Raw genomic sequence first — 123,334 nt, 5'->3', positions numbered from 1 at the left:
CACAGACACGAAACAAACTGTACGAAAGGTTGGGTAACAGAAGTTAGGTAAAAATGATGAACGATAGTTAGAAAAGTATGCAAACCAAGTTTAATTATATTTTTCACTAAATTACACATAAACCACCCATGCAGGCATTGTCCCTTGCATTTGGTGAAAAGGGAATGCAGTGAAAATTTTTAGTAAGACGGTGATTGATTAAACTTGTGGATGTGTGGAAAAAGGAAGAATGGGGTAGACAAAAAAGCCAGTCAAAGATTTCTCTTATCCAAGCGAATTTTTCATTCAAACATCACGTATCATACATAAGTGTGGTCCATTTAATTTGGAACATAATGCTTTGGATATTGCAATTAACGAGTAAACGTATTTTTTCGCTAATCATACAAGAAACGTTTGTTTCTTGCAATTTGGCGTTTTCGCTGAAATTTAAAACAAAAATGTCTATTCAGGCACGATTTGCATAGGTTGAAGCATCCATGCTGGTTTGCGTTTGGGCAATTATACTGATCTGTCGTGCTTAAAGGTCTGGTAAATTATAGTTAAACTAAACAAGTTGAGGTATAAATGAACACATAAATGCCAAGAGAATATGTATGGTCAACCTTGTAATACTTGGAAAGCGATGGAAGCTATAGAATTTTCCACCCAGCATTCTAAATTAGTTAGTATTTACTTAGCATAAGTAAGTTAGCGCAATTGTGTTTATACGATTCGTATAAAAGATTAGTGTCTTACCGAAACCGGAACTATCGTCACTTTATAAGTATTGGTTAGAGGTTACAGTCCAAGTTATGGGAGTTATACGGTTCTGTTCTTTTTCTTCTTTGGTCGATGAAGATTTTTATTTATTATCCTTACCGTAGTAGACTTACTAAGTTAGCTCAGCCACGAACACTTTACAATCTATTATATATATATTTTTTGTTAACTACACAGACATATTATGCATTATTATTTAAATAAATAAGACAGCTATTGGAAAGCAAAACAAAAGCACACTGTCGTGGACGGCGGATATACCAGGGCGGATATTGAAAAAAGAGAATCTGCTGCCTCTTTTGTGTCTTTGGGACAGCTTTGTTATTTTAGTTTTCAAATATGTAAGTTTTTACTCTCTGTTTTGTTCTTCTTTTAGTTTCCTTTTAACATCTTTGAACAAACTGTAATGATTTGCCACCATAACAACTAATGTACACCTGTTCCCTTCAAAGATCGTGTGATGCGTATAAAGCCATAGGAAAAGGAATTGTCATCACTCCTACTACGATCCTCCTGCACCGCTGTTATATTTCAGATGTTTAAACGAAATTCGTGGTGTTTTGCTGTATAAACTACTAATTATAACTTACAACTACTTTACACTTTAACAATTCTTTTTTCACTCTAGCTCTTTTCTATCGTTTGGTTGTGGTCGATTTTAGTAGTATGTACTGATTGCCAAAGTGTATAGCAAAAAAACGCCACGAATTAAGTTGCCATACTATTAACTGACTGCAAGCAATTGCTTCCACCCGGTAGTTGTAAATTCATTGTAAATGATTCATCTCTTTTTTTCAATCTTCTCTCTTTTCGCGCTATCATCCATTCGTCTCTGCGTGTTCAACCACCACCACACAATCTAATCTTACTTGCGCGCGGACACCTTTACGGTCGCCTTATTCATCTGTGCTTATTGGGATGGACGCTACTAACAAATGCCAAACGCTAAACTCTGCATTGCGCCCTTTTCGATTGCTAGGAAAATTTACGATATCAAGTAGATTACGATTACAACTAAGCAGGGAACATCGCAGTGTTCAGTGATCAGAGATCAGTGAAACGCGTATCACGCGTAGCGAAACGACACAAACAGGCGGAACAATCTGTGAGTCGAGTACGGAAAAGCGATAGCCAGCACCGGAAGGACTGTAAATATGTATCAAAAAATCGCATCACATCAATCAGTTATTGAATGGTTCAGAAGGCTGACATATTGACGTAACATTAGTCTTCTCGTGGAGTACATATAGGAGGCAAGCTAGAAGCAACAGCGTGCCACAAAGAAATAACAAGGAAGGAAGGAAATCAAAAACATAAAAGGACAATTAGACTAGTTATATAAGCGTTATTATCACGTTAGGAGTTTCGATCACTTTCTCCAAGCTTCCTTTACAAGAGCGGTTCGGAACACGAAGCAGAATGAACATTATTACATTATCGACATTCGGCTTTGAAATCGTAAAGAGTTAAGATATCTGTATTTGTTTTGCCTAACCTTATCCCTTTCCGGAATTTGGTCGGATTTTCGGTCCGATTCGTCTTAGGAGAAAAACAAACCTTCAATCTCGTTCCCAAAATTCTGTCGAACCGTTTACCTGTAGTGCTTCCATTTCCTTTAGCTCGATCATAACGCTCCATCCTTTATAATCCCGATCATGTCATGTGCCGAGGAAATGGCTGATTGAATGGGACTATATCAAAACCTTTTCACTATCGTCACTAATACAACCCCATGCTATCGATTGTTATAACGTGCAGCATGATGAATGTTCTATTGTTACATTTCTCGTTTCGCGTTCTCCAAGCCTTAATCAATCCAACGAAATAATCAAGCGTTCGCAGATCATCAAACCTAGATACAGGATTGATTAGTTAAAAAGCGGAAAAGAAAGAAGTGAAGCGTGTCTAGAACAAGGTTTAGAAAACAATGATCGAATGTGTTAAATTTGCGTCACATTTGCAAAAGAAAAATCCAGGCCTATTATCAACAATCAAGCGAGCACTAACAGTTGACAAGAACAAAAAGAGTTTACGAACAAAATCATTATCATTCTATGTGGTTTGCAATATTTACTATATATAATACTTTGTTTTCCGATTGGCACTGCAGAAATGTTTATTTTGGCCCACACATTCACACAGAGTAGAGTATAGTGAGACAATTGCGCAACGGGCAGGGTTCCATACGAGAGCCAAAATGTCGAATGTCGGAAAACAATAACTATATATATATACAAATAAAAGTAAGGTGTGTATAATCGCGAAATAGGGACGATGTTAAAGCAACTTGAGAGCAAAAACAGTTAAAGTGAAACCAAACATAAACCATGTAACCACATCCTTCTCTGCACACATACACATCTAACGGCACACCCAATAATACAAAAGGTGTACATACGGTTTATACATATATATCATCTGTTGTATAGTTATCATTAAATGGAAAAAGAATCAACTCCCAAAACAGTAGAAAGGTCTTGATGTCCTTTGAGTGAATCTCATGAAGCCGCTAGTTCATTACCATTTGAATAATATATGAATGTTATCCAAACAGTTACAACTAAATACAATAACGACAAACCCCGCGAATGGAGGTAAATAAAAGCAGGAGCGCCAGTGATCAGATAATATAAAGCAACCAACCAACCAACATGTTAATGACGAAAGAGGTTAATTCAATCGTTCACTTTTTTGTTCTACTGTTCAACGTAGTAGTGTAACGGAGCAGGAGTGAGATTTCATGAGCAATTTATTCTTTAAATGTGTAGCGATTATAGTTTAGTTCGTTGGTATATACGTTGCGATAAACGAGTGTCTAATGCGGAAAATGAGCGCTTTTGTTTTTAGTTTGTGTTTTGAACATAAATTCCACAACTGTAGATGGAACACATCTGTATAATCAAAACCAATATCAACACATATGGGACGAGTCGTGCGTTAAAGTTCATGTATCGGATTAAACCCGCAATTATAAAATGATACTCTCCTTCTGCACGTGTATGCGGAGTGCCGCATCTGTGGCATATAGACTATAATGTATTAAATCGTATATGAAAGGAAGGAAAGCAAAACGGCTATAGATAGATAGTAAAACGAAGGCAAACAAATAAAACGAATTAACCACAGTACGATTCGCATTCGAGCAGGGAAAGCGTGTCCCGCCTGCGTGGAGTTCTCGCCGTGAACCAGTTAAAACGCGTTAAAGCAAATACTGAAACACTGAGTTCAGAACTATCGTCTTACAATACAATAATAACCGTAGCATATGGATCCATAGGATGAGGCTGCACATTGAATTGTGTGTTCCACCCGCAAAAACAATGCGAAACATAAGGCAGGATGAGCAGAACGAGCATGCAAAAACACACATAACCTGATGAACGGATGGAACGTCTATACCAATATGTCGTAGGCAATATTACAACGGAATGCAATAATCAAAGTAAGGGTATGTCAGCCAGACTAGCAGCAAAACTTTCTTTCAATCTGTGTGTGTGTGTGTACAAAAACAAGCAAGGAATGCCAATGTTATCAACCCTCCGAACGAACCGCGGCAAGACGCAACAGCAATGAAACCTCTGTACACACTATACTCGGACTAATTGAAAAAGGCTCAATCTCATCACAAAACTCACACTCGACACTACTACTAAGTGAAACATTATGTAAAACCATTCACTATCATTCTGTCCACCCCCGTACGTTCCATTTTTTCACTGTCACAACGGATAGTGGACACTGTTTAACTTGTTGGCATGTATTTAGCGTGTAGGAGGTGACGCATAATAAGGGCATTGATGCAAAATCAAAGACAAAAAAGGGATAGATTCATCTGAGAGGAGCACGGAACACGCACTAAAACTCGAAGATGTGGAAGCAGTAAATTCACTATACACAAAACTACAGACGAACTGAATGCAACAATCGGACAAACGGAACAAAGAGAAGGAAAGAGTACTGACATGCATATAATAAAGAAAACAAAAATACAAGCGAAATTCAAAACCATTACAACGGAGCTTGTACACGTATAACATAAGGGTGCATAATTGGGTATGGGTTTTTTTTTTGTAGTTAGATTTACTATTACAGCATTTTGGCATTGGCTTTTCGTTTGTTCCCATTATGTTTGTTTACACACAGCAACCACTTCATCTTATTGGGTCTGATGAGTTGATTCGTGTTTTAATTTAAATTGTAGCTAGAGTAACCCAAAGAGTGTTATTTACCATTATCTGTACACAGTCATGTTGGTCACTTCTAACGTATTTCGTATAGCGTATTTATGTCATCGTTGTAACATTTCGTATTCTCTTTTTCTATTGTTTCTCATTACAGACATACCTTTAGTAGTAGAAAGGATGCATGTGCCATTTTCCCGGTTATAGCATAAATTTCTTTATTGCACTCGACAGTCAATCGTTCATTTATTTATTTCGCTTACCATCGCCCTTAGCAAAGGGGTTTCACAAAAAATGAAAGGGTTAAATAAAAACGGCGATTTACTTATTTTTATAACTTCTACTGAACAACCGTTTTTTAACTGAAATCAAACAATGGTTTCACTTCAAAGGGATTTATTTTAAACAATGGTTTATTTTTATTTTGCTCAACAAATTCAATCGCTAAGCTAATGATGACAATTACTGATGCGTACGTAACGCAACAATAATGGATGTGCGATGGTCGCAAGCGCCTTGTTATGCAGAACTTAAGCAATGTAAGCCACCAAACAAGAGTGTACAATATTCCGAAAGTTAATTTTTGTTTCTTCCCTCCAGCAAAATAAAACACACAGTGACAAAAGACTATACGCATTCATGTAAAAAAAGACACTCACATATCCATATACGTTTCTATGTGTTCCGCGTGTCACCGTAATCCCATTGGGCTGGACGTTTAAAACGAAAGCTTTAGCCCAAGTGTCTTGTACATAAACGTAAGGATATCGGTCGCCTCCTCGATCTTCTTGGCCGTCGGTTTGCCCATACCGTGACCGGCTTTGCTGTAGACGCGCAGTAGTAATGGGTTTTTTTGGTGTTCACTATCTTTAATGGCATGGTGCAGTGCGGCAACGAACTTGAGCGAATGCAGCGGACTGACGCGATCGTCATGGTCAGCCGTCAGCACCAGTGTAGCCGGATACTGGTCCTTTTCCGATGTGGGTGTGCGCACGTTGTGCAATGGCGAGTAGTGTAGCAAATTCTCGAAATGCTCCTTCTCGTTCATGTCACCGTAATCCGACACCCAGGCACGTCCGATGGTGAATTTGTGGAAGCGAAGCATATCCATCACGCTGTTCAATCAAAATGGAGATGAAACATAATTAACGGTTAACGGTTTGATGACTTTCGCACATAATAAAGGATTCATGGGTTTTAATCAAAATCTTAGGTGGGTGATGCATGTACAAAAGATAATTTAACTGGCAGGAACTATGTAGAATATCTTCTAGTGCTTCACAGCATCATATCTATTAGCAAAGTATCAACTGTTCCTCATGGAAAGTAGAATGACAACGTACGAGCGAATGCCGGCGAAAGCATAAAAAAATCATTACAACCTTCAGTCCGTCTGCGAAAGTACATTATTGGCAGAAGCTTTGATGACAAGTACACCAATGGTACGGTAGTATTACTTACCCCACTTGCGCAATGGCTGCTCCGAACAGATCCGGACGTTGGTTTATGCATGCCCCCACAAGCAGCCCTCCATTAGAACCACCCTGTATGGCGATCTTATCATGGGTTGTGTAACCGTGCTCCACCAGATACTGTGAGGCATGTTGGAAATCATCGAAAACATTCTGCTTCTTCAGCAATCGGCCAGCATTATGCCATCGTTCACCATATTCACTGCAAGCAAGAAAGCAACGAATAATACACGAACTTCTCTAAGAACGAAAAATAAACCACCACTTACCCGCCACCGCGAATGTTCGGGTACGCCAAAATACCATCAAACGAATCGATAAACACCAGCCCCGTGATACTAAAGGATGGCTGCACACAAATGTTAAACCCACCGTATCCATACAGCAGGCACGGTTTATGTTCCTTCTTCTCCTGCTTCCGCTGCACGATAAACATTGGCACCTTTTCGCCGTCCTTGCTGTGATAGAAGATCTGTTCCACCGCGTACTGGCTGTTGTCGAAGTCTTCAATCTTCACCTCACGGAAGACGGTCGGTTTCATCGCTGAACCGTCCTCCTGTTTGCCCTCGAAATCGTAATGGTAAATAATGCCCGGCGTTAGGAACGATACGAAGTGGTAGAATATCTCCGAATATTTCTTCTTGCCACTGAACCCAGCCACGGTACCAATTTCTAGCGGGAACTTCGACACGAAACTACCATCCGCGAGACTGTGCACCACCAGCATCGATTTCACATCATCAATGTACCCGAGCACGATCCGGTCCTTGTTGACGCACGTCGTCCAATCGAGCACATTTTTAGAATGCTCCGGTACTAGCGTTTTCCAATGCTCCATCTCAGGCTGTTCGAAATCGATGTTCACGATGCGATAGTTTGGAGCGCCCTTGTTAGTCCGGAACGAAAATATGTTACCTTCGTTGGTAACGTACTGGAAGAGCAAGGCAAGATGTGAACGTCAGGAAATTAATAGTTTGCTCTTCAAAATATACCCCAAATGCCACACTTACATCATAGTCGCTATCGAACTCTGTGACCACCTTCACGAACTCTAGTTTCGAATCGAGAGTTCCGGCCTTTTCCAAATTGCTAAAGTAGAGCAGCATATCTTTGCAGCCTTTCATAATGAACAGCATCAAATATTTACCGCAATCGGACACTTCTGGCATTCTGTTAAAAAAGCAGATTGTTACTTTCTGAGCTTAAACGTCTAAAAACACACACATGATGCTCACAATCTCCATGATGGTTCCTCCGGGAACTCCGCAATCAGCACGTCCTTATCTTGCGACTCACCGACCCGATGGTAGTACAGCTTTTGATTCTCATTCGCGGCCGTTTCGGAACCGTCCGCCTTTCCATCCACTACCGGATAGCGCGCATAAAAGAACCCTTTATTGTCCTTCGTCCAGGAAGCAGTAACGAACTTGGTATGTTCAATCGTTTCCGGAAAATCTTCACCCGTCTCGACGTTACGGATCTTGAGTTTTGTCCAGTCGGAACCACTCTGGCTCAAGCCGTACGCGTACAGCTTGCCATCGTCGGAAAATCGTGATCCAACGAGCGCGATGGTTCCATCGGTCGAAAGTGTGTTCGGGTCTAGAAACACTTTCGGTTCACCGTCAAGCTTATCCTGCACGTACAGAACACTGTCACGATATGAGGGGATAGGAAAGAATCGCCATTAAAATCAAATCATGCGTACATTTGGGTGGCAAGTGTCACTCGGCACTCACTCCTGGTTCTGCAAACCGGTGTTCATGAAGAAGAAATACTTATTGCCGTGCTTGAACGGGCACGAGTACTTCGGATAATTCCAGCGCTTTCGCAGCTTTTCATTCAACTTCTTCCATTCGGGGCACGTATCCAGGAACGGTTTGGAGATTTCATTCTGCTTCTCTACGTATGCCTGTGTTTCGGCCGCATCCGGATCCTCCAGCCAGCGGTACGGATCGGCAATCTTCACACCGTGGAACTCTTCTGCCACGGTATCATCACGGCGTGCCTCCGGATAGGTGAACCGGCGGGTTTCGGACGCGGCTGCTTCGGGCATGGCGAGTCGACCGTACTTCGTTCGGCGAAATACACTGGAAAATAAACCTAAAAAAGGAACGGAAATTACAACGTCAATTCGTTTCGCACACGGTAATGCACAACACCAACCTAGTAACAAAATAGGGAAAAGTAGACGCCGGTTTGCAACTAACGACATACACAACAAATACACTCGCACACCAACCGTGTCGAGAGAGAGACCTAGAGACCCAGTTTTTGTGTTCTTACGTGTACACCAAATCCCGTTCACCCGGCACCCTCGCCGCCTTCCCTTGCTGCGCTGAGCAACTTACCGCTCCCAGCAGCTACTTGCAACGGTGTAGAACGTGGAGTAAGAACAACTGCACAGCTACGCACTAACAAGGAAGTGACCAACTTGTGCATACACTTTTCCGGAAGTTCAACCTTCTCACGCAGACAGAACGGAGATTCGGATTAATGGACCCTTGCACACAACCGCTCCAATATTTACTGTTGACTAGAATAAAGCGCACGGACAAACTGCAGCAACGGGGAGTGTTCTGCGTAGAACAGTTTCGCAATGCCTCTTGTCTTATCACCAACAATAGGATGTTTGATTTGAAAAAGATAAAAAGGAGTACGAAAGCCTTTCCGCGGTTGTTTGCTGCTGTTTGCCGAAGCCGCCTGAATTTGATAAGGTTTATTAAAATGACTTTCAAGATTGGAGACAACTCAAGGTGATTACAGAATCGGCAATTGGTGGTGAAAACCCAGTCGGCAACGAAATGGGCATAACTCATTTCAACCCTCTTGGATTGAGAGTGGTGAAAGTAGGGCTTATATTAGGACATTTTTGAGAAAACGACATGTTTGCAATGAGAAAATTCCAGAATTTTTCCACGAAATCTACAAACATTCAATCAGCTGTTTAGAAGATTTGTTGTACTGTGGAGAAAAACAACATTCACCACCGGACCCCATATGTCAGCATGCATGAAGGTCCAAGGATCCCAATTCCACCACCCGTCCAATTCTACTCACCTTGAGCACGTGTTTCGAAATGTCAAACAAAACCGATCAAAACAATTCTTTTGCATAGCCGGCGGATTGCCATAGATGCATAGATGGAATATGCCATATTAAACCAGAGTAAGTATCTTACTTCATCATTGTCCCATTTTCCCTTTTTTATTCGCTATTTCCATTCGGTAGGTATCTTATTCCGCGCGTTATAGAAAAGCCGATCGAAAATGTTGCTATCCCACTGGAAAAGAACGATACCGTCAACAACAATGGGAATGCGAGCGAGTCTACCGAGCCTCCGGAAAAGAAGGGTCGCTTTGATGGTAACACTGGCGAAGGACATGGGAAGCGAAAGAAAAACCGTGGTCAAAACAAATCACGCGGCTTACCGTTCAAGGAGGAGGACGCATTAAGACTGTGCAAATCTTTACTGGATGGAAATCTAGGGGAAAATGCTACCAAGAAGTGCAGCAACGCAAATTGCCGCTTTTCCCACGATCTTGACAAATTTCTGCAGCTGAAGCCGAAGGATATTGATGGAAAGTGTTACATCTATACGACGAAGGGCTACTGCAGCTTTGGCGTTACTTGTCGGTTTGCCGGAGCGCATCTGGACGACAGCAATAGGAATATTTATCCGGAAGATTTCAAACACGATAATGCAATGCTTGTTTCAACGTGGTTAAATCCGGGTAAGTTGTAATGCAGCATCTAGTATTGCAGAAAATTGATAGTATAAAATTCTCGTTTAGATCTACAGCATACGCTGCGAAAGAAAAAGTATAATTTCAGTCAATCAAACAAATTTGTAAGCAAGTTTGAGCGACTTCTGCGGGAGGAAAAAAATGAAACAATCAATTCAACCACTAAGGAAATTATTGAGGATAAAGCCACTACTGAGCAGATGCCATCATCTGAAAAAATCATCAAACAGGTTGAATCCGTAAAGGAAAATGAAACAACTAATTCAACCTCTCTGGAGATTGTTGAAGAAAAAGACAATGCTGAGCGGAAGTCATCACCGGAAGCAGGCAAACCGGTTGGTTCCGTAACGGATGAAGACATAATCAAGCTTCGCAGTGCAGAACGGAAGCGTATCGTATTCCGTGACAAGCTCTACCTCAGTCCACTGACTACGGTTGGAAACCTTCCATTCCGGCGAATCTGCAAAGAGTACGGTGTCGATATAACGTGCGGCGAGATGGCATGTGCCATACCAATCATTAGCGGTGCCACCCAAGAGTGGGCTCTAACAAAGCGTCACGCGAGCGAGGATTTATTCGGCGTACAGCTGTGTGGTCACAACTCGAAGCTAGTCACTAGCGCGGCACAAATCATCGCTGAGAAAGCGGACGTAGACTTCATCGATCTGAACACGGGCTGTCCAATCGATCTCATCTTCAATCAGGGCGGTGGCAGTGCGCTACTCCGTCGCCAGAACGTGCTACAGGTGATGGTGCAGAGCTGTGCGCGCGTGCTAGCTGACTATGGGAAAGAGTTTACGGTAAAAACGCGTATCGGCATCTACACGAACAAGCTGATCGCACACGAAATGGTACCGAAGTTTGAAGAGTGGGGTGCCAGTTTGATCACGATCCATGGCCGCACCAAGGAACAGCGTTACACGAAACGGGCGGATTGGGAATACCTGCAGCAATGTGCTGCACAGGCCAACTCGGTTCCGGTGTTTGGCAATGGGGACATTTTTTGTTACGATGATTATGAAACTATTCGCGAAAAGTGTCCCAACATAGCGGGAGTGATGGTGGGCCGTGGAGCACTCATTAAACCCTGGGTGTTTCAGGAGATTAAGGAAAGGAAAACGCTCGATCCGTCCAGCGCGGAACGGTTCGAGATGCTGAAACGTTACGTCAACTATGGGCTCGAGCATTGGGGCAGTGACACAAAGGGTGTTGAGACTACCCGACGCTTTCTACTCGAGTGGCAATCGTTCCTCTATCGTTATGTACCGTACGGCTTATTAGAGAAACCTCCGCAACGCATCAACGAGCGTCCGGAAGCGTATCGTGGACGGGATGATTTGGAGACCCTGATGGCATCCCCAAATTGTAATGATTGGGTCAAATTAAGGTAGGATAATTTTAACTCCCGATTAAAATCTATTCACTTACCGTTTATCAAATTGTAACGCCTTTCAGTGAAATGTTACTTGGACCCGTTCCAGAGGGATTTAAATTTGTGCCCAAACACAAAGCTAATGCTTACTGATAGAGAATTTGATGGATTACACCGGTGAAAGCAGGTGAGAGTGCATAAATGTAAACTTTGTAAATAAAAAGTTGTGAAAATGAACTATCTTCATTAAGCAGACCATACGAAGCAATATCACAGATGACTGCCAGATTTATACAGTGCGGAAGACTTTTATTTAAAAAAAAACATACAAAACGTCTCAGAACGAATAAAAACACTCGAGAGACAATGCCTACTTGATGTAACTGATGGCTTCCTCCACATCTAGTTTCGAACCCAGATAGATCGGTGATCGCTGATGGATAGACGTGGGCACAACATCCAAAATTTCTTTACCCTTGGTCGCATACGCTTTACCTCCGGCCTGCGTTACCAGATAAGCCATCGGGTTGCACTCGTACAGAAGGCGCAACTTGCCATTTTTCGCTGCAGCCGTCGCCGGATAGATAAAGATACCACCGTACTTGATCGTTCGATGCACATCCGCCACCATACTACCCACGTACCGTGCACCGTACGGTTTGCCCTTGGCCGGATCCTTCTTATCCTTTACATAGTTCACCACCGATTCGTCCCAGGTAGACGCGTACCCTTCGTTGATCGAGTAAATGTTGCCTCGCTCCGGGATGCGCATATTGTAATCGGTCAGCACAAATTCGCCGATCGATGGATCGTACATGAAGCCGTGCACACCATTGCCCAAACTGATTACAATCATCGTAGCCGAACCGTACAGTGCGTAACCGGCGGCCACAATCTTATTGCCCGGCTGCAGAGCATCCTCTATCGAGGGGTCCGTATTTTCCTTCGCTTGCCTGAAGAAGTGGGAAACGATCGTAGTAAAGTTCGCATAAACGCAACTTATCAGACAGGGAACACTTACTTCGTAATGGCGAAAATGGAACCGATCGATACCAGACAGTCGATGTTGGAGGAACCGTCGAGCGGATCAAACGAAACGACATACTTGCCACGCTTGTCCGTCTCAATTTCGATTACATTATCATTCTCCTCCGACACCAACAGACAGGTGGCGTACGAAGATTTGAGCATGTTGATGAAAATTTCATTCGACAGTACGTCCAACTTTTTCACTTGCTCGCCCTGTACATTCGTATCACCGGAGATTCCTTGTCTGTAAAAAGGGGAAGTATCGGTTAATGTAAAGTTTGCTTGTGTATAATAAAGCATTCTAATTGCCATTTACTACTTACAGCTTCGCGATGCCCGCCTTTCGTACGGCGGAACTGATGGCCTTGATCGCGGTTTGGATGCAGTTAAGGAGCTGGGACAGATCGCCGGTGGCATGCTTGTACTTTTTCTGCTCCTGCAGCACGAAACGCGTCAGCGTCATGCAGTTGGAATCGAATGCGGGTCCCTGTTGGGTCATGATTTGAACTGAAGCTATCGAGCAAAGGAAAGTGAAGTAGATTAGCCAAAAGGGTTTGCAGAAAGCAGCAGAAACAACTGTGAGTAGCAATGCATTAATACATAGGTTGATTTATTTATTACACATATACAGTACCTTTAAATTAAGGGACTCTTTGAAAATCTATCTAGTTATGGAATGTCGTAGTAAATCTATGAACGACTTGGAAGTAACAATATGAGTTCAACGTAACGTTGTCGCAATCCATTTAATTGTAAACCAAGTTGCGTAAATTTGATCCTACGCTGCTTATAAGGTTACTTCTTGATCTGGGGATAGTTTGAGGATTCATGTATATTTTAGGGATCATAAAGGATACTTGAATCTTATATGAGTTGACTCTTGATTTGGAGGACTCGTCATTGAAAATTCATGACTCAATGACTATTTGAATTTCTGATAACATACATTAAGCACTACTCGAATGCGCACTAATCATCAGCGGTGGTAAATAAGAAAACAATGCTGTGCATACATATAATTCAACAAAATATACACAAAGATTGTGATAAAAAGATAGATTTTCTAATTGTTCCACTTTGCATTGGAGGCACTGTACTTGGTGGATTCGCCTACGTGATAACGATCAAGCGGGCGAGAACGTGCTCTGTTGGTAGTGACGGTGGAACGATGCAATCTAGCATGGGGGAAAAAGGGAAAGTGTTGGCATGGAAACATAAGTCTGTACAAGTGAGTGGAATAGTGAAGTAGATTACTTTTGCGTCCATAAATCCATGCAATTGAAAGCAGATTTAGAAGCATTCCTTTCGAAACAGGCATGCCGTGTTACACAATTTCTGGTACATGTTCTATTACATTTACAAACTTTACGTACGATTGGCCATCTTTTAGTGATGAGAAATCCGAGATACTATCGCTGCATGTAAATGTGAAGAAGAAATACTGTAGTTCGTTGTATAACGATGTCACTCTTCACAAACAGACACATCAGAAGATGCCGGGAGACTATATTAATGATAGACGTTTATCAACGCACTTTGGCAAGTGATAAGAATGGTTGTTCCACTGCTCCCCACGGCATGCGTGTTTGCCCCCATCTTCTAGAAGCCACTGTGAAGTTGTTGTGCGTCTCTATCACTCGGTACCATTTTTCGGCTAGGGGTCACAGCGGGCGGTCAATGTCAAAGGCACCCGGTTTCTGTTTCACGATGACGTTGCAACACATATGCCGGTAATTTTCTTCTCGTTGCCATGTTTTTGGGCATGAAATTTGCCTACACGATTCCTGAAATGTGTGTGTGTGTACGGGAAGCCGATTTGCATTTCTTGCCTTGCCAAAAAGAAAACCCAGGAATGACAAACCAACAAAGCACCGATCGATGAAGCCGGTTTCGGTTTGTCTTTATCGACCATTTGTTGTTTGGTGCTTCTTGGTGTAGCTAAAAATATCCGTACAATCTTCCAACGCTAACGTTGCTATGTAACCACAGTAACAGCAGTAGCAGTCAAAATAAACAATGCTTTTGGTATTATAGGTGAATTGACGTTTTGCACAGAAGTTGTTTCAACTGTTGCTAAAACTTTAAACACTTTTATGTTGCCTGGTGGAATTGGCTAGCAAAAACCCTGCACATGAGCTTACCTTTTGACTGAGGTAGACTGGAAAACAAGCGGCTGCAAAGGTCCGATCACTTGATGATCGCACTAGACACGTAGCAGGTGAAAGCAAGCTATTTACTGGATGCTGTTACGCACCAGAAACCCGTGGCAAAACAGAAACGTCACTCGAATTCCGGATCGAAGACACCGGCACACCACCAACGAAAGCAGACAAGGATCGAATGAAGTATGCTCGCCAAACAACAGTGCGAACGGCTTATGGCGCTTGCGGACAGAAATGTTCTCTCGGATGCGCGCGTACACGCTCACGATCTAATCCGGGAACTCTCCCGCGAGAAAACCTCCGCGGTATGGTGTGTGTGCGCGCAAAAGCCCTATCACAGAAAGATTTGCCGGTAAGAAAGATCTTTCCTAAGCGAGATCGACAGTCAATATAACCCGAACCATTTTATTCCTGGCCGTCGTCAACAACATCCATGGCATGCTTTGGTGTACTATCTTTCACATTTCTTGGATAAGTGAGAATAGCTCTTTCATAAGGTGACAATTTAAGGCTTAACTTAATCTTGAAGGCACTTGAATTTCTGCTGGTAATCATTTCGTGTCACGAAACGAGCCCCTGGTATTACGTGCGTTAAAACTTTATCAGTACTCTTTGCTGTAATCGGTTCATTTTTCTCTACATTTCTTACTGTTATGTTTCAACATATACATATATGCTTGTTGAGTGGCCAAGCCCCCACCTTAAAGCAACCCCACTTACTTTACGCACACAACAAATATAAAAAGACGATAGTGTGTGAGTTTATTATTGAATGGACGAAATTGGGGTTCTTGTGGAGCATGTCATAAAGTGTGTGGTCGGGTAGATTGCCCTATTCCACCTTTCAGACCAATGGGGCAGATACGAGACGCGCCTGTGAATGATAGTGGCCCGGCGCGCGCGCGCTTAGAAACAAATTACAAATGAAACATATTGCACATACCTTCTTGCATCAACTACGAGCACTTATGATTTATCTAATTTCGTTTGCTTTCTCATTGTATGAGAGTGATAAATTATAGTTCTTTCACACAAAACAACACAAACGTTGGCATCGCCTCGAGTCTTATTAAGCTTTTTTTCGTCTTTATGGTGCTTTTGTTATGCGTTCAGCCATACGTTTTGATAGCGACAATCAGGATTGGTAATTAATTTATATCATACTGACGCTGAAATTATGCTGTACACATCATATGGTTTTTGGTTTAGAACACAGGTATAAAATTTAAGTCTAGAAACAAAACGGATGCTGCTTACAAATGGGAAGCGTTCGTACGAAGTATAAAATTCGAGTACAGTGAATTGTTATTGACATTCGCTCTAATTCCTGTAAACATTTCTTTTGCAAGCTTTCCCTATGTTTGTTAGGCACATACATATATAAACACACGCGCTCACAGAAGATAGCCTAAAATGTTCCCGCGCTTCCCATTTTTTTAGTGTTACAAACTATGCATATGTCCAAGTTGTACTTGTCCAGCAGACAAGGTTCGTGGAAGTAGTGCCTACAGTTAAACATTACGATATCTGCCTTCATGCTATCTGTAATATGCAATAAAGAAATGAGCGTTAAATCAATTGCAACTCCATATTTGGTGCGAAGCTTCAACTTACCCTTGACAATTATGTCCCGTCGACAGACGCCACACACGTGATCGGTCGTCACGTACAGTGCACCCTGCTGCACGCGTACCAATCGTTCGTGCATGTCAAAATAGTCCGCACCCAGTATCTGATTGCAGCCTTCCTGTATCGACACTTGCAAACTGTACCCGCACAGCATCTTGATGACCGATTCCTTCAACCCCTCAATATCCTGACCGGATTTGATTTTGTCCACCAGCAGCTCGGGATTGATAAAACCGGCAATACTGTTCAGCAGCTTCGTCATTACGTGCGGTTTGTCGACGGACTCGTTGATCAGATCATTCCACAGGTCCATATCGTCGTGCTCTTTGCAAAAATCGATCGCCATCGGTACGTCCTGCAGGTTGTGCATGATGATCGTGAGTGCTTCCCGTGTGCTGCCCATCTTATCGAGCAGATACACCATTTCTGGGTAGAATTTCAATCCCTGGCAGATATCGTACGCTTCCTGTATAGGGTAGCTGTTGGAGCGTTTCAGGAAGGAGAGCAACTTTTCTGGCTCATATCGTGCGTAAAGGTTCACCAGACGCCAATGGAACTTTTCGTTGCTTTTCACCTTATCGTACGCATCGAGAAATCGGTATAGGTACTGTTCGCACTGTTCCAACTCTCGGACGACGTCTTCGGCGGGGATGTGATCCTTCAGCAGCATGGCGATCGCACGCTCTCTGTCCAGCTCGATGAGCTGTACGATGCAATTTTTCACCATGCCGTACAGATTGTACGTGGTGATCAACTCAAACACATCTTTGTGCTGCAATCTGTCAGTTAGAAATACCAGTTAGAAGTGTATAATCGCTTGGTTATATAAATCTAATCTATGCTACCTACTTCAAATACATCGTCAGAGCACGATCAAACTCTTTTTCGTGCGTGTACAATATCGCTAGCGCTTCCAGCAGTATGTTAGCGTCCTTCTTGTTGAAATGATCATTCACCGCGTTAATAACGGCCTTCGTGTTGTACAGACGGGGTGGCCATTCCTTGACCAGCTGCAGGAACCCAGTCGGATCGAGCTGCAGATACTCGTACAGAACCATCTCGTACACGTGTGGGTTCAGTTTACACGCGTCCGTTATAGGAATGTAGCTGCTAACCGATCGAAGTTGCTTTACCTTCACGAATTTGTACACTTCTTCCTCCCAGAGCTGCTTGTCGGTGCCGAACACGCGCTGACAGAGCCGGGCCGCTTCATCAAACTGTTGCAGGGAGAGCAAATGGTCCAGGTAGAGCCTTGCGACAGTTATTAGCGAGTATTTTCCACCGTGCGTTGCTATCACATCCATCGCTTGTTCAAATTTACTGCAAACAGGTGACAAAACAAAGCCAATTAGTTTTTAATTATAATTACGGTAGCCTGTAAAAATTATGTCGAGATTTAATTAACTATTAACTATTTTTGAAACAATAAAACGCATGCGGCGACACGTGTCATCGAACGAGTTTAGCACCACTGGATGAAATATTTCACAGCTACACCTGTTCAAATCAGCTGGCACACACACTACGATAGCATTTCGTTTGACAGCTGAAAATATATATTTTTCCAATCGACTACAGTCAGTCAAACATTGCGATATTTGCTGCAGCTATAAAAGAAAACACCACATAGTAAATGCATCACAAAATGCAGCAGCTAAATCACGGCTAGACTAGCAGTGCAACGAAAACCCCAGATGAGACAATTCTGTATCGCGTCAGAAAGTTGTTAACACGTACAGTGAAGCGAGTCATTCACCGTTTGCCGGACGCGGATGTCGTCATTGCGCCGCACGATGGCTCTCACGCGGTATCATCTGCACAAGCGAACTTGTGTCGGAATTGTGCCACTCCTGTGTGCCTTCCTGTTTGGCGTGCTGCTTACGGCACTGTTTGCCAACACCAATCCTGCCTGCACACCGATGGGCCGGGTGTACGATCCGGAGAATTCCTACTTCCTTATGCTGCTCATCATGACGGCGCCGGAAAACTTTGAACGGCGGACGACGATCCGCGAAACGTACCTGAACCTTCGGCCTCGTATGATCAACGAAAGCTACCAGGAGGAGCTAATACACATTCCACCATTTAACGACCGGGGCCAAATCATACTCGAATCGATCGACACGCAACGTCAGCTGCTGAAAAACTATCGAGCGTGGCTTCAAAAACCGATCAAAAACATTAAGGTTATTAACTTCAAAATCAAACCACTGTTTGCAATCGGCATGCACGATCAGCCGAAAAACATACGGCGAAAAATCTACGAGGAGCAGCGCGTATTTGGTGACATTCTCGAGCTAGAAGAGTTGCAAGATTCGTACGCGAACTTAACGAGCAAGCTGCTGCACAGTATGCAGAAAATCGACGCCAAGTATGACTTCCGGTATCTGGCCAAGCTGGATGACGATACGTACGTAAAGCTGGACGTGCTGGCAGAAGATTTGTTGAGTTACTACGAAAAATTGCACCAAGTGCAGAAGCAGCAACAGAAAAACAACAAAGGCCCAATGGAGCTGTACTGGGGTTATTTCCGTGGTGCTGCTACGATTCAAAAGCAAGGGGCGTGGCAAGAGAAAGATTATTTTCTGTGCGATCGGTACGGACCGTACGCACTGGGTGGGGGTTATGTTCTATCGAAGGGATTGGTATCATACATCGCTACCTATGCCGACCAGCTGACGATGTACAAGAGCGAGGACATTGCGGTCGGTACGTGGTTGGCACCGTTCCGCAACATCCACCGCCGGCATGATGTTCGATTTGACACCGCATGGAAACCGCGGGCCTGTCAGGCCTATCATATGCTGCTGCACAAACGTACCGCACGGCATATGCGAGACATCTATGCGGGAGAAATGTGTACGCACGAGGAAGATCAACAGCCATCCGGTGGAGGAACACTACCGAAGGAGTATTTTTACGACTGGACGCAGCCACCGAGCTTGTGCTGCAAAACGGCAGTATAAAACGTCCGAAAAATGAAACAGTGTACCGCAATACACATACACCACAAGTAAGATATAAGAGCGTACGTTTAGGACAGTCGGTTGCAAATAGGTAAGCACCACACATTACGGAAGAGTGTTAAGGTGTGCCAAGAACCTACGCAGGAAATCTCATACACAAAGGCAGCTGAAGAATTAATACACAAGCAAGTAGCAAGCAGCACGGCAGACACTATTACGCACAGACTGCGGACACCAGTTGACTTAAACCAAGTGTAATAAATTATTTGTACCAAATATCAACCCGGAGTTTTGGAAAAACAACTCAATAAGGCAGAGAAAAATCGAAAAAAACTACACGTACTTACCCGTGCTCTATGAGCCACTGGACACGGTCGTCCGTTTCGTACAGATTAGCCACGACAACGTCCTTTGGCGAAACGATAAAATACTGGTTTTCGTCGATCAAACAGTCCAGATGATAGTCGTCACACTTGTACTCCTCGTATCTGTACATGGGAAGATGAAAAGCTTGAATCATTTTCTTATTCTATCACGTTTTGCAAAGCAATTTACCCTCGCATCGATAAACTGTCGGTGCAGATTTCAATATAATCGCTTGCATTGTACTGCAGCACGCACAGAATGGGCCGCAGCGCTTTGTTCGTTTCGGAATCCCGCTCCTTAGCGTACCCTAGCACGACTAGCTGATTCGTTTCCAACGGTGCAATACCACAGATGAAAAAATCCGTCTGGAAGGTGGACACTGGAGAGAATAGCCGGAGAAATTAATGGTTCATCATACAAATGAATTATTTAGGCTTTGCTACGTGGCTTACTCGGATCGACTATATGCGCTGGAAGGTTTCTTGTAGACACTTCGATGGCGTTTCGTTTTCTTATCACACATATGCGCACCGTGTCCACCCATCCAATCAGTAGTGTAGTAGCATTGGACCAGTTTAAATTACATCGGTAGTCCGTTAACTTTCCGCTGCAATTATGCACAAGGGTTAGCGTCCTTTTATTTAGTTGGCTAAGTGAAGGAGTCACTTACTCCTTAGGTTCCTCCCATTGGATAAATCCTAGTGAGCACTTTTCATTCAAATCATACACGTGAATGCCAAGCGAGCTGGCCCACGCCACAAACTGTCCGTTCCATTTGATGGCCGTCACCTGACCTTCGGAATCACTAAGAATGGTCGATTTTAAACCTTTCAGGAATGTTTTCTCGTAGAGTACCAATTTGTTATCGCCTATGAAACAGAAAGCGTACAATTAAGTAATTTATACATGTTTAACAAATACTTTCTACGTACCTATTATAAATCTTTTACCAGAACCGGAACGATTGTGGTTCGGATCCAGCTCAACCGCTTTGATAATTTTGCCCGTGGAAAGTACCTGATTGTTTTCATCCGTATACAACCCGCTAATGATCACTTTGCCATCGTCGGAACAGGTTGCTATTTGTTCGCCCCGACTGTCCACCGAGATTTTGTTGACCGAGAGGATGTGTGTATTTTCCTTCCGATTGATAACGGTATGCACACAGTTTCCCTGGTGGTCCAGCATGTGTATACGGCCCCAGTGTGTCCCTAGGCAAAGAAACTGTAAGAAGTAGTGTTACTACAGACAAATAAAAAACAAATATCGCCTTTTACACCTGGCACACATACCCTCGGATGGACCGCAATACAACTGATCGCTTCCTCGCTGAGAATATTCTTTATGTCGTTCGAAAGGCGAACATACTTAAGCTTGGGCTCCACATCATCCTCCGTTAGGCTGCAGGATTCTGCAGACTCGGGGTCGTGCTGATGAAAAAAGTGGTCAACAAGACAAAGCAACAGTAACGTTATCCAAGGACGAATCAGCCAGTAGGTAGGATCGTACGCTCTACATTCTCTATCTTACCGAATCAACCATCGTCCCTTACAGTGTCCACAATCCAATGGTCATCTGCGATATTACACTGGCACCTGTCGTTCGGGTGGGGATCACACAAGTTGGGCTCGTACGGGGACAACACAATAAACAGTCGGGCACAGATGCTGTGGGAGTCAATCGACAACGTAAAACAATGAGTAAGAAAGTTTGCCAAGAAGCAAAATAGAATTATTTATTCACTGACAGCTGAAAGATGTTTGTTTTGATTGGACTCTGACGGGATAGTGGTATTTGCAGTGAAAGAATTTCAACATAGCAGACATTATGTAAAACGAATTCTATTCAATTTCTATCAAATGCTATGAAATCTTATGATGAGTAATATACGTTTCGGTTTAAAGTTATTTTCAACGGATAACAATATTTATGTTTTGATTAAATACAACCTGAAATCTTTCAAACTGAAACGGTTCTTTCGATTGAAATATTTCCTACACCTGCAATACTAAAAGTTCAAAGAAGTGCAAGACGGCTATTTCCTACAGAACGGTGATGTTGTAGGGGATGTGAAAAAAAAAACTTGCGTTAAAACTTTTAACAAAAATCGGGCATTTTTATTTAAATTATTGAACCAATTTGCCCTGTTACCTATTCGTGTCTTCTATTTTCTATTCTTCAAGGCTCTTTTCAGCTCAACATAATTATTAAGGCAAGAAACGCGAGTAAATCGTCCGAACTGCAATTATCTGATGGTATATTGCCAAAAATTGCAGCATTATCGCACAGCAAACACATTTCGAAGTCTAAAGGGAACAGCATGCCTGTCTCTGTCGGTATCAAACTGATAAGTAGCAACTGGACGAGCAAGCGCACCAGGAAAGGTTTTTGATGGGGCAGGGCTATGCCCGGGTGGTGGTACGGTGCGTTGATTATTGCCGTTGCTAAGGTCAAGTCCGTCGGCGAGGACGTATCGGTCGTGAAGTACAGCGCGCCGGTCTCTATCTGTGTGGGGGTTTGCGTCTGCAGAGTTCGATGGAGACGGCTGGTAACTTGTAAACGGGCAATACAGCAGTAAGCCCCCAACACGTCACTGTAAGGACCTAAACAACATATCAGTTCTTCACACTGGTGGTGTGATCGAAATGGTGTGTGTCAGTGCAGCAACAGCTGATTGTGCGCTTTCGCGTCACGCCGGCTTCAGATGATCATGGGACCAATTTCGGCGCATCTAATAGGAGCATTATATTTTTCGCTCTTTTTAAAGACGTTGATTAATATGATAATGCCCGTACGCCCATCGTATGATTCGCAGCACAATTGACCATCCGCACAAGCTAATCCATCGGCACGAGCATGAAAGAGCGCTGCAATTGGAAGAACGATGCTGTTTTGCTAGCTTGCGAAATGATAACCTATAGCTTGAAACACGAATTACTACATGTTGGATTTTTTAAATGTTAATATTATTTAAGACCATCTCAATCACAGCACTTATTCTAATTCAAAAGGAACGACCCGGACGAATTGTTCAACCGCAGCATTTAAAAGTATCTAATGTTTAATAACAAAAGCTATAAATATTTGCGGCAAATCAATCGATTACTCGCCACTTGTTGAACTTTGGGCTTGAATTCATTCTCCCCACAGTCGTCTTTTGCGTCGGTTGCACTTGTCGGCGTATGTTTCACTGCAACATATTGGAGCAATATTTAAACATTATCGTATGACGTACGAACACTAAGACGCAGACAGATGTAAACATAATGTTCGCCACTCATCTCCATCCGAATGGTAAACTACCACCGGACATGTTAAAGTCACATTGAGAGTCAAAGGCAGCACGGTTCGTCCCACGTATACGGGATTGTGTACCCAAACAGACCAGACGCTAGACTGGCAGTTAGAGAAACAGCTGATAACGCGTGTTGCTTGTGTTGTTGTATATGGTGTTTTGTCAACTTTCCGACTTGACGGGATCAATTTCTAACCTCCTGGTCAATCGAATGAAAATTCAAACAGCTAAATAAAGAATATAACTTTACGCAGAGCTGTAAAATAGGAGATATTCACCTCTTGATTGAACTTAAAAGATCTTGTGTGCCAAGTGATCCGTAAGGATGGTTTTTCCTACTATAAGACACCGGACTGGATCAGTAACGATCCGCGATATTCGGGTTCAACGGTTGGTTATTACTATCAGGAGTTATTGTGGGTAATTTGAATTTTGTAGTAATTTTCTGTTCCAATATTTTCTGTCACAATGTCCATAGATATCCACATCCATATCCGTGGTACGTATGTCGCGAAGGTCGAAGACAATACAGGGTATTTTTGGTGCCAATACTCATATGCATCAGTGAGACATGCACTCTGTCCTATGCTGAAGCGTTTATCCCACTCAGATCACGTATCACTCCAACGGGTTGGTCAAATCATTCAAATGACACCGGACAACCCTTTACGTATATCAGATCATCCACATGATGTCAACACAGGAAATTGGCTGTGACAAACGGCGTGGAAAGATTGTGCATTTTTATTTCAATTTTAACCAGTACAGGTGCAATCGTGATGCACTGTTTATACGAGAAGCATGACTTTTCTCCAGATGTACCACGTACGTAGTAGGCTCGACATTGAACTTGAAAAAGAAGCCTCTCTCTCCCGCTCAGTAGGAATTAACAACGTGAGATTTAGCTTTTGTTTACTCTCTTCCCACTTGCAACCTCCCCACACGCCGGTATCCGACAATTACCAACCCCACTTTCTTACACACCCTAAACGCTATATTGTAAAGGACTTTACATTCACCGTTTACGCATATCGTCGAGCAACGATAGAAACCGTTTAAACAGTGACACAAAAGTTCATAAAACAACAACCCACTGATGATATCAGAAGTTCCCAAAATGTATATCGAAGCATAGTCGCGCTTTCGTCAATCATATGATTTCGAAACATAATCCTCTCAACGTACGCGAAAAAGGGGAAATTCGCACGATCCTACCGCTGGCCGAAACAGAACCAGAAGCAATCCAGCGTTAAAAAAAAAAACAAACAAAAAAAAGCGCCGCGTCTCCAGACAGAAAGCGCGAGAGCACAGTCTGCCGCTCTCTCGGCAGTTTGTTGAGTCATGCGTGCTGGTGTGCGAAAATCGCGCGCATATTTACAAAGAGACTAGCCTACCTCCGATTGGATATCTCGCAGTGGTCCGACATCGTGCGGCCGTTACTTCATTCCAACACTGCTTTCCACCCTTTGTTTGGCGTCTCGACCAAACCCAAACCGGTGGCCAAGTGTCAATCATCCAAAGCGTGGATCTCGCCGTGAGGGATCCCGCAGCTACGTCACTTATTGAGGAGCAACGGGGTAGTCTTATAGCATTCCCACTCCTGCACTAACACCGCACACAGTATCGCTTCGATCTTGTCACCCAACTTGGCCTACTCGGATTGGAATTGCAGTGCATCATTGTTTTTTCTTTTTGCGAATTGCGAATGGCAATGTTTTACGCCTGACAGTACAACTTCACGGTATTCCGCTAATACCGTCACATTTGGGTCGCAGTATGTCCTCGAATGGAACTTGCACAGGCCCTCCGAAGGGAGTACCTGTTTGGTGAGGTATACTGGATTGGATTACAGGATTACATCAGTGGCCCGAGACCTGCTTGGATGTGGCTGGCACGGCGTCAGTTTTGTTGGGTGTTTCCTCACCTTGAGATTGGATGGACTTCAGCCGTACATATCATATGATTCATGTCGCTTTACCGTTCTTAAGCCCGACGAGGGAAAAGCGTGTGCCAAAGGTGTTTGTTTGTTTATCTTTTCTTTTCAGCCTGTGTTTTATAGGACACTTATAGAAAATTTCTTCTTTTCATTTCGCTCCACCTGGAGTCTTGATTTAAATACACTAAAACAATATTTTGAACGCCTCTTTCCATTCCTCTACGTAAAAAGATAAAACAAATTTCTTTGAATGTCACACAACACCGGCAAAAGTTTCAAAGCGCGTCATATTTTCCCCCATGTGTGTTGGTGTGTATCGTACGATCTTTCCATTTCCTCCATCTCGCTTCGATGGATATAGCGTGCCCCGTCATACTACTCCGGGGGTTATTCTGGAGAGAGAGTAAATTCGCGTCTCGCTTTCGATCGTTGTTTGCTCCCACTCTGGCGCGGGAACCGTTTTCCATCTTGCGTATGTGCGAGGACCGCTGCAAACTCAACATATTTCACACACGGTGAAAAACGCATTTCAGCAAAAGTGTTCACCACCAGCGGAAGCATTATTCCAAACGCTGCTGCATCGACGCACACTTTACGGGACAAAATAACAGATTTGGGTTAATGGTTGTGGATGGCAAAGTAACAAGCGTTAGAAATCGTGTTATAACTCCCCGAAATACTTTTCTATCGATAAAAATTGTAATATCTGTGAACAGCGTGTGCGAAACACAACGCAAGTGGAGTGAAGTTTTTTGGCAATCGTAGTTGCCGTTGACTATTGCGTATTGCGAGTATTGCTGAAGAGGCGTAAAATCTTACGGTGCTGTTCAAGTGTTGCCGGAAGTGATAGTCCGCAGCCGAGTAAACATAACAGCGACCAGTGACATCAACACATCTTCCCGCAACCTTAAAAGTGCATTTCCCGTGACGCCGGTGTGAACATTTACTATAAAACGCTGCTGATAAGTGTTAGGAAATACAAAAGGGACTTTATTCACAAAGTCCCACAACCTTAGTTAAGGGTAAGTGCATTTGTTTTTTTTCTCCTCCGTTATACGTGCCGTCGTGATGCAACGATCTGTTTAGTGGTGTAGTGGAAAATCGATTTCCCTATGTATAGTTTTGCGTAGGTGAACGATGAAGGTAAAATTCTTGTTCCTATCGATGGTTGCGTGTGAGTGTGTTTGTTTCACAATCAATCGATCGTTATAAACGCACGAAAAAAGGACTATTCGAAGCTGCCTACTCCGTTTGGCCGTTGCTGTAACGTTCGCTAAAATCGATGTCTGCTAGTGCTAACGCTCTCAGATCGTGAAAAAGATAACCTGAACCATGGTTGGTCCTATGGATTATGTAGTCCATTTTCGGTTTCGCCTTACCTCGTCTAGATATTTGAAGGCTTTTCATCTTTCCCCGACTTTTTATTACAAAAAAAAAAAATACAAAATAGAAGTCGTTGACCTTTTTGCTACCAATTCAATCGTGGGGATAGATTTTGGCTCTCTTCGCTTGAAACGTAGCCCCTCGGACGAGCAACATCCATATGAATGAACGAAACAGCCCCCAAAAGACACTGTCGGAGAGATGGGAGTGAAGTGGATCCGTTGTTCCAACCGTTGTGCTTGTACCTCACCTGTGCTATCTCACACATTACATCCAACACCGTACTCCTCGACGTGTGTGCACTTTAGCGGAAATGGGAATCGACGAAGTAGGCCGCACAAAACAGTTTCGCAAAATCCGTAATTAGTTCGGCCAAGCCCGTTGTACAAACACACCTGGAGGTGCCCAGACCTGCTTGCTTGAAGATGGGGAGTACCCCTCATTTGCCCCTTCCGTTCTGCACATTCGATCGATTTACCTTCAGCGAAACACCCCGACCTGTGCGGGAGCACCAGTAGAGGTCAGCATTTCCACTCGGTTGGTTGGTTGGGTTGGAAATTGATTTTAATTTTCCACCATCCATCCATCCGCGGGCTTCGTTTTGCTTGGGTTTCCCCGCACAAAACACACACCCTCGCCAGTCTCGGCAGCTAAATCACATCTCCAGATTGGCGTCATATAAGTTCGGATTCGATTTTTGGTTTTGTTTTATTTTGGGTAACTTTCACTTTCATATTTTTGCGCCGTGTGAGTCTGGAAAGTTCGACCGTGAGGCGAAACGTTTCACATTTTTTTTTTGCTGGTAAATCGTTGTAAAAGCAAACCACTGTTCGTACCATTTCTAATAGGGTACTTCGATAAAGCAATTTGGCGAACAATTTTCCTTTTTTCTGATAATCAGCTGCGATTTAGAACTGCCGCCGATAGACTCAACAGCCGCACCGCACGAATCACGCTCGCGTTGAAAATGAACCCTGCAAACGATGGCCACTTGACTCGTGCAATGCATCATAGTGTTGCATCACAGCTTGCGGGCATCACATTCAAAAACGATGGGGGACCATCTTTCGTGGTGATGATCGAGCAATCATCGTATGATCGCGTGTCATCTTGTGTGCAGGTATTACAATGCAGGAAGACTCTAAAATGCACTGACCGACCACGCGCACAGCACGTTGAGCATCGGACGCGAAGTGTTGGAGGTGTAGTACCACCATCGTCCCATTATCATCGAACCAGGCAGGCGAGAGGATCGTCAAGAAAACGGACAAGCTCCTCCGCGTCCGCAAACGTCAGCAAATGGAGCAACTTCATCATTATTCGCATTCCGTCCGGACCTTGCCCGTTGTCGTCATTTTACAAGGTCACCATGATGTGGGATTCAGAATTTGCTCCACTTCCTACAGACTCTCCTCGCTGCCGGGTTCCGTTTTGTGAATGTGCAAGTGTGAGGCTGCAGTGGGGAATGTGGATTTGGTTGGAAAATTTTCCAACGTGCAACATTGCAATGTCACTAATCGCTTGTAAATCTAACAAGCGTGTTCTTGCTTGCACGAACGTCATAAACGACGAGTTTGTGAGTATATATCTGGTAAATGATTTCAATGTCGGACCGTAATGAATGATTTTGGAATTTGTTGCTTTATTGCTCATAAACTGTTCTGGCTCGAAGGTTTGGATAATGAATTTCAACTAGTTGATGGCATAAATCCTATTGCTGGTTGTGGATTTCAGTTCGATGTTATGTTGTTGTTATGGAAACCTCGAGAACCGTTAAGTGGAGGACCAATTCCCGCGTTCTAGGTCTAAGAAATTGGTCCCACAAGTTATAATTGTGGTTGATAAGACGAGACTTATGGATGTTATCTTAGATATTGCATATATAGGGTTTATCAGTAATGTGGAACTGTAGTTCCAACGTGGCTTAGAGTTATAATTTCGGTAATGAGACATTTAGAACACCGAAAAGTATAACGCAAATAACAACAATTCACGTAACAGACACATACATACTGCTGAATGATCGATCGCGTGATCTGATCCGCGCCTGCCAAGTGCATGATGGTATGATGGTGTTTCGGGAGCATGGTAGCAGTTGATGCTGGGTACTGATCATTTTGCCCTGCCGACGCACATACACAATATACACACCCTCTAACCCACCTACAAATGTGCCGGCAACTGACAACAACGCGAAAACATACCGCAAAGGAGAAAGAAGGGCATTACACCAAACGTACGATCACTAGGGTGTGCGTGATACTTGATAAGGGTCAGGACGTCGTGTGCTAAAGGACGGAGAGAACGTTTGGCTCCATGCGTTCCCGGTCCGGAGCGTTGCTCACGAACACAGAGATGGAACCGAAAGGATGATGCGACGCGAGATAAGCTTATGCACGGGGCGGTGGAAAGTGCGGCGAGTGGGGGATCTTCTTCCTGTGCCCATCGCTGAGCAGCATAAGTAGGACCCACTGTCGAAGGGCGGAAGCTAGTTGAAAGCGAAGCTTCAGCGCGTTCGGTCCAGAGTTGACCTCCGGTTCCGTTTTTCTCCTCCAAAGACTTCTAACGTCTAGCGGTGGTCGTTGTTCGCGTGCAGCAGTAACAGCAACCAAGCTAATCAGATCGGACCACTCTGCAAAGTGACACGCATTGCCAGCATTTGTCCAGATCATCCGATTCTTGGCAAAACGCACACACATCGTACGTTGCTGTGTTGAGAGGTGAGAGATACGGCGGTTGCGTGGCGTCTCGTTGGAAACAGTGGCTGGCTCCCCGGAGCTGAGTGAAGTGAGAGCGCACATACGTGTGGTGAGAAGGAAGCCAACTTGACGACCGGTCCCTCGTGGACGTAGAGATTCGCGTCGCAACTGGTGGATCTTGATCTGGGGCGCAAACCGTAATCGTGCTGCTCATTCGATGCCGCATAGTTCTCGGAGGCAGACGGAATTTTTTGGCAGCCGATCATCTCAGCCGTAACGAAAAGAAGAGACTTTGGTGTTTGTGTGTGGAAGAATTGTGCGATCTAGGATCCCGTCTATAGGACGGCAAGTGTTCGGTTTGACCCACACACACAAACATACACACACAGTGAGTTAATCCTAGGGTCGAATGTGTTCTGTAGAGCGTAACGTGTTTTTGAAGTGCGTTAAGTACACTGTGTACTGTGGAGAGTAACGGAAACTGTACGTGTGATTGTAATCGAAGAGAGAGGATATCTAGAGGTCATTTAATAGCGACAAAACAAAGCCCGATCCTTTGACGGCGGAAGGGCATCCTCTGGTATTAGCTTGTTGATAGATGTTCGGAACAGCTGACAACATTTGGTTCTGTCCGCCGCCGTTCAAACAACTGGCAATTCGGCTACATACCAGAACAAGTACACATTCTATTAGCACTTCAAAATAATTCGCCGATAATAGGCAGTGGAAGAACGTCACAAAAGGCTGGAAAACGAAGAGCTAGAAGAAGTTCAAAACATGCACACACGCACCGCACCAATGCCTGTCCATTTCAAGTGAGATCGTGTGGGATTGATTTCGAAGTTGCCAAGTGAAGAAGCAGATTGTGGTGATGTAGAAGCTTGGGCGGAGTGTGACACCGGTGGAATTTAGCGAGACATGATAACGAGCCCCTACCAGAGCAGAGGTTGTAAAGAGCAGCTATCGAGAGACCCCCTGTAAATCTGTTGCATACGATAAAAAGTATCTAATTGCATTTACTGCCATATTGATATGGATTTAAAATTGTGTATTAGAATGCGTTGATGGAAAGATTTTTTTTTTATTTTCACTGGTAATCACTGGTAATTCGATAGCCACAATTAACAATCGATAGCCACTCCACGTGGGTACTATCACCTTAGCAATATGTTAACATTTTGTTCCCGTACGATTAGACAACCGTGACGGGTGCACACACGGGCAAGCACAGAAGAAAACGCTCAATTGCACGTTGTTGCAGCGCTGGCGCATGGAGGGGTTCTTTTTTCCACTCTTGCAACGACCACATCGTCTCATATGGCGTGTCAGAGAGTCGGAAGTGTAAACATGAACTTGAACGAAGCAAAACATTAAACACCGTCGCTTCTTCCTTCCCAGCTTTCTGCCTCGATCTCCTTTGCATCGGGGGTGATAATCGTCTACGAATAGCAATTGCTCCTTCGGTACCAGCCTCCATAGAGGTCGTTCGATGCGAATAGGAGTTTGCGGCACCTTATTTCTTGGTGTTTAGTTTCTTTTTTTTTTGTAATCGCCTGCCAATCGTTGTGCAAATATTACCACCTTGGGATGAGAGGAGATTAACGCCGGGAAGGTATAGTGGGCCGCGAAATGGCATGATCATCCACCTTTTCAACGACTGACGTTAATCAGCGATAAAAAAGACGGCAATGTTGGAAATGTTGAAATAGTAGTGTTTTCCGCTAAAATCCAGGGAATATTGATTGATTTAACGATCACGAGCCTGTTCTCGATAGAGTAATCCCATACACTTCGATCGTACCGGTTGATCAAGCCGGTAAAGTTCGTATAAAGTTCTCAAAAGACATAGACACATCACAGTTAGCATGTTTTTTTTGAAGAATGTAAAACTTTTAGTGCACGATCTCAAGATATCAAGGAAGCAAAGAATATAATGTACCCTCCGGTACAAACAGTTTGAGCTTCCGTGCTCCAGACGAACCGCCGTTCCATCAACTATCGCGACAATGAGTGTACAATAGAGAATACACCGGATGATCACTGTAGACTCCGTGATCTTCAGCTTCCGAATGGTGCTGAATTGTGTAGCACAGAAAACACAAAAGCAAATGATTGTTCAACTCTTGTACAGCTCTGACCCGACATAATCATTCTTGTCCATGGCGGTTGGCTTGCGTCTTTTCGCTTAAAATTACAATAAAGAGCAAACTTTTTCTTGGACGATGCATCTTCTGTTGTGTTCGTGTGGGCACATTTGTCTCTCGGTCGTGTTTCGCGTTTTTATCAACACCCCGAGGCGTTACTACCGCGTATTGGCCAGTCATGATCAGTCGATATTTTGATTTTTTTTTTTGTGGTATGTGTTTCGTAACGCAAATCGCCTGATCGGTCGGTCGGTTGACGTGCCACGTACAGACAACTTCCTTTAGTGCGTTTTTGTTGATCGTCTCCCAAACCTGATGGTAAATATCTTTCATAAGGTGAGCATCATCAGCTCAACACCTGTAACCGTGCTTGTAATGGGTCGCCCCGAATGAACGCCGAAGGGTCGCTGTGATGGTCCTCTGTGGACCTTCACTAATGGGGGATAGTGAACGGAGTTTTGCAATTTTTATGCGCTCCTTATTTAGGTCGCCATTCGTAGCGGGCCGTAGCAGTTGCCCGAGAGTTTGAATTGTTTGTCAGCGCTTCGCTTGGCCTGAGAGACTTGAATGCGCATATTCAGCAATACGATTTCGGCGAAATTGTGCCCTCCATTCCAAACGGCCAAGTGCGAACCTTGGTACGGTACGGCTCGAGAAAGCAGAGCGAATTGGGCAAGATTTCAAAGCTAACCGCTAGGTTTGGTTTAACTTTCTTTACCATTCCCAACATGCACTGTTTATGGCAGTGGGGGATGCTGTTGTTTGCTGGATATCCTACACGTGTCTCGCAAAACAAAAGGGTGTCAGAGTTGGCATTACATCAGCGCGATAAAACAGCCTCGAATCATCTGGTTACATCATGCATTGTTATTGTTTTGTTGATTTTGTGTATGTGTGTGTTATTTTTGGAAATTTGCACAAACAATACATTGATTTCATCTGTGTTTCTTATGTGATTTTACAGATGAACATTGAACATTCCACAATAACCCGATAGCATAACATGTGACTTTGTGTTTGATTTCTGTTTCATGATAAGCGACTTAGTTATCAGCAGTACTAGAAATGTGGACGACTTGAAGTGGTTTTACTTAAGTGATCAGTCAATCGAAAGTTGAGTCTTCTGTACAACATTGCCTTTGGGTCAAAAATAGATGAAATACTTAACAAAATAGCATTTATCAATGAGATGGACCGTGTGCAAACGATACGCAGAATATTCAATTCGGGTAGCTCACGTCGACAGATATTTACAAAACTTCAAGTAAAGCCCAAGAGTTCATTGCAACACACCTAATGGGGGGTTTTTGTTTTCTCGTCATTGCAGACGTAGAACCTACGGTATGTCTTGCCGCTTCTTACGTCAATTGAACCCATGCAGAGGCTTATGTATGGAAATGAGAATGAATATTCTAAGAGTGCCGTATCATTCGACGCAACACTTGCATGATCGGAAAAGCTCAAATAAGGCTCCCGTTTTCTTTTTTTGTATTTCGTACGGAAGAACGCAAACGCCAAGGGGGCCTGTCTTAGCCGTATGTCCATTTGGGCACTGTTGCCATGATAGTATGGCTCGTTGATATAGATAAGATGATAATAACCTATCGGCTGATTGCTTATCGCATGTGGTAACGGAACCATCCGCTATTATTGGATGTAGCTGTTAGAGTATTATTGGACCTGATGCCACTCCGTCATAACATTTAGATAGTAATCATTTATATGGATTGCTTTTATTTTTGATTCGTTATCATATTTTATCTACGGATGATTGCTATTTCCCAGACGGTGGTGTATTGGTAACTGCGCCGGACGTTATCCGACAGGATCGGATCAAAATTCCATCCGGACCAATTCTTTCTTTCTCTTTTAGACGCTCTTGAGTTGATGTCTTTATAACGAAGAAGAAGATTTCTATTTCCGACTTTCTACAGGCAGCTGACATGTGAAAAGTTTTTTGATGCACACAAATCATTTATTAATTTTAAATTGGCCACTTCTAATGTTGATGTGACAGGAATGCCAAAATCAGTTCCATTGTCTATCTATTTGAACTGTAGGCAGCTGCAAAAAAAAAAGATTTACCGTGCCACTTATAATCGGTTAGGTGAATTGGTTTAATCGAATTAAATTTGAACTCGCGTGTGGCACATGGCGAGACGGGATCATTCTCATAAAACGATCCACATTCCTCCATCGAGGCATATGGTATTATGGTGCGGGATATCAGCATGACCTAATCGTTTAAATTTAGGAAGCAGCTGTTGGCGAAAGGATTTCTTGTTGATTGCAACACCCACCAACGATGACTGTTGTTGTCAGAGGTTCTTGTAAGGCTGCACTTACAGTGCTATCGTGAAATTAATTATCTGTGCTTTCTTTCGAGTCTCCCTCCATATGTAAACCATTGTCCCCGTTGGCCCTGACTGATGGATTTGTGTGTGTGTTTTTTTTTTGTTCGTTTCTCATTTTTAGAACATAGTCTCAACTAGAGCGTAAGTGCGTAAGCTGTCAGTCCTTCCCTAGACGTATTAAAACCCGGAGTTTTCACAACCCGGAAAGTAAACGTCGCCGATACAGTGCAACCAACAGCAGGCTTCCGAGTGCCGTCATCGCGGAAGCGCAGCCATTCCTTCGCGAGGAAAACGTTCGAACAGACGAAAACAACGACGCAATCAAAGCAACAGCAATATGCCGGCCCGCTTCGAGGAAGTGACCGCTACTGACACCCGTCGCGGTGTCCCCATCGATCTCGCCGGGGGACACTACGATGTCGACGCTGGTGTGGGTGGCCACGTCGGCCACCGGCCCGCCATCTTGGATGACATCTGCATCACAGGCTTCTCCGGCCGGCTGCCCGAAAGCTCCGACATTGGCGAGTTCACGCGTAATCTGCTGGAGGGCGTCGACATGGTAAATGATGACGATCGTCGCTGGCCCGCCGGTTTGTACGATCTGCCGACCCGCATCGGTAAAATTAAGGACGAAGATTTGCAACATTTGGACGCGGAGTTCTTCAAAATTCACCAGAAGCAGGCCGAGTGTATGGACCCGCAGTTGCGTATGCTGTTGGAGTGTACCCACGAGGCGATCATTGATGCTGGTAAGTACACGTGGGCAGAACGGTGAGGAGCGCGTTCAGCCAGCAGTAGTGCATCATCGCATCGCACGACGCTAATTGCTCCTCCGAAAAATGTATAACGTTAGAAAAACCGGTTCTACAAACGACCGTAGGTTTAGAAATGTCATGATGTAGTTTTTTCTTCGGTTTCGTTTAATGATTCTGTTAGCCTGCAAGGAAATAACTCTGTTTGATCGTGCGATCATTGCCAATGTTCGGTATGATAAGGAAGGCAACAAAAAAATGTGCCAGGTGTACTTACAGTTTCTTTCTTTGCATCGACCGCAAATGACGCACAACGCGGAAAAGAGTCACACTGCGCCATTACCTCCCCGACCGATTATTTGATTTTGTTCCATTCTCGCTACCCATCGAACGATCGGGAGGTCTCTGACGTCGTCGTTCGCTTCTTGACTTTGGCGTGCTGATTTTTGTACGCGATCGAATGTCTCACGAGGTACACAAAATTACATACGAGTGGTGGTACTGTTTGAAGAGTTCTCGCTCATTGCTCGTTAAAACCATTTTTCCTTTTGCTTTTTTTGCACTAAAATTGATCTTTTTCTTGCTATCCACTCCGGATGGTTGGACGGGGAGAAGGGGACACACTGCTGTATGCATGGCAATGTTACGCTAGGTGCGATCTTTAAAGAGCGTATCCGATTCGTTACGCTCCTCTTCTAACTTCATGCCACCAATCAGTCGTTGTAAGCATGTCCAGCAATTGGCTATAACAAATAATAGCTCATTTACGTAGATTTTTAGTTGAGCGTTGTTTGCATCGACATAAGAAAAAAAAATCAAACATTGGATGGAAGGTGCTTTGCGGGAAGTACCGGATTTTAGCAATGTCTGAATGGAGTCTATAGGGTCCAGTGAGCTTTCAAGTTTGACGAGGCGTTAAATTACGTCACAAGGTATCAAAGTGTGTAGAATGTGTATGCGACGAATTACGTAGTAAATTTAATGATAAATGCACAATACGCATCTGCTAATGTGGGCTAATATGTGAATGTGTTGTGTATTTACAATGCATCTTCTCAATCTGTTTTCTTTATATTTTTCTTAGGCATCAATCCACAGGAAATACGCGGTAGCCGCACCGGCGTTTATATCGGTTGCTCAAATTCTGAAACCGAGCAGCACTGGTGTGCCGATCCGGACCTAGTCAATGGGTACGGTTTGACCGGATGTGCCCGTGCAATGTTCGCGAACCGCATCTCATACACCTTCGACTTCAAAGGTCCCAGTTACGCGGTCGACACCGCCTGTTCCAGTTCCCTGTTCGCTCTTTCGCAGGCGTTCGCGGACATGAAGGCGGGACACTGTGATGCCGCGATCGTGGCCGGCTGTGGTCTCATTCTGAAACCGACCATGTCGCTGCAGTTCAAGCGGTTGAACATGTTGAGCAAAGACGGCATGTGCAAAGCGTTCGACGAGTCGGGCAATGGATATGTCCGGTCGGACGGTTGTGTCGTCACCTTTCTTCAGCGTGCCTCCAACTCGCGTCGCATCTACGCGAGCGTGCTGAACGTGCGAACAAACACGGACGGGTTTAAGGAGCAGGGCATCACGTACCCGATCGGCGAAATGCAGAAACGATTGATCCGGGAGACGTACGAGGAGATCGGGCTGAACCCGGCGGACGTAGTGTACGTGGAGGCGCACGGTACCGGCACGAAGGTGGGCGACCCGCAAGAGGTGAACGCCATCACGGACTTTTTCTGCAAGGATCGCAAAACTCCACTTCTGATCGGTTCGGTAAAGTCAAACATGGGACATTCGGAACCGGCGTCAGGCGTTTGCTCGATTGCCAAGATCTTGATCGCGATGGAGCAGGGCGTGATACCTGGCAATCTGCACTACAAAAACCCTAATCCGGATCTTTATGGTTTGCTGGACGGACGGCTGAAGGTGGTGGATCGTAATCTCCCCTGGAATGGCGGTATCATTGGTTTGAATTCGTTCGGTTTCGGTGGTGCGAACGCGCACGTCATCCTGAAGTCAAACCCGAAACCAAAACCGATCAGTCCGAAAGATGATGGGTTCCCGAAGCTGATGGTGGCATCGGGTCGTACAACGGAAGCAGTAGAAGCCTTCCTCGACCAAGCGGCGGTTAGCAAGGACGACGAAGAATTCGTTGGGATCGTGAATGAAATTCACAGTCGCAATATCCCGCTGCACAATTATCGCGGATATACGGTGGTGGCCGGTGATAGTCAGTCGCAAACAGTTCGCGAGGTGCTGGAAGTGGGCGCCGATTCCAAGCGGCCCGTTTGGTTTATCTACTCCGGCATGGGTTCGCAGTGGGCTAGCATGGCGAAGGATTTGATGCAGCTGGAGGTGTTCCATAATAGCATTTATCGCTGTGCGGAGGCACTTCGTCCGGAGGGTGTCGATCTGATCGATGTGTTGACGAAGAGTGATGACACAAAGTTCGATAACATTCTGAACTCGTTCATCTCGATTGCGGCCGTGCAGGTGGCGCTCACGGATGTTCTCACGCACGTTGGCATCACACCGAACGGTATGGTGGGTCATTCCGTTGGTGAGCTGGGTTGTGCGTATGCCGATGGGTGTTTCACTCCCGAACAGACCGTACTGGCCGCGTACTGGCGAGGCCGTAGCATTCTCGACACGGACCTAATTGCTGGCCAGATGGCAGCGGTTGGACTTTCGTGGGAGGAATGCAAACAGAAGCTTCCGAAGGATGTCATACCCGCATGCCATAATAGCGCGGACAGTGTTACCATCTCCGGTCCGGTCAATTCCGTGGGAAAGGTTATCGCGGACCTGAACGCGCAAGGCATCTTTGCCAAGGGTGTCAAATCGTCGGGCATTGCGTTCCACAGTCGGTACATTGCTGATGCGGCACCGAAACTGCGCAAGTCGCTGGACAAGATCATTCCCAACCCGAAGAACCGTACGCCGCGTTGGATCAGTACGAGCATACCGGAGGAATCGTGGCCAACACCGTTAGCACAACAATCGTCATCGGCGTACCACGTGAACAATCTGCTCTCGCCGGTTCTCTTTTCCGAAGGATTGAAGCATGTGCCGGATAATGCGATCTGCATCGAGATTGCACCGCACGGTTTGCTGCAAGCGATTTTGAAGCGCGCCCTCGGTAAGGATGCCACCAATCTGAGTCTGATGAAACGTGATCATGCGAACAATATGATCTTCCTGCTGAGCAATCTTGGCAAGTAAGTATACCAAGCGAACCAATGAAGGGGGAATGAGTAGCTAAGGTAGAATGGACATTTCTAACTTGATTTTTATCTCCTCAGACTGTATGCTGCCGGTGCTCAGCCGCAAGTGCAAAATTTGTACCGTCCGATTACGTACCCAGTTGGTCGCGGAACTCCGATGTTGAACTCTTTGGTGAAATGGGACCATTCGATTAATTGGTTCCTTGCCCGCATTGGCGTTGAAAGTAAGTTACAATCACGAAGGCGTGCAACTCTTACACAAAAAGTACGAATATTAACGCTTTCTCAATCATTCTATGTAGATAAATCGGGTGAAACAATCATCGAAGTCAACCTAGGAAAGGATGAAGATGCCTACTTAGCCGGTCACACAATCGACGGTCGTGTACTGTTCCCGGCTACCGGTTATCTTACGCTCGCCTGGAGAACGTTCGCCAAGATGCAAGGAGCGGACATTGAAAAAACGCCAGTCGTTATTGAGAACGCCGTGTTCCACCGTGCCACGATCCTTCCGAAGGATGGTTCGGTGAAGTTCGGTATTAACTTCTTCGATGGCACCGGAGCGTTTGAGATATGCGAAGGTGGCACGTTGGCCGTGTCCGGCAAGCTTACGATCCCGGAAAAGATCGAACTGGAGGAGCTGCCGCTAAACAAACTCGAGGCGGACAAATCAGGATTGCCGTTGAACATGAGCGATGTTTACAAAGAGCTGAGGCTGCGTGGCTACGACTACGCGAATATGTTCCGCGGTGTAACGCGCAGCGATCCTAGAGCTATTACCGGTGAGCTGCAGTGGCGCGACAACTGGGTCAGCTTTATGGATACGATGCTGCAGTTCAGCATCCTTGGAAAGGATCTGCGCGAGTTGTACCTGCCGACCCGCATCGAGAAGATCGTCATCAACCCGGCACGCCATATGGATCTGGTGAGCAACCTCACGCAGACCGGTGATGATCGCACAATTCCAGTGTACATGTACCGTGACATTAACGTCATAAAGTCGGGTGGAGTGGAGATGCGTGGACTGCGTGCTACACTGGCCCCTCGCCGCCAGGGTACACAGGCAGCGCCGACACTCGAGAAGTACGTGTTTGTACCGAACTACAACGAAAAGGAGCTCGCGGAGGATAACAGCGAGAAGGCACGGTTGCGGTCTATTACGGCAGCCGTACATCTGGTGATTGAGAACAGCTCCGGCGCATTGAAGATAAAGGTCGCTGAGGCAAGCTTTGAACGTTCGCCCGAAAATACGTTGGCCGGTACGGTGCAAGCGATCATCGAGGGTGAACCAACGTTAGCTAGCGATGTGGCCGTCGTCACCAACCACCAACCGGACACCTTGGTGCAGCATTACGGCGAATCGGGCGTTCGAGTCGTTAACAAGGACGCAGCTGTCGGTCCGATCGAGCAGAACTGTCATTTGGCCATCGGTTACGACACGTTCGGACGCGCCGACCCGGAGGCGATCCTATGCAATCTGCGTGACTCGATCAAATCCGATGGTTTTGTGCTGTTGGAAGAATCGCGCAGTACGTTCGATGCACGTAGCCGTGCAACGATTGCAAAGGCAGGATACACGATCGTCAGCACGCAGGTGTGTGATAAGAAGGTATTTGTGGTACTGCGACCGATCATAAGTGAATTGGCGCAGCGCAAGAGTGTAATCATCACAATAAGCGAACGCTCCTTCAACTGGGTGGAAGAATTGAAAGCTGCATTGGCAAAGGCGGAAGAAACCTCGACATATGTATACATCGTGTGCCAAGGTGAGGAGCTGTGCGGTGCCCAAGGTCTGATGAACTGCGTCAAGAACGAATTGGGCGGAAAGTTTGCCCGGCTTTACTTCATCCAGGATCGTAAGGCGGACAAATTTACGATCACCGGCCCACTGTACAAAGAACAACTGGCGAAGGATTTGATCTGCAACGTGCTTCGTCCGGCAAATGGAACACCGATGGCTGCTTGGGGCTCTTTCCGTCATTTACGTTTGGACAACCAATCGAATGCACCATCGCTACCGGTAGAGCATGCGTACATTAACGCACTCACCAAGGGTGATCTGGCGAGTCTGAAGTGGATCGAGAGTTCGCTTTCACGCGATCGTCCGGATCCGACGGGACGTAACGATCGCACGGAACTGTGTACGGTTTATTACGCACCGATCAATTTCCGTGATGTGATGCTGAGCTCCGGCAAGCTTGGAGCTGATGCGCTGCCCGGTGATTTGGCCACGCAGGACTGCATCTTGGGTCTGGAGTTTGCCGGTCGCGACTCCAACGGACGACGCATCATGGCGATGGTACAGGCTAAATCACTAGCCACGACATGCGTTGCACAGCGTAACATGATCTGGGAGATTCCGGACAATTGGACCATGGAACAGGCGTCGACGGTGCCGTGCGTCTACTCGACGGTGTATTATGCGCTGGTCATGCGAGGCCGTATGAAGCGCGGAGAGTCGATCCTCATTCACGCCGGTTCGGGTGGCGTCGGGCAGGCAGCTATTTCTGTGGCTCTATCCGCTGGTGTGACCGTGTACACGACGGTCGGTTCAAAGGAAAAGCGCGAATTCTTGAAGCGTACTTTCCCGCAGCTGACGGATAGAAACATTGGCAACTCGCGTGACTGTTCGTTCGAGCAGCTGGTGATGCGTGAAACGCAGGGCCGTGGTGTTGATCTGGTACTCAATTCGCTCGCCGAGGAGAAGCTACAGGCTTCCATCCGTTGCTTGGGGTTGAATGGTCGTTTCCTGGAGATTGGCAAGTTCGATCTGAACAACAACAGCCCGCTCGGTATGTCCGTGTTCCTGAAGAACACCTCTTTCCACGGTATCCTGCTGGATAGCGTAATGGAAGGTGATGATGAGACGATCGCCGAAGTCGTGAAGTTGGTGGCCGACGGTATCAAGAGTGGAGCCGTACGGCCACTGCCAACCAGCGTCTTTACCGAGCAGCAAGTTGAGCAGGCATTCCGCTTTATGGCTTCAGGCAAGCACATTGGCAAAGTGGTGGTCCGCGTGCGGGAAGAAGAAAAGGCGAAGATAGTGAAACCATCGCCGAAACAGATCAATGCAATTCCGCGTATGTACATGCACGCGGAGAAGGTGTATATTTTGATCGGTGGTTTGGGAGGGTTCGGTTTGGAGCTGTCGAACTGGTTGGTATCACGTGGCGCGAAGATTATCGTACTGACGTCTCGAAGCGGCGTTCGTTCGGGTTATCAGTCGCTAATGATCCGTCGCTGGACTGAGCGCGGTGTGAAGGTGGTGATCGACACGAACGATGTGACGACGCTGAAGGGTGCCCAGAAGCTGTTGACGGACGCAGCCCGCCATGGACCGGTCGGCGGTGTGTTCAATCTGGCTGCGGTATTGCGAGACGGACTGTTGGAAAACTCGAGCGAGGCAGACTTCAAGGCGGTGTGCGTACCGAAGGTGGATGGTACGAAGAATCTGGATGTAGCTACCCGTGAACTGTGCCCTGATCTGGACTACTTCGTGTGCTTCTCGAGCGTTTCGTGCGGACGTGGCAACCAGGGACAGGTGAACTATGGACTGGCCAATTCGGCAATGGAACGTATCTGCGAGGCACGTCATGCCGCCGGTCTCCCAGCCACCGCCATTCAATGGGGAGCGATCGGTGACACTGGGCTGGTGTTGGAGAACTTGGGCGATAACGATACGGTGGTTGGAGGTACGCTACCGCAGCGTATGCCTTCCTGTCTGCAGACGATGGACCTGTTCATGCAGCAACCCTGTCCGGTGCTGGCATCGATGGTGATTGCCGAAAAGCGGAAAACTGATACGGGTGGCGTTAGTTTGGTCGGTTGCATCGCAAACATTCTTGGGCTGAAGGACACCAAGAACGTTTCGGACGGTGCGACACTGGCCGATCTGGGCATGGATTCGCTGATGGGTGCCGAAATTAAGCAAACGCTGGAACGCAGCTTCGATCTTGTGCTGAGCGCTGCTGAGATCCGGTTGCTCACCTTCGGCAAGCTACGTTCATTCGAAAAGGGTGGATCGGGTGGTGATGCTGGTGCAGTTAGTGGTGCACCGTCTGCGGCATCCGCCGGAGCCGGTGGCAAGCGGACGGAAGAGGACGCTATCGGTGATGGAACGCAGGTTAAATTCAGCGCCGATCTGATGCCGAAGGAGTGCCTGGTACGGTTGGAATCGGCTGCCCCGACAGGAAGCAAAGCGCGACCAGTGTTTGCGGTGCACGCAATCGAAGGTGTCATTACGGCGTTGATTCCGCTTGCCCAAACCCTCCCGGTACCGGTGTATGGTTTGCAGTGCGTAGAGGAGGCTCCGTTGGATTCGCTCGAGCTGCTAGCGGCCTACTACATCAAGCAGATCCGTACGGTGCAGGCTCGTGGCCCTTACACGGTCGTCGGTTACTCATTCGGCGCTTCTATCGCCTACGAGATGGTGGTCCAGCTGGAGAAGGCAGGCGATGCGTGTCATCTGCTGCTCCTGGACGGATCGCCCCGCTACGTGAGCTGGTACACGGAAGCCCAGAAGCAGCGTAACGCTAACGGTGAGGTCGTGCAAGCCGTTGACGAAGCGTACGCGCTGGCCTACTTTGCGATGGTGTGTGGTAACTTGGACTATGGACGTACGGCGAAGGAGCTAGTGGAAGCAAAATCATGGGACGACCGAGTGGCCAAATGTGCGGAAATGGTGCATGCGAAGAAGCAGCAGTACTCCCGACAGTTGGTAGGTTTCTTGTGATTAGAATCCCATGATTAATAATATTTCAAGTAAAATCTATATCTCTGTGCTTGTTTCCTCCTCAGCTTGCCACCACCGCCAAGTCGTTCGTGGGCAAAATCGTGGCCAGCCATATGTACAAGCCGGCATCCAAGATTAAGGCCACGGTAAGATTGGTCAAGCCAACCGAGAACTATGCCAAACTGCAGGGTGACTACGGACTATCGGATGTAAGTATCCTATGGCTAGTGCGACAATAGCACTTAAGAGAGTTGTCGATAGTAATTGAGAATTTTGCTTCTTCAGCTTTGCCAGCAAAAGATTGAAATCTTCACTGTAAAGGGTGACCATCGATCGATGCTAACGGGCGATTCGATGAAGGAGATTGCGAGCGTATTGCAGCAGCTGTTCTAAACGGGCCGACTCGACGATGACTCCATCGCTCCTATGCGGACCGTGGTGTAATTTATTGAAACATTTTTGACGGTTCTTACGGAACGGAGCAGAAGCGATAGGGGAAAGCACGCGGATCGAGTGCGACTGCGTATCAAAATTGTGTGATCTTTTTCCAGTGATTTGATGTCGATGAGTGCTTTACGCAGAACTTTAATTATCCTAATACTTACGCTCAAATATCATGCTTCCGCTAGCTAGGCACGGAAACACCACCTTTGCGATTGTTGCGTTCGAGGAACAAACAAAAATCAATGCATAACGTTTCTTTTGTACATACACACTCTCATTACCTCTGTCCAATCCTGAACTAGCAGCCGGAAATTGGTTAAATGAAATAACATTCCCAAAGACGAGCAACCAGTGCCAATTGCGCTCGTCCTTAGATATTAGGTGCAAGGAGAGGAAAAAACAACAAACATGCGTGACACACATAGAATGTAAGTGGAGTTGGGTGTATTGCATTTATGAAATGCATCACTTTTGAGATGTAGTGCAGAGTTTAGAATTTAGAGACTGTAAACACCGTATCCAGAACGGATCCCCGTGTGTGCGATGGGTGATAGTTTGATTTCTAGCACAGTTTGTTGCTAAAAGCGAACCACTCAATAGTTAACAGAAACATCACAATTTCAAAACAAAATCCTTTCGCAATCCAATTAATCCCCGGATGACATGAAAGAGCGATTCATTTGTACTTTCGTTCGGCTTTTATGGCTTTATAGATTTGTTGTGTTTGCTTTCGCATTTTGCATAATAATTGCGAAAAAAAAGTTGAGAAAGAAATGTTTGTTCGAGTTCCAAAGGAATTGTACACGTGGATCAGCATAAATAGGAGGTTCTTCACTTGACTGGTATAGAAATGGATGGAAGGAAGGGATATGGCATAAGGCGAGCATAAGAAGAAGGATGTGGAGTCGGGTGTGTTTTCTAAGGCAAGGCTTGAGAAAATGGAACAGAACAAAAACAAAAAGGGACATCCAGGTTTTAGCTTTTAAGAGAAAAAAAATGATAGAAGTTTAACTTAATTTGTGGCACTTGACTGCAGGTGAGACATTTCTCCAAGGCTCATAATATTCGATAATCCCTTTTCGGGTGGCATCGGATAGTATGGTAAACCATGCTACTTGCCAGATGATTTGTACACAACAATAAAAAATGGCTGATAAATTAAGTGTCACAAATTAAGTTAAGCAACTAACAAAACTTAAGTATATAAAACAATTCTATCTAGCGGCTCTATGTGCTGTAAGAGGAATGTAAACTATTGTTAGAAATGAAATGTGTCCTTCCACGCCAGCTAACATGCGGCGGTTCGATATCCACTAACCACGTATATACTCTTGAATGTGAAAACAAACACACATGCACACTCACAGATAGTCCGCACAAATGCACTTATGCAATCGTCTCTTCTAAGACGAGGAATTTATCCTTCAACTTCTTCTGGCACAGTTTATAGCGGCACTTTAGCGAGCGAAATTTTACTACACCCCAGTACACATTGAATTGAAACATCATAGTAACCGAGAAGAAATGGACAGCTAAAGAGCTTGTACCCCAAGAATGGGTACAGTAGAGCGCAAACCGATAGAACCACGTGGCTTATGTGAGCAAGACGGAAACGATAGAATATAAAGGTGTGTGACGCCGAAAAATACGATGTACATACAAAATAAAACTGCAGTTAACAGGTACATGATTGATGAGGTGGGGTTTTCATTTTTATTTTACGCTAAAACGTCGACGTTTAATGGTTAACGTAAACAGTTGCATTCTTAACATCACTGTCTGGACAATTAATCTGTTGAGATGCATGTTCATGGTAACCTTCAAGGAGGACACTTAGCTGAGATGACAACGTGTGATAACATTAATTATCCTAACGTACTCACGTGCAGAGCTTGTCCAAAACTAAAGGCAGTAATGGCCATGAGATCATGAGAACTGTAGAAGTCGTTTGTCCACAAAGTCAAAAGAGGCATGGACGGAACTAGGCGTGATATTGGAAAGTATGCCTCCTACCAGATGGAGATCGGACTTCTCAACTGCGGGTGAGCAAATACGGACACTGTTCGGCTAGTAAATCAAGATCGCAGAGTAGAGGATCAAGTGAGCAATCAATGGAACTCCGTAAGCTTAACGCACACGCTAAAAGTATTTATTTGTACACCGCAAGACCTCCTACTCCTAACCACATGGCCCTGCATACTTTACGCTTGGCAAACGCAAACATCTAAACTTACAGCAATGGACTTGCTTCTTTTGTTTGTCTGCTTCTTTTAATGTTACATTAAATCACGCCTTTGCACGTTTATATTAGTTTAAAATTAAAAATACATTTGTTCGTATTGCTTGCAGTTTCTCGGAGGACCTGTGCTCTTGACTGACTGTTTCGCTACAGGAGCTGTTCGCACTTTAACGTGAATGGTAACCGAGTAAATATATAACTAAATACTGTTTCAATACTCAAAACGATGGCATAACGCGGCATTCCTTTTTTCAAAATACGAATTGCGTTTTTGGCAATGCAAATAATACGTTGAAAGAAGGACAAAGGAACTAGAACGGATCAGTGTTTTTTTTTGCTGGGGAATGAAATTCAACGAACGACATAAGCACGATTACGCATTAAGCTCCTCCAGCGCACTGATAACGAGCACGGTATCGGCCCTATCTCAGGGTTCACCCACCCGAGCCTGATTCGTACCACCCTCCTCTTCCTCGTCATCTAGCGCAAACTTTGGATCTGCCATTGCGTATTCGCGATCACACGTGAACGAAATTGTGATTGCGTACCGTACGCCACCGGTTACCTGTTCCACGTGGTGCATATTTTCTGCACCGGACGTAAACCCGCTGACCCGGGCACGTTTCGGTTCAATGTACACGTGCGTCCGGTTGTGCTTTCCCTCGTTGTCGATAAATACGAACCGTCCGCCGGTAAAATCTTTCCCATAATCGGTAAGGTACAGCAGCGTGGTAAAGTGGAACGAGTTGTACGTTTCCTTGTCCACATGTTCGTGCCAGTATTCATCGTGGATCGTTTTGGCCGTTACGTTCGTCAGACGGGAAAAGAACGTGGGATGGGTAAGGTGCAGTGCGTCCACATTCAAGCGGAAATTATCCGCCACGGCTTGTTGTACTTTCGCTTTCACGTGTCGGTACACGTTGATATGTTGACTGGTGAACAGTTTTTTGGCTTCGGGCAGCCGGTACACGTTCACAAACTGGGTGCCCTTCGAGAGAGCACCCGAATGGAGATCTAGGATGGAAGCACCACCCGACGACTGACCGAGCTCGAAACCTGCCCGGGCGAGATCGAGCAGAATGCCAGCCTCGGCCGGTGACACAATTTTGTCGCTCACGAACCGTCCACACTTATTTGGGATGCATCCAGCAAACTTGGAGATTTCATCCAGGTACGGACGGGAACAGTCGAGTGGTTGGGTGCGCAGCTCGAGCACTTCCCGCTGGGTGGCAAACTTCTTTTCCCGCGTTCGGAACGTGGTAAAGTACACGATGGCAGCAATGCCCACCATAAGCACTATCCGTGCCCACATCTGGTGCTGTTGGGCGGTACTGGGTGAGCTGCTACCCGAGCTGGTTGTTGATTTCCTTGAACAGAGCAAAAAACGATTATAAACACTTTCCAACAACAGCTGCGACTCTTTTTTCTACTTACGATTTACGTGCCCTATTTCCAGAGCCATCGCCGGAGCTTTTCTTGCGCTGTCTCACAGTGCCTCCACCGTCACTCATGGCCGCGTTTTACACCGAAAAGTACCCTTTTCCCAGTACGCAGTACAGTTATGGAAGAAAATCGATAAACTGATCCGTCCCTACCCGAAGCAGCAACTTGTTTGTTTACTTGGATGATTTTTTCTTTCATCCCTGCCAACCGGCTGTCATCTGTCAACTGACAGCCAAACAGAAATTCAAAACTACCGCTTCGTTTAGTTTCGTGTATTTGTGTGACTATCGTGAAGGAAAAAATGGAAAGATGCCTAGATTCTAGCCTTTAATCACACGAAGAACGTAGTGATGTGTACGAATCGCTACTATATTTCCGAACTACGTTCTACCATATTCAGAACCGTATCTTTCGACAGTTAAACTGTTTGTTGTTCTACGAGCATTAGGTGAGCGCCGTCACAGCCTAGTCGAAATCAATCACAACTTTCCCTCGTAAATGTTTTTGCGAGACACGTTCGTACGCTTCGGGCGTACTGGCGAACGAGAACACCTTTTCTACCACCGGCAACAGTTTACCCTTCTCCGCCAAACGCTGCAGATAGGCGATACCTTGCGGTGCCGGCACAAAGTATCCCCACTTCACCAGACCTTGCCGGGTACTGAGTGAGGCTGCATTATTACGCACGAGGTTAACGGCATTTTGGTACATTCCGGCCGCAAATCCATCAGTGTCGATGTTTTTAAGTACTGGTGAATTGAAGGTGATGTACTGATCGTACAACCATGGTACCTCGTTAGCGTAGTCCGTACCTTTTCCGGCACAATCCAGTACGATGTCGAATCTGTTACGAGAATAAAAGCATTTAAGACTATTGTTTTCATGTTTCGCCCGTACATTACCTTCCAACGCTGGCCACGTTCTGCACGTGCGCAGGATCGGTATAGTCCAGCACGTATTTCACACCGAGGTTGTGCACCATTTGCATTGCGTCCGGCGAGCAGGTGGCAAACACTTCAACACCCTCGGCCAACAGCATCTGCACAGCGAGTGTGCCGACACCGCCGGCAGCACCCAGCACGAGCACCTTCTTACCAGCACCGCCACCCACGGGTGAAATGGCCCCTAGCAAATCACCCAGATGGCCCGTAATGTACAATCCCGACCAGGCCGTCATTCCGGCGTACAGTATGGCGCTTGCATCGATTTTACTTAGATTGGAGGGTTTCTTGAACAGCTTGAAAAAAAGAAGAACAGAATAAAGTAAATTCAACGAACAATCATCACATGCGTCTTTGGGACCGTTTGGGCACGGTCGCTTGGATACACACACAATACTTTTCCACCACAACGTAATCGGCATGGCAACCTTGCAAGTGCAGTGGCACTACGCCCCACACTTCATCGCCTACTTCAAGCTCACGACTAGAAATGCCCAAACCTTTCTGTACAATTTCGCCACAAAAGTCTCGACCAAGCACGAGCGGAAATTCTATTCCACCGTCCTTACACCGCATTGCATTCAGGACCGATGCACCGTATCCATCTGGAAATGAGAAAACGCGAACGATAATGAAGTACAAATCTAAAAGGAAAACAAGTTTTTCCCACCACCACCGCTACTTACTAATCATGGCTACATCGATCGGGTTGACTGAGGACGCTTTTACTTTCACCAGTAGCTGAGTGGGTGACCTTAAGATGGGCATTTTGATGGCATCACTGAACTGTATCTCTTCTTGTGGCACACCGTACGCATGTATCTGCCAGCCGGACATTTTACCGTAGGAAGCATGCTGCCGTCGTTGCTGTTCCTGGGTGGGCGCTGATGTGGATGTGGAGTTCGGTGTTGATGCGATGGTGGCGGTTGCTAGGTTGCGAAAGTTACCCAGTATGTCCCGTGGGCCAGCCTTGCCAGTTACTGATGCAGTAAAACGAATACATTTTGCGAGTACCATTTCCTGATGCAATGAGATCCGAAAATGTGTGGTAAAGCGAGCTTTAATTGCAAACCGACGGTATACCAGCACAGCACACGCACTGGACCAACGCACGGGGCTATCTTTGTAAACAATAATAAAGTCAACTTTTGACAGATTTCACAACATGGCGAAGGAATTAGCCAATGGTTACACTTGGCGTGGTGATTTTGTTTCCCTCGTGCAATGGCGAATAAAATATTCCCATCCTATCTAGTCATTTCTCTTCGAATGTCCTGTTTGGTAAAAAACGAACCCTTTTTTATATTTGTACGATCCTCCTCTTTCACGCCTTTATTCCCTTCTTCTCTAAATTCTTAAACTTGGCCCGTAGGGATGCTTTTTGCTTAAGTTTCTTCACCTCCTTATTGGTAGGTTTTTTCGGTTTCGGTTTGTCGAGGTATCGGTCCGGTGGAGGCACCTTCTTTTGCAGCACGGCCGCATCCGGTACCAGCGTTATATCTGTGGCGTTAACATTATTTTTGTTCTTCTTACGGAGCTTCCGTATTTCATCATTTTTCTTCTCGAGTAGCTGTATACGGGTGGCCGACTTTTTGCTACCACTTTCCGACAGGTCCACGTTGATTTTTCGTCCATCGAGATAAGAACCATCGAGCAGGAATGCTTTCTGTTTGGGAGGGATATAACATTCTGATGGGAATAATGGTACACTCGTAAAACCATCGCCAATTTACCTGAAACCCGTCGGCATTTTCCATTTCCACAAACGCAAACCCAGAAGAGCGATGTTTCGGCACGCGTACACTTTTCACTCGACCGGCTTGATCAAAGTGCTCTGCAATTTCTTCCTTGGCGGTTGAGAAGTTTACGTTCTTTACAATCAACACCAGACGTTTGTTGTTCTTTATCGTCTCCAGAATGGCACCAATCTGTGCGGTCGTTAGCGTCGGCAAACGTTCCCCAGGTTCTGCATCGCTATCTTCTTCCGACGAGGACACCTTCCGTGAGCCGCGTGCGGACTTCTGTAGCTTCTTTTCAACCTGTGCCGGCAACGGAAACAATTCTGCCTTGGTAACCTTTGGCGGCGTAGGCTTCACTTGCCATTCCACCTCGTAGTCCGATCCGTCGGAATTGTTTCCGTTTGTAGTGGAAACACTTGCCGTAGATTTGCGTTTCTGTTTGTTCATTTTACTATTACAACAAAACAGAACTAAGCTTACAAATCACTTCTACACGTGCTACGGGTCGCAGCAATGTTTTGTTGTTTTGTGCTGTGTGTTGACGTTGGTCGTTTTCGCCCGAAACTCCAACACAGCCTTCACTTCTCGCCCACGGTAAGTATAGCTGGGGTGAGTGCAAGTGGTGAAATATTCTTTTGAACCGCGATCGAGTGGGTAATTTATAATTTAAAATGGAAATTATTTTCGTATATCAATAGCAATTGCTGAGCCACTTTTCTTGTTTTCTATGGAGGTACTGGACGCTGGAATTCCACTAGAAGGTGTTGTCTTGAGACAGTACACCACTCAAAACCACGAGCATGGACACAGCTCCAATTCTATTGTCTTCAAAAACTGTGCAAAGACTTTAAAATTGACTTATTGAACTTAGCATTGACTTTTTTTTTAGGTATTATGAAGTACCCGCTATTTCTGCATTTGAACTGCAGACGCGACGAATGAAGCAAGGACCACACAGAACCTATAAAGTTCCAGTGTTCAAATACATCACTTAGACAAGAACTACAAACCCTCTTAACAAACTTGACGAAACCCTCTTAACGGCGATCGATAGGAAGATGCTCAGAGGGATTTATGGATCCCGTATGTGTGAAAGAATGGCAAAGAAGCCGCCCACTATTGTACAGCACATTAGACATGCCAGCTTCCCGTGGGCTGGCCATGTCATTTGATAGACACCGGACGACTCAGCGCATAAACTCAACAAAATGGGATCACATGGATATAGGACTACTAGTAGTCCCAAATTAAAAGGGCGTGAAGGCGCCTTCCGCCTGAATGTCAGGACGTCCGTCAGAAAGGCAATCGTAAATGGTTTAGAGAAATTCTGCAGTAGGCCAAGACGATGATGGTCAGTTATAATACAACTCCAAATTTGACCCAAGAAATTATTTATTGCAAAAGAGTTCTTACAATCAGAAGCAAATTGTAACGGCTTTTTCAGTGTCCCATTTCAATTTGACAACTGTCTGACGCACTGAAAGAAAGCAAATGGGAGGTGATTTCAATACGCTACTTGTGTGTCCATTTTGAACAACGATGAAGCTGTTGAAAAAGCGTTTATTGAAGAGTCTTCCCATCTTGGAATACCTAAACATAGCTCGGAACGGTAGTATAATGTTCGTACAACAAACAAAAGAAGATTATGATTGCAAAAGCGAGCAAAAAACTCCCGCAATCTCAAAACATCTTCCTCCAGTCAATTGTCAAACTTCCGTACGCTCTCTATCACTCTTGGCAAAGTGTGGTACATGCACCCACCTTACGTACACTCACTTTGTTTTGATCTCCCCCAAAATCGACTGAAGTTGGTGGTGGCCATACAGAGAAAGAAAACGCGAAAAAAGCACATCAGAAAAGTGAATTTTGCAGCTAAATCGCAACGAAGCTAATGTACGTAATCCGCTATACGGGGAGTTTATATTCTTTACCATTCCGTACAAAACAAGACAGCATTGCAATCGGTTGTGCATTCTGCTGGTGGCCGAAACATCAGCAACAATAATAGCAGCAGCAGCTCACAGGCGCGGCCCAATACAGTAGGCAATTTCCTTGCACTGTGCCACTGTGCGTCTAGCTGGGTAGGAAAACTAGGCGAGACAGAACAAATCCTTCCAATCCGATTTTTGCCTGTTGAAGACGTGGAAAATTGTGTTTTCCTCTTCGGGTTCGGGAAATTGTGCTAGAAACAACGATTAATTTCTGTCATCTTGGGAGTGCAGTTTTGTTTAATATTGCAAATGTCGATGAATGGGATCGTGTTTTAGATCGTTGGTGGAATATTTATCCCAGAAGTGTAGAAAAGAATAGTGAAAGATGGTAGGGAGTGAGTAAAAAAAATCCGTCAGCCAAAAGAAAATCTATCATTGACCGTGCCCTTGCGTGTTGTTGGTTGCTGTTGATCGATTACCGACCCGTATTGGTGTGTGCGCCCGTGTGTAAGGGAGAAAGAGACGAACCGTATGTGTGCTGTTATTTACGAGAAGTTGCGAATGCGTTGGTGTTTCTTTTTTTTCCCCAAAATTGGTTCTTTGCTACGTGATTCGCCTTTGTAAGATTTACGAAATAAATAATGAACAATAGGAAATAGAGCAAGTGTGTGTGATCATAATGATGGCGTTTGTGACGATGACGGTTCAAAGGCTACTTAGAGTGAAGCAAAACGAAAAAGAGTGTCGTGAGACATACGGAAGCGGTTCCGATTTTCCAATTCTACGCTACCTTTTAGGAAAGAACAATTGAGATTCCTGTTGTGTCATCTCTCATTCGATGAGCACAATAATCGAAGAAGAAAGGATAGCATCCTGTAATGAATTGGTGCGATTTCTTGCATTAGAATTGATATTGGGTGAGAAGGAAAAAAATGGGAGTGCGCCTGTGTGTGAAGGAATGCGCGAGCGAGTGAGATGGGATGGGAAAGATTTGGGAGCTCTGCGTGCGTACGTCCGTGCGTACGAGGTTGCGTACGTGTGTGTACGAAGCACGAAGAATCGTAGCTCTATTGTGTGCGCGGGAGAGTGTGTGTGTGAGAGAAAGAGAGCGCTAGAAGCGAACAAATGTGGGTGTGTGTGTGTGTTGTGTGTAGATAATAATAATCATTTCAAATACAAAGATGCAAAAAGCAAGAAGGAAGCGAATGGTGGGTGGGCTTGGAACCCAATAAGGAGTGGAATGGAAACATACGGATTATGTCCAGTGGAAAACAATTGTGGTCAAAGTTGTTTTTGTTGTTGTCATTCTTCTTCCGTCTGGTGAATTGAGGCCGCGACTCGACTTCTTATTGTTACACACTTGCTTGAAGAATTCGTGAAGAAAAGTACGTTTGTAGTAAGAAGAGTGACGTGAAAAAAGGGTTATGAAGTAGAGGGGGAGGGCGTTAGAAGGAGGGAGACATTTTTTATGAGATGAAGCAAAAACTGTATGGTCTGGTGCGCTGTCTGGTGCAGCAGCTGCTAATCGTCGTGGTAATGTGGAACGTGTGTTTGTCCCCGCCGTGTGTATGTATTGTTTCTTGTTTAGTGTGTTAGGTGCGATTAGTGGCACACAGTGGCAACAATCGTCTCGAAACAGTCTGTTTGTTTGTTCTTCGTTTTGGGAACAATGATTAGCAGCTTAAAACATGTTTTTTTTGCGCGCCTGTATGTGTACGCATCGGTATGTGTGTGCGTGTGCGTGTTGTAGCAAAAGAACATTAGAAGATTCATTAGATTGCGTGCGCGTGCCAGCGTGTGTGTGTGTATAAGAGTGTGCGTTCTGCTGTGCGCGCTTATGTGGTTACGTCGGTGTGCGAGGGGCATTATTTTGTCTGCTGTGTTAGATCTGTGTGTGTGTGTGTGTGGGCATTGTTTTTCTTCCTCTTTGCTCCCGATTGTGGCGGGTGATTCTTCTCATCTTTTTTTATTTGTCTCGCGTATCTAACGTATGGGAGATCCGAAATCGTCATATGAAGGAATTCGCGTCTCCCATTTCAATGACAATCGTTCGCGTTAGTACACAATGGAAGGTGTGTGTGCGCTAACAACAGAAGCAACAAAACATGCGCGTTCGTATATGTGTGCGTTCCCGGTGCTGTTATTGTTGTTTGTTGTGCTGTTGGGCCATGACCATGATAAGGGCATCCATTTAATGGTGGGTATCCGTGAGAAAAAGGAAACGTCGTTGAGAACATACCCAGTTTCAACAAAAGCAATAATGCTACCGAGCCTAGAGCAGTGAGAAACCTAGAACTGAACATGATTTTGGCAGTGAGACTGAGTGAGGCTGTGTAAACTGATTTTGTTTACTGCGGAATTATAAGTTGCAAGTTAGTTACAGCTGATCATTTATCAAAGCCTAATGGTTCCACTTCAAAAACATACAATTCAAAATTAAATTCCACCTAAAGAAGTTACGGTGTTTAGAAGTAAAGCAAAAAGCAAACGGGTACAAAGTTCAAAGTCTGGGAAATTACAATGCAACCAACAATGGCAACATCAGCGCCGGGTTCCAGACAAGATTGCAAAACGTTCAGCCTACTGAGTTGGGGTTTTATGCGTGTGGTTGTGTTTCATAATTTTTCGTGCCCTATTTTCCTTTTTTTCCTGCATTAGGCTTAGCCTGGGGAAAGTGAAAATCCAGGTAGAACGGGTTGTAAGTACGAGGGGGCGACTTGAAAATGTAATAATTGTGTTCGATTTAAGTTTTTTTTTCTGTTTGTCAGATTTTTGTCGGATTCACTTGTTGCTTTTCAAGGCCCTCACTTGTTGGCGGCCTGGGGATGTACGTCCCTGACGTCCAGACCCTTCCTCCGTAGCAAGGACTGAATATCCTGGCTACGTGGCAAAATAAGTCTAGTGAGTTAGAAATGGCAGACATATGTCTAGTAATAGTCAAGAGACGACTCTCGAAAGATAAATTAATCGTCACATAATTGTTTCTAGATTCTTTTTAGAGTCTATACATTTTTGCTGATTCATGAAGGGGATTCAGAATGAATCATTTAGTTGAAAGTTGAAATTCATGAATCTGAATCAAACTCACCCAACACTTAAAGCAAGCAAACTGTTTTTTTTGTACCACTTCACACCAGCCGCTCTCTGGTGTGTGAATGTATTGGGTTTTGTTGTTTTTTTATCTATGTTTCCCCACCAAGATACGGGGCAGATCGTAGATTTTCCTCTAATGTTCTCATGTTTGTTTTGCCACCCTATAGTGGTACTTGCCGCTGCCTTCCGGGAGAACCACGGCCGACAAAACAATCGTGTCTTTCCAAAGCAATTGTGTTTAGTTAGAAAGGAAGCAACAAGAAGGTTACAAACATGCGTGCACACTATTCGCAATAGAAGTGTGACGCAGCAGTGTTTCAATTAAGTGCACAATGTAAAAAGTACATGTTTTGTGCTGTTTTCTAATAAGTTATATAAAAACGAGTGCGCTTACCTGCAAATAATTAATGGTTTCCCATTTTCTATTCTACATGGTTGCTCGCGCGCGCGAAATGCTAACACTGTACCACCACAGAGAAAATGTTTATCGCTGCCACAATCAATAACAATAAGCCGTGGTTTTAATGGCGCTTAGCAGTGGTAGCAGCGGTGTTGTCAGTGTTGTCGCATCGTCGATGCACTCGGCGACAATGGTGCAGCGGGCAGCAGGTTCCACCATCCACGGATGATCTACGGCGACGGCGACGATGCTCCGTTGTGTTGTGTTTGCATGTTTGGTGGTGATCATGTTACAGCAGCAGTGCCGGTTGCGGCTTCTTCACGTGTAACCCCCTATTTACTGATCGCGGAAAACTTCACCACTGAGAGAGAGAAACATCACACCATCTTCTCTCACCTGTGCAAACTGCGTTGTTGTGTAGGGCTACTAGCATGTAGCAAAATTTGTGTGCGTGTGTGTGTGTCCGTGTTCCGACAAAGTGCAATAGAGGAAAGTGTAACAAAACCATCCGACAGTCGGATGCAGATTCTGTGTTGTGTTGTGTGAGCAGTTCCTAGAGCAATTAGCCGAAACAACCCCAATATCTGTGGTATAGCCCAGATGCAAAAAAAGTCTGTTTTAAAGATCTCAACAAAAGAAAAGGGCCAGGGTTACTGTGTTTCGTGTGGTGAAAAAGAGTTTCGATCTGCTGTGTGCTATTGAAATAAGTGCATCGTAGTGCGCGATGTAGGTGATCGAGAAGCGACTGTAGGCCTAGCAACGCGAAGGTAGCGCCTACTTGAGGTTTGAAAAAAACTCCAGCGAAACAGCGAAGACGCCACGGTGGGGGAGAGGCAAAACAGAGAGCTACCCATAAACACATTAATTCACACCGAGGAGGAATAATACGACAAGCACAAGGGATTATATATGTGTCTGCTTGGGCGAACGCACTGGATCGGTGCCGAAGGCTAAAGTATGTTCTCTGGCAGTTCGCATGTATCGATCACGGATGCGGCTGATTACGATTTCGAGAATACGGAAAATGCGGCCAAATGGAGGGGCTTGTTCATTTCATCATTGCGGAAGGTAAGTTTACCTCTCTTTTCCCATACTATAGTAGGTGAATTGTTAAGATGTTAAGATGTTGATTTAAAATAATGTTTTACCCTTTCCTTTGTTCAGTGTCGCACCACTTTCGAAAAGCAATTTTTGGATGTATCTCTTGTTGTTGATTTGTTTTGGTTATATTCAAGATAATTTTAATAATTTACTAATTCGTAGAGAATTTTAAAAAAAAATTATTATGAAACAAATGAATGATTACAAATTTCTAGTTGACATTGTTTCCTCATAGGTATGAAAAGTTGCAAATTGAAGTTAACTTTAGGCAAGGCATTTTTGACACAAAAGGCTCACACATTTGCCGTACTTTCTGATAACAGACATTCTTCAAAAGAGGTCTCTTTTAACTGTGGAATGTCCCATTTGCATATGCAATGAATCTAGAAACGGTCCCATCTCTTCCGCATCGACTCATAAACTTTTCTAAACAAAAAGTAAGAAGAGCTAATTATGAAATGAATTGAAAAATTGAACTGATAGTCTAAATTAACCAAAAGGGGCCTGGGAATTCCCTGACATGAAGCACAACAAATGTTACTCATTTTCATATGCACTATAAGACACAATAACAAAGTTGTTTACTATAACTAAAGTAGTTAATAGAATGTGTCACGGTGGTTCATTGGTTCAGGAGTGCTGAGCGTAATGTTGTAGAAAAGCATTTGATAAAAAGCTCTGCTATGTTTTGTCCAAAGCTGTAAAGCCATGATGTATGTGCTGTTGATTACAATGATAACAGAATAATAACATTTATGTCGCAAATTTAATGACAAGACGCGCCATGAGCATGTAATCGCATCACACCTACATACGGTAGGGGTTGAACTTATTGCAAGTGGCGCAACTAAGCCGTGAACTTCCGTCACGTATGGGATGGTGCTATCTCAAATCCACCGTGACTCACTGGCAATTCGAACAACATTGATTGTTGAGTCAGTCGCCTCCGCTCCCTGCTGGCATATTTAGCTTGTCCACGGAGCTAGCCTGTGTGTGTGTGATTTTTTTCGCGCCACCATCTGCATTCGTCACTCGGCATCGGCAGAATCGTGTTGCAAAACATATTTTGAAACCAGGCGCAATTTCGTGATTATCTTCGTACCGTAAAATCCATCGCTGTTTGCCACCACCTCGTGGAGATAATGTTGTCCACAGCCCCTGCCAACCCCGGCATTTCATTTGTCATGGGATTTTTTTCTCCTCCTGGTGCATCCCTTCATACCACCCCGTTTCACCGGGAGGGTTTCGATAGGACAAATGTTAGGGCTTATCGGTGGGGACGAAAGGGGTTTTATTGTTTCGCGTTTGTTTCAGGCGAGAAATGTTTATGGACGTGTTTGAATTGATGATATGATGATACCACCGGTGCATTACATGCATGGCTAACTAATAAACCATACATGAAAAGGTTAGGATCGATCGATTCGATACGTTTGGCAGTAGTGTGACCGTTTTTGGGTTTGTTGAGGATATAATGGGGGTGTAGATTTCGCGAACATATAATGAATTCCATTCATTTACCATGAAAAAAAGTAAATATGTTTCATCAAAATTCTTTTGTTAAAGTCAATACAAAATAAATATCAAAAGCTTTAACATTTTTATTAAAATTGCTATTTATTACTTAAGAACATTTTTTTGCGCTGTCGTGTAATACGTCTATTAAAGAGACTAGTACAATTAAATTTAATTTTGATTTAGTATAAAAACAAAACACTGGGGGTGGGTGGGGTGGCCCAGCATAGACGATGATGATGATGATGTGCGAGTGTGTGTGTGTGTGGTAACAACATGGTTTTCACGTTTTGTTTTATGTGCTTTACCGTTTCACGCGTAGGTGCTGGAGCAGGTGCATCCTTCGCTGCAGGCCCGGGAGGATGCATTGCTGTACGTCGAGAGCCTATGCCTGCGATTGTTAGCGACGCTGTGTGCGAAGCCACCGCCGCACACGGTAATGGTAAGTACGAAAGCGACCTCAGCGCAGTTTCTCATCGCGCGAGCGACATATGTGATGCAGTGGGACGACCCCCCCCCGACAGAAGGATGGTGCATATGATGCAACAGGGTGTTGGTGACCACGAGAAAAGATGCGTTTCCGACCGAACCGACGGTTCGGGTGAGGATAGTGAAAGCTGCCAACACGATACTGCAATATTGTGCAACAGTACCATTGACATTTAAAGAAGCGGGAGCCGCCGGTGCCGTCGGAAGCGCCGGGGGAAGGGGGGTTTTGTGCGGGCGAACCGTGTACTGCACAGGATCGTGTACAGCTTCCAGTGCCTGGGAATGTCCTAATTGACATTTCCTGCTTTGCCCGGTTTACATTTGGTCGGGATGGCGTAAAACTTCATCTCTTCCCGGTGACTTTCCCGAGGGATCCACTAAATGGAATGACAGTCCACAGCCACATAACTATACGCCCCTACGGGCAATACAGCATCTCACACCCGGTAACACGGACCGCGTATTGTGCGGCCGTCGTCGTTGTGTAGCAGTCGGGAGAACATCCTCCTTCGGGCGGCCTTATGTCGCTTTTGTTTTCCTTCCCGCTCGATTAAAGTGAAGCCGCCAGAAGTCATCCTTCTGCCTGATAGAAGGTGTCGAGAAGTGGAGGAAGCGTTCGCTTTCTGTGTGTGTGTGTGTCTCGGGGCCGATCGAATGGAGGAGGCCTTTTTACATTTTGGCATGAAATGTGCGCTTTGCTTCCAGCTTTTAGTTTGGAGCGTGACGTTCAATGGGTGTTTTTTCTGCTTCTTTCTCAATCGGCAGGATGTGGAGGAACGTATCAGCCGTACCTTCCCGAATCCGATCGATAGGTGGGCACTAGGAGAGGCACGAGAAACGATAGACAAGTCGAAGAAGAAGAAACCGGTACTGCCAGTTGATCGAGTGCATACGCTACTGCAGAAGGTGAGTAATAGATTATTCTTCCTAATAGATCTAGGCCAACTGTTTAGCCTAGTGTTTTCGTTCTTTAAGTGTTAGGTAAATGAATCTTTGAGACGGGTTGAACGACTGACGTTGTTGTGACGATTCATGAATCTCCAAGGATAAAAAAATCTCTGGATATTTATCAATCTTATGCAGCTACAAATTTCATTTATATTCAATATTTGTACTCCATCTTAGTTTGTCAATGAATGAATCTTCCGCGATTAGTAAAACTTTACCCATTCATGAATCTTTGGTTCGTTCGAATCACTAATTTCGTTTGCTCGACACTTTGCAGGAGGTACTGCAGTACAAAATCGACAGTTCCGTATCGCTGTTTCTGGTGGCCGTCCTCGAGTACATATCCGCCGACATCCTGAAACTGGCCGGGTACTATGTGAAGAACATACGCCACATCGAAATCACCCGCGAGGACATCGAGGTTGCCATGTGCGCTGACAAGGTTTGCACGATTTTCCCATTCCGCTTGCCACATATTGTTCACGCCTCTGTACTCTCTGTATCTCTACTTTCACACACAAGAGAAACACTCTTCCTTTCTATCTCTTTCTCTCTTGCTCTCTCTCCTATCTCTTTCTCGTTGTTGCTTAGTGTTGTTTGCTTTTCCATTTCTTTTAAGTTTGATTTATCCTTTTTACTCTAACCATTTACCTCCTTTTTACATTTTTGCTCTTATTTTGTTAAGAATTGTGTTTTCTTAATCGTTTCGTCTTTTTTGTTATTTTCTATTCTATGATTTGTTCATTGTGATTGTGTACCGTTTTTGGCTTTTGTGATAATTCCGAAACACATTTCCAAAACAAACAATCGATGCTACACATATTTCACAAACTAGCCGGAAATCGATCACATCACAAGTGTTAACAAAAAAAGCATTTTTTTCGTTTTATTGAGTATAGAATTAGAAACAATTTTGGTAAAGTTAGATTATAATTCATTTGCAAACCGTTTACATCTTCAGCAATTTGTGCAATCTGTTTCCAAATAGAAGGAAACTATAACCTCTCCTAATTGGAAGTATAATGCAAATGCAACTGCTTAATCATTCAAGTTCATACATCCCATGTCATAGTCATGTTGTTTGATAGCTTTGCTTACGTATTTGTACATATAAGCGGACGAAGAAGACGAAGTGGGAATGTGTTCAGTTTCCACCCAACTATTCGTGGATTTTAAATGTATGCTGCTAGATAGAAAGTGCAATAAGTTACAGTATGTTATTTGATTGATGCACTGTTTGTTTTGTCTCCTATTCATTGAGCGGTGGCATTGGATATGGTTGATAAGAACAATTGGCCTATTGCTTTCATCAACACTTTGGTAACCAATATCTCGTACAAAGTGTGCTTTGCAATGGTGTGCTCACTTTGTTTAATCATTTAGCAAGTACTAGAGTAGCTGGAGTATAACTGCACGAAGTTTGAAGGCCCGAAGCGCTACAGTGGATGAAATTAGTTTGTCTGTTGGTATTTTTGTACGATAATAAAAGCCCGTTTGTGTTTGCCTTGCGAAACTAGAACCCCCCTAGAATCAACTACATATCAACTAGACACAAACAATCTTTGAGCTGGTATATATAATTCACGATAGATAACATCAAGGAAAGCCTTTGGTGCCATGAGTAAGACAAAAATTATCATTAATTAATACTCCAATCAAAATATGAAGTTTCATACCTGCTGCTTGTTCTGCATTGTATAGAATCGTGAGTTTGTTAACGCGTGCTCTACGGCTTTTCTAACGGTTTTATGTCATGTTCTTGCTTTAGTTCCCAACAATGTTACCGCGTTGGTTTTATGACTTTTAACTACTTTTATGTTAATTGTTTTTAGTTTTTTATTAATTATGATTAAGTTTGGTAAAAGTAGTATCTACTTTTGTGTTATTTAAACAACACATTGGTCATTTCCACTTTTTAACCAAATTTCAACTAATTCACACTTCTCAAACTCTAACTCTCCTTTTCTCTCTTTTTTGGGGTTTACTATATGTCACAAAATGTTGTTTTATGTTTTTTTCATGCTGTCCCAACAAACCAAAAACAAAAATCAAAACCATTGCAAAACTAACAATCTTCAAAACTACACCAAAACTAAAATCAAAACGACGGAACCGTTTGAATAACTGCACGCGTTCCGTTCACGATTCAAACTCAAAAAATACCATTAAATTCAAATCTGCAAAAAAAACAAAAGGTGGTACGTAGATTGTCCAATTTCATTATTATGTATTACAATTTATTACCCCCTTCCTCAATATCCTCTAATCATGAAACTAAAAAATACCTGTTTGTCATGCTTATTAAAAGCAATAAAACATTGTTGTTATGTTGTTACATCCTCTCATTTATGCATTCTCTAAAGCATTACTCAAAAATGCTAGTGCCTAGTGTGCTCTATCATATCAGTAATAAGAGTAGAGTAAAATTTGAAAACTGGCCAAATCTGTCAAGCCTTCCATGCTCCTGTTTATTTTTTCATTTGATCATACAATTCCGGTTCATTCATCAACAATTACGTTTGGCCCTCTCTTCTTTGCCGTCTCGATATGTCTCTTAATAGTTCTTGGATATCTTTTTTAGTAGTGTTGATACGTAAGTAGTGTTTAAGAAGTTTCCACCAATTTTGTCTGTAGTAACGTTCTACGTTCTAATTTTATTTGTTTTTTTTTAAGGTTTGCCAATTCGTTTATTTGTTTATCTCTTTTGCTCCATTGTTACAGTTTTGTTGTTTATGTCGCCCGCAACGAACGTCTGTTCGATTTGGAGCCGCCTTTGTAGTGCATCTTTCGATAATTTGAAGCTTAAATTATAATATTAAATTTCATCAATTCATACATGCACCTTAAACTTCGAACAGTAGATTCTAACGTAAAAGAGCATATTTTCAATAACTTCATCCGTGGCGTTTGTTTCAGAGACAACTCATGAAGTAAAACGATCCATTTTAAATCAATTTGAGGGTGTAACCTATGGCATGGTATTCCTCCTCAGCATTTTTTTAACTAAAACATTTTATCGTTCCTGCATTTAATTGAATTTTATGTCTAACGTAATCGATCCAATCGAGATTTTAACCTTGTCATTTAGCTTCCGGGCACGCGATGCTACTGATTTAATGGATGCTTCGAGTTCGTAAAGCTCATTTAGTTTATTCTTAATCCCATCGTATTGAGATCAACACTCTCTTGATATGGTGGTGCATGCCATGGCAAAGACATTACCATCAGCTAGATAACAGTAGTAATCTCTAGTAATTTCATGTATTTCGTGTACCTAAAACGAGAATTAATTCGGTTTAAAATAAGTTCAATCTTATTGCATTTTCTATGTATGTAGTGACTATGTTAAATCAAGTATGTAGCTATCATCGATCGATTAGACTATATGAATCCTTCTTCTTGTGGTGGTTGTTCCCAATCGATAAAAAATACTGTATTTTTAGTTTGAATAAGTAATTCTCTTCAAAATACTTAGATATTGAACTCTTGATAATTAGTAATTTGTTTGTTTGTTTAATTTTCTGGTTATTTTCTTTCGAAATATTTATTTGTATGCAGCTTTTAAAATTAATTAATCTATGTACCAACCAGTTGTAGGGATATACTTGAAAGCTTTATATCCCGCCACACTACGCAGAAATGACGCCTTATAAGAATTTTACATGATGTTCACACTATTTCTTTGGGACTGGCTCTGTGTTGTTTGTTTGATTTGTGTATACTGTTTGTCAATTCATTATTTATGTACTTTTCTTGCTAACTTACTGCATTATTTGTAGTTGAATTGCATTGTTATGAAGTAAAGTGGTGTAATTATCGCTACTTTAGATACTTTAAAATTTTCAGTTGTAAACCACATTATTGGTGTGCATTTTGTTCAGAAACTCTATATATCATTAAACACGTATACATTTATTTGAAAGAACAAAAAGCTGGTGATATACACATTTCGAATGTCTCTACTGCTTGCATGTTATTTTGTAGTATTGCATGATTTTCATTGTACATCCTTTTATTTATGTTTCTTCAACATCATCCTTCCAAGTGTCCGCCATCAATATGCATAAAAACATGAAAAAGCCTCCCCCTCCCCCACATTTGTAACATTTTTGTACATAAACAGTGGCAGTGTTTTAAGGCCGTCCCTTCCCAGTTTGCTTGCTTTCCATCGCGATGGATGTTTTACTGATTGGCAAAATGGGTGTTTATATTGTTTGACCGCTCGTTTATTTAATCCTTTACACAGGTACTGATGGACATGTTCTATCAGGGTGAAAGTTCCAACTCGATGGCACCGAGTCCGCTTCCACCAACACCCCGTGCCAGCCTCAGCTACGAGGAAGTTGTAAAGGAACTTATACACGACGAGAAACAGTATCAACGGGATCTGCACATGATCATCCGAGTATTCCGGGAGGAGCTAGTTAAGATAGTTAAGGATCCTAAAGTAAGTATACTGTAATGTTTGTCGTTGCAGATACCAGGAGTAAAAGTTTTGCATTCTTAATTTCACAGGAGCTGGATTTAATATTTTCCAACATAATAGACATTTATGAAGTTTCGGTGACGTTGCTGGGATCGCTCGAAGATGTGATAGAAATGTCCCAGGAACAAACGCCACCGTGTATTGGTAGCTGTTTTGAAGGTAGGACAATGGGCAGAAGCCATTGGCATTCGTGTTGGACTGGGTATTAATAATGTAACTGGGCACTCTTTACAGAACTGGCGGAAGCGGCTGAGTTCGACGTGTATGCTAAGTACGCAAAGGATATTACATCGGTGATTGCAAAAGAAGCACTAGCCAATTTATTAGCACGACCGGAGGTAGTAGTTATCGATCTGATCTCGACATTTTTAAATATGTTCTTTACAAAAGAAGCCTATTGTTAACAATATTTGTTTTTTTGTTTCATCACTTGCAGGCCAGTTCACTGATGTCAGCCGGACATGGTTTCAAGGAGGCGGTCAAATTTTACCTACCAAAATTACTATTAGGGCCTATTGGGCATGCGCAGTTATATTTGGATTACATTAAGGTTTTACTACAGCTGAGTCCCTCGCAAGAGGACAAGGAGAGCTTTGAGCAGGTGCAAGGTTTACTGAAACCGTTGCAGTGCGAGCTGCAGAGTATTTCATCGCTCCTGCCAAAGTGAGTAGGGGCGGGAGACGATATTCGCGTGAGACTTTTGTCTCGATACGTGATTGCTTATCGATTTTGTTTTACTTTCCCGCCTACAGAGAATACTTCACCAGAGTGAACAGTCGAGCACGGAGGCAATCGGCGATAGAGAAAACGCGCGATCTTCAAAACACGGTTGAACACTGGGATAAGGACGTGGGACAGTGCTGTAACGAGTTCATCCGGGAGGATACACTGGCAAAGCTGAGCTCGGGGAAGCGACAAACAGAACGCAAAGTTTTTTTGTTCGATGGATTGTTGGTGCTGTGCAAAGCGCGGCGTCAAATTGTCCCCGGTAACAACTACGATTACCGGCAGAAGGAGCGGTTCTTCATGCGGAAGGTTGAAATCATTGACCGGCCCGACACGGACGAGTTGAAGCACGCGTTCGAGATCTCACCGCGAGAGCAGCAGAGCGTTGTACTTATCACCAAGAACGCCCAACATAAAAACGACTGGATGGCAGATCTGATTATGCTAAACACAAAGTCAATGTTGGAGCGTATTTTGGACAGTATCCTGCTAGATATCGAGAAGAAGCATCCGTTAAAGTTGCCGAGTCCGGAAATTTACAAATTTGCTGTTCCAGATGGCCCTTCGAATATTGTGCTGGAGGAGCGTGAAGGCACTGGGGTTCCACTGATCAAGGGTGCAACACTGTGTAAGCTGATCGAACGTTTGACCTACCACATATACGCCGATCCAATGTTTGTGCGTACCTTTCTTACCACGTACCGGTCGTTCTGTTCGCCGAAGGAGCTGTTACAGCTGCTGGTAGAACGTTTCGACATTCCCGATCCGGCCGTTGTGTACGATCCGGCGGCTGAAAAAGAATTGGCCAGTGGTGATACCGACAAATTCCACAAGAATTCACAGCGAGAGGATTGGAAACGATACAAGAAGGAGTACGTGCAGCCGGTACAGTTTCGTGTGCTGAACGTGTTACGACACTGGGTCGATCATCATTTTTACGACTTTGAACGAGATTCTGAGTTGCTCGATTCGCTCGAAAGGTTTCTGGAAACGGTACGCGGTAAATCGATGCGAAAGTGGGTTGATTCGGTGATGAAGATCGTTCAGCGAAAGGTAAGTTCGGTGTGGGGATGGTTGTCTTTATCACGGTGGGGCATACTGATTGGATTATGTGTTCCCTTGTTGCAGAACGAAAGTGAGGACAATCACCGGCAGATAACGTTTGCATTTGGTCATAGTCCGCCTGCGATTGAGCATCATCTGCCACTGAGCAGTGAGAATGAGTTCAACCTGCTTATGTTGCATCCACTAGAGCTGGCACGACAGTTGACTCTGCTAGAGTTTGAAATGTACAAGAATGTAAGCAAATGTGCACAATCGTTGTGGTAAAACAATGTGATTCACTATAACTGTTTTAATTGTTCAGGTAAAACCCTCCGAACTGGTTGGCTCGGTGTGGACGGGGAAGGATAAAGAAACAACTAGTCCTAATTTATTGAAAATAATGCATCACACCACAAATGTAAGTGTAATGAAAATTTCCAAGGAGGGTTTCGACGACATTTGATGACTATCATTTTTTTTCCACCCCATTGCAGTTTACACGGTGGATCGAGAAATCGATTATTGAGGCAGAAAACTTCGAAGAACGCGTGGCGATGGCCAGCCGTGCAATTGAAGTGATGATGGTGCTGCAGGATTTAAACAACTTCAACGGTGTGTTGTCGATCGTGTCCGCCTTTCAAGGTGCGGCTGTCCACCGGCTCAAGTTAACACTCGAAGATATTCCAAAGCGACACCAGCAGGTGCTGGGCGAATGTCGCGAGCTGAACAACTCGCACTTCAAGAAGTACCAGGAGAAACTGCGCTCAATCAATCCTCCCTGTGTGCCATTCTTCGGTATGTATCTCACCAACATTCTGCACATCGAGGAAGGCAATCCGGACTTCCTGCCCAACACCGAGTTGATCAACTTCTCCAAGAGAAGAAGGGTGGCCGAAATCACTGGTGAAATACAGCAATATCAGAATCAACCATACTGTTTAAAAGTCGATCCTAGCATAAGGGTAAGCTTGATTGATGAAAAAAGATTGACCCTGGGATCGGTCGAATTTATTGCTTTTGTTGTTTTTCTCAATTTTTAGCATTTCCTAGAAAATTTAGACCCTTTTAAAGGCATGAGCATTACGGAAATACAAAACTATCTGTACGAGGAAAGCAAGCGAATAGAGCCGAAAAATTGTCGCCAGCCTTTGAAATTCGTAAGTGTCGTTGGTTTTTGTTCGAAACAAACAATCATTACTTAAGGCCGTATTCTTTTTCTGCAGCCTCGTAAATGGCCGGACATTCCATTAAAATCGCCCGGTATCAAGCCATCGTCGAGACGCAATAACAGTTCCGCCAACTCGTCGATGACTCTACCCGGCACGCTACCATACAGCAAAACGTCCCTGCTGGCAAACAGTGATACAGGCGAACAATCGCCACCGGCATCATCGTCGTCGTCCGTGCATGACTATTCCATCTTTGCATCGGTCAACATACACTCGTCATCTTCCGGGACGTCTTCGCTTTCATCGCTTTACTACCAGCAACAGCAACAACATCTTCAACTACAACAACAGTTTCAGCAACAGCAGCAACAACAACACTCCTCTTTTTACCATAGCCAACAAGGTGCGGTTGGAGGCAGTAGTAACATGGGAAGCGGTAGTGCCGGCTCGTCCCAGTACTCACATCACAGTGCACACCATCCACATCAGCAGCTGTACCTGCACCATAGTCAGCCCCATTACAGCCATCCTCATCACTATCAACCGAGCTTTTCGCAGTCGATAGCGAATCTAACGACAGCCGGCGGCGACAACCAAATGGCACCGGAGATACCGCGCCGCTCGGACAGTATTATACTGACCAACACAAACCAGCTGCTGACCGGAAGTGGCTGCCTATCGGAAAGCAGTGGTAGCTACAATGGTGGTAAACTACTGCCGAGTCCGCGCTATCCTTCCGCCTCGATGACAACGCTTTCGTCAGGTTCATCCTGTTCAACGGCGCCCTCTGCTGGTACCGGTGGAATGGGCGTTGGTGCCTCCAGCTACTCAATCGGGGGCAGTCTGTACAGTGGTTCTAGCAGTGAAGGTAATATCAATTCCCTCTCTTCTACCAACGCTCCACTGTTTTCCTTTTTTATATCTTCTAATTATTGTCCGTTTGGATTTGCAGCCTCGGGGTACGGTACTGCTAGCTCAGTAACATCATCGTCGGCGGCCAGTATTGTCTCAATTTCGCACAATGATGGAAATGTGCAACAGCAACCTGCTGGGACAGTGGCGATGACCCATCCCGACATTCCACCAGCGATCAGTCCACGGACTGACAAACCCCAACCGTTGCATCCACCACCACCCCCACCTCCACAGTATGCTTGTGGAAGTCCGGGAGCGAATGGGGGTAGTGGTAGCAGCAACACCACCGGTACAATACTAGCTAACACAACAACCGTAGCAACATCGATCACAAACAGTACTAGCAGTAACTTTAGACATAATACATCCAATTCTATCAAGTAAGTGTAGATGGTGGTGCCCGAATGGTTTTCACAGCACCCTTCTTATAACTTATGTTTCTGTTTTTGTTCTTCTTCTTTCTGCGCAGAAATCAAAACTGTGATTTTACTTACACCATCCCAGCCGTCGGCACTACGTGCTGCAGTTCCACAACTAGTGGCGCACCTCCGTCATCAAATTCCACTGGACGGCCATCGTCTTGTGAGCATTCTCCTATATTTCCTTCCAGTCCGAAAATCCAACTCCAGCATAATCATGCCACTGCGGGAACGACTTCACCCTGCCAGCATCACCACCTGCACCACCATCCACCAGCCGCAACACAACACACAGACACGACGGCGGTCGATGGTGGTGTTCCCTATCCGATCCAGTACAATAGTAACAGCAACGCATCACCTTCAGCCAGTAGCGGCCATCCGTGCCAACAGTGCAACAACGAAAGTGGTGGCGCTGTAGTCGGTGACAGTAGTGGTGGCTTGCCGAACAATGCCGACTTTGGTCCCATACCGATCTCACCGCATGTCAACGTACCAAATACACATAATGTCCTACCACCCATGCCGCCTCCACTACCTCCTAGGGTTAAACGAAAAGAATCTTCCATGGAATCGTCCCAGTCGTCTCAAATACGGCAGGCACCGGATGCACCGAGGGTAATAGGCCAACCGGAACGGAGTAAATCTGGGGTGAACGGTATAATGAGGTTATGTTTCCTCTTTTTTTTAGCTACCACCGAGAGACGTTAGTCCACCTCCGATACCACCAAGGATTCATCCCCAATCGCACTACCATTTCGGTGTAGCTGGTCAGACTGGTACGACGCTACTTCTCAACTACACACAAAGTCCGGGAGCGTGCGGCGGTACCACTGGTGGTGGTGGTAATTTCCCAATGGACAGCTCCAACTGGAACCATTCCTCGTTGCATACGGTAAAAACGAGCTTTTCGAGCGAACAGTGAAGTATAAACCATTTTAATAATTGCGCAAATTTTCCTTTCCGAACACAGAAGGATGAATCGGCGTCTTCATCGTCTTCCTCGTCGACGCTAACGAGAGACAATTTGAACCAGCATAATCAGCATAGCATTGGCGGAACGACGGCAAGTAGCAGCAACAGTAGCAGTATGGAGCAGCGTTTGCTAATGCTTCCGCACACCAGCACAATCATGATGCGTCGTAACTCCGCGATGGATCGTGCAGCGAAGGAAAACATTCCCAATATTGCCACCTCGAGCTCGCTGTCGGGACTGTCGACAATCGCGGCCGGTCCTGTAACGGTTCCGGGGAATACGGTGGGTGGAGGTAGCGGCACGACGATGAATTCCAGTGGTCCTAGCGGTTCCTCTGGTACCTCCGTTGGTAGCAGCCCGTCAGCGATAAAAAATAAATCAGTACAGAATTCACCCAGTTCGGGACATCAGCAACAGCCGAATGTACTTTGTCGAAGGGCCAGGTAAGCAGATGTTTATGGAGGGTTTACTTTGTAGTAAAATTATGTTCTAATCTGATTATAAATATTTATTCACTATAGTACAAACATCTCGCCACGCTTTTCGCCTGGAGAAACGACGCCAAAACTACCACCTAAACCGAAACAGAACAGCATTAGTTCAGGTATGTTTTATAAAGTAGAACCAAAATTTGGTGATCTGGGTTCGAATCGTGAAAGCAAAGATCTCGAATTCATCTTTCGGAATGCAAACTACTTAACAAATACATCTTGTATTTTTTTAGATCGTACGATGTTTCCCTATCCCAGTACGAACTGACCAAACGGTAGTCCCGGCTGTGGACGATACTTTATTCGTTAGGCCCTGTTCAGTGTTGTCGGCGATTGATCACAACAATACATCACATCTCGATCAGTACTGTTTTTTCTTCATCGAAGGATACGGAACACCATATGCCGACGATAAAAAAGAACTGCGTTGCTGTAGAATTTGATTGGCGTAGTCACTGCGAAGGAGGGACGAATCAATCCTACTTTTATAGAACTGTTTCCCTCATCAACCTTGTGCTCGTGTTATAGTTAAACGCGTCCTGTGTTTGTTAACGCTGAAAGCGCAATGATTGTTCAATCGAAGTTAATGATTGCATTTAAGTAATGTGTGTGCCATAAAGAGGGAACTTTTACCTAGCGTTTTCTTTTTCTCTACTCTATTTTTGCCCTTGCAGTGGTGCTTTTGGTTCTTATAAGCCCAGTTTTTAGTTTGTGTTTGTTTTTTTACGGAAGAAACTCATTTTAATTTTGACTGTTCAAGCACAGGCCTGGTCTCTCAATGTGTGTTTGTACGTGCAGCAAGTATTAGTATGGATTGATTATGAATATCCTTTGTGCCAGAAATGTTGCATGCAACGCATTCTGAAGGTAGAGCGCGCGCGCGAGGAGAGAGAGAGGTATTTATCGGTCGGTATGTTTTTATCGTTTGGATTACATAAAGTATGTGGCGCATGCAGATTATGTTACCGAGGAGACGATTGAACCAATTAAAATACTTAAACTTAAAGCATTAGTGTATATCCAAAAGACTGTAATACAGTTGCGTGATCATGTTTTATCTCCAATACAAGCGGCACCAAGCAGTCCGACAGATTGATAAGCTGTATTCACTGTACCGGACGAGTTCAGTGAGGTACACAACTCTTATTTCTAAGGATGTACTCATACTTATTGTAGTACATACGAAAATTGTGCACTAGGTAATTGATTTAGCCAAAGGTTTATCTGCGGAATTCCGAAGATGCTCAGTTAAAACGCATCACTCTCTAATTGGCTAATTGTGGATGAATGCGTTGGTTGGAGCTCACGAATATGAAATAAATAGCATGACACAGCTTCGATCTTGCGAGCTAGAATGTTATTGTGTGGTCATTGAACATGCCAAGGACTGTATACAATCAATTCCCTTGTTCCTCTTTTCTCACAGTTAAACGATGTTTCAGATAATGCAATTTGGGGAGCTTGAAAACGTCGAATTTGATTCGCTTGTCAGGATATAATGAATTTGTTTCCTATCTAGGCTGTTTGTTGGTACTCGCCTCATTCCTTTACACTTTCGTTTCTATGCCGGTACAGTTGAAAACCTTTCACGAAACAGCCGATTAAATGTTGTATATTGCAACTGCGATGGTGAATGAAATGTGTTTAAGTTGACTACTCAGTGTTGAGTTTCCTCACGCTCACGTCGTTTAAAGATGACCAAACCAATTCAGAAACAAAGTTGTTGAAGGTGATATACTATTCATAGCAGAGGGAACAATTCCGGATAGAATCAGGCATAAAGTGATTTAAGAACGCTCGTTGGAAAATTCATAGAGAGAAACATGAAATAATCCAGAAACAAGGAAAACAAATTTCACTCACAAAGACAAACCAACACATCGGAAAATTGGGATGCAATACAGATAATTTCGTTGTTGTATAATGTAGATGTTTTATATGGATGATTAACCAACAAAACCTAACCAGGAGAAGAGAAAACGAACAAACAATGGTAGAGTGTACATATATACTTGGTGCAGGATATTGGTTAAACGTTCTTGAATTGTTCGTGATATAGCATGTTTGATTGACGCCTGGTAACAAATAACATTTCAAACAAATAACAAAACAAAAACAATAAACGGTTACTACTATAAGTGAGAAACACAGTCATCAACGCATATGTACCACAATTCATGCGAACCAAGGGGAGTGAAGTAGTATAAACATTTACCGAATTTTCGAAGCCAAAAATGCAAGAAATATTCAAGCATCAAGCAGAAAACACACAAGCGAGAAGAACTAGAACAAGAGGTACACATTTAAACGGTAATGTCTCCTGGTGTTTGTGACGATGTTGCATAGAAGGACGGTCATTTTCGGATGGTCTAAAATTAATCTCTATTCCCATCTGCATCGCCCAACGACGAGCCGAGAGTACTTGTGGAGAAGTTTGGATCAACTCTATCTAGATAAGAGCGTAGTTGAAAATGATGTTAATGTGATTTGTTTCTAAACAATGGCAAACACTCAAATGTTCTGGTTCATCGATTTGTGTGCTAGATTTTGTATGCGGAGAACTGAAACACGATGTTGTACACAGGATATGCTCCGGTTGTACGCTTTAAACCTTTCGGCCTGTCGAAAGCCTAACAAAAAAGAAGAATATTTTGTTTTGGGATTGTAATAACAGCATTGGCTACAAAAGAATGAAAGTCACAATAATATGTGCGCCATGTGAAATATAAACCGTAATACGGAGCAGCACAAACCAACAAACAACTTGCGTAACAGGTCCGCAGACAGAGCAGCGCAAAACAAATAAAGTAGATCGAAGCTGAGGTACGAAAGAGAAAAACACACACACACACAAATGCGGGAAAAATATTGTGTAACTATGGATGTGTTATGTAAATAAGTATGTATGTTAAACAAGGTAAACAGTAACGCATAATTACTACTATACATGAGAAACACAGCAGAAGAGGACAGACATGAGTGTAGGGTGAGGAAAGGGCTAGATTTTGATGTTGACATATTATACCACACAACAAAACACATAAGAGAGAAGCTAAGAGATAAGAAATAAAAACCCCAAACATAGAAGAAAATGAAAGGAGTCTTAGGTGGTAGTGTGCGTTCGTGTGTATGTGGTTGATATTGCAGTCGTTTGTCGAGAACATTGTTGAATGGATAGACGGAACATGACGATTGTAGATGGTTTTTGATTGGACCGTGGCTCGGACCCATCCGCATCCCGGAAGTCTGACTATTTGTGGATGATCATATCCTTAATTACACGAACACGCTTTGATTTGATGTGGACGCACTGGCAGGGAAAGAAAAAAAAGGAGAGAAGCAAAAAAACAATAATTAAAGGCCACACATGCAACAGGCACACAGGAAGATTTAGTTTAAAGTGAAGTGTGTGCCACCGGTCCACCGGTATGTGAGGTTGAAGTTTGTTAAGCATATTTGTCTGTTTATTGTAAGACCGGATCGGTTGTATGGCATGAAGCTGGGATGGAAAATGAGAAGTATAGTAAGCGTAACCGGGAGGATATAATAACCCCGTGTGAGGAGGTAATAAAGGGAAATGATATCACAGGTTAATATGGGATTTGGTGGGCTAACATTAAATGTCAACACAGCGCTGCTGCTACCACTACCCAATTTAGCCCTATTCATAATCAGTGCTTATCTTTTAAACATAATCCTATCCTTAAAACACCGGAGAAATCATGTGTGAGTAGCAGTGATGTCCGGTTACCTGTTACGCACTGTGAAATCAGCTGAATACATTTTGGCGCAATTACGCCGCAAGGAGCTTTGAGACTAGAAATAGATCTTGTGGGTTGCAGTAGTACCTGTGTTGATCTTTACTGCCATCCCACTGCTCCCAGAATGCAAAACAGAGTATAAGAAACGTTGATCGGGTGTGTCGTTGGGTTTGTTGGGAATCCCATTGGATGGCGAAATGATTAGAATCGATTTATTTAGTGTAAAGAAGTGTGCCGAATTAGAAGGTGGTACAAACGCTTGGCGATGTGGGAGGTGTTGGGGGTGGGGATAGAAATGAACGAACAGTAAGTACGATTTATAGTGGAGCTATCTCCACACAAATCGGAAGTATGTTGTACTATATACAAGGTTTTATGTAAAACAAACCGACAAGCCACAACCAGGGCAGTGTATGTAATGTGTAACTGTGAAAAAGAAAAAAAAAACAGAGTAAACAAAAGCTTGTGAGCGAAACAGTGAAAGAGATATATTATATATATATACAGAACGAAGAGAAAAACAAAACAAAAGATATATGTACGATATAAATTGCAGTACAGTAGATGGCGTAAAGAATGAAATTCGTTGAGATTAGTGGAAAAAACAGAGGATTTGCTAAGAAAAGTTTATAACGGTTGAACGATAGAACAAAACAAGAAAAAAACGAAAGTCGGAATGGAGTACGAAATACGAAAACAACAAGCTGTGAATGAAAGTGGAACCTAAATGTTTGAAATAATGTAAAAAAAAAAGTACAGAACAAAATTCAAACCAATGCGCCATGAGGTTTGGTTGAGAAATATTTCTGAAAGAAACCGATGAACCAAGGACGTCGATGGAAGATGAAAGTGAGAATGTCAGATATGTGGCTGTGTTGTTTGTACTCTTTTTTTTCTTTTCACACGCTATTTTTGTTTTGCCTTGGTTCTTTTTTCATCTTTTAGAACCTTACCATTGTTCATGGTTTGTTGTATTTTTGGAAATTTATTTTATTATTATTTTTTCTTATTCTCAGTTCTAATGTTTACGTCTCTTTTATCTCTTTCAAAGCTTGTCGTAGCAATGTTTAACTTTTTATTTTTTACCAACGATTTGAATGTTAGTTACAAACTACAACAAACCCCTGTAGACTAGAAGAAAGTGATTATTATGAGCATAAAGAAGCTGTTAAACTATAAAAAATATAATAGTTTAGTTCTTTAACTTAGCATTTTACTGCGATGCTCACTGGTGTATTGATGAACTAGATACAGTTGGTTAAACAACATAATTTTAGTTTCAGCCTGTAGTAAATAAGGTTTAACATCATTCGGTGAATATCCCGGAGAATCTTACATCATTGGATGCTGTTGTTTATGGTCAGACACCGCCCGGTGGCCAGAAAACATTGAAACGGTGTTGAAACACGCCTTCCATTATTTGCATCTTGTTTTTCGATACTTCAAAACAACTGCAATACTGGCTAGCTCCGTCTGATGTATTCGTTTTGAATCCGAATGGAGATGAGTTCTGCCGTTATTTCGGGACATTCAATGCCATTCCAAGTTTAAGTCCTTATGGAAAGCATTTACTGTAAAAGCATGTAACTTTTTGACATCTGCAACAGTTCGGAAAGCACTTAAAACGCATCGCGTCTTGATAGATAACGGATGTACTAGACAAGAATGCACAGCATATGCCTTGTGGGGACAGCTCTCTGCGGTTTACACATCTGACCTCTGTCCCCGAATATCGAATACATTTATATATTTGTAACGAATCGTGTTTTGTAGTGTTTTACATTAAAAGGAAAAACCTCGGGATCAAATTGTAACGGATTTGCTTCTTCGTACTCGTCCACAGTTCGTATCGGCTCGTATAATCTCATGCTTTCCTTATGCTGTGCGTGTGTGAGCATTCTCAAATAGAAACATCTAAGGAGAGAGCGAGAAAGAGAGAAACTCCCCGACTGCTACAGAATATGTTACTGCATAATGTTTTTTCTTCATATCGAATTAATCGCAAATTCGTTTTGACAATTTCTTTTCTTTTCTGTTCCTTGTTCTAATTTACAGCTGATTTCCTAGGGCACTAGTAGATCGCTAACTCAACTCTAACCACTGCTAATCAAATTCATTACATGACTTCCATTCAATACATCTAACAGATAGATTATATACGCACACGCACCACAACATAACCGGGCCCATAATGGTTGTGGCTCGTTGGCCAAACGTTTTGGGTAGGTGGGGAATGAAACATAGAAAACACTTCCTTTCTCAAAACTTAGACGACGACGGTGTGTAAAGGAAGTTCGTTTAATGTTAGTGATACTGACTAATTTTAACAGGGCCGACAGGGGTCTGGAATTACTTAACAACCTAACTCTCACTGTTGCGACAGAATCCTTAAAGTAATTTGGTTTTCCGTCGTGGGGTATGATGAAAAAATGAGTCCAAATTTTATAAAAAAAAAATCAATTTAACGTATACTAAAGTGAAAATATTTAAAGTATTTAAAAAGAAACCTCTCTTTCTCTCTCTCTTTAGTTCGTTTCCTATGCTTCTTTGCTCAAATTCTAACTAGTTCCGGTTCCTTTTTCGTTCTATTTCAGTTTCGATCCTTGTAGCGCACGAGGACCACCGTCACGGTAATTAGAAGTCGAAGAATGCAATGTTTCGAGTGTACTTAAGATGTTGTTCATGAAGCGAAAAGACACTTCGGAGGGATCTCCAACAAGTTCTACTGCAAGCTTTCGCCTATCTCCGCACGCACACACAGAAGCACGATCGCGCACCCGCTCTAATTCGATATCATTTCGGTGAAGGATTTAACGTACGCTTCGTGGAGCTTCCGCACAAAGTCTGGATCGTGTTTGATCAGATAGCTGACCGCTTGGATCAGCTGGTTTTGGGTGAGCGGTTCCACGCCTACTGTACCGGTCGCGTTGTTGTTGTTGATCAGGTTACTGTTTGTCTTAGCCTCGGACAGAATATCGAACATCATCTTTGATGATGCCGTAACGTTGGCGGCAGCTTTTGGTGGGGTGACCCCACTAGCCGCTCCATCCCGTTGCTTACTACCCGTGGCGGACCTTTGCTGCTGCTTACCGCCCGTGGTGGAAAGCGGCGTACTGCCCGGTGTTGCACCCGATTTCGTTTGTCCTCCCGGGGTACCACCAGCGTTGCCCTGCTGCTGTTGCTGCTGCTGCTGCTTGGTGACGCCCGCTGGTGAGTTCGTACTGGGGTTCGTGGTTGCACCGAGCAGCAGACTGCTCAACGCTTCCTGTGCCGCGGCCGGTGACGCGGTCGGTTTAAACATGGTTGGTGGCATCAGCGCTGGCTTCACGACCGTCGCTACACCTCCCACCGTCCCGTTGCCTCCGATGGGATCCGATTTTTTTAATAACTCGTGGAGTGGCGTTTGTTGCTGTTGTTGCTGTTGTTGCTGCTGCTGCTGCTGCTGCTGCGCACTTTGCCGCGATTCCAGTTCACTGATTTCGATCAGTTTCGTCTTCGGTACAACCGGTTGATGATGATTGGCGCGCATCGCTGCGGACAGGTTAGCAGCGTTGATGAACGTTGCCAGCGGTGAGGTACCGAGTTCAGACATCCCGGCAGAAGGTGTCTGTGGCCCATTGTTCCCACCACCGGTTACGATTGGAATGCCCATCCGCTTTAAACTGTGCTCGAGCTCGGTCACATCTGGTGTCACCTTACCGGTGGTCGGATCCTTCTGCGGCGTGGTGGCACGATGCTGCTTCTCGATCTGCTCGAGCGTATGGACCGGGGCAAGCGTCTTGAACAGTGGCACTTCCGAAGCGGCCGGTTGTTTAGCTGCGGCGAAAAAGTTAACCACGCTACGCGGAGCGTTCTGATTCGTAATTGGCTGCTGTTGCTGGTGATGAAGCTGTTGTTGTTGCTGGTGCTGCTGTGGGATCGCAATGCCCGGACCAGGATGATTGCCCATCATGATCGGCTGATGGGTTAGTACCGGATGTTCCATCGGTTTGGGCGCATTGTTTTGGAAATCTTCCTGCGCTTTCGTGAGCATCGTGAATATGTCCACACTGTTGCTTTCACCCTCCCCGCCGGAACCGTTCATTACACCCCCACTGGGATAAATCCCGGATGGTGCGGGTTCGCCTCCTCCATTCATTGGAGGCCGATGCTCATTACTGCCACCACCACCACCACCACCATCACCGCAATCCGTCACAAGCTTCTGAATGACCTCACCGATACGATCGCATTCGGAATTGTTGTAAAACCAAAAGCCGCGGATACGGGACCGCTCGTTCTTGTACAGCAGAAACGGTGGTTTCGACTGCAGCTCTATCTGACCCCGGATTGGTTCGACCAGCGAGTTCGTATTGAGCCGATTGTTGATGAAAATGCTGTGGTACGGTTCGGCGAAGCGGCTGTAAATGAACAGTGCACCCTCGATGTCCGTCTTCTCCCACTCGTTCTCCGCATTGTTAAACACGTACAGTGCGACGTGTGCGGACGAGTTGACGATGTCCTTTGCGTACGGGTCGACCCGCTTGATCGCCACCAGATTCATCCGCAGCTCTGTTTGATCAGCCATCGTCAGGATTACGGGGACGGAACGTTGCGCTTTAGCTTATCGGTCAGCCTCCTTACAACCAAACGCAAACAAACGCGTGTCACAACCGAATGCGCACGGACGGGAGTTGGTAGCGCACACGGGAGAAGGGTGCTTGTGTAAGTGAGTGTGGGTATGTGCGTATATGCAGGGATATACTCTTGCTCCGGTTTTTTTTTTGGCGACACGCGAAAGGACGGAACACTTGCGTTCCCTTCTTACCCTGCGGGGTTTGAGGGAAGAATGGACAGCAATCTACAATCGGCTGTACTTTTCCGCAACGTTTATTTCCTTTTTAGTTGGCCCGATTTTCACTGAATGTTCTTTGCGCACCGTGTACCTGGGTATGTCAGCTTGGATTCTCCTCTCATTTGATTTTCCACAAACTCAAGTTCGTGCCTCTCTTTCGTTCACGTTTGGTTACGTGTTTTACTCCGATCGTGTCAACGTCAACGCTAGAGCGAGAGGCAGCTATAGTTTGTGACAGCCACAATTGGCAGAAATTGGACAGCTGGCCCCTGGTGGCATATCGTCCAAACAAATTTTCTGTGTCCGACTAGCAGCGCAATACAAAAAATTCATTTCCGACGCCTGTATTTAAAACAGCTTTAATTTTATGTTTTTTGCGTATTCAACTGTACTTTGATATTCTAAAAATAAAGTCAATCGATTCCTGCTTCTAAAGACAGGTCCTCCGGGGTATTGATTTTTCGATGATTGATAAGATTTCAACAGGAAATTCGAGAAAAATAGTTTAGAAATTAGTCAAATAAAATTACGTGTCGCATTATGAATAACGCAAAGTGCTTACAGCATAATATTACAGGAAAGATGCACTTGTAAACACAAAAATTGCGCAAAAAGCAACTGTAGAAACTTGGCAACCCGGCTTGTAGGTCAGCTGTCAACAAAAGCAAAGTGGTTGTAATCGTCTAGACGCCACAGTTTAGTTCTCAACGTAAGTGTAAATGAATGTCTTGCCGTAGATAAATCGACATGAATTTAAAACGAACCATGCAAAATTTAGCATCTCCTCATCGGAGAACAGACATCCAGAATGAAACCGTAACAAAACTCGCTAGCCGTAAGCGTGCGTGTGTGCGTAACCTTTCCGCACACAAGGAAAAACAGCATAAAGAAAAAAGAGGCCTGCTGACGAAAGGTTTGCTCCGCTGGTCTGTGGTTGCTGTGGGATTTTTGTTGTTTTGAAAAATTTCCGTACCACTCTACGGAGTAAAAAACGCACCGACTACTTTGTGAATCATTCGTTCGGGCGTTGTTGAAGGATCGAAAATGAAGCATTAGTGAAAAGTGTGCAGTGTGTGACGATATATTTTCCTATCTGCTTAGTGTGTATTGTTTTTGAGTTCCTTACCAAAGGGGTGTGAAAAGTCGAACACACAGCCCCCCCCCCAGGTCAGTGTTGGGGAGAAAAATCGTCACTGCTTCGAAAAAAAAGCGAAATACGAGTACGAATTGAACGCGCTGTTGTACGGGTTTGGTTATTGCTGTGCGGAAATCAACTCAACCCAATTTGGTAGGTGTTTTTGTTTGGATTTGGATACACATAATCCTACTCCTCGTTCTTTGTGTGGTGTTCTGGTGTTGATTATCAGTGAAAATGTGTAATGTGCGTGCTGGAAGGGGTGGATCGATGCAGAAGGGCAGTGTTTGGGGTCAATCGCGGAGGTCGACTCGATGATACCCTCGATTTGTGATTTTTTTGTTCGTCCATACTACTGTGTACTTTGAACACTGGTTACGCGATTTCTGCGAATTAGGGGAGCGAAAAAGATTGCTATTAGTTCGTTTAGCAAGCGAAAGTATAGAAGCAACCCCTCGCGAACATTACGTTTCATAACTAAACTAATCTGCTATCATGTTTTAGATGTATCAAGAAGGAAAGCTGTTGGCAATTGCAATTTGACAGGATATACTTGAAGTAATGAAATGAAATTGTTTAACTTCCACTTCCGGAGAGGTAAAGGTAGCTCATTTCGGAGCCAAAAGGCACAGACCATTCGGTCAATCGCTGAACAGAGTGGAATAATGATGATACACCCTCGATTTGATATGCAATCCACGTACAGCAAGGGATGTGTGAAGCTCAGTAGAGGGTGATGACGGTGGTGTGGATGGATACGTGTGTTTGTGTATGTCCATAGCTGGCGAGAAACCAAAAAAAGATTAGACCGTCACGATGACAAACGACTGACGGCTGAGCTGGTAGAAAGGAGAGAAATAAAAAACGAACTCCAAACGCAGCAACAGTCGGTGAAGGTGAAGGTGTCGTACGGCTTTTTTAGGGGTAGCTCTACACAAAACCTACCACCCTCTATTCACGCGCCCCATCGATCACACAGGAGGCTGTGTGCAAATGAGCGAGCCAGTCTGTAGTCATATGTTTGATTGTTTATTGCCTCCATCATTTCCACCCCACCCTTGAAGCTTGACGTCCTCCGAAGCAGCCTCCCTTACGTGATGGACGATCACCCGGTTTAGGAGCAATTTAACCCTAATACCACCCTGTGGTCTAGCTGCGTTGCGCCGGTGCACACTGATGCGCAATTGCAACTCGCCTCGATTTTATCGTTTTTCCTTTTGACAAAAGTTTTTAATCATTGCAAGCGCAAACATGTGAACGTAGCGTTGTGTCGTCTCTGAATCATTGGTCTTTTCGACAAAACGATAGGAATACGCAGAAATGATCAAGATTCAAATGCAAATCACTCGGTTTGGTTGAAATTTGCAATTACACGCGGGAACAAGAACGCGAGACAGAGCTGTGTAGTTACTTTGGTTCATCAAACAACGTGTCTGTGGCGACCGAATGGTCCGCAACGAACGAAAGGTTTATTTTTATCGCGGTTTTATATGCTGAACATTCCAGAGGCAATCTTCGACAAAATTCGATGTTCGAGGGACCGAAGACCCAGCAGCAGCGTTGGAATGATAGCGCAGAATTATGTTTATCTGCTTTATCTACGCAATGTGTAGATATAGATAGAGCGTATATTAAGGGTTGTTTACTAAAGTGAAATTCAACTCTTCCTCACACCCGCCTTTAAAGTGTGATTTTAAAATGAATATCTTTTGTAGGAAACGATTACTCGCCGAAATACGATACGGGATATCTTAATTTAAATGTTTATTTTCAATTTTAGCCAATCAAAGTGAGAGTAAACATGTTGATTTTCTTGACGATTCAACAAAATACTATGAGAAGAGATAATTTATCGGTCAACGCACTCATTGCAATGCGTTGTAATAGGCCGTTTGCCGTTGTTTCGCTGCTTTTTTAGCGAACTATTTTGAAGTTTATTTTTTGTATCCTTTATTGTCACCATAACTAAGCGTAGCCAACAGTCTGGCTATTTCCAGGGTGGAATTGTAATTTCTGTCTATCATAAACTGTTTAATGGCAGCTGTATCGCCTTCACGAGGTTGACACCTTGCCGTTCAGCAGTGCACAATATGCAAAATAGGTACATCAGGAGTGTCAAACGTGGAGGAAGAAATGTTGGCTTCTTTTACCCTAAGCAATAGGTATATACAGTTCTAGGTTTAGGATTTAGGTTGTTACTGGCCAACCTTATATCATTAACGACCATAAATTTCCAATGCCATCAAGTTAACTTAGTTTGGTCATGTAATGTGTACTTCTCCGTTGAAAGTGACCTACATGCGACTCAACAGGTGATGGAGTTTATTTTCGCACACTTGCTAAAGATCACTCTAAGCATTAAACTGTGCTATATTTCGTGAGTTACGAGATTTGATAAATAATATAGCGTCCACTGTCTTATCATGTAATTTCCCGGCTGTAGGATATATAGTGGATACACCAAGAAATCGTTAACGGATAAGTGTGAAAAGAAATTTTTATTCAAGGGCGTGAATTTCATGAATAATTTAATATAGATGACCACCAACAGCTCTTTTATGAAGTTGTTGCGCAGAATTGTTGTAAAACAGATCAGAAAACAGATAAAAACATTATTGCAGGGTACCACTGGTCAGTAGATCTGTATTTAAGGTTGATTTGCTTCACCATACGTTTAAGTGCAATAACTGAAACAGACATTTCATCTTTCAACTGTTCGTGCTTCGCTGAAGTGCGGTGTACAGATTCAAAGCGACCTGTGTTTGACACCGCTGACGGATGTACTCGCTTGGACAACTGGGTACACGCGTACCCGAACTCGCGCGAGGTTGAGTTAAAGAAAAGAAACGGACAACAGAAAAAAAATGCAAGCAGCAAACAATGTAGAGTCGTTAAGTGTGACCCGCGAAGCCGAGTGCAATTGTACCGGGAGTTTAGTTCAGCTCCATGGCGTTTCGTTTTTGTTGCCATTAGTCACACACTCGTGAAGCAGGAAGTACCTAACACCATCGTATCGAAGCAGGCAAATTTGTTCAACGATGTTCCAGAGGGTGGGAGGGAGGTTTAAAACGGGTGGAGAATATGCGCGGGCAACAAATGTATCAAGTAGGCTGCTAACGTTTCTCTCTCCACATCGTAGTTGGGGCGTACGAATGCATTCACATGCGTCGTTCAACGCCGGCCCCAACATGTTGTTCAGATCGATGTAAAGAAGTGCAAGGGGAAAGGAAATTGTGCGCCAGTGGAAAATCACACTTGTTTCGGGTTTTCTATATCCAACGATTGAAAGGTACGGAAGTTACGAAGCTTTTCATTCGACGGATTAGGTGACATAAGAGTAAGAGTCTTTAACGCTATAGTCCTTTCAATTTTTAATCAAATACATTTTGATTAATCAACTTTGCATACTATGGAAATATTTATTCTATAGAATATGTCGATTCTTCGTTAATCGATAATACTTTCTCATGTCCACACGAGCTCTCCACGTGGTAGTTGCGTTGGATCGATACCGCACGTGCATCGGTACTTTTGGTGGCTTATGGCTTATACCGTGTTGTTTGCCCCGCTTGTTACGACCTAAACTGACCAACAATACACAATACGGACAAAGTGCTATGGACGATGTTTAGGAACAGCAGCTCTGGTACATCTATTATTAAACAGCTCAAAAGGTCATACGCGCGCAAGGTGGTTCCGAGTAATGTACACTGACTAAATTCTTAACCTGTTTCGATGTAGAGCTTAAGCACATTATATCCATTTACAATTAATAAGACGATAGAACTACGTTGGGTCAATGCAGCATTGAATAAAGTTCATTGTCCTTATTATAAAGGGTCCGCTAGGTGGTAAGGAAAGAAGATCTGTTCTGATAAACTAGTTCAACCTTGTGTGTGCAACCTCGCCAAAATAAATCACTCAATTTATTCCACCGCACTCAATTAAAAGTCATTCTGACCTTTCTGTTTTTCTCTTCCATTCCCACTCTTTTCAGGTTTCTAATGTAATAGTATGGTATCACGGTTCGAACGCCTAATGGGGTGCTCCTCAATCCCGATAGGAGATCGGACTTCGCCTGAGACGGTGGCACAATGCTCAGGACGAGGCGACTGTCTAAACGGTACTTGTCTGTGCGAAATTCGCTACAGTGGCGAAGAGTGTTCCGGATTTAATCTACCCTACCATGCCGGTAAGTGTACCCTTTTAAACTACCCTTAGGTCATTTTCAGAAATAGTTGTCTAAAAGCAAATGTTCTCTCCCTTTGCAGGCATTTCGGCAGTATTCTACTTTGTGGGTTTTGTTTCGCTGGTCCAGCTGATGATATGCATCATTGCCGAGTACCAGCGGCTGAAACAGCCCAGCTTTTTGGCCGCATGTCGTTTAACTACGCAAAAGTTGTTGTATTTCTTCGTCTTTATTGCGGCGGTACTGCGTGGCGCTTATTTCACCACTCCAGTAAGTGAAGTCGATTCGAAATAGTACGCTCCTCGGATGCTGATCGAGTACTTTTCGTTTGTATCATCTACAGGAAACGTTACAGCCGGCATGGGTTTCGTATCTGATGTCCCTATACTATCCGCTCGTCATGACTTGCGCGTCGCTCGTAGTGTGCCTTTGGGCGGAGGTAAGTGTCGGGGATGGGAGACAGCGAGAGATAAATGACGCCATATTTATGCATCGGTGCTGTTTCTTCGACTGGCAGGTCTATTTTATGAGCATTATTACCATCCATAGAAAGAAGAAAGGAAATGTGCCGTCAATCTCGAAACAGAAATTTATCAGAACTTGCGCCGACTAGTTAATTATGTTAATTACCGAGGCACATCTTTATCACACAATTCCAACACATATTTTTTTTTATCTCTGACGTCTTGAACTGACGCCATAAGTGGAATCTGTTAAGCTGGCAATTGATACGGCGTAAATGGGTCACCTAGTTCCCTGGGGACTATTCGTTTGTTTGCAGATTGATATGCCCATCATTTACACGTGAATAATTGTTGAAGTTTGCTTAATAATTATTCATTACTATATTCGTCAATTCTTCCTACGGAACGACTGCCAATATTGCTGTTAAAGATGCATTTTTCTACGTACAAAGCTATGTGTCTTGCTCGTAAATCATAAACAACGCGAGATGACAACTTGCGTGTTTGGGTTGGTTTCCATTTGTCCAGGTTTATCGTTTCCCCGTACAATGAGTGGCGTTATATTGCGCTATGAACATGAAACAGTGTCATTTTTTTGTTCATACCTAGTGATTTGCACGTAATAGTGTGGAAGTTAGGAAATAGTGTCAACAGTGCACTTGAGTGCATTCAATCCAGAAGGGCAATACTTTAAATGTGTTCCATTTGGGTGGGATATGACAATATGCGCTAGTTGCGCTTCCCTCCGACCGCGAGATAATAACCCGGCAGATATTTTAAAGTACCGACCAAAGAGGCTTTACGTGTAGCGCACAATATTTGCTCAGCGTCTTTTCAACGTTCCTTTGCCGCCGTCCAGTATACTGAGTGGAACTGATGGAGTCGTACTCTGTTCGCAAGCACTGATTATTCTATCCGTTGCGAGCTGTTTGTCTGGTACGTGCCGTGGCGGTTTAGCTTTTAACTATTACTACCCACCGGGAATGGGAGTTCCGCCACCGGGTATAGACGTTCAGAATGGCTTGTGTGTTTGTAAATATTCGCATCTTTAAGCAGAAGCAGTGTGTAGAGTCCGGTTTACTATTTTTGGTGTTGTGAATCGTGCGCTTCTCAGGTAATAATGCTTTCTTTATTGAGCGGTGGCCCTCCCTGTCCTTGAAGCTATTATGTCGAAGATTTCACGCCGGTTGGCAGTGGCTGGGACAGGTAATATGAGGACAGGGTAGTGCTAATTGATAAAGCTGTAGCCAAATAAGCAGTCCGCACACAGTACCATTGCATTATGCCCGTCCGTCCCAGTCCATTTCCGAATAATTGATATTCTAACCTAGCGTATAAGGGCGGTGATGACACTTCGAAAGTGAGAACTATATGGGGGTACAGCTCTTCATCGTTTCATTCGCTGCTTTGTCTTCTATCGTAGATCTTCCACCTGCAAGGCATCCGCTGGGAACGATCGCAGTTCTTGTCGAAAAGTTTTCTTGGATTTCTGGCCTTTAATCTGCTACCCTACAGTCTGTTTCTGGCGGAGATTGCGTACTCGCATCTATTTACCGGACGTAGCACTTCGTTCTTTAACGGATGTTACGCAGTGTTGCTGCTGATCGTGGTCATCTTTTTCCTCATCTACGGTGTCGAAGTGTTCTTCAAGGTAAGTAGAAATGCAAAGTGGTTAGTCGGTTCGACGAGAGATTGCGTTGGAAATTTCAGAACGTTAAAAGGGCGATTTTCGAAAATAGTGTATTGTGAATTTGCTTCGTAAAAATACTCGTCTATTCTACTCAGTTACTTAAGTTAGACAAAACCTTTTTTAAAATAATCGTGTGCTGTAAAAGTAATTCAAAAGAACATCAATTACCATACTTTATTTTTAAAGACAATTTATTAAAGAAATTGTCTTATTTTTTAGCTTGTTTTTAACCACACAGTATGAGTTTGATTTCGTAGTAGTTGAATTTGAGTAATTTCAAGTTGCGTCATGTTTGTTTTAACTATTGGTATTTGTTTTGTAATAATATTCGCTACTATTTCTTGCATTTCTCTTCAACCAGGTTCGTGGGGGCTTTGTCTATGACTTCGGCGTGGTGCCAAATAGTGAAAATGTGAACGCTTCCCAGCTGCACCAATCGCGTTTCGGTTTACTCAGCCAGGCGATCATGATGATAGTGATCGTCGGTTTTCTCACCTCGGAAACATTGGGCGATTTTTGGAAGAAAAAGTACGCACGAAAGCTTACTAAAATGAACTGTATAAAATAATGTTCGTTTTTATTGTTTCTAGGGTACCGGTGTACTCACGCAACTGGCACGATATTGTATTCCGGTTGGCGGAGGTCGGCGTTGCGCTTTGGTTCCCGTGCTGTCTGTGGAACTCGATGGCTCCGGAGCAGCTCTGGATATTGAACCCGCGCAAGCTTCTGACACGCCAGATCGATCCAGTTGCAGGCAGCGCGTGTGCAGCAGGAACAGCGGAAGCACCGGCCGAACCGTCCACGTCGGCCAACGCCGAAGAGGGACAGTCGTTTCTGGCGAAAAAGGACTGCTGGATTTGCTACGATACGGATAAGCCGGAACCGTTGATCCAGCCGTGCAAATGCATCGGTGACGTTAGCTCGGTGCATCATGAGTGTTTGCGCCGCTGGCTCGTGGACAGCTGCGCTAACAGTGATGCCGTGCTGAAATGCAAAGTGTGCGACTCACCGTACGAAATTGAGCGATCAAACAGGTAGGTGATCACACCTGTTGAAACACAACGCATGTACTTATTTATCCTCTATTTCTCTTTTTTTTCTCACAAGGCTTGATTGGGAGAAGGGTTTCACGATCCAGCACTGGGCTAAAACGATCATCATCGTGACGCTGATGTGCATCACGGGTGCGGGCGCTTGGGTCATCATACAGCTGAACGAAGATTCATTTGTGCGCGTCCTTGTAGCCGGGTTTGCGATCATCATCGGGTACATACTGTTTAAAATGCTCGGCGAGAACACGGTAACCGCGATCCAGCGGGCAAAGGTGAGCTCGATCTACATCGTTACCTCGGTGAACGATCTGCAAACTTAAGAGCCTCCGGGAACCCATTATGATTATTGATGGGGAATTCACCATGATTGCTACTCAGCTGCGCTACCCCCGGGAAGAATTTTTATGTCGAACGTTGATGAAGTTTGGTATATTATATGTTTAAGTACACTTGATTGTGATTGAGTGCGTAATGCGCCCGAGGCGCTTAGAAAGTCGTACGCATTTGCGTTTGGTATGTGTAGATCTTTCAGTTCGTTGGACGCCAATTTGAACAACGAAAGATCGCTGCAATGGAGAGGAGTCATCGTTAACACTCCTTCTTAACGAAACCCCCTCCTGATGATTCATACACGTGCGTGGAGATGTTCGTGAACAGATGAGGTGAAACATATTTACTGCAAGCAGAAGCTAACCCAACAATATATATATATTTACATATATACATATTTAACGATCTGGAAATGGACGATCTGGACGATACCTAGTAGATTTGAGGCTAGACGCTTTTTACGTACAAATATGTAACCGTGTGTACATCTGCTACGAAATGACACCTTCCTAGGGCGATACTATCGATACTCCGCGCGTGTGTTGTGCCACACTGAGCCCAGCCCTTCTGTCAAACCGATTGCGTTCGGCGTTTCGTTCGATTAACCTATGTTTGGTATTGGCTTTAATGAAACAAAATAAGAAACAAATCGGATTGCATGCATGTTTCGCAAACTAAAATAATCTAATTAAACGAACAAAACCCCAACGGCAGTAAAGGGGACAAAAATAGGGCGGTTCAGGTACACAAAACTCGTTATAAAGTAGCAAACACTCACGCCCCTGTTACAAGTGTGTATGATGAAGCCCGTTGTAGCGATGCGTGGATTCAACTAGTTGGAAGATCGTTTATTTTCCATTTCCCATTTATATAATTGAAGTGTGTGCGTGTGTGTAGTTTCGTTTTTTTATACATATATATGTGCAAGTGATATTGAGTTATGCGTGAGCGTATCTTTTAACAAAGGCGAGAGAAGCATAAAACACACATAATTAAGTAGCATTAAGTTCCAATTTGTATAGCAAAAGACTACATATATGGTGTAGTGTAAAGCGTAGGAAAAGTGGGAAAGATACTTAGAGAGAGTATAGTTGTGAGGAAGTAATGCTAGTTGCTAGTAGTGCAAAGGAACGGCCGATATCGGACCACGAAGACTGTACGAAATAGTTTCCCCACGGTTCCGAAATCCGAAGATTAAGCATTCGTGGATGATAGGATACAGCGAGATGGACTAATTTTGGACAATGAGGAATTACATTTAAAATCATTGATTTGCCCAAAAAAAAATCATTACTGAAGGAATGAGTTTGGTGAGAAGATTTTACCGCAAATGATGGTAATTTCTTCCTTTTTATTTATTGTTAACCATGAGTTTGATCCGTTGTTTTGTCATTCGGAACCGTGCAAACTTTGGGGATGTTTTGATTGCATGTCCGTGCGTGAAAGGTAGCGAGACACTTGCGAATACTAGACTAGTGATATAATTAGACTTAACACATTTATCATGTATTTACCTTATACTTTTGTTTTCAGATTCAGTTTTCTTTTTTATAGTTTCTTGTGCAACACAAAATCAGACACCATTTAACCTGGAAGAGTACGGGGCAGTTGTTGTATTCCTACAGGGTGTGTCAGTTTTGTGTTTTGTATTTTCATCTACAATCACTGTAAAGTAAGATTCCAGCAAAGGAACAAGTTGTACATGAAGAAGAAAAGAGTTGCGAGAGAGGATAAAGCTATCGTTTTACAAAAAAGTGTGTAAATGAAGTCTGCAGTTAAGCAATAATTTGAATTTGAGCCGGAATATTTGGGAAGAGAAATTGTTAACAACAAAACAAATGCAAAAAGTCATAAAATCATCGCTATGCTGTAAGTAGATCAATTTCGGTACTTGGACAAAACGAACAAAACACGAGAAGAAGATGGTATAGAAAAATCAGATAATTCTTACCACAACGATGGACGACATTGATAAAAGTACTTGAGATCTCACTATTGCACACCCCCGTGTTAGACGATCATCACTTTAGTGCGGGAGTGTGAAGAAGACAGGTGCGACGACACGAACATGTTACTGTAAGGTTGTGTTTGCACGCAAAATGATCCAAAACTACACTAGAAAAGCGAACTAGCTGAACTGATTAGCACAAAGAAATGAGTATTTAGTTTACAGAATTCAAAACATTTAGTAATTGATTGTGAGCAACGAGAAAACGAGCGAGATAGGGTTGTAGATCGGTCGGTTCCCATTACGGTAACGGCTGGGAAATGGAATGGCTCCAATCGCTTCTACTAGTGATGTGATGTGTGTAATATTCTTCATTAATTTTCAACTCAACATATTTACGAACATGTTTTCTTTCCCATGTTTCCCCCCATAACCATATACCCTACGTTAAATTGTTCTCTTCGTGTAAGATGATCCCTGTAACCGATTTACCTGCTAAAAAGTGTCAATTGCGAAATGTGTTTCATTTCGGTTCGATTCGCTTTTAGAGACGAATAGACGAAGTGTAAGAGAAAACATTTTGAACAACATGAAACAACAAAGAGTTTCAGAATCCAAACGCCAAATAATGACTTGGCAAAAAAAAACAAACAAAATACAAAATGCAATGACAAACAATGATGTAAACCAAAACCAAAACAAAAATTTAAGCTAACAAAAACGCACTGAATGAATTTATGGTAAAAGATGTTAAGAGATGTATTTTCCTGAACAATATAAAAAAGAAACACAACACACCCCTAAAAAAACATGTTAAACGCTAATTAACATGCGAAGCAATACATAGCAAGAACACAAAAGAAATGAAAATTAAAACAAAAAGTGTGTATATTAGAAGAAAGAAAAGATGAAACAAAACAGCCTCAAAGGCAACATGAGTTAAAGAGAGTGCACCTAAGTAGATTACCAAGAAGAAGGTAAAAAAGAATAGAATGCTATGATATTCGCGAGACACAAAAGTAATTGTGAGTTAGTTCCATCAACTTTTGTCACAGATCACGTTATCGATCACGAACATAAAACGAAAGTCTGGTCCTGTAGGCTTCCAGCAGGCTATATTATAACAAGCTTTTCAATTTCGATCACACAAAACACACACAAGAAAGTATGTACTTTTTGCCGTAGTAATATTAGTCGAAATAGTAAAACAAAACAACAAAAAACAAAGCTGAACAAAACCTTGTACTAGAGAGATTGCATTACCTTAATTGGATAAAACTGTAATTATAATCGATGCAAACGAGTGAAATAATAATATAAATGAAATGAAATGATCATAGATAAAAAAGCAACGAACTATTGAGAGTTTGTTGTTTGGTTCTTTCATTTGGATTAATTGGTTATTTTATCAGGTGTTTAATATCACCGAGTCCATTGCATTTCAGAAACTCGTTGAACCGCGAATGATCTCCTCCGGTTTGAACGCTTGTCCCATTAGTAACCGTGTCATTCTGAAAACATATCTTAAGGCGCTTATAACAGCAGGTCATTTCTTTCCATTCACGCAGGAAACTCTTGAAACGTTAACATTTAAATAAGACTGTTGCTTCTTTTTATTCTGTTCTGGAAATTTATGTAGTGACTTTACATAAGTCAAGATGAAACATGATCGTATGATTTCAGCATCTTTCTTCTTATTATATTGAATGGTCAATCTCAACGCTTCTAGTGGAATCACAACTTTCTGCACTCTCGCGTTTCTGTCTGCGTCCAAGGTAAACTGTTTGCTGTCTGGTGCCACTATGCATCCACTATTCCCTTTCAGATGTGATCCATGATCTTCTACCCACTCTCTCTGGTGTTCCTCTATTTTCGTTCCACCTGTGTAACGTGAACGGAAACGAGAAAAGCTTACTGTTCTCCTATTCTCCACAACAAACCCGCGAAACGTAGGCGTATAGTCTCGGCTACTAATTGTCTATTTTTGTCACCGTCTTGTCTCTGTCTCTATAGCAGCGTGAATTGCCTTTTTTATCCTTCAGTTCGGCGTGAGAAAAAGAAAACAAACTAAATAATGAACCGTAACAGCAGTGAGGGGAATGGAAATCAAGCGAGAAAAGTACAAGTCTGAAGAACCATGTTCTCTTTGAGTGTGGGGAACAATCCAAAACACAAACGAAAACGATTGCATATGGTATGAACACTATTGCCTTTGTTTTATATATTAGCTGCGCTGTTTTCGTCTATATTCGTTTTACTAATTTGTGAGTATTGTGTGAATGAAAGATTTATTTAACTCTTCAGGTATGTTTCGTTTCGCTTGCGTTGCGCATTTTGTTGATGCTCTCTTTCTCTATGGAAAGGACAAAAGTGAAAAAAAAAACTAATTCACAATTACTATATTCACACACGCGCGTTCTCCCATTCTTCGCTATCTTCATTTATCAATTATTACACCTCTCAGTCGCTGCTCTCTCGTTTTCCTCACGTAGAGTAGTGTTAAACGCTTTTCTTAAACGCTAAAAACGCTAAAGGAGAATTATTAGCTTAAATTAATGTTTGTCCCGAGGAAGGAAAAGGAAGTGGTGGTGGTGAAGAAAGTGATCGTGGACGGGGTGGGGGAATTTGTGACTGATGTGAAGTGCCACTTGGGTTGGGTGGTGTGATACAAAAAGAAAAATCTGGAACAAAGCCAACTAAACACATATTTTTCCAACAGAATGGGACAGAGCGGATGAAGGATGGGAACAGGAAAAGGAGATGGGGATGCTGGGGATGGGAAGCACCTTTCTAAAATAGTAACGTGCCCATACCACCCATCTCGGACTGTTCCTTGACGAAGATTTCGAAGTACTGGTAGATGATGGTGACGGCCAACAGGATACCGGTGCCGGAACCGATCGCTCCCATGAAATCGGCCAACACGGACAGGGCACCGATACACAGCCCACCGAATGCGGCCGCCGTCGGGATGTAGCGGTTCAGCTCGTGGATCATCGAGTTCTCCCGGTGGCCACGCATCACCATCTGCTGTTCCTTCAGCTGCTTCGCCACATCCTTGGCCGAGCTGCCCGACACGTCGATCCACGTCTTGGAGAAGAATGCGCACGAACCGAGCATGAATACGATGTACAGGACGGCATGGATCGGGTCCGCTACGATGTGTCCGAGCGATTCCGGTGGAGACAGATAGTAACAAAGCCCACCGATCGGGTACGATCGGGCCGGACCACCACCACCGACATCGGCCCACACGCCCAGCAGGTTGATCAGGAAGTTGCCGTGGAACTTAACCGCTAACATTTGCGAAATAACGTACAGGTTGGACACGAGCGCCGACTGCAGAATGATCGGAATGTTGGACGTGTAGAACAGCTTGATCGGGTAGCTGCTGTACTGGCCGCGGTACCGGGCCGACTTGATCGGTAGATCCACGCGGAAACCCTGGAAGTATATGACCACCGCAAACACCAGCACCGTCGCGAGCAGGTTCATCAGGTTGGGCAGGTTCTGGCGGTAGAACGCTTCGCGGAGCGCTCGCACCTTGTCCTGGCGTGTGGCCAGCAGATGGAACAACGCAATGACAGCACCTTCGAATTCCGTTCCACGGCCCGTATTGACGGTGGCGGGCGAGAATGCCTTCCACACGATCGTTTCGCAGATGTTTGTGGCAATGAAGAGCGAAATACCGCTGCCCAGTCCGTAGCCCTTCTGTAGCAGCTCGTCCAGCAGCAGCACAATCAAACCGGCCACAAACAGCTGAATGATGATGAGCAAACACACGCCCGCACCGATTTCGGCCGGATCACCGTACATGCCCGTCATTACGTACACGATTGCCTGCCCGATGGTGATCACCATACCGAACAGCTTCTGGGCACCGTTGAACAGGGCCCGGTCCTTGGGCGTATCGCCGACCTCGATGATCTTGGCACCGGCCAGCAGCTGCATGATCAGGCCAGACGTTACGATCGGCGAAATGCCCAGCTCCATCAGCGTACCACGGTTCGAGGCGAGAATGACACGTATCCAGTAGAAGGGATCGGCCGAATCCGAGCTCATAATACCGAACAGCGGGATCTGGCAGCAGACGAGGAAGATAAACAGGGTGATGGCCGTCCATAGTACCTTCTCGCGGAATTGAATCTTTCGCTCTGGTTTCGCGATCTCCGGCAGTATGCCGCAGAACGGTTTAATTATTTCCAGGAATTTTACTGCGAATTAAAACAAAAATGGTAGACCAAATTTCGTTAGCACATAATTATAGGTCAAGTGCGGGGACATGGTGCGAAAATGAGTTCAGCGTTCTGTAAATGGAACAAATCCGGCGGTGTAAGGTTGTGTTCCGTTGGCGAGGCGAAAGTTCCAACCTGGAGCTTTTGCCTGTCTACGTGTACACACAGCGCACGTTGTCGCGTGGGAAAGGGACGGCACGACGCGTACCACGCTGTGGACAGAGTGAAATGGGCGAAGAAAAACTCGTGCCGGGATCACACACCGAGTGAAAAGTGATGAATATATCCAACGCAACCAAATCATGGGAAGAATGTACACCGTTTCAAGGTTGGGGATGGAGCGTTTTACAAAACAAACTATTCGATATATTCCCCGATCAACTAGAACACAATCGAAACGGGACACAATTTTTCAAGCATACTTACTTCCCATGGTTGTGCAGGTCGATGGGAATTGGTGGGTTTTTCACAAAAACTCGCGCACGCACGGTCTTCTCGGCTACACTCGTTCTTCACTCTTCGAAGGGTAGTTGCTTTTCGTTCTACTTTCCAGCGGTAAATAAACTGTTTTCGTGTCGTGTTTTGTCGAGCTAACCTAGCTGGACAAACAACACCTTCGCTGTGCTGGTCTATCCGTCGGCAAATAAAATATCCAACGAGCCAAACTCTCCCGAAACGTCTCCTCCCGTTCGTTGATTTGTTGGCAGCCACGAAGCGGAGATCTGTCACGTACTGTCATTCGGACGAGGTACGTAGAGCTGTACCGGGTGCGTGAATCGTACTTTGACAGCTATGCGCTACCTTGCATGGTAGTAACCGTGATTGTGACATTTCGTATTGGCTGCAATGGGGAGTTTATATATGTACCGCGTATTGCATACCATCAGGGGTAGAAAATGTATCGACGCTAGCGTCATCTATATCTGAAGTGTAGAATTTAATATTAACGCGCCTTGATGCTGCAGGATGAAGGATCTTCGCAAAATTGAATTGAACTTGGATTAAGATAATTGGATTAGAAAGTTGGAAAAGTATGATAATGATGATAGTTTTTTTTCCGTCCGTATCTAATGCTCACATTATGGTCATACGTCATGGTCATTTCTTTGCGTATGGTCATACGGTCAGATGGTCTTGAAAACCTTTTTCGGTCGACTGACGATTTAAATAGTGATTTGAATATATTTTTGGGTGAGCTAATACGTTTATACTAAAACCACACCATTTTGCAGGTGTTTTCCTATATTACTCACTTGCAATGCAGATTCGCACCGCAGAAAAGAACATAAACAGAACGTACGATAATGGTGCCTCTCTGTACAGTGTCTGTTGATTAGCATAATCATTGTGCTTACAAACTTCATCCAAACTACCTTCACACTGACCACTACTTGAATGTACTCAGCTTTATGTTGTTTCTTCTTACTTGGTTCAAATAAAAACGCGAGCACATTAACCACCCTCTGATTCAGCTTCAACCGGCAATAGCCCTTGCTGGACTGGAGTAGCAGCACTAAAGCAAAAACAACTATCCGCTGTAGGAGATGTGTTTGAAATGTAGATGTATACAAATGCGGTTATGCTTGCACAGAAGACTTGGGGCCGAACAACAGGCTCGGAAGTGGCCAGCATAATCAACAAACAATTTACCGTGAGCTGGAGAGTTTCGCCACCGCAATCGCGACGAGCGACTTGGGTTGTACGGTGTGCATCTCATTGTGGATCCCACTTGCAGGGATTGTGCATGTTTTTTTTTGTACGTTTGCGGTCGCGTTTCACTTCCGCCGACGTCGTTTCAGTGATCTTTTAGGTTCGCCGTGAGGATATACCTTTGTGGATGGCTACAGGCCACTTTGTACGCCGCCAAAGTACTGCGTCGGTCGTAATTCTTTCGACCAATTCTTTTCATCATCCCACACACTGGTCTTGGAAAGTGGTGGTCCCCAACACATCGTGGATGGGCCGTTTACTGAGGGTCATTTCGTTTTCAGTTTTGCTTTTATATTCCACCTTCACCTCGTCAAGGAACGCGCGTGGAAGGTACAGCAATTTATTCTCTGTTATCATTACCATAAAATTATCATGAAATTAAATCATCACGGCATAAAAGTGTGCCGCGCCGTCAGAGCGTACTCGCAGGATCACAATGCACGTGGCGCTGGAAAGCGGTGGTTGCGGTTTGTGATGTTATAAAAGGTTGAGGATCAGTGACTCAGATAACATATCAGTAACCGAGAATCATCCAAATGAACAGCGGGAGTGGAAAAAGTGTGGAAAAACAAGGGAAAAATAATTCAATGAAGATGTACATGTCAACGGACGAATGTATACGTTAGATTTCATGGCATTATATGCGCATAAATAGGGTTTTTTTTTGTATGAAGCACCTACATTGAGAATGATTTGCTTCGTCAGTATAAATCATTCATCTAATGCCTGGTCTAAGGCATTCACTATACTGTTGTTTCATCGTTCGTTTCTGGTCTGTTTCATCTCTTCTCGGTTCATTGTCGTATTGAATGGTGATTAAGAAGTAGGAGTAGGTGGGTCGGCTCAACACCAAATGCCGTAGGCAGGAATGACTTTCCAGTTAAAAGTGAAGGAAGCGTCATTGCATTGTAACATTCTGTTACGTCGTACAATTTTTATGTGTTGTTAATCAAATACGAAGAACGTTACGTTAATGGAAACGCGCAAATGAATAAGCTAAATGCGGCAATTGATAAGGAAACAAGTGCACGTTTTAGTGAAAGATACATGTGGGCGGGTTCGAGAGTTGACTCACAAAGCTAAATGGTTTAAAGAATTTTAAGCTAACGATACACAACATAGGAATAAAGAATTATATTATACACTAACAAAAAACAAACAAATAACAATAAATTAAAAAAAATGGCCATTCTAATATCAATTATTTAAATCTTGTACACTTACTAAAATAAACAAGCATTCTTCATATCAATTGCTGCAACTTTATTGGGCAACTCTGTATGTTACCCTTGCGACTCTTTAGTGGCACTTTAGTGTGCAGTATTTTGAAACTATTTTCGAATAAGATAGAAAATAAAAAACATTGCATACATTTTGGCGCAATCAATCTATACACTATGGTAGAGCAATAAAACGCATAAAAATGAAAATAACTGATGAAATCGTAACGTATCAATGCATTCAAGCGTTAGCTAGAGTTCAAGAAACTGTATTTACTTTCTAAAGTCCATTAAATTATCTAAAAAAAAACTGTAAGTTAAAGCTGCGAGAAAAATCGACGGGAAAGCAAATACATCGAGCGAAACTTGTACTTGTGTGGGTACCCAGCGAGATGGGGTACGGATCTACGAGGGATTCATTATTCTGTGTGCGAAACCCAAAAACCGAACCTTATCGTTTCCGTTGTCTGTGTACGTGAGTTTGATGTTATTTTCTTGTTTGCTTCTTATTGCTGTGTTTGATGTTTTCGCCTGGTATTTATCGACTGAAGCTGCAACGCGGGGGGGCAAATCGTACACGTGTACATTGACCGAATCCCTACGACTCCGGGTACTAGGTACAACATCATCATTTAAACATGAACATTAGGTGGGATAAGGAAGGTTGGCAAGGGAGAACTGCAGGTGGAAGGGAGCCGTTGCTTGATGCTTCACCGAACCTGGTGGTGAACTGACCGCAGCACAATTGTGGTCCGTTTCGCTAACGATATGATAATTTCATGCATAAACTGGTGCCGGTGGACGGTCGTTGAGTGTCCGTTTATCCGTTTATGATTTTTTACGTGTCTTCTTACCGTTACCATCCCGCGGGGGGGTGAGGACCGCTCGTCCTGGCTCAACGAGCGGTTGCGTGTGTTGGGTGTGATGCGGTGCAACGATTCCGTCTTGAAAGTGCCCGCAAGATGGGAGTAGGAATCGGGCCTTCTTTTTATTTCAGCATGAGTACGCGCTTTATGTGACAAACGATATTCTACGATTCTGATGGTGAAAGGAAAAGTATACCATTTCGTAGAAGAAAAAAAAAATCACAAAAGTGCGTGCTTTCGAATGAAGAACAAGAATATTTAATGCTGTTTGTGGGTGCGCCGTTTTCTTTATGTTCTCAACCAAAGCACAATGCAGCCTCATCATTAATCAAACGAAGCGGTCTTAAATTATCATTTTTCACGTAGAGCCTTATGTTTGATGCCCTATTTTTTATTTCACATTTCCAACTACGAACGGAACACCAGTCGTGTTTAAAGTAATCCGCATGGCTCGGGGCGAATAAAAAACAGAGGACTTTATTCATTGCATTTGCAGTCGTTCCTGTTTAATGGCGATTGTCAGAATAAGTTAAGAGGATTGTAATGCATTTTATTGTGTTTTATTTATACTCTTTTTGAAGTTCTTTTTTGCTCAAACCAAATTGATTGAGAGGTTTATTTTAGAGGGAAACGCCTGCTAGTATGCAATATACCCAGAATGGTGTAAGAATCTAAAAATAATAAGTGCATACATTCAGGCGTTGAAAACTCGGAAGGAATGTTTGTCGAAGGAAACAAGATGCTTCTCATGTATGCATCATATTTTGTTTTCCACATAATTTCAATCATTTGAATAGTTCCACTTGATTTCTGTTTAACCAACAGGAATTAATCCGTATTTATATATTTTATTTGCCCTCGAACTCGTGCGAAATGCATTAAATTGATGAACTGCCGGCATAGCACTAGCCTAGGCAAACGGACCTATTATTCACCCTCCACGGTGCAATCAATCTCCGGGAAGCTATTTATATTAATCAAATCTCAGTTTTTAATTGATGTTACCCTCGGGCCCATTTTGCAATGGACAAGCTGGGCCAAGAAGTAAAACAAAACTGCATCAAATAAACATGCAGAACTTTACCCGTCACTTTTGTGTATTTTTGCTTTATATTCGTTCACACTGTCATTTGAATTGAATTGTTGCCTGGCGGGGACCTTTGAAGGTTTTTTTTTGTATTTCGATTTAATTTGTACATTCTATCGTGCACAAAGGGAGCCACATTTAGAGGGACGCATAAATTTGATTAATATTTTTACCATTTTGATGTTATATGGTTCCTTTTTATTGCGTTTTTTGTGTGTTTGTACGAGTAAACTCCGTTTGTTGGGTTATTTTCAAAGCCATGCTACTAAAATTGCACGGCAAAAATAGAAAAAGTTTCAAAAGTGGTGCTAATGCAATAAAACTTCTGACATAAATGTAGCTAAAGGTCAACGGTGCAAAAAGTAACAACATATAGAATCAGAAATAAGCCATGCAGGCATGCGCCGGTACGTAAAGCAAATGAAACTATGCAGGTGACAATACGAAAAATAAGGTAGACGAACACTCTACTGCTTCGCATTCGCCCGATACCTTGAATGCTGGAACTCAGGATTAGTTTTTCGTTACTATGCCCCAGTTTGGAACCATTATTTGCGTAACGTTCCCACTTGCGTTCCGGCTGCGCGTGCAACAGCTCCGACCAGATTGGCTGGCGTTTATTCATCCCGGGGGGAAAAACAGTATGGTAAAATCACGGTAGTGCATGCGATAAACATGGAGAATAAAGGGAAGGTCCAACCTACGAGCAGGCGAACGATGTGGCAAAAGTTTATTCGGGCAAAAGATTTCTCGCGATGGGAAAGATTTATTTCGACGGTGCATTTTAAAATAGATTCAACAGATTCTTCCTTGCTGCTAAAACAAACGTTTCCGTAGAGTAAAGTGTATGATCTCCAGTAGCGTTTTATTTTAACAGGTTTGTTTTCTTATATATTTACTGCTTTCTATTTATTTGCAAACGAATGTGTGCAGTTTCATGAGGATTGTGTAATGCAAACATCAACCAGTGCAATAAAAATATGTGACCAATATAAAACGACCAATAATAGTAAAATGTAAACATATTTTATTTATATATAGTTTCAATATGGTGACTTCTGCCGTATATTGAACATTGCATGTGTTGCAAAATGAAAATATAACTGTTTTAAAAATTGTTCATATTGCAGGGTTATCGTTTGCTCTAGCTTAGCGCCTGGTGGTATGCAACGTATTTTCAACATTACCTACTGAATCAAGAAATTGAGGAAAGTTTCAGGGTTTGGCTTGCACCCAGAGCTTTTATGAAGGATGGAAGTGATGGGAAAATGTACAATGATCATCAGGAACGAAATGAAAAAAAAAATTCTACCGTTTGACTAGGACTATAGAGATCTTTCGAGTCGTTTGACTAAGACTTCAACCTAATTCCAGTGCTGATTTTTCTTATTTTATCGTTTGGTTGCGTGGTTCTATCAAAACTCTGCTCGTTACATTCTAGCAATGCTTAAATAGGTATTTGTAAGAGTGAATCTAACAAGTATTAAAATTACAAATTTGCCTACATTTAGGCGTTACACAAACGTTTCAAACATCCTGTGGGATATGTTGAATCCGTTTAAATATGCTGTAATTTATATCGACGCACTGCCAGTTTACGCCCTATTACGTTTCCCGGTTGTCCTGGCTTCGCTTTGTGTTGTGATGATGAGTTTCGAATAAACATGTTTTTAGTACGCCACCATTTACACATGCTCACATTATGAAGCGAAATTAGTCACGCTAACAGTGAACATCAAACAACGCTACTCCATTCTACTATGGCCAGTATCCATCTTCCGCAAGACAAGGTAGAGATAGCAACAAGCTTGCACGGCATCGCTCTGCGTCGTTGTAAATCCCTTGTTGCGAGCGTCTATTGCAGTTTGGTGGAAATGTAGCGTGTTTGTCGAGGTTTTCCGCCAAAAAGTTGTTGCTTCACAGTGATGATACCCGATACGAGTGACCAACAGCTGAAGGGGGGGGGGGTGGTAAAAGTTGCGAGTTAACGTTTTTGTTCTCGAGTAGCTCTAGAAAAAGGAGCAGTACTGAATGCGGATGATACTTCTGGCTTCACTGCAAACATGTATACACACATACGGGAAAAAACGGATCACCTCCCAAAGCTGGAGTGGCAGCGACGACAGTGTTTTTTGCAGCAAAGCGGTTGTTTGGTGTATTATTTACGGGTTCCTTGGTAAACAACACCTGTGCAACACATAGCGCATCCGATGGTGACAGCCAAGCGAAGGCAGTTAGTTTGCTGGGCGGACAAAGCATTGTGCTGTGTTGTGATGCATTTATGTTGTGCAAATACTACTAAACTAAATGGGAAAGCAGTAGAAAAAGTTCGAAAAATGGAAATGCGTTTGCATGGATGTTCGCTTCACGGTTTAACGGCATTGGCACAATGGGAAGCTTACTTGCAGGGAGCTAGTTTTTATTGTTCATTGCCTTTAGAGCGATGATGAAGATGGTGGGAATGGTTTAGAGTGTGATATAAAAGCGGCGAAATTGTAATGAAACAGGGATAGAAATATTGTGTTTGTGAAGTTTTAATGTCAATTAAAAAGATGTATATTATACACCCATTTTGCAATACACTTTTGTGTTACATTCATCTCCGATTTTAAATCCCTGTTATTGATTATTAATCAATTTGTTAATAAAAATTCAAACCAGTCCCATGGGGTAGGTTAAAAACATTCTGAACTAAACCTGAACCAACAACGCTCGGCTGAAGCATAACGGATGCGAAGGATGAGCCGCACCACACGGAGGAGTTTAATAAATGGTCACTTCATTTGATTAATTCGCTTCCATTTTATTTTCACCGTAAATTCATCGCTGTATTCTTTCCACACGTCATTGTTCGGCCTATCCCAGGGGTAGCGCCATTTGCATTAGTGGGTTTTGAGTGTTGTTGACGATGGGAGTTGGAAATTGACAAACATTTACCACTTCGCGGTGGGTGGCGTTGTTTACCCCCTAAAGCTTTTTATCTCACTTTCCGCGCGTGTGGTTAACGATCATGAAACTTAATTCTTCGGTAAATATTCGCGTATTGAAAGAAAACCGTCAGCTTTAGTGCAGTGTAAACAATGAAAATAAATTAAAAACAAAACAGTAAGCTGGAACATCTGTTTTAAAAAAATTGCACTTAGATTAAATCGATTTTAGGGGTACGATAGCATCATTAGTACAATCATTATAGTACGATAGCATCATTAATACCAGGGTTAGCGGCTCCAACCAACTATTTGAAATAATCGAATACGTGATAGTGAGATCGCACTCGATGGATGGGTTCTTTGACATCTATCAGAAATCGAGAAATTAACAGAATAAACACACAAAGTTCACACGAACCGAACATGGAGTATTTACGTAGAAAAAAAATCATGCTCAGTAGGCCAGACTTATTGAAAATGACATCCTCGATAGTTGGGAGTGCAACCCAACTATTGAGGTGCCAACCATCGAGTAACCCAACTAAAATAACCCCTACCAGTGAGGGTTGGCTGTAGCTCACATGCCGTGTTTAAAAGAAAAAGTGATCAGCAATTTAAATGTCTAATTCTTCTTACTTATCGGTTACGTAATTATTTCCACATTACATTGCTCTCGTGCACCTACTGAACCTACCAATATTGCCTACCGAGTGCAGCTTACATATTCGTGTGGTACGTTATCGGGATGGATCGTTTCGAACCCTTTTTGTTTTGTTTTGCTTTTCCATTACCACGCCACTTTTGCCAAACGATACACGACGATGAAAGGGAATTGATAAAAAAGCACACTAAGAATAAATAGGCCGCCCGGTTATGACAAGCTAATTAAGCGTTTCAAAAAGCAACTCCATGGAGAACGAAGCAAAGCGAACCTGTTAGAAACGTACCAATTATATAATCCAAGCCCTCCTGCCGTACTTTGTGATTGCAAAATAGAAGCAAAAAAAAAAACCCCATCGATTGCGGATTTGTTCTTTATTGCATTTAAATTATGCCCCATTTTTTCGTAAGTACCTTATGCGGGAAAGCTTTACAAATTGAATGTGGGTTGCTTTTACTGCAAGTCACATTGTGATGTGGAAGGTTGTTAGCGTTAGGGATTTTTTACCGTTGGCACATCGATCATTTCAATTGCTCGTTTAAGTCACTGCCACTGTTGGAATCGATTCATACCGCTCATAAAGATTTAAAATTCGCATTCTATTGTTGTAACAAATATGATTCCTATTGCTTTTGTGGTCGCGTGGCGCTCTCTACGTCGCTTTTCTTTCTCTACCGGGCAGAAAAAAGCGCTCCGTGTACCAGAAGTCGTCAGTGGAACGAAACGAATTATATCCTCGCGAAAGGTATTACAAGTGCAATGCTTACCGGCAGCCATAGAATCGACCACGATTGAATCAAGATCTCTCTTGGCTCGTTCTGCTCCATCCGTGGTAGAAGACTACGGAATCTAGTGAGCGTTGCTCGTCAAACATTTTCCCCGTCAACCAGGATCGCAAAGGTAGGGGAAAGCGCTATGGTGTGCATTTGGTGGTCGATCTTATCTTCGCTCTCACCCACGCTCCCTCCACAAAAAGGTTAGCGTGCTACAGCGGGGTGAAACGTATAGAACCGCCACGGAACTCCAGGGAAATCAGTCTTTCGATTGCTCTCCGCGTCGTTATCTTATCGTGTGCCGTTGTACTGCGAAAACGTTCCGAAGCGAATTTGCATCGAACGTCTTTTCGGGCGCAGGAATCTCTTTGCTGTTCGCCTCTTTCGTCCCAGGGTTTATATTTTTTTCCTCATCTTCCACGACCTCAGCACCGAGATCGTTCATCGTTTCCTCTTGATAATGCTATCTGGTTCGTTGTTTATTCAGTGTATCTTTCAACAGAAATCGTCCATGTCGGCCAGGTACATCCGTCGATTCCGAAACTAAATGCTGAGTGAAACCATTTCCCGCTCCGGTTTCTTTCGCTTCCATTCGTTCCGAGCGACGGCAGCACCCCATTGCGAGCAGTGTTCCAGAACACAATGAGATGAATTCGGTCTATAAATAAATTAAATTAGCTTTATACGCTGTGCGGCCAAATGGTGAAATAATTGGACAGGCCAGGCGTTCATTCCGATTGGTACGTGCACGAGCTGCCAGCCTAGGATCTATCAAACCGTTCGCTCTGGTGACCAACTCGATTGTGTCCAAGTGGCATGCAAATGACCACGAAAATGGTGAAGAGACTACAGGTTGGCAAGACATGCCGGGTTCCGGATTTACCTGCCTGAAACAAGGCGCTTTGCAGAGAGCACAGGTTGGAACATTCCTGGTGCCTCCCGGGAATCTGGCTAGTCCGTCAGTGGTTTGTGTTATTTAATCTCACACAAACATTTACCTTCGCTCAATAGGCAAAGGCATAGCGAAATCCGATCATTACTGCCACCAGTCGGGCACGAGTCGTTTGCTGGGTTGAGTGCCTTGTGCGAACCGAACCGCTTCTTACCCGGTGAAAGCATGACGAAAAGGAGCATGGCGTAGCAAAAAGAAGCGAAGCTTCCACCGCACCATCATGCCTTTCATGCCGCTTCCCACCAACAAGCTGGACGCTGGTGTTGTAGCATCGGCGGAAGCTGATGCTGAAGTGGTTGTATTTGTTTAAATTAATTTAAGCTACGTCTGTTGTTGCCGTTTGCTCGTTGCTGTTTGATGTGTGCTTATGTGGGTGTTTACTGTGGCACTTAGGGCGTAGATAAACTACTACTACACCCTACCGCACCGTCAGTCAGGAGCACGATTCACGGCCCCTTTGGAAGCGAACCGAGGTAGGATGCTTTCTTTGCAGTAATTGTGAAACTTTTTGTTGTTGCCGTTAGTGTTTGCGAGAAGGCTTCTGTTTAGTGGATAATCTGGCACTTTTCGGGTGGATAAGCCTGGATTGGTTCGAGAGTGAAAACACGTGCGGTAAAGTTAGTTTGAATGAAAACAGCCAAACACAAAAAAATGCCTTCCAGCCGGATGGTAAATGGAAAACCGTGTTAAAACCTGACGAACGGCTCCCGTAAAGGAGGGGGCGCCTCCGTGTTGATGCTGTGAATGGGGTGAAAGTGTGTAATCAGCATTAACTGCTTATGATGGGGGAAGTGTGTGGAATGAGCTTAGCAAATGGTAATTTATTAGAAAACAAGCCACATTTTTTCGGTAAAAATGAAACTGTTATAATAAGTACTTCGTGGAGGCGCCTGGTACTTCCCTGATGGCATTAAGTTAAGTTGGTAGACTTTGTGACGTAAGCTAGTGTAAGCCTTTCTTAGTTCTTTTTAAATCGTAATGGTTCGTTGAACAAACGATAGAAAGAGCTAAATAAGATGGTAATTAAGTTTGGGGGATGGGAATGCCAGGTCGCTAATTAAGAACAAGAAAAACCATTGTGCAAAACAAAAGAAAAAAAGCTGTAAAGTGAAAAAGCCATATGAACCATAATTAGCATGCAAAATATGAACTATTTTTTCTCGAAAAGTTGGGGTAGTTAAAAATTTCATTTCATGAATCTTAACTCTTCTGTCATAAATGGAGACGCCTGGTAGTTTGTGGAAAATATCGTTTTTTTTTAACGAACAAGCTAAAGTAGGCTCTTTTATGAACTTACCTTCACCGAGTTGCCACAGCAAAAAAAAAAAAGCTACCAACAGTGCGCAACGTTTAAATAAGTCAAATGTGTTGTACAACATTTTTCTGCATGGAGTCGCCTGGTATGGTCGCATGGTGCGGGTGCAGCAACCCGTCCATCTCTGTCCCGTATCGATTGTTGGTCATGATAATGAAATTGATCAGCATACCCCGTAGATGATGGTACGATTTTCCATCCAACAAGCTGTACTGGTGTTTTCTCAATTCCCAAAACTCTTCCCACATCGCCCTCGCGCTGCTATCACACTGGGTAAATAAAGCACATTGCACACGCACGCATATATCAATCCGATTTAGTCAGTCGGGTCGGGTGACTGAAATTGAACGGAAAATTTATGGGATTTAATTCAATCAGATTTACGCTGACAAACGCTGCTCGTCGCTGTCGACGGTCGGCGCTATCTCGAGGAATGACACTGCGCTTCACACGGTCCTTTCGGTCCCACCGGGAACCGAGCGGGCAAGTCTTTTCACCACCATGACAGGCAAGAAAGTGTAGCACGCGCGCCGTGTCGAGTAAAAAAAAAAAAAAAACAGCAGGCAGAGTACCCAACCAGCCAGAAGAAATCAGTTAAACGCAAACTATGTCTGTGCGGGTCTTTTTAGTGTGAGGAAGGCTTGTGTTTTTTTTACTGCCTGCCTGAAAGCCCGTTTTTTGCCCGTTGCCCCTAACTTTTCTCAGGTCGGTTTTCGGCTACAGCTTCAGCTACCCGATACAACAGTTGACAGCTTAATGTGCAAAAACTGTAAACCGGAAAATACCGGGTTAGTGTTGAAATGTAACATTTCTGTCTCTCACCCGGTAGCGACCCGGAGTTGGGGTGCGAAAAAAAGGAATCCGAAACGGGAGGGTTGGTTGCATCGAGTGTAATAGCATAAGACAGGCACGTGTGACACGTGGATGGCTGTGTGTGTGTGTGTGGTATCCAATGGGATGAGAAAAGGGAAGGAAACCGAAATCGTTTCAACGATTTCCTCCGGCAAAGCCGACCGGACGTTGGAGGAAGAGTTAGTGGTGAGATAGCCAGGAAGCAGAGAAAGCGGGGACAAATAAAATATATATGTACATATAAAGCGATCTACGCAACATCAACAATAACAGTACCTCAGTTCGGAATCCTCCTGCCCGGAGGAAGTAGCACCCTGTGATAGCCGTGGCCAATAATAACACTAATGATAATGGCAAGCAACAACAAAAAATCGGCAAACAGAAAAATATAACACACACCCATACACCCATACACTAGGCTTTTTGGGGTGGCAGGGAGCGCGAGACCAACCCGAACCCCATACCCCGTGGTGCCCAGGGGAAGGCAGAAATCCGTAGCCGTGTCGAAATTTCCGTGGCCGTGGCTTTTAAAGTTATTTATTGCATTTTCATCCTGTTTCGCTCTTATCTTTATTGCTTTCGGTATTGTTGTGAAGCGTGTTTTATGAACCACGAGCCAACCAGCACACACCGGCATCTCCTCATCTTACATGCGAATTGGGGGCTGGTGTGTTAACATGTGTGTGTGTGTGCGGGATTTTTTTTCCCCATCCTACAATCACTGCAATCCCTGAAGGGTATTCGCGCCTGGTGAATGAATGCACTGGCCGCAATTGAAAGCGAGAAACACGTGGAAATAACGCTCAATGTGTGTTTGTGTGAGAGTAATCATCATCATCATCATCAGCATGGTAGCAATAGAGCAGCGGTAGCCTGCGGATACCGTTAAGAACATCACAAACACTAAATCTCCAGCGGGAAGCGTAGCTTGTTCCGTGGTGTTGGCTGCGTACGTGATAGTGGATGATGGTAGCAGCCGCTGCATGTTGTCGTTATCGATCAAGTACGGAGCCATTGATAGCGCTTTTCCAGCACAGTTTGAAACCAACAACAAGCGGGAAATCTCCTGAGCTAGTTTTATCCCCCCATTTCCCCAGAAATGGTTTGGGAGACCTTTAGCGGAACCGGACCCTTCGGATGATGCAACTCACAAGAAACAATTATTGCACCTGATCAAACGAACATTGACATTTGACGTGTAGTCGGATGATCGCACAAGCGTCACTATAGCTTTCTAGCCATATGAATGTTGCGATGGATTCACTGCTACTCACTGGAGATATAGGGGATTTGCGTTTTATACAACCTCCGCAACCTCGTGCGATACAGCTTACCGACCATTTCGCTAGTAATGTGCGTCGGTAGAAGGCGTGTCCAGGTCGACACCGATGACAAGTGTATCCGTGGCCTTGCTGACACCGTTCGGCCATTAGCGACACGTGCCGCGCAGTTGAAGGTTAACAATTTGCGACTGTTCTGTAAGTGTACTAAGCGGGCAGCAAACCGACGGGAAGCGACGAACGATGTCAAACGCTTTCATATATTGCAGGTGACGTCACGTTCCGCTGGGGTTTGTTGTTTGCAAGATGGTTGATGGCACACCATTCAGGTGAACATACGAGTATTAGCATTGCGAGTTTTTATTCTCTTTTTTCCACCTACTTGTACGATTCGAATTCACCTCGTACTGTTGCAGCCAAAACAAATAAACACTTGACCGTCGCTGTTTGCTGCTTTTTTGTCGTTTCTGCTTGAACGTTAGAAAGGCGTAGAAAAGGGCAGGTCGTTTTGAAAGACAAATTTTTGAGCCACCATTAATGTACGTGTTGTTGCTTGTTTCCTTTTCCGCCACTAAAACAAATACTCACACATATACACACACACGCCACTCGAATGGATGTGTCAGCAAGGGAAGTAAGGCAATTGCTGATGGGCAATTGTATAAAATGGATATGTGGGTGTATGGGTGTGTGTGTGCGTGTGCGAATAGATTTCTGCACACCACACCTGGAAAAGTGCTCGCAAAAGCCGTGTTAGTAATTCCGGAAATGCTGACTCGTGTTTTGGAAGCTTGGGCACGGGGGAGCGAGCGGGTTTTTGGGTAGTGGAATGAAATTTAGGAACGAACGGTAACGGTCGCATTCTGGTGTTTATTGTGTTTGATTGGAAAGGGGAACCGTGTATACCCTGTTTTCCCTGCTGTTGCTGTATCAGCACGTTTTTACGTGGTACGGTGTGAGTGTGCTGTTTGGTTTTGGTACAGCGTTTGTAATGAAAATAGCTTGTTTTTGAAGTATTGTTACTGGTTTCTCTTTGCAAACGTTTTGCGAAGGGCCCATGTTTGCAAAGCTTGATGTTTATTTTTCCGAATAATTTAAAATGTATAAAATAGCCCAAAATAGCATTAAACATTACAAAACTAAACAGATTTGAAAAATGAAAACATCTTCATGGTAAGCTTCATTCATTCTGGAAGTTGTTGGAATAAATTTTTTAAACACTGTAAATGTTGTTTGAGCTATAAGGCTGGACCGTTCCTTTTAAATAATAAAAATACACTGTTGGAGATAACAAAAAAAAAAAATGTGAAAAATTGAAAAATAAGTAAAAAACAACATTTGGATAAAACAGAATCTACAACTTATGAAAAATGTGGTAAAATTACTTCAAAAGCTTATTAAATTAGTGGTGTTTTACTGAAAAAAATCGTTCATGTTATTTTCACATGTTTGTAGTTTATTCACACTTTTTTGTGTATGATTATACATCTTCTTTATTCAGTTTCGTTTACTACTCTTTCATTTACCACTTTTATTTATTTTACATACTTTATGCTCTATGTTTTGTTCGCCATAACGTTGAAATGTGAGGTTTGAATGTTTAATGTATTCATCTTTAAAATGCTTTCAACCTTGGTCGCACGCAAGGGCACGATCTTGATGAACGGACTTCCGGGACGAGCATGATTGCATGGACACCGTTGAATATGTGTCCACAATCATAGCTTTGCTCCCTCTTTCGCTTCGCTTTCTCGCTCTCGCTCCCCATAACCATACACCCTTCCGCATACGGCCAACTGTGGCATGAGTTATGTGTGGTACGCCTTTCGGCGGCTAATCATTGGTCACGTCGGACGGAAATTATGTTTCCCGTAGCATGGTTTTCATTCCGCACGTTCACCTCGCATCCTAGCCTCCCGTTATCGTGTGAACCGTGTGGTCTGTGCTTATGTTTAATGGTTAATTTCCCGAGTGTTAACGTGAATTACAATTGATGACCCCCGTCGAGAAGGCCAGGTGATGAGTATGCCACCGACTTCGAGTGGCATCACGGTGGTATGTTTAATGTCGATGTTTTGAAAGCAGGCGATTGTAAATAATTTACCAAGCGAGTGTGGCAAGATGGTGACATACGTGGGGAGCTTTTGGGTGGGAGATGTTTCTTATACCAATGGTGATGTGGTGATGTGTGTTAATGTAATGTGGAATATTTTATATCGAAATGTTTGTATGTTAAAGTGTTGAAAGCATGGAGATTGCTTCAGTCGTTTAATTTAATTTATTTATTTTTTTAGCCTCATAAAGTTACATTTGTACTAAAACACTTTAAAATGTAAAGGAGTTTTTGTTGAAAATTAAAACGACTCTGAGAAATACGAAGATTTCTTGAACAAAACCATATAAAGTGCAAATGGCTGCCTTTTTAAAGAATCTAAATTGTTTTTATTATTGCATACATTTAGGCGACAAAGCTCGCCTTACAAGTTGAACGTCATGTTTTCAACAATGTTTTGTCAGTAGGACATATTTTTCCCGATATCTCGCGTACTTTAAAACACACGAAACCCATTAAACGATTTCAAACCATAACGCTGGTTCACGATAAATACAGCTTACCCACCGTCCGGGCCGGGCGATTTCACACACACGCCGGAACCGGTATGACATTACCATCCGTCCGTGTCCATTCATTAGCGTTGCCGCGGGTCTTCCCATTATGCCCGATTAGTGTACCTCCCCTCCGGTACAACGTGCACCGGTTACGATTAGTTCACTTTCAGCTGCGATTGCTTTGACTAGGGATTCCTGGCTTTTCCGTTGCTTTTCCTGCTACATCCCATCGGCCCCAGGGACAGAGTGCAGAAGTTTAAATGAGAGCTGTCGTAGCTAGTTAAAGTGACGGTATCGGTGTCCATAAATTGACTTTGAAGTTAATTAGAAAATACCGAAACCGATTGGGTTTTTGGGCTTCGCATTGCATGTGTTGGCATGTGTGTGTGTGTGTGTGTGTGGGGCATCACCTTGCGTGGCGCATTCAGAAAATCGGGATCGTGTTTCGGACGGTTAGTTACAGTGGAATTTTGTGTTTTGTGGGTAGGTAAATGAGGAACGGTTTTGAAACCATTTTCCCGCATGATCTACCCGTTCGGTGTGCTGTGGCCGATCGCGTACTGCATGTCTCGTCCTAATGAACCGATCGATTGCGGTTCAGTTAACGTACAGTTGATTCGGTATAATTATAGGTTTGGTACGTTCGGTACGGCACAGTTCGCCGCACGGCGGACGTCGTAAAATGGACGATCCACTTCCGGTGCAGCACCGACACGGTCACGTACCGTTGCGAATGTGTGTGCCGTCTTTAGCTGGTGCGTTAGGTTATTCGTGCGATTTAATTAGTTGATTGAACAGGATGGGAAAGTTTTAAACTGCTTCGCGTACTTTGACCGTAAAATGGTGCCGTTTGTGTTTGGGCGAGATAGATGCAACAAATTTTATGTGGTAATAAGAACGATTAATTATTTACTAGAATTTGCTTCACTTTGTGCATTGGTTAAATCAATTAAAACGTTAACACAAAACAACAATGACGAACAGGGACAATTCATTTCGGGGAATAAATATTTTTTTTCAAAATACATTTTTCATTTAATTATAGGTCGGATAATGTTTATTTGTTTAAACAAAAACTACATCGTCATATTTTGTGTTCGTATTCTAGTACATATTTAAAATACTATAAGTTAATCAGATTAATGAAAATAAATTAGTGTTTCTTATGAAGCTTAATGAATGTCTTAAAATTTATGTTAATCTATGAATCGCAAAGGGTTTATGTCTTTTGAAAATTCGCCTCAAACACTAAAATTGAAGGGTAAAGTTACGTAAATAATGCCAAGTTTATACAATCTCTTATCTTTATGACTGCCCAATGCCCAATGCCTATAATGCTCCTCACAACTCTGAAATGGCATGCGCCATTTGCGGCGTATTTTTAAGTATATTAAAAGCAATAATTATGTATAGTTATGCGGCAGATTTACTAGTATCAACAAACAAATTACTGGGAAAGACTTTAAACACTGAACTGCTTGGTACTGTGCTTCTTTTTAAATTGTTTACATACCTTGACGCTAATGGTAAACGTTCAAATTTGTTCTTGTGTCGTCCAAAATCTCATCGAACGTATAAATTTACCGGCCGTGCAGTCGTCCTTCTGGTGCAGCGATCGTTTGGCGAAAACGATTTAAACCCACCGGTGTGGATACCGGTGAGCAGGTTGGCTGCAACGGGGCGTAGCACGAAATATTTGCCACAATTGTGCACAATCACCGTCAGCCACACATCCGATACCCGGTGACAACCGGATCTAATGAAGTTGAACTCATGGTTCTATGCCGAGGGACCCGTGCGGTGTCGTTTTCCACCAGTTCTGAACGATCCACATCACAGACCCTCGTGGGGGAACGTTTGGCCCCAGATTTTGCTGCCCAATGTCCAACGAACGAACGGGACATTTGTTGCCACGGTAAGAATCAACAACACTCTACACGGGACTGCGAACGTACCGCAAATTCCGCTGCATCTGATCCGGGGGTGGCAGAAAACGGGACAATAAAATAAATAAGGGTTCGATATTATACTTCCTTCTGGAGGAGGTGGTTGACGTTCGAAGGGGTGCTAGTGCCTCAGGGTTTGTTGTATAACCGAAAACAGGGTGAAAAAGAGTGGAAGAAAAAAGGTATAAGTATTCCAGCATTTTCTTCCCGCTGTTGGCTACTCCTTCCGGTAGCCTGGACGATTTTCGATCGCTCAAGATGTAGTTTTTTTGTCGTTTCGTTTTCGTTTGTTTTTCCCGAGTTTACCCGGTTTACCGTACGCTTAAAGTTTATTTATTTATTCTATCATGCGGTATTGCTGCTATGCCACGGAAGCGTATTGTATGTGTGTGTTTGTGTACGTATTTTATGCGGGATTCATGCAGCACGTCCATCGGTGGTTTATACGGTGGTTTTGGGTGGGTTCGAAAAATGGGATAAGAATTGAGTTCCAGGTTTGCAGGGAAAGCATGTTGTGCGAGTAGATTGCAAAGTGTAGAATTTAGTTAAAATTGATTTTCAATGTCTTGCAAACAGTTGCGCACAGCAGGATGCTGCGGTGGTCACGAAAGAACGACCAAAGAGCACATTAACCTAGCAATGTTTTTTGAAGTTTACGTTCGACCGCTCAAGCAGCAACAGAGTTATGGTCCGGGACAAATGGCGTTATTAAATTGTTCTGTTTAAAGTCGTTTATTAATACGCTGACATGTCCTTGGTAAAATATTGGGTTTTTGGCTTTAAGGAAATTTAAAACACAATCGCGCCGTTTAAACGATGTGTCAATATCAATTAAAATTATTAAATTTCGAATTGCATACTTTAAGGCGTTTATTTGCGATAGGAAAATATACAATTAGGGGCGAATGTTGTTTCATTCATTATGGTAAATTATCTTATAATTTTACCGCACTATTATTTACTTTAAAATATTTTATATTCGTCTTTACAAGATAATATTTTACTGGGTTTAGTTACGGTTAGGTTTTAAAGTATCATATTTTTAAAATCCGTTTAACTTCGTTCGTAGAATTTACATACCTTTTTTCGGAGGGAAAAATGTTTTCCATTTAACAGAACCTATTTTCGGTGCAAATTTGTATTTTATGGGAGCAAACGATTCCGAAAAAGCAACTGATGTTTCTCTCAGAACATGTCATTTTGAGCGCAAATCAACTAAAATCAGATAGAACGGATTTCATTGCAGCGCCAGCACACGGAACGTGCATATGAGATGGATCGAATACGATTAATTTCCATTATTCCAAAATGTCGCTTCTGGCACAACAGTCACACATTACACAACTTGTAAGCGCATTAACGAATCCTGTAGAATTGGGCTCATCGTAATGTGCAGCATTCCGGGTAGGACCAAACTCAACGCACCATGGCAGGTTGACTTTTCTGACACAAAAGCGGTACATTGACAGCACTAATAACCTGGCATGGCACGCTGAGTTCGGAGAAAAACTCGACGCTACGTAAAACACCGGTTGTGCGAGTTTATGACGCCGTGCAAACAGACACACAGCGTCCAAAGCCTATCATTATTTTCTGCGTTCCCAGTCGAGCATACAAGAGGCTCGCTGGTAGACACTTGATTTTGATGAATCACTAAGCCATGGCGAGCGATTGTAGGACGGGTAGGTTGATAGGAAACGTGAAGCAATTTGAACAATGATGGCGTCTCGAAATTGCTGTTAAGTCAAACGAGTTGATACCACTTAAACTGAGAAGAGGAAAAATAAAATAAGACTTTTGCTCTTGGAAACGGGTGGTCTAAAAATAGAAATAGATCTGGACGGAAGCAGTCAGCACAATTGTCGTATATTAAGGTGCAATTTATCTTCATTTTGGTAAAACAATATCAAAAAGTGTATTTTGGATGGCAGTTGTGTGACAAGAATTGAATGTTTTAATTGAAAAATGTATCTTCTTGTGACTATTTAGTTTACTTTGCCTATGGTTTACTTTCCTTTTAACTTCCAGGCCAGTGCAGAAAGTCATGAAGAACTAATATAATATGCGACAATTCTTTTGCAAATCTCTTCTTTTGACTTGGAAATATATAAAATGCGGTAGCTGCTGAACAGGACAACAAATATGTTACAAACATAGGGCTTATGTGTGAGGTGTGTACAAAAAGGCAAAGCAAAGAATTCAGGAGAGATCTGAGGGCAAAAGCAACTAACGTTAAAGCCCTCTCTCAAGAGTCGTAAGTCTAGGGTGAGGGACCCTATCATTTGGAGCTGGTCATTTTAATCGGGGTTTTCATTTACGACCGTGTCTGGCCGTGGTATTGGGGATGGGTTTTCTCTTAAGTGGATCGTAAATAGCAGCATAGTTGTCGGTGTGTCAGGATTTTAAAGAAGAAGCACCAAATTGTGTACCGGTTTCGGAATCTCATCGATTATTTTCAAGTTTTGTGATGGAAAATACAGTACAAAACAGATTGTGAGCAAGAGCTGGCAGCTAACACGCCCAAAAGTATGCAATTTACAGTGCAAAGCTCTCTTCTGTTACTAATGTCGACCTTTCATTTATACCTCTTAATCGTACTGTTCCTTTCTTGCTTAAGAACCATATGTTTGTTTGCTCTCGTTTCGCAGCAAAACAATGACCCATCGAGACTTGATTATATGCTTAATGGCAACGCTATTAAAGGTGCTGAAAGTGTGCTTGCTGCTAAACAATTTGCCAAACAACGTCCCATTTTCTTCGGGTAGAGCGGTACGATTTGTAAGGATTACGATGGCGTGAGACAATTGTTAAATAATTTATAACCATAATTTAGAGAGGATTACGGTTCACACTAGCACGAGCTGTAACACACACACTTACACAGCACTAATACAATGCCGAAGCTTGCCGGAAGGTAGCGTTGTTCTCTTTGCATGGTGCTTGCCGTTTCGGGAATGGAAAGAAACAGCAGTGCAACAATGAAATGGCCACCGCCACCTTCCGTTACAGTTGTTGTTGGCCATCCGGTAGCAAGGGATGGGAACCATGTAGCGATTGTGACAATTTCCACGCAAAATCCCCGCCTAAGCTGCTGATATATTTCGCTAATTATGATAAAGATCTGCTAGTGTTCGGACTGATGCTGCTTTCACGCACGGTTGCCTTTCTGACAGCGGGATATTCCAGCTGCCTGGAAAGGAAGTTCCTATTGGGCACGGGCTGCCGTCTGTCCCATTCGTCTTGCCTTTCGCTGTGCTTAAGATCGGTGCCTTCTGAAAGTGTCTCACCATACATCAAGACCGTTTGCTTTTAGCAGTTAGTTTCATTGTGGGTTTTTTTTTCTTGTTGCACTACTGTAACCAATTATCCTTTCAGCACAGACATATGCTTTTAGGGTGGTTGTGTTCCTTTCAGTTTCTCGGCCAAAAGGTCATACACGCAAGCGGGAAGAAATTTATGTATGGTACAATTTATGTTCACTCAGATACAGGGACCGGTACGCAATACGCTTCACTCGCAAATGAATCTGATAAGACTGGTTGTCCATTCATGGTCAAGCACCATCCAGAGGTAATAAGTGAAGGTGTGTTACACGAACGCGTGCCATAATTATGTGTTCCTTCACTGTTCTTTCCACGCGAATTTTCATTACGTTGAAGGTAATTTTATCATCACCGGAAGGTAGCCGGTTCAATGTTCCATGAGCAACGACAAAAGACGTGATAATGATTGACCATTATGAGAAGCCAGGTATGAATGGGGCACATGCAAAGGGCAAAGATTTGAAGCATACGTACGCTTCCTGGAAAATGAGTGAACCAAAGGTTTGACTCTCACTTTGTTTATCGTACCCGGACGCCTAACCGCAACACGATCTCGTTTAAGCGATAAGCGCACCCAACAGCATAATGAGAACCCCGCTCGTTGCAGGGGTTGAGGTTTGATTGAATTATGATAGCGATCGTGAGCCGAGATTGACAAGTTTATTAGTTCGTTTTCGCGACGTTTTCCTTTCTTTTCCTGCATTACCTTCGCTAACGCTTTCGACCGTTTGTGCGCGTTGTAAGACGCGCTTGTTGTTTGCGGTTCGGTTGTTGTACAGGAAAACATTCCGGCTCCGGTACGCTCGAATTATGTGGCACAAAATTAAAACCACCCAGCATACCGTGTGCGCTTAACATGTTTTGCCACAAATGGTTGACTATGCCGTCAGCCGTACCTACGCCTTACCACGGTTTCGCACGTGTAGATCGGAACGTTTATCAAATTTCCGGCTCGGAAATGTTACGTCGCGATAAGGTGTACCGCTGAATGCGGAGCGTTCCCTTTTTCCCGGTAAACGAACAATAAAGTGCTTCCGAGTGTTCCTATTGCTTGAGCGGTTTTTGCATCGCATTTGTGGTAGTGTATACGGGGAGTGAGTTGTCTGTGAGAATGACATTTTTTAATGAGACGCGGTTGCTTTCTGTCGAGGAACAACGAGCGGTATTATGGTGTTAGTATGGGCATATTTGTTTTTTTTTGTGGGAAAGTTTACATAATGCAGGATGTGTAACTTTAAATTAATCGATAAATATGGTTTAACGTATGTTTGACAATTTACTATGGAAAGAAAGAATCAGTAGATGATCGTTGTTGTGTAGACGGTTTCCATTCAAATTGATAAATATTTAACATGATTTTTTTACTGTTTATAACAAAGTTAATAACCGAATTTTAAATAATTTCCTTTCCCTGTTGTCACAACGGGTCAAAGCCATTTAACATCATGGGCCACTTCAAATTTGTCAGATATAGTCTGACGGTCTGTCTTGCAGCTACAATAGCTTCAGAACAGACGTTCAGAAGTCCTACGCAGTAGCAGACGTCGCCGTAAAGTGCAACAGAATTTAAAGTTAAAGGTCCTGTGGCAAATTGAATTTGTTCCTTCCCTTCTGGAGGCCATTGGACTATGCAGAAGTACCTGAGCAAGGTGGAAGTTATCTCAATAACTAGTCAATATTAGCCTTGGGTCTAGTGTGTCCATCCAAGTGTTAACTAATATTCCTTCAAGGAGTTATTAGATCGTCTGCATATTTTCCAAACTCTGGCAAACCTTTTTTTTTATAGTTGATTTTAATATCGAAAAGGAAAATTGTTACTGCTGAAAATGCACCCTTTTTTCATCGTCCCGTTTCGGTAGCTATTTTTCAAACGAAAATGATCCTTTATTAGACAACGTTGCGTGGATGATGCTCATCCCGTGGGTAACGCCAAAAGTTATGTCGCTGCAAAATGCCGGTGAAAACAAATTAAGCGCACGGAAAAATTGTACCAAATCCATATTGTCATGGCATTAGCATAGCAAAAAAAAAGTGTACGAATAATACGTTTTAACAAGCACCAGTAGTACAGAAAAAAAAACGATGCTAGTGGCTTACTTACAACCGAGTGATTTATTCAACCGCTTTGACAAATTGTGTACGGTTTTTCTTGTTGCCTCTTGATGACATTCTTTCCGTTCGGATCGGTTCGGTTTTCGGTGGTTTTCTTCGTTGGTTCATGTTTCGAGAAAAAGATGTTCCTGTGTGTGTTTTTTTTTTGCTCATCTATCGTCACCTCCTTGCACGAAGAAACCCATCCTCGAGTGGAGCTGCTCCTTGCCAGGGATAGCATATTCTATCAATGTCGTGGCTTTTTTTTGGTACTTGTTTGTTGTTGATTTGCAACTACCGGCTGCCGGCAAAAAGAGACAACATCGGTGTCTTAATTTGATTCCCTTGTACAGTAAAAACATTATGATGCTAATTTGTCAAAACGGTGATCGTTGCAACGCACCGACAACCGAGAAGCGTCGGTTCGTGCCAATCCTGCGCGGAAACACACTTGTCGTAATTAACTATCAACTTCTTTCCTTCTGCCGTGGGTACTCAAAAATGCAGAAATTAAAATGACAAAGCAAAGGCGATCCAACTTTTGCGCCTTTATGCGTTAGCTTATTTCGATTAAGATTGCCCGGGCCTTGCGTGTGAACGTTGCACGAAGTACGAAGAGAATATAATTTAGCGCTCAAGTGCCCAACACCCCAATGGCGAACCACATTCTAGAGCGCTGGCAAGGCACACGCCAGCTGTGAGCCAAGCTTGTGTAGTGGGAGGAAAATATTTGCCCCAAACAACGTCATGGGCGCATAAATACAGAATCACTTTGGGTGTAGATAAGTGCTGGCAAAACCCCCAAAACAGGAAACCAAAAAAAAAAAAAGGTAGCAGGGAGCTTGTCATGATTCTTGGAATCTTTTTTTTCCCCCCCGTAAGGTACCACAGGATGAAAAGAATGTCCGGAATGAGGACGGGCAGGAATGTTCCCGGTTTTTGGTTAATTAGAGCGTTATAAATTTTCCCTGCTGGTCCTTTCGGGGTGGTGGTGGTGTGCCTCTTTCCCCGCTTCTAGGCGGTGGACGGTCGGAGACGATGTAATTTCTGGCAAATGGTGATTTTGGGTGCTTCAGTTCTCATCGTTCGGGCGGTGATGTCGTTATTACTTGATTAGGGATGTTTATCATGGTGTGTTTGGAGACGTGGGAGAAGGTGGAAGGCGTCGGTTGCAAGCGCAAAGGAAGGCGTGTTGGTGTGGCTTTTGGTGTGTGCTTGAGAGGCGTTGGAAATGAGCGTGGAAATGCTACTCGCTTGAAACAGTGGAACACACTGAACTCGCTCAGTGATACCATTTTTCAGTGATAACATCTCACCCAAGCTTGGCTCAGGTCTATAGAGGGTGGGATTTTTCTTGCTTTTTAGTGGAACAAATCCTTGGGAATGGAATGCGATTGTGTAAAGGATAAGAGATAGGAAAACATGAGGAAATTGAAACCGCGTCGGAAAACATCGCAACCGTGCTCAATGGTAGATTATTTGTTTGCTAGCGATAACAGCAAGTTGTACAGCAAGGAACGATTGAATCGATAGCCATATGTTGGGTTGAATGTATTTTAAGCCGAATTAAACTTCAATTTGTAAGTAGTAAAGTAGAGTAAGGTACAACAAAGTGATAATTCTGAAGTCGGAACATTACAATTAAATTTCATTTTCTTATTACAACTAAACTGAAAAACATTCAGCCTTGTGTATAACTTACGAATTGAACATCCATTAGTCTTCAAGTCAATTAATTATTCTAAAGATAAATTTGTGCAACAAAATGTTGTTGTATAAATTGTACAATGTATACTCTGTAGAAACTTTATCTTACGATAAAGCAGATTCGATATATATCATATAGCAAACATTGCTCACATTCCTCAGCTCATGGACCATGAACCAGGCGAAAAGAAAATGAAAGGATTACAATAGGTATCCCGATCGCTGACGCTGTCCGGTGAAGGATGCTACGGTTCGCACGTCACCGTAACGTTGGTTGAAAATTAATTAACCGTCATTTGAAGCATTCGGGCACTCTGGAGGTAAAACTTTCACCAAACAAAAACTCGCACCATGACGTGAAACTGTCATGAAAAGGCAATGCGGTGTTGTTGTGGTGCAGAATGGAACATTAGGCGCTTTTTTTTGGGGTTTTTCCTTCACTTTTTTCCACAAAAAGAAAGGTTTCTACTGTGTTAAACGGCGAACCCTCTGCAGGTCTGCGGGAGTTTGTTTTTATTTTTCGAATACAAATTGGTGCAAATATAAAACCCATCCCTGACCGTTTGTTCTGCAGCCGGACTCGATGGATCCGTTTTGGCTGGTTAACCATTACAGCACACACACATCAACGAACTTTAGCACGGTAGCTTCGGGCTGACGGTTGATCAATCTTTTGCTTTAAGGGACGTTTGCTTTGCTTCACACGGGTGCAGGAGTCTTGGCGTGCGTTTGACGAAAAACAGCAGCGTAATAAAACGCGCTTTGCTTTGATCCTTCGATTATTATGAGACGTTAAACAAAGGAAAGGGCTAGCCGATGGAAAATGAACCGAAAAGGACACTTAAACACTACGCAAAGTCATTATCTTTGCCGAAAGCTGTATTCAAATGAATGCAGTATGCGTAGAAGGATACAAACTGTGCAATTGACTGGGGTGTTTGAGTATTTAAAAAAAGCATCTGCAGTAACTGCAAATTGTTTGATGTTGGGAAAGGCAAATCAGGGCAAAATGTTTTCCGTTTCATTGAATTAGGCACACATAAGAGATGAAGTTAATGATTTGGAAAAATAGTCTAAGAACAGCATTGATTGAGGTATTTGCAAGACGCAATGAGTTTTAGGTGTGCATTGGCGAAATAATGGATGATTTTATCTCAATTACGTAATTATCTGGCATGATTAAATATGAGCTAACAATGTGAAGTAATTGGATGTCACAAACAGCTTTCGCCCTGAACTGAATAACACTAGTACGTTACAATGTGCTTACCCATTTGACCTTTCACTGTGACATTTAACAAAACCTTTCTTTCATTTGTATTAGTTTGCCAATATTGATTTTGAACCGAACGATGATTGAAATGTTCAATTATACTTTTTTTTCAAAGGATATTCGTTTTAACAAGCAGAATGGAACTGTTAGGAATTAAAGTTCGCCGCTAAAAAAGCTTCCATCGTACATTAAGATTCTGCGGCAAAAAAGTATTATGTCGAAAAAGCTGTCTAGCACGAAGACAACACACGAGATTAGTGGGGAAGGACATGTTTCCCTAGAGGTGTCGGGCAAAACTTTCGCCGTAAGATCGAACGGAATGAACAGGCAGATTCTTTTTTCCATCCACCATCACACCGGGTAGCGTAGAGTGGATCGATGCTGGGTGGAAAGATCATCTGGCAAACAGGGCGTACCCGTACAAACCTCAACATAACCTTACAAGCCGAATCAAAGTCCGTGGCTGCTGTGCCACGGGTGTAAGGTTATTTCATTTTCGGATTCGTTTACGTATTTTTTTGTTCGCTTCTCGCTGCTACCGATTCTTTTATCCCATTTTTCCTCACGATTTGGCATCGCTGACAGCTGGTGGCCACCGTCGAGTGTGGTACGGGCGTCGAAGACATTTATGTGACGGCAGAGGTTTACCCAGTTAGTTTTCTCGAGCATGTTCTCAATTTGTCATACATTGCGGCGGTGCAGAAAGCGAACCGACGGAAGTTGGAGTGGCTTTCCGGCTCTTGGCTCCGAACGCTGGCTGATATTGCAAAGTGCTGAACGCGTGTCGACAGCACGCCGGGTATAAGGATAAATGGAACAACTGTCAAAGTTTACCGTGGAACAGCGAGAGGAATGTAATAAGTAAACGGGAAACAGCAAAAAAAACACACGCAAAAGTGTTGAAGAGATATGGAATGAGAAAATGTGGAAAAAGGAAGAAAAGAAAAAAAAAGAATGAGAAAAAACTGCGTGAGAGTAAGAAAACTGAATTAAAAAAAGGAGAAAATAAAAGTAGAAGTTTCGTTTTCCTTTTCTTTCCCTTTAGACAATACTAAACAGGCTGGCTGTATGTGTGAAGGGTGAAAAGTCAGCCTAAAGATTTTGCCACAATTCTTCTGAACGGCTTTTCCCATGTCATTTTACTATACTCGTCTACACGAAAAAAAAAAAAACAGTTGGAAAAGCTGACATGTGACTGTGCACGACGCGGATCGATCTGACTGCCGAAAGGGAGCCGTAATTTTTGTCATTTTAATTTCATTTCTTTGCTTTACTTTTACGGATTTTTTTGCTGTTATTTTGCGATGTGAGTGTGCTTCTTTTTCCGACAGCTGAGTGTGTCAGTGCTGGTTTTTTATCCCAAATTTTCAATGTTTTTTGTTGTATATTTTTTATTCGCCTTGTTTAAAGCGTCTATAGCTTTAGTGGTGTTTTGGTGATGTTAATAGGTACATCTCGGCAATGGAAAAAGCAAATGCATAGGGTGAGTGTGCACAGAACAGTTTCGCGCTTGTAACGAGCTAAGGGTTTGAGATAATGGAATGGTTGTAACAGAATGTTCCGATCCTTTGCATTAAGGGAGTTTCCTTACTCATGTTTGAATGTCTTGCTTCACAAACACTCGCTCAGCACACTTGTCTGCATAATTGACAAGTGCCGCAGAGAAGATGTTCGAGTTCATGTCATATCCATCGTAGAGGAGAGGCTTGAAAAACTTTCACAATCGGCAGATGATCGGGTTGGGTAAGGTACTGAAGGCCACGGAAGTGGAGTTTTCACTAGGCTACACATTGCGAAAAATGAGCGAAAAATTATAAAAAGATCGTTGCTGATGGTTATAAAACCTTTTTCCGCGGGTATCCGCTTACGAATTTCGAATTTATTCATGTATCACCATTACCACAGTAGGCCGTAGGGATAGCGGGACAGTGTTGTAGTTTCGGTGTGTAAACCAAAATGTTAACATATCTCCCGTGGTGTCCCAACTACATTGTAGTACAATTACAATTGAGTGGATTTTTGTAGAACAATTGTCCCATTGTTATTCTACCACCGTTTTGCTGCAATTTCATTAAGATAATCGATACGGTTTCTCATTTCCCATCCGATGGGGCTTATCGTACGCTTCATTTTGTCTGCAGGCGGAGTTAAGTAGTTTATTTCGGGATCATCATAACCACGATTGCTTTATTACGCACCCGCTCCATCTGTGCAACCCGTGCAGGGAAAAGGTCAGCACGAGATACGGATCTTACCGACAGTCCGAAGGATTCTGCTGGATTTCTGCATTCGAATATGGTGCGCTAGAGATGGTTGGGATTGCTTTTTCCGGCATCCTCCGGCATCCTCACACAAACTCATGCACACAAAACTGGTCGTGCTCTAATCCCTGCGAAAGAGTTAATGGAGGTGTTACGCTCTTCTGGCAGTGGCTTTGGCTAGATTTGACCGTTGGGTTGCTGCGGCAATAACAAGCGAATGATAGTGCGAGTTAACATTCACCGGGCACAGAAAACAACGTCGGAGGTAAATCATAAATGGAAAATCCCGTCTAAGTGCTGTAAATAATCTGCCTAATCCATACGCCGCCGAAGGGGTTCGGTATTTTTTGGCAGATCGCTACAGTGCTGTCTTTCCGAGTGGAGCTAGAGCTGGAAGGTTTTATTCCCAGCAGTCGATTGGTTAACTTTGAGACGATTTGAAGCCTACGGGGAAGTGATTCACATTGTGTATTTTAGGATACTGAGGGTAGACAAAATACTGCAGTAAAATGTGGAAAGTGGTAGAAAAATTACCACTATTGTACGAACCACTTATGTGAAAAAGTACAAATGGGAAATTATTATAATTTAGTAAGCACCATTTGTTGGCCTTTTCTGGCTTGCACGCATCGAAAGAGAAAAGTCGAAGTTACCAATATGAGACTTCACACTCGAAATATTTGCTGACGGAATGCATGCACGGTGCCCCTTTTTTGTGGTATCCCAGACGCCCCGGTGAAGAAGCTCATCCTGTTCAGGCAAAAGAAGAGTAAATGGAAACACACTCAATACAGCCAAAATGGACGGGTATGGAAGATTAATCCTTATCGTTTCTGCAACTGCGCTGACTGCGGATGGAACATTAAGATACGGAGGCCATTTTCCGCCCAGTTTCGTTCCATTCGGACGCACGATTGGGCAGGACGGTTTTAGCTTCAAAAAGGGGTTATATGTCTGGTTGGCTACTTTTGCAGTACCTTTTGCAGTTCAATCGATGGGTAATAGCTGTGGGAAGCGATTTTTTTTGGACCGTTTCGCAATATCATCATATTCATTCGTATCGAAATTGGTTCCTTTCGATGTGGTTCTTATCGGCCATTACGGGCTCAGGTGTGTGATGATGCAGTGAAAAGAAAAGTTGCTTACTGAAGTGCAAGCACGGCTGTATATTTAATTCGGTTTGCGAATAGTCGAATTATGCCTTTCGGAAGGGATTATTGGCAAAAGTGTATTACTTTGCACGATTCAATGCCTCGAGATGTTGTTTTGTCTGTAGGTAGTTCAGTTTACATTGATTTTATTTCAATTCAAGGATTGATCCTAATTCGTCCGACACTTGCTCTAAAGTCTTGCGGGCCTCTTAGCAATTGTCTAATGCTAGAAAAAAAAATTAAGACAATCTCTTAGAAATAAATCAATGCTAATACTCTTTCCGAGAGAAAAGAATATTTCACAATAAATAAAAAAAAATGTCATTGTATGGTTAATTGACATTAACGGCGCCGTTTTCATATGTCTTATTGAACATTTACACCTCAGTTCCAGGTATAGCTCGTGACTGTAGCATGCTGATGTGCAAGGCCAAATTGAACACAAATATCATCAAAATGAAAATGTGCGCGGGTAATGTGTCTGTTTCGTAGGAATACATTTATTATACAGCGTTGCACGAATCTGCATATATTTCATACGGATTGACATTTGTGGCCTCTTCAGTACCGCATGGTTTTGCATTTGGTTTGGCGTGATGTTGCCATTATCGATAAAACTATCGATATAAGCGTAACGACATCGCCTTTTCTGTCGATTTTTCTGCTTGGTTAGTAGTTGGTTTTGGACATTACTGAACGTTGGATTTTCAATGTACATGGTTATAGGACAAGAATCGTGCTTATTTTGAGTTGCATAGTAGTTCAAAGTAAATGAAAATAGCTTACGGAACAAGTAATGGTACTTACCTAACTCATAGGATATAAACGTGACTCATGATTAACACACGTCAAAGTTGTGCTCTAAATAAATTTCCATTAAAATTGGGAACAGTTGTGCATCACCATGGTTACCGATTGAAAAGACCGCAAACCACGCATTGCCGTAGAGGCAATGAATGTGAACCGACGTTTGAA

At 43.5% G+C, this 123,334-nt stretch overlaps 13 protein-coding genes across 13 annotated transcripts; 5 read left to right on the top strand and 8 right to left on the bottom strand.

The window, feature by feature from the left end:
- Positions 1-5,661: 5,661 nt before the first annotated feature.
- LOC128716205 (prolyl endopeptidase) lies at positions 5,662-8,854 on the bottom strand. The gene is made up of 7 exons (XM_053811125.1): positions 8,764-8,854; positions 8,152-8,515; positions 7,651-8,064; positions 7,426-7,585; positions 6,685-7,346; positions 6,405-6,617; positions 5,662-6,058 (listed from the first exon to the last, which is right to left on the bottom strand). The coding sequence occupies exons 1-7, from the start codon at positions 8,852-8,854 to the stop codon at positions 5,662-5,664; spliced, it is 2,301 nt and encodes a 766-aa protein (XP_053667100.1).
- Positions 8,855-9,139: 285 nt separating this feature from the next.
- On the top strand, positions 9,140-11,683 carry LOC128716254 (tRNA-dihydrouridine(47) synthase [NAD(P)(+)]-like). The gene is made up of 6 exons (XM_053811175.1): positions 9,140-9,168; positions 9,548-9,580; positions 9,644-10,146; positions 10,207-10,299; positions 10,444-11,545; positions 11,614-11,683. Exons 1-6 carry the CDS (start codon positions 9,140-9,142, stop codon positions 11,681-11,683), a joined length of 1,830 nt encoding a protein of 609 aa, XP_053667150.1.
- Positions 11,684-11,900: 217 nt separating this feature from the next.
- Positions 11,901-13,058, bottom strand: LOC128711693 (fructose-1,6-bisphosphatase 1). Its single transcript, XM_053806575.1, has 3 exons — positions 12,883-13,058; positions 12,552-12,803; positions 11,901-12,483 (listed from the first exon to the last, which is right to left on the bottom strand). The coding sequence occupies exons 1-3, from the start codon at positions 13,056-13,058 to the stop codon at positions 11,901-11,903; spliced, it is 1,011 nt and encodes a 336-aa protein (XP_053662550.1).
- Positions 13,059-16,129: 3,071 nt separating this feature from the next.
- On the bottom strand, positions 16,130-24,403 carry LOC128716252 (vacuolar protein sorting-associated protein 41 homolog). Its single transcript, XM_053811172.1, has 11 exons — positions 24,372-24,403; positions 22,855-22,872; positions 20,975-21,083; positions 20,615-20,906; positions 20,353-20,551; positions 20,135-20,289; positions 19,872-20,061; positions 19,664-19,804; positions 17,200-17,670; positions 16,336-17,129; positions 16,130-16,263 (listed from the first exon to the last, which is right to left on the bottom strand). The coding sequence occupies exons 1-11, from the start codon at positions 24,401-24,403 to the stop codon at positions 16,130-16,132; spliced, it is 2,535 nt and encodes an 844-aa protein (XP_053667147.1).
- Positions 18,123-19,316, top strand: LOC128716404 (beta-1,3-galactosyltransferase 6). Its single transcript, XM_053811324.1, has one exon. The coding sequence runs from the start codon at positions 18,123-18,125 to the stop codon at positions 19,314-19,316; it is 1,194 nt and encodes a 397-aa protein (XP_053667299.1).
- Positions 24,404-33,830: 9,427 nt separating the features above from the next.
- On the top strand, positions 33,831-42,597 carry LOC128713632 (fatty acid synthase). Its single transcript, XM_053808494.1, has 6 exons — positions 33,831-34,242; positions 35,330-37,466; positions 37,551-37,696; positions 37,775-42,189; positions 42,270-42,413; positions 42,490-42,597. Exons 1-6 carry the CDS (start codon positions 33,831-33,833, stop codon positions 42,595-42,597), a joined length of 7,362 nt encoding a protein of 2,453 aa, XP_053664469.1.
- Positions 42,598-45,314: 2,717 nt separating this feature from the next.
- Positions 45,315-46,398, bottom strand: LOC128714880 (2-oxoglutarate and iron-dependent oxygenase domain-containing protein 3-like). The gene is made up of 2 exons (XM_053809762.1): positions 46,322-46,398; positions 45,315-46,254 (listed from the first exon to the last, which is right to left on the bottom strand). The coding sequence occupies exons 1-2, from the start codon at positions 46,396-46,398 to the stop codon at positions 45,315-45,317; spliced, it is 1,017 nt and encodes a 338-aa protein (XP_053665737.1).
- A 397-nt stretch (positions 46,399-46,795) lies between these two features.
- LOC128713607 (reticulon-4-interacting protein 1 homolog, mitochondrial) lies at positions 46,796-48,288 on the bottom strand. The gene is made up of 4 exons (XM_053808466.1): positions 47,958-48,288; positions 47,662-47,876; positions 47,233-47,567; positions 46,796-47,174 (listed from the first exon to the last, which is right to left on the bottom strand). Exons 1-4 carry the CDS (start codon positions 48,286-48,288, stop codon positions 46,796-46,798), a joined length of 1,260 nt encoding a protein of 419 aa, XP_053664441.1.
- Positions 48,289-48,595: 307 nt separating this feature from the next.
- LOC128714825 (uncharacterized) lies at positions 48,596-49,457 on the bottom strand. Its single transcript, XM_053809706.1, has 2 exons — positions 49,005-49,457; positions 48,596-48,937 (listed from the first exon to the last, which is right to left on the bottom strand). The coding sequence occupies exons 1-2, from the start codon at positions 49,455-49,457 to the stop codon at positions 48,596-48,598; spliced, it is 795 nt and encodes a 264-aa protein (XP_053665681.1).
- Positions 49,458-55,327: 5,870 nt separating this feature from the next.
- Positions 55,328-68,981, top strand: LOC128715790 (protein son of sevenless). Its single transcript, XM_053810705.1, has 20 exons — positions 55,328-55,502; positions 57,373-57,492; positions 58,305-58,445; positions 58,765-58,929; positions 62,734-62,934; positions 63,003-63,132; positions 63,208-63,314; positions 63,410-63,636; positions 63,726-64,752; positions 64,828-64,998; positions 65,066-65,161; positions 65,238-65,705; positions 65,784-65,900; positions 65,967-66,780; positions 66,865-67,207; positions 67,297-67,864; positions 67,938-68,141; positions 68,220-68,665; positions 68,744-68,826; positions 68,947-68,981. Exons 1-20 carry the CDS (start codon positions 55,392-55,394, stop codon positions 68,979-68,981), a joined length of 5,574 nt encoding a protein of 1,857 aa, XP_053666680.1. The 5' UTR covers positions 55,328-55,391.
- Positions 68,982-75,256: 6,275 nt separating this feature from the next.
- On the bottom strand, positions 75,257-77,041 carry LOC128714449 (mRNA-decapping enzyme 1B-like). The gene has a single exon (XM_053809324.1). The coding sequence runs from the start codon at positions 77,039-77,041 to the stop codon at positions 75,257-75,259; it is 1,785 nt and encodes a 594-aa protein (XP_053665299.1).
- A 5,416-nt stretch (positions 77,042-82,457) lies between these two features.
- Positions 82,458-86,158, top strand: LOC128712288 (uncharacterized). The gene is made up of 7 exons (XM_053807182.1): positions 82,458-82,635; positions 82,715-82,902; positions 82,976-83,071; positions 84,520-84,747; positions 85,148-85,314; positions 85,377-85,820; positions 85,894-86,158. The coding sequence occupies exons 1-7, from the start codon at positions 82,458-82,460 to the stop codon at positions 86,156-86,158; spliced, it is 1,566 nt and encodes a 521-aa protein (XP_053663157.1).
- Positions 86,159-90,906: 4,748 nt separating this feature from the next.
- On the bottom strand, positions 90,907-92,193 carry LOC128715714 (protein transport protein Sec61 subunit alpha). Its single transcript, XM_053810626.1, has one exon. It carries the CDS (start codon positions 92,176-92,178, stop codon positions 90,907-90,909), a length of 1,272 nt encoding a protein of 423 aa, XP_053666601.1. The 5' UTR covers positions 92,179-92,193.
- Positions 92,194-123,334: the final 31,141 nt, after the last annotated feature.

The sequence above is a fragment of the Anopheles marshallii genome, chromosome 3 (genome assembly GCF_943734725.1).
Source record: "Anopheles marshallii chromosome 3, idAnoMarsDA_429_01, whole genome shotgun sequence".
NCBI lineage: Eukaryota > Metazoa > Arthropoda > Insecta > Diptera > Culicidae > Anopheles > Anopheles marshallii.
Note: the sequence above shows the minus strand (reverse complement) of the source record. Positions and strands in the feature narration are given on the sequence as shown.

Bases quoted from the DNA above. Each gene is read 5' to 3' on its own strand.
- LOC128716205 (XM_053811125.1), bottom strand. From the start codon at position 8,854: ATGCACAAGTTGGTCACTTCCTTGTTAGTGCGTAGCTGTGCAGTTGTT. The intron at 8,516-8,763 runs GTAAGTTGCTCA...TTCCTTTTTTAG, and splicing joins GCAAGTAGCTGCTGGGAGCG to GTTTATTTTCCAGTGTATTT. The intron at 7,586-7,650 runs GTGAGCATCATG...CTTTTTTAACAG, and splicing joins GAGGAACCATCATGGAGATT to AATGCCAGAAGTGTCCGATT.
- LOC128716254 (XM_053811175.1), top strand. From the start codon at position 9,140: ATGACTTTCAAGATTGGAGACAACTCAAG. The intron at 9,169-9,547 runs GTGATTACAGAA...GGATTGCCATAG, and splicing joins AAGATTGGAGACAACTCAAG to ATGCATAGATGGAATATGCC. The intron at 11,546-11,613 runs GTAGGATAATTT...AACGCCTTTCAG, and splicing joins AATGATTGGGTCAAATTAAG to TGAAATGTTACTTGGACCCG.
- LOC128711693 (XM_053806575.1), bottom strand. From the start codon at position 13,058: ATGACCCAACAGGGACCCGCATTCGATTCCAACTGCATGACGCTGACG. The intron at 12,804-12,882 runs GTAAGTAGTAAA...CCCTTTTTACAG, and splicing joins AAGGCGGGCATCGCGAAGCT to ACAAGGAATCTCCGGTGATA. The intron at 12,484-12,551 runs GTAAGTGTTCCC...CCACTTCTTCAG, and splicing joins TCCATTTTCGCCATTACGAA to GCAAGCGAAGGAAAATACGG.
- LOC128716404 (XM_053811324.1), top strand. From the start codon at position 18,123: ATGTCGTCATTGCGCCGCACGATGGCTCTCACGCGGTATCATCTGCAC.
- LOC128716252 (XM_053811172.1), bottom strand. From the start codon at position 24,403: ATGTCGGACCACTGCGAGATATCCAATCGGAG. The intron at 20,552-20,614 runs GTACGTAGAAAG...TCTGTTTCATAG, and splicing joins TGGTAAAAGATTTATAATAG to GCGATAACAAATTGGTACTC. The intron at 20,062-20,134 runs GTAAGCCACGTA...TATTCTCTCCAG, and splicing joins AGCGCATATAGTCGATCCGA to TGTCCACCTTCCAGACGGAT.
- LOC128713632 (XM_053808494.1), top strand. From the start codon at position 33,831: ATGCCGGCCCGCTTCGAGGAAGTGACCGCTACTGACACCCGTCGCGGT. The intron at 37,467-37,550 runs GTAAGTATACCA...TTATCTCCTCAG, and splicing joins CTGCTGAGCAATCTTGGCAA to ACTGTATGCTGCCGGTGCTC. The intron at 42,414-42,489 runs GTAAGTATCCTA...TTGCTTCTTCAG, and splicing joins GTGACTACGGACTATCGGAT to CTTTGCCAGCAAAAGATTGA.
- LOC128714880 (XM_053809762.1), bottom strand. From the start codon at position 46,398: ATGAGTGACGGTGGAGGCACTGTGAGACAGCGCAAGAAAAGCTCCGGC. The intron at 46,255-46,321 runs GTAAGTAGAAAA...GCTCTGTTCAAG, and splicing joins GGAAATAGGGCACGTAAATC to GAAATCAACAACCAGCTCGG.
- LOC128713607 (XM_053808466.1), bottom strand. From the start codon at position 48,288: ATGGTACTCGCAAAATGTATTCGTTTTACTGCATCAGTAACTGGCAAG. The intron at 47,568-47,661 runs GTGTGTATCCAA...CTTTTTTTCAAG, and splicing joins TTGTGGTGGAAAAGTATTGT to CTGTTCAAGAAACCCTCCAA. The intron at 47,175-47,232 runs GTAATGTACGGG...TTCTCGTAACAG, and splicing joins AACGTGGCCAGCGTTGGAAG to ATTCGACATCGTACTGGATT.
- LOC128714825 (XM_053809706.1), bottom strand. From the start codon at position 49,457: ATGAACAAACAGAAACGCAAATCTACGGCAAGTGTTTCCACTACAAAC. The intron at 48,938-49,004 runs GTAAATTGGCGA...CCTCCCAAACAG, and splicing joins AAAATGCCGACGGGTTTCAG to AAAGCATTCCTGCTCGATGG.
- LOC128715790 (XM_053810705.1), top strand. From the start codon at position 55,392: ATGTTCTCTGGCAGTTCGCATGTATCGATCACGGATGCGGCTGATTAC. The intron at 63,315-63,409 runs GTAGTTATCGAT...CATCACTTGCAG, and splicing joins TATTAGCACGACCGGAGGTA to GCCAGTTCACTGATGTCAGC. The intron at 68,827-68,946 runs GTATGTTTTATA...GTATTTTTTTAG, and splicing joins ACAGAACAGCATTAGTTCAG to ATCGTACGATGTTTCCCTAT.
- LOC128714449 (XM_053809324.1), bottom strand. From the start codon at position 77,041: ATGGCTGATCAAACAGAGCTGCGGATGAATCTGGTGGCGATCAAGCGG.
- LOC128712288 (XM_053807182.1), top strand. From the start codon at position 82,458: ATGGTATCACGGTTCGAACGCCTAATGGGGTGCTCCTCAATCCCGATA. The intron at 82,903-82,975 runs GTAAGTGAAGTC...TATCATCTACAG, and splicing joins GCGCTTATTTCACCACTCCA to GAAACGTTACAGCCGGCATG. The intron at 83,072-84,519 runs GTAAGTGTCGGG...CTTCTATCGTAG, and splicing joins TAGTGTGCCTTTGGGCGGAG to ATCTTCCACCTGCAAGGCAT.
- LOC128715714 (XM_053810626.1), bottom strand. From the start codon at position 92,178: ATGAGCTCGGATTCGGCCGATCCCTTCTACTGGATACGTGTCATTCTC.